Source organism: Arachis ipaensis, chromosome B7 (assembly GCF_059453495.1).
Source record: "Arachis ipaensis isolate K30076 ecotype BB chromosome B7, ASM5945349v1, whole genome shotgun sequence".
NCBI lineage: Eukaryota > Viridiplantae > Streptophyta > Magnoliopsida > Fabales > Fabaceae > Arachis > Arachis ipaensis.
The window spans coordinates 30,669,735-30,813,913 of NC_142442.1; the positions used below are offsets into that span (position 1 = coordinate 30,669,735).

The 144,179-nt window shown below is 35.8% G+C and overlaps 12 protein-coding genes and 1 pseudogene across 21 annotated transcripts; 9 read left to right on the forward strand and 4 right to left on the reverse strand.

Annotated features, from left to right (window-relative positions):
• Positions 1 to 19,158: 19,158 nt before the first annotated feature.
• On the reverse strand, positions 19,159 to 22,662 carry LOC148550718 (uncharacterized). 10 transcript variants are annotated; one of them, XM_088493814.1, is made up of 8 exons: positions 22,394 to 22,637; positions 21,598 to 22,275; positions 21,426 to 21,510; positions 21,147 to 21,282; positions 20,894 to 21,058; positions 19,912 to 20,302; positions 19,730 to 19,810; positions 19,159 to 19,608 (listed from the first exon to the last, which is right to left on the reverse strand). In XM_088493814.1, the coding sequence occupies exons 6-8, from the start codon at positions 20,155 to 20,157 to the stop codon at positions 19,423 to 19,425; spliced, it is 513 nt and encodes a 170-aa protein (XP_088349940.1). In that variant the 5' UTR covers positions 20,158 to 20,302; positions 20,894 to 21,058; positions 21,147 to 21,282; positions 21,426 to 21,510; positions 21,598 to 22,275; positions 22,394 to 22,637; the 3' UTR covers positions 19,159 to 19,422. The 10 variants fall into 10 exon arrangements, 9 of the variants coding, with proteins under 9 accessions (XP_088349940.1, XP_088349941.1, XP_088349938.1 ...); XM_088493815.1 differs by lacking the exon at positions 21,426 to 21,510 and having other exon boundaries at positions 22,003 to 22,275; XM_088493812.1 differs by having other exon boundaries at positions 21,147 to 21,714; positions 22,003 to 22,275.
• A 7,638-nt stretch (positions 22,663 to 30,300) lies between these two features.
• On the forward strand, positions 30,301 to 31,779 carry LOC148550719 (uncharacterized). Its single transcript, XM_088494593.1, has 6 exons — positions 30,301 to 30,316; positions 30,400 to 30,484; positions 30,596 to 30,728; positions 30,926 to 31,083; positions 31,304 to 31,407; positions 31,721 to 31,779. Exons 1-6 carry the CDS (start codon positions 30,301 to 30,303, stop codon positions 31,777 to 31,779), a joined length of 555 nt encoding a protein of 184 aa, XP_088350719.1.
• A 2,269-nt stretch (positions 31,780 to 34,048) lies between these two features.
• Positions 34,049 to 45,246, forward strand: LOC107606946 (uncharacterized). The gene is made up of 7 exons (XM_088494594.1): positions 34,049 to 34,151; positions 34,359 to 34,445; positions 42,980 to 43,043; positions 43,279 to 43,426; positions 43,492 to 43,799; positions 44,048 to 44,976; positions 45,092 to 45,246. The coding sequence occupies exons 1-7, from the start codon at positions 34,049 to 34,051 to the stop codon at positions 45,244 to 45,246; spliced, it is 1,794 nt and encodes a 597-aa protein (XP_088350720.1).
• An 82-nt stretch (positions 45,247 to 45,328) lies between these two features.
• Positions 45,329 to 46,544, forward strand: LOC148550720 (uncharacterized). Its single transcript, XM_088494595.1, has 3 exons — positions 45,329 to 45,857; positions 46,020 to 46,238; positions 46,462 to 46,544. Exons 1-3 carry the CDS (start codon positions 45,329 to 45,331, stop codon positions 46,542 to 46,544), a joined length of 831 nt encoding a protein of 276 aa, XP_088350721.1.
• Positions 46,545 to 46,558: 14 nt separating this feature from the next.
• Positions 46,559 to 47,190, forward strand: LOC107606945 (uncharacterized). Its single transcript, XM_088494596.1, has 2 exons — positions 46,559 to 47,120; positions 47,168 to 47,190. Exons 1-2 carry the CDS (start codon positions 46,559 to 46,561, stop codon positions 47,188 to 47,190), a joined length of 585 nt encoding a protein of 194 aa, XP_088350722.1.
• A 49-nt stretch (positions 47,191 to 47,239) lies between these two features.
• On the forward strand, positions 47,240 to 48,149 carry LOC148550721 (uncharacterized; annotated as a pseudogene).
• A 3,581-nt stretch (positions 48,150 to 51,730) lies between these two features.
• Positions 51,731 to 54,711, reverse strand: LOC107608439 (Heavy metal transport/detoxification superfamily protein). Its single transcript, XM_088494105.1, has 2 exons — positions 54,448 to 54,711; positions 51,731 to 52,156 (listed from the first exon to the last, which is right to left on the reverse strand). Exons 1-2 carry the CDS (start codon positions 54,572 to 54,574, stop codon positions 51,873 to 51,875), a joined length of 411 nt encoding a protein of 136 aa, XP_088350231.1. The 5' UTR covers positions 54,575 to 54,711; the 3' UTR covers positions 51,731 to 51,872.
• Positions 54,712 to 57,530: 2,819 nt separating this feature from the next.
• On the forward strand, positions 57,531 to 59,214 carry LOC107606944 (uncharacterized). The gene is made up of 3 exons (XM_016308941.1): positions 57,531 to 58,302; positions 58,442 to 58,534; positions 58,625 to 59,214. The coding sequence occupies exons 1-3, from the start codon at positions 57,531 to 57,533 to the stop codon at positions 59,212 to 59,214; spliced, it is 1,455 nt and encodes a 484-aa protein (XP_016164427.1).
• Positions 59,215 to 74,047: 14,833 nt separating this feature from the next.
• LOC107609688 (Heavy metal transport/detoxification superfamily protein) lies at positions 74,048 to 77,198 on the reverse strand. The gene is made up of 5 exons (XM_016311705.2): positions 76,811 to 77,198; positions 76,413 to 76,665; positions 76,130 to 76,302; positions 75,578 to 75,668; positions 74,048 to 74,759 (listed from the first exon to the last, which is right to left on the reverse strand). The coding sequence occupies exons 1-5, from the start codon at positions 76,829 to 76,831 to the stop codon at positions 74,296 to 74,298; spliced, it is 1,002 nt and encodes a 333-aa protein (XP_016167191.1). The 5' UTR covers positions 76,832 to 77,198; the 3' UTR covers positions 74,048 to 74,295.
• Positions 77,199 to 108,261: 31,063 nt separating this feature from the next.
• Positions 108,262 to 108,990, forward strand: LOC107606940 (uncharacterized). The gene has a single exon (XM_016308939.1). It carries the CDS (start codon positions 108,262 to 108,264, stop codon positions 108,988 to 108,990), a length of 729 nt encoding a protein of 242 aa, XP_016164425.1.
• A 475-nt stretch (positions 108,991 to 109,465) lies between these two features.
• LOC148550722 (uncharacterized) lies at positions 109,466 to 111,072 on the forward strand. The gene is made up of 2 exons (XM_088494597.1): positions 109,466 to 110,313; positions 110,745 to 111,072. Exons 1-2 carry the CDS (start codon positions 109,466 to 109,468, stop codon positions 111,070 to 111,072), a joined length of 1,176 nt encoding a protein of 391 aa, XP_088350723.1.
• A 21,949-nt stretch (positions 111,073 to 133,021) lies between these two features.
• Positions 133,022 to 134,125, forward strand: LOC148550723 (uncharacterized). The gene has a single exon (XM_088494598.1). It carries the CDS (start codon positions 133,022 to 133,024, stop codon positions 134,123 to 134,125), a length of 1,104 nt encoding a protein of 367 aa, XP_088350724.1.
• A 3,766-nt stretch (positions 134,126 to 137,891) lies between these two features.
• On the reverse strand, positions 137,892 to 138,335 carry LOC148550724 (uncharacterized). The gene has a single exon (XM_088494599.1). The coding sequence runs from the start codon at positions 138,333 to 138,335 to the stop codon at positions 137,892 to 137,894; it is 444 nt and encodes a 147-aa protein (XP_088350725.1).
• Between the last annotated feature and the right edge of the window lie 5,844 nt (positions 138,336 to 144,179).

Below are 144,179 nucleotides of genomic sequence, written 5' to 3' on the forward strand. Positions count from 1 at the left end.
CGTCATGTGCATAAAGCTCTAATTCTCGTCATTCGACAAGGCCTAATACATGACAAACACTCAGAGTATGCAACTGAAGCATAGTCAGTCCATTCCTCAGGCTCTACAGGAAGAACTGCTCTGATACCATAATGTAACACCCTAACTACCAAAGCTCACACTTCCGGCTGCGCGACTCTGATAGTTCGGACATTACGATGACTTTTATATTATTTAATACTAAAATATGAGCCTGTTTAAAACTTTAAATCGCAATACCGATCCAAAAATACTTCCATCCGATATAATACATCCATAAATACCATACAACTCACAAAACTCATAAAGAGTACATCCATATATATACGTACATATATATAAGTAATATTACAAACATAATCCAATACAATCCCTATCCCTCTTATAGATTATATCAAGATAAAGGCGAGGGTACAAGAATAATAATCTAAAGCAATACAGAGCATCTCAACAACAACTAGATAAACTCTTCGTAACTTCTGCGCCCGTATCCTGAAAGGGGAAAAATGTAGGGGGGGTGAGAACATCATCCTCGAAAGGGTTCTCAGTAGAGGGTTTTTGGGAATTACTGTAATAGGATACGTGAAGATAATCGCACCAGTGATTAATAACCGTCTTATGCCTCTTTTAAAAAAAACAACGATTTACAGTAAAAGTAAGGTCGGAAATCTTTTCTGAAAGAGGAACCATTCAATGCTCAAAAACTCAAAAGCCTTTCAAAACGGTTTATCTATGCAGAACTAAAATAGCCTTTCATAATTTTATTCCAAACCAGAAACACAAAACCGAAATCAACCATCAATTCATCTCTTTCCAACCACGGCCCTAGGCCCAAACAATCCAACCATGGCCTTAGGCCCAAACAATCCAACCCTCAACCAAATCACCACAATCCAACAGAGTTCCAGTTGCAAACACAGATAGGAGGATGCAAGCACAAACAAACAGTTATTGCAAGTAGAACAATTAGCAATTAATCACATAGGCAAACCAAGTACAATATGCACACCCAAACAATGTCACATAGATGCATATGATGCATGCCTGTCCCTAGTGGCTGATGATATCATCTGTCGGTTATAGAGCCAACCCGACAAGTCCTGGTAGCTAACCATTGGACTGTCCCTCTGTCGTGCATCCCCAACTCGAGTTATACTCATCATAAACTTGATCATAATCATGATCCATATCCATCACCCTCACTGGTGAATATTTATCCATCACCATCACTGGTGAATATTTATGGGGGCGAGCTCATCCGGGCCTTTCACAGTGCCCGGCCACACTTACGACATTGGGTTAACAGAGCTTCGAGTCTTAACCTGGAGCACATGGTGGCTAGCCATTGCTACTACCCAGGGAAACCCTCATCTCCAATAGTGGAAGTGCAAAAATCACAATTATCAATAATTCAGCATATACATGCATTCATTCTCATCCATGGATCAACATCCATCTCAGCCATCCGGCTTACGGTTCAGTCCAGAACCAGCCAATATTGATAATCACACACAGCCATTCCGGCTCACGGTTCAATCCAGAACCAGTCAATATTCATAATCATACATAGCCATTCCGGCTCATAATAAAACAGCACTTCCACCATTCAAAATCATCAGATTTATGAAATCGGCATTTAAGCCATAAATCATTTTCTCAATTCATTTCACTTTGAAATCAAGTTTCAACTCTTTTCAGCCTTGGCTTTAAAGATCTCATTTCTCAAATCATCTCAAGCTCATAAGCCACTTTTACTCAAGGTAAATTCCCCTTTTAAAACAATGCCACTCTCGGCATCCTCTTTCCAAAACTTTCATAATCATGGCAAGTTAAAAGCCTCTTTGAGATATTCAAAATCACCCATCCAACAATGGGATTTTATAACAAAAGTTTCTCGGCAGAGTCCCAAGTCTTTAGGGGAGAATAACATAACTCATTTCGCCAAATTCATTTAAAATCATTAAAACATTGGCTTTCCAATTTGAGTAATAAAATAGGATCTAAGCCAAACCGAGTCACGTAATCATTTACTTCTTTCAAAGCCGTTTCCTTTACTTAGGCAAAACCAGCTTCAACCCCCATGATAAATTCTAAAGCATTTCAACTGTTCAAAATTGTTTTAGTCTTACAAAAGTTCAGAGTTCAAAGAGTACTTAAAACCTTTCTCAAAACATTTCAAAATAAAACTTGTCAATAGACATTCAGGTTCTTTCAAAGTCATTGAAACTCCTTTAATTGAAACCCCCAAGTCAAATCCAAAGGCATAAACCCTTTTTGCATTCAAACAGCTTTAAAACACAAGTTTCATCTAAATAACGTTCTCTTAAAAGAGATACAATGCCTTTCTTAAGAAGCAAGACTAAATCACAATTCCCTCTTTACTAACTCATTTCGAAAGCATGAATCATCCTTTTCTTGATAATTCAAATAAAATAGCAGAAGTCTTTAACTCATCATTTTTCCAAACAACCTTTCAATAAAGACTCGGATTTTATAGAAATTCCGGCAGCATCTCCCCTAAAACTTGGACTTTGCCACCCGGTTCGGCTCCCAACAAAACCATTCCACAATCCTTTTCCAACCGCCCAAAATCCAAAATCAATTCAAAATTAAACTAAATCCAACAGTCGCCTCATTGGCATATCTCAAAGAAACCGTTTCAAAATCACACCAATATCAACCGAATTAACTCATTTCCAAAGCTTTAAAGAATCAGTTCAGCGATAAGTCATTTATCAAAACCAAATCAATTAAAGCAACCCAGGCTGAATTTCAAGAGTATTCTATCTTTCACATCATCAAAATAATTGACTCAATTCAAACCAATCCTCAACGGATTAAACTCATTTCAAATCTTTAAAGAATCAACTTCAAACATTACATTTCACAAGCCGCACAATAATTCAGCCAAACCAACATCCATAGTCATTCGAGTCAATTAAATAATACATAAGGCAGATACAATCACCAAATACACAATATCTCACATCAGTACCCATATGTAATAATTCCAATAATAAACTATAGTTTTTGGAAAGCGCCCCTACCTCAAAACGCAATTCCATAACCCAAACGTCTCACAGAGTCCTTTCCGCCTCAGTCCGAAATCAACAACCAAAACCTCAACTCCCAGCCACTTTCGCAATAACCATAGCAACACTATTCGTAATATATAATAATCAGGACTCGATCCCACGTTACCAAAACTCATTCATTAATCAAACACATACGAATACTAACGCGAGACTTTTTGAAACATAAACACTCACTGAATTAACAAAACGAAGCAGCCGCAGTTCCATATCAACCCAGCAGCGGCTCCATCAGTAACCCCAAGTGACAATCGCGAGCAAAAGTCCCGGTGACGGCAACTGTTACAATCACATGGCATTAATAACCTTTCCGGAATTCCGAAAGAGCAGAAACCGAACTTAAAACTCTTACCAGCGGTGGAACACAGTGGCAGCAGGGTCTCAAGTGGCAGAAGCTCAGCCCGGAGCTCCGGCGGTGATCCCGGAAGCCACATAACCACTCCCGGTGGCCCAAAGCACGGTGACTCAGCCTGTTCCTCTTCCTGTAGCAATTTCCACAACAACATCACAAGCCCAAAGAGCAGGGAGTGACAGAGCTCAGTCACGGTGAAGCAGGGCGGTACAACGGCGGCGACGCACAGCCCCTCAAACGGCAGTGACGCGGACACAGCTCCTCTTCTCCGTGCTCGTTGGCGACGCATGAAGTACAAAGGCAGCATCTTTCCTTTCTCAGCGGACCAGAACAACAGAGACAGAAGGGTTCATCTTGCTCCTCTCTCGCTGTTGGCAAGGATGATGATTACACGGGCTTCAGTGGTGGTTCCCGGCGACCTATCATCTGCGGCGGCGCTGGGCAGAGACGGCAATGATGCGAGTGGCGGTGACGGGCTTGGACGACGATGGTGACTTCGCAGAAGAGACTAGGCGCGGCAGATCCAGGCCATCACCCCTCTCTCACTCGCGAACCCTCTCTCCCCGTGCTTCAACTTCGACGGCGGCGCCAGGTGAACCAGCGGCGGCGGCGATAGCACAGACGGCCGAGGTAGCGCGACGAAGCTGGCTCCATGGTGCTGCAGCTCAGGGACGGTGACTCGCAATGAGGACAGGCGACAGCCTTCCCAGTGCCACTGACGCAGATTCCTTTCTCTTCCTCTCTTTCTGCTCCTGTGTCTTTCTTTCATGGAAGGGAAAGGGGGAACCGTGTATGTTTGGCTGCTGGGACAGGGAGGGAGCAACAGGTAACCGGGTAGGGTTTTAGGGTTAGGATTTTTGAGTAAAATTAGGATTAGGAGTAATTTGGCAATTTCACATAAAATTGGGAATAATATAGTACTTGAAATCCAATTTTAAATCCAACACTAATTGCATATAGAAAATACTATTTGCTCACCAATTTTGCAAATTATTTTCAATAAAATATCCAAATCAAATAATTAGGAGTAATATAATTAAATCCTTTATTTCCTCAAAACAGTAGTATTAATATTTAAAATATTACTTATCTAATCCAAATCATGTAAAACCCCTCTTATTTCATAACTGCTAAATTTATAATATGAATATAGAAAATAACCCAATAATTATAAAATTGGATAATAATCATAACTCGTCTCAAATCCAATAAATCAAAACTTGCCTTAATTATCTTTAATAAAATGATTTCCGAAATTAAGGCTACAGAAACACTGAATTTGAAATTAGCTAATGATAGCCCACACCTTCTTTAAAGTGCGGTAAAGTGTGGTATGTAGACTTGGCTTCATCTGGAATGTTTCCTTCATAGCACTGCTGCTGTTGCAAATCAAATGTGCAAATTGAAGTTGGATTCAAATAGCCAACTCCATCCCAACCTACCCAGTATGCTTTTCCATCATTAACAACTGACTTAGGCCCGAGCTTCTGAACATTACTTTCGAATGTTCCTGAATCAACCCAATCAGCATCATAGGAGTTGTATAGAGCCCAGGACATCCGCCTTTTCTCTATATGCTTCTTGTAAACATGGAGAATGCGATACTCCGTTGAATCATGCGTGAAGCCAAATACATAAAGGGACACAGCATGACAAAAATGTCTTATAGCTTCATCGGTGACAAAGTTAGTCTTTCTACTGAGAAGGTTCCATATAAGGAGCCTAATATTAAGACCCCCTAGTGATACCCTTACACACAAAACACCATGATTTGATTCTATGAGTGAGTAGAACCCGAAATCATTGATGTTAAAGGGAATGTTGAATTGAATTTGTGCTCCAGTGTCCGCCATAACGCGAACAAACCATTGCGAGTTCTGATCCGCTGGAGGATAACCAATGCCGATAATCACACTCTTCTCTCTATGCTTGTTTTCTTCCCAATTCTGCTTGATGAACAATGGGGTTGAAAGTCTGTATTTTCATGCCTTGTTTACAACTTTGAGTCTACCAACAGTTTTGGGTTCAGCTTTGACAAAAATCTTCCATATCAAATCATCATAGATTTTGTGTTTGAGATACTTTCTATGTAGGAGAGAGATTATGTATTTATACTATTTTTCACAGGAAAAAACCAGGATAGCTTCGAGTTCTTGTTCAATTATTTGTGCTTTGTGCTTTGTCTTAAAGATATGTACATTGTTTGGATATCCCAAATGCTACTTAAGTTTGTTAGATAAACTATATAAATTACTTATTAATTATTTTGCACAATAAATAAATTAAACTTGAGTAAATTCACGATTTGCATTGGACATGTTTTATTATATATAATATAGCATTTCCTATTTATCAATTTCTTAGATTAACAGTCTATTATTAAAGATGTATGTAGTTATACTTTATAAATTGGTGACCTTGATGAATTAGTAAATATATAAATCCATTTGTTTCATTAGCTTGAGTGCACCATATAGCCTAAAGAGGAGACCAAAAACAAATTTGTATGATATTTATTTTTACTCAAACGCATATTAATCAAGATTGTTGCTCCATCTACATACCCATTTATAAGATTTAATTTGATAAAATCCGTGTCTTTATAGATTTTTTTGTTTACGAAGTAACGATGCTTGTTCCAAAAACATGTTAAAATATTTTTAAAACTATTTTGTAATTTAATAAATTAAAAGTCTAATACCATTGCTAGAATTTAAAAAATAATAATTTTTAACATAAATGTCTATTTGTCTCTGCATATTTAAATTATTATATTTTTTTGTACATTAAATCATTATATATTTGGTATATTTTGTATAAACACTGAGGATTGAATCAAAATTTTACTATAAAAATATGCCCAAAATTCATTCTTCAAAGTCTTATTAAATTTAAATATTTGTATTTTTTTTTTCTTTTTGAACTAATAATTCCTTTCAAGAAAGTTGTGAATATATTGAAAAGTTCATTTTATAATTTGTAAAATTAGAAATCTAATGTAATCTTTGCAAATTAAATTATATTGTGTATTAAAATTATTGTGATATATATTTTTTTTAAATATTTTTTCTTATCCAAATATTTACATATATTTAAGAAAGATTTAAATATATTTTTAAATATTTTTTGTTATTGATATCTATACTTTTGTAATTTTTTATTTTTATTATACCTTAAACATAATATCCTGTGTGTTTAACCCAATTTTTTTATATCTTTAATGCATTTTCAAAACAGATAAATTTAAAAACAATTTTACTACTATTATAATTATGGAGAATGATATTTAATAAAATTCACAAATTTAATAACTTTTATTAGTCAAAAGTATTATTTTTTAAAAGTTATTTCTTGACAAAATTACAAAAAAATTTCAAAAATTTCTTATTTTACTAAATAATATCCAATATTATTCTATTGTCAAAAATAATATTAATAATAAAATAATATGTCATATCATCCAGAATTAAATCTCTGTGTAATAAAGTTATGTTACTCAACTTTCACAAAAATATAATTGATCTTATCTTTTATTATTTTTTTATATGTTAAAAAAATAAGAAAAAATAAACTAATTTCATATCCAATAACGTAAAACAGATACATCTTTTCATCTTGTGACCTAATAATTTTTAACATAAATGTCTATTTATTTCTGTATATTTAAATTATTATATTTTTTTATATTAAATTATTACATATTTGGTATATTTTATATAAGCACTGAAGATTGAATCAAAATTTTACTATAGAAATATATATGCCCAAAATGTATTTTTTCAAAGTCTTATTAAATTCAAATATTTATATTTTTTTTTTGAACTAATAATTATTTTTAAGAAAGTTGTAAATATATTCGAAAGTTTATTTTATAATCTCTAAAATCAGAAGTCTAATATAATCTTTCCAAATTAAGTTATATTGTGTATTGAAATTATTGTGATATATATTTTTTTAAATATTTTTCTTATCCAAATATTTAAATATATTTAAGAAAGATTAAAATATATTTTTTAGATATTTTTTGTTATTGATATGTTACCTATCCAAATTTTTTATTTTTATTACACCTTAAACATAATATCCTGTGTGTTTAACCCAATTTTTCGATATCTTTTATGCATTTTCAAAATAGATAAATTTAAAAATAATTTTACTACTATTATAATTATGGAGAATGATATTTATTAAAATTCACAAATTTAATAACTTTTATTAGACAAAAGTATTATTTTTAAAAAGTTATCTCTTGACAAAATTACAAAAACATTTTCAAAAAGTTCTTATTTTACTAAATAATATCCAAAGTTACTCTATTGCTAAAAATAATTTTAATAGTAAAATAATATATCATATCAGTCAATAAAATTATATTGCTCAACTGTCATAAAAATGTAGTTGATCTTATATTTTATTATTTTTTTTATATATTAAAAAAGTAAGAAAAAATAAACTAATTCTATATCCCAATAACTTAAAAAGGATACATCTTTTCATCTTATGACCTAATAATTTTTAATATAAATATTTATTTATCTCCATATATTTAAATTATTACATTTTTTTTGTACATTAAATCGTTACCTATTTGGTATATTTTGTATAAACACTAAGGATTGAACCAAAATTTTGTTATAGAAATATGTCCAAAATGCATTCTTCAAAGTCTTATTGAATTCAAATATTTGTATACCTTTTTATTTGAACTAATAATTTTTTGTAAGAAAGTTGTGAATATATTGAAAAGTTTATTTTATAATTTGTAAAATCAGAAGTCTAATATAATTCTTTTAGATTAAATTATATTGTATATTAAAATTATTGTGATATATTTTTTTTAAATATTTTTCCTTATCCATATATTTTAAATATTTTTTGTTATCGATATTTTTCTTTATCCAAATTTTTTATTTTTATTACACCTTAAACATAATATCATGTGTGTTTAACCCAATTTTTCTATATTTTTATGCTTTTAAAATAAATAAATTTAAAAACAATATTACTATTATTATAATTATGGAGAATGATATATAGTAAACTTTACAAATTTAATAACCTTTATTAGACAAAAGTATTATTTTTGAAAAGTTATCTCTTGATAAAATTGCCAAAGATTTTTCAAAAAGTTCTTATTTTACTAAATAATGTCTAACGTTACTCGGATTTTTTTCTTAAATAAAATAAAAAAATTAATTATTTTTTTAAACAAGATATTTTAGTTTTACTTTTTAGAATACGATTTTTTTTTAATAAGGGCAAATATGCCGCACTCCGGCGAATTCTATGATGAGTTCGGCGCACTATATAAACCCAGTGGGACTAGTTTCTTTTATTCCTTTCTTTTCCAATCTCTCTTCTAAATTTACTCTCTTCCTTCTTTCTGTCTTTTTGACGGCCGTGAAGTTCGTTGTGAACGACATTCTCACTTCCATGTTAGTTAACAATAAATTAGTTATAGTTCATTTTTTTAGGTTAGTTAGAGTTATTTTTTTTAACTTAGTTAGAGTTATTGTTTACATGTTAGATAAAATTACTAGTTATAGGTTTCATGTTAGATAGAATAACAGATTTACTGTTTACATGTTAGCTAGACTTACTGTTAACTGTTGTTATGTTAAGTAGATTTTTTATATTACTATTTTTAAGTATAGTTGCTGTTTATTGTCTATTATAACAACTCAAGTTTTTAAAAATTAAATAATGAGTTATTTATAATTTATTATTTTATTTAAAAATATTATTTTTTAAAAGTAATTAAATTGAATTTTATGATACTTTAAAATAAAAATTTATTAAAATTTTAAAATCATTTTTATTATAACGAAATATTTTAAAAAAATAAAATAAAATAAAATATAAAAGAATTATAATTATTATTATTATTATTAGTTTTGCCTAAGGGACAAGGCAAAAAGATTTGGCCGAAGGCTTTAAGGGGGTAAAGAAAGAAAATTTGAAACATGGCTCATATGTCTTGTACATACATATAAAATCATATTTTAACCTTGGATTCATTTACTTAGCCAAAGCCATTAAGGCAAAAGAAAAGAAGGAAATTGGCAACGTGTCTTGTAATGCCTATATACATATATATTATCATGACACCTAAGCCTTAACACCACAAATCTTCAAATAATCACCATCAAGCCTTTTATTATACTCAATATCATCACCGAATTAAAACTTGGAAAGGGAATGAAAGTGAGAGACCGACTGTCCTTGAGGGAGAGCCGTGACACCTCCATAATTTTCGGTTTCGATTTTTTGAATCCGTAACTTCAATAAAAAATCTAATTCGATAAAGTATTCATATTCTCCTCTTTTACACGTTGGTGTTATTTTTGTTCGGTAAAAGTTGACGGTGACGTAGCTCCTCTTCTCTTTGAGTTTGGCCAATTGAAATTCTAGGAGGCACAAACGATTTCTGACATTTTTCTCTTCAACAGCCCAATCAAAAAATTTCTTCAAAATTTTCGTTGATTTTGATTCCGTACGGAGATAGGGGGTTTCATTTTTAAATTAAAAGTTTTTAATTCATGAATGCTCAAATGCTTAATGAGTAATTGTAAATAATTTATGACTGTCTAGATTGGTTGAATGATGAATTTGTGTTGGATTTGTGACTGTGGAAATAATTGAATTTGATGAATATGTGTTGGATTTCTTGAATATTTGAAAACGTTAAAGATTTTGATTTATAGCTGGTTGTGATGAGAATTGTCAAAACTGTGGATGTGAATAAATTATGTGTATGTTTTGGTAAAATGATGTATGAATTGAGAATAGTGTATGGATTGAGATAAGTTAAGGAATGATGAAAGTGAGGGAGCCCGTGAGGGTGGTGAAGTCTATTTTAAGGAGACGTTCTGCCAAGTTCTTGTAAAAATATACGAAAAAATGATTTTATTTTGGAAACCTGATTTACAAGCCTATTTTGAGAAATGACTCTATGCTAGAAAAAGATTTGGTTTACATATTTACTCATATTGAGAAAAGGGTCTTTGTATTTAAAATTTGATTTATTAGTAATCAATAGAGAGTTGGAAAAGATTTTAATATTGGAATTGGTTAGATTTTAGATTTGTAATGTTTTGAATACTGGATTGGGGTTGTTTGATTTATTGAAAGTGACCTTTGAGAATCGAAAATGGATTTACAGTATTGAGTTTGATTTGTTTGAATTATCAAGAAGGATTTTAGAGAATTAAAAATGGTTTGGTAGGGACCCTTGAAGGGTGGCAAAATCCGGATTTTTAAAAGAAATGCTGCAGAAATTTTATAAAATTCCAAGGCTTGTTTAAAGCTTTATCTAAAAGAAAGTTGAGTTAAACTATATTATTTGTTTTCGATTTGTTAAGAAAAGAATAAATTATGCTATGATTTTGAATGGTGAAGAAAAGCATTTTGTTTTGAGATCTTTTATTAAGAAACTGAATTTTTCTTTAATTAAACTTTAATGAAGTTTGGGTATATGGAAATTAAAGGTTTTAATGCTAAGACTGAAAGTATACCTATGTGGTGATGTGGAGGTAAGAGTGATTGATTATTTGGTGATGCGGAGGTATGTGTAATTAAGCGGTGATGCGGAAGTGTGCGTATGAATTGGTGATGTGGAGGCATAATAAAGAGAAAGAGAATGAAAAGCAATGTATAAAGGAGATAACTGAAACAGAAAATGAATCATGAAAAGTGTATGATTGAATGGGTTTTGTGCCAAAGTGCTAATGCGGAAGTGCCTGCCTGACTGATAGCCTAAGATTGCTAATGCGGGAATGTCCGCCTAACTGATAGCATATTGCTTGATTGAATGGGCCTTTGTGCCAAATTGCTAATGAGAAAGTGCCCGCCTGACTGATAGTCTAAGATTGCTAATGCGGGATTGTTTGCCTAACTGATAGCCTGCTTCTACCGTGATACCAAGATATCCTAACTGACATGGGTTCGCCCATAATGATAATTGTGCCTGACTGACACGGTAAAGAAACCATATTTGGGGTTCGCCCCAAGTAACGTCGGGTTGCGGGTAGACAACTAACGCATGAACTGATGGCCTGCTTAGAACAGACATGCATCATATTGTTTGCATATTTGCATTGGGTTGTGTTTTGCCTGTTGTATTTTCTCTGTGATTGTGCTAGTTGTCTTATTCTGCCTTGTTTGTGTGTTCAATTGGATCTTTGGAACTATTAGTTTATATATTAAAGTGTTTAAGAATTATTGTTGTAAATGAGTTTTATTTTAAGTTCAGAAATTTTAATGAAAACAATTAATTGTCTAAAGTAAAATTAAAAAGTATTTTCAAAGGGTTGATAAAAGAATAGTTCTATAGAATAAAGTCAATTATTCACATTTTGTTCAATACTCTTACGACATTCACTTTTCCTACGGAGAACATGCGAGGACGTTGTTCTCACCCCCCTACAGATTTTCCTTTCAGCAATAGGTTCAGGAATCCTTGGCGCGGAGCCGCGACTGAACAACGGAGTTATATGTAAATATGTATCCGTATTTTCTGTAATTGGTTTAGCCTTAGACTTTTCCCTCGGTATTTATTGTCTTTGATTTTTAGAGGGGTAGGACTTGTATTTGAGAATCTTGAAATAAGTCTATGTATATATTGCTATGCGAGTATATATATTTTTGTGATTAAGAGTTTTAAAGTAAATACTTTTTGTTTTCTTGGCTAAAATTTTGGTTCGTATTCGCAAAGGCTCGATATTAAATAAAGATAGTATAAAATAAAAAGGTTTAGAAGTAAGTAATGCCTGAGCTTTTAGTACGGTCATAAGGTACTAAAAGTTAGGATGTTACATCTATAAACATGTTAATTAGTATAACAAAGTAAATCGTTAGTTAGTTTAGTCAGAGTAATTAGTTTACGTTGTGAATTAGAAGGTAATTAGTGGAATAATTAATTATGTTAAGTTAGACAAGAAAGAAATGTGATTAGTAAAATTTAGGGTTCAATTAGTTATTAATTAATTAGTTAGTTGACGGCATCAGTTAGCTGGGGCAGAATTAAAATTAGTAAGTTTATAAGTTATTTTGGATTTACATATTTTTTTAATAATTTAGTTAACGTAAAAAATTGAGTTCAATGTATGTGATTTCATTTTACTAGATTGTGTTTAGATGAAGCAACATTTATTGGGTTATGAGAATGAGATGTACAGATTGGATCACGCTGAGCACATTGCTGGGAGGCTTGATCGAGTGGTATACTTTTTTCACTATTTTTATTTTATTGTAATTAATAAGTAGTGAACTTGTTATTATATGTGTTCACCGTCTCAGTTTTTTTATTTTTTGTTTCCGTTTGGTTGGCGCCTTGGATCTTGCACACTAGGCGGAATCTGATGGCACGGTTGCCAGAGCAGATTAGGCCATATCTCAGACGAGTGGGGTTTGAGTATATGGCCTATATGGTCGAGCCGCTTGTCTCGGTGTTGATAGAGAGGTGGAGGTCTGAGTCCCACACATTTCATCTACCGTGCGGGGACATGACTATCACTCTGCAGGACGTGGCCTATCAGTTGGGACTCAGGATTGACGGTGATCCTATGAGTGGATGCATTGGTGGGTGGGAGAAGCACCATCAGGGACGAACCATTGAGGAGTTATGTGAGTAGATTCTGGGTGTTGTTCCCGGCCCAAATGACAGACAGTCACAAACGAAGTGGACTGTGAAGCATACTTGGTTCCACAACACGGTTTGTGGAGAGTTGGAGTAGGACGCCACAGAGGAGCGCCTGATGAGGTACACGAGAGGGTACATCATGCATTTGATAGGGGGTATCCTATTCCCAGATGCATCTGACTCTCGAGTGCATATAAGATGGCTACCCCTGCTGGAGGACCTTGAGACGTGTGGCCGGTTATCGTGGGGCTCGGCTATGCTGGCATGGATGTACCGCCAGATGTGCCGGGCCATGGAGCATGGTCAGCGCAATTTGGGTGTGTGCGTCAACTTGCTGCTATCTTGGGCCTATCACCATATTCTGCTGGTACGGTCCGATAGCTTTGATACTCGTCGGTTTTCCCTGGTCGAGAGGTATTATAAATACTTATAAAAATCCTTCATATTATTATTAATTAGTTAATTAAATTGAGCGATAAAATAATATTGTGGTTGGTTGTGTAGGACGCCTTGTAACCAAAGTGATTCTCCACACCTCCTTGGATAACCCTGATGCTGATTGTTGGATTGGCTTTGACCATCATGAAAATGTGTTGCGCAATCACCTTCGAATCCAACCTACGATGGTCTTGCCTCCATTGAAGTTTGTATGCAAGTATGAGAACCAGTGTATCTCCTAACCTCCCACTTTTCTTGCTTTCGGCGATATGATATGAGTATGCTCCAATTACAACCGGGTCCGAACTGGATACATTGTGTACTACTTAACTGGTCACTTTCTACAATTTTGTACTCCCTCCTGATGCTGTACTACTTAACTGCCAACATAACTTCTTCTTTGTTCTCAAATTGTTGTCCAACCTCAAACTTGTTGTTTGGATCCTCCTCAGGGACTCCTTGGGTAAACGACCAATCCAAAGTCATTACATCGAGATTCAACCTCGTAAAATGATCTCGCCGATCATATGGTTGAGAAATGGCAGGCTGTGTCAGAGCGAATTGTGTGTCACCATAGTAGTTCATCTCTTCTTCCTCGTCACCATCATCAAAAATTTTGGGTGGTTCTTCGTCAGCATCGTCTCCGTTATCGGGGTTAACTTCATACTGATCCATCATCGGATCTCTGATAGTAGAACCATCATGACTTTCAACACCGTCATCCATTAAGTCAGCTTTACGAACTTCAACAGTAGACCCCTCTTGACTACCCTCAGGTGGCATATTTAGATCCACCATCGTCCTTCTGATAGTTCGTCTAACAGCTCCACTCAACGAACTATCATCGACAGTATCTGCAGATGATCCTCGGCCACCCAACTCAACAAGAAACACGAATAATTCTAGCAGATGAACATTTGTCTATCGATTGTGCCACGACCTTATAAGTCGTATGTCATCGTCGTCGCGCAAATGGTACCTAATTCAAAACAATAGAAATATTTCTCACAACCGTGGTCTGATAAATATACTAGCAACAGAGAGAATACAACTGTAATATACCTTTTATAAAATAAACTGCCATCTACTTTGGTCGGATATCTGTAGTAAATTTTTTCACCATTATTGCCTCTTGTTGTCTAACGGAATGAAATATCAAATTCTTCAAAGCTGTTAAACTGTTGACATCCGATGTTATATAGGTAATTATCGGTTGCCCCAATCTAAAAACGATTGAACCTTCTTCGTCATACACTATTTCACCATCGTAATGAATGGATAACAATGGATTCCTTGACATCGTAGAGAAAATATCAATAGTGATAAAGAAAGTAAACAAAGAAATTGTGCCTCTCTGATCTGCTTTCCAACAGGCCTGCTTTTATTTTGCCGGGGTTATGGCGAACTCTATATAATTTATAGAGTTCACCGGGGTGCGGTGAACTCTATATAAAGTATAGAGTTCACTGGTGGTACAGCGAACTCTATAATTTATATAGAGTTCCCCGGGAGTACGGTGAACTTGCCTTTATTACCAAAAAAAAAATCGTATTCTGGAAAATAAAGCTGAAATATCTTGTTCGGGAAAATAATTAATTTTTTTATTTTATTTAAGAAAAAAAATCCAAAGTTACTCTATTGCCAAAAAAAATTTTAATAGTAAAATAATATGTCATATCATCCAGAATCAAATATCTGTGTAATAAAGTTATGTTACTCAACTTTCACAAAGATGTAATTGACGTTATCTTTTATGAATTTTTTTTATGTTAGAAAAGTAAGGAAAAATAAACTAATCTCATATCCCAATAACTTAAAAAGGATACAACTTTTCCTTCTGTGACTTTACACAAAAAGTTGATTTCATCGACCATCAAAATTAAATAGATATCTATTCAACATACATCCTACCCTCTATTGTTTAATGTGTTCTGCCCCTTGAAATTAAAATAAATAGAAATTAATTAATTATCAATTCAGCAAGTGCATATTTGATATTTGACGTGAAGGTTTAAGTTTCTTTTTTTTACATGTAGCTTTTCGATGTAAGCATTAAGTCAAAGATCTATTTAAATCTGTTTTTTACGGTGAATTTTCTTATTTAATATATCCGTCAAATCTTTCTTCCTCGTACAGTACCTAATTATCGTCGTGACGATAATCCTATAGATCAATGATTAGCCTCTCTTTTTTACCACAGAAAAATGTGAATCAATAAAACTTATATCTAATTGCTTTTTGTTGTAAGCTTGGATACTTTATCATTACAACTAAAAGTATTATGACTTATAGGGTTTATGACATATTTAAATCATTACATTTTTTTTGTATATTAAATCATTACATATTTGGTATATTTTGTATAAGCACTGAGAATTGAATCAAAATTTTACTATAGAAATATGCTCAAAATGCATTTTTCAAAGTCTTATTAAATTCAAATATTTGTATATTTTTTGTTTTTGAACTAATTATTTTTTGTAAGAAAGTTGTGAATATATTAAAAAGTTTATTTTATAATTTGTAAAATTAGAAGTTTAATATAATCTTTGTAGATTAAATTATATTTTGTATTAAAATTATTGTGATATATATTTTTTTAAAATATTTTTCCTTATCCAAATATTTAAATATATTTAAATATATTTAAGAAATGTTTAAATATATTCTTTAAATATTTTTTGTTATCGTTATTTTTTCTTTTTCAAATTTTTTATTTTTATTACACCTTAAATATAATATCTTGTGTGTTTAACCCAATTTTTCTATATTTTTTATGCCTTTTAAAAATAATTTTACAACTATTATAATTATGGAGAATGATATATAGTAAACTTCACAAATTTGATAACTTTTATTAGACAAAAACATTGAAAAGTTATCTCTCGACAAAATTGCAAAAAATTTCTTAAAAAGTTCTTATTTTACTAAATAATATCCAAAGTTACTCTATTGTCAAAAATATTTTTAACAATAAAATAATATATCATATCATTCAGAATCAAATCTCTGTGTAATAAAGTTATGTTACTCAACTTTCACAAAAATATAATTGACCTTATCTTTTATTAATTTTTTTATATGATAAAAAAGTAAGGAAAAATAAACTAATCCCATATCCCAATAACTTAAAAAGGATACATCTTTTTTTTCTGTGACCTTTACCCAAAAAAATGACTTCACCCACCATCAAAACTAAATAGATATCTATTCATGTATTCAACATACATCCTACCTTCTATTGTTTCATGTGTTCTGACCCTTGAAATTAAAATAAATAGAAATTAATTAATTATCAATTCAGCAAGTGCATATTTGATATTTGACGTGAAGGCTTAAGTTTCTTTTTTTACATATAGCTTTTTGAGGTAAATATTGTAACTAGGATCTATTTAAATCTCTCTTTTACGGTGCATTTTCTTATTTTACATGTCCATTAAATCTTTCTTCATTTCTTATACAGTACCTGATGATTATCGTTGTGACAATAATCCTATATATCAATGGTTAGCCTCTCCTTTTTACCACAGAAAAATATGAGTCAATAAAATTTATATCTAATTGCTTTTTGTTGTACGCTTGGAGAATTTATCATTACAATTAAAAATATTATGACTTATAGATATTATGTGAGCTTTTATCCTGTACATGATGATTATTTTATCTCTTTTTTATAGACATACTTCTTGACAGTATGAAGAGCACACTTATACACACTTTTCATGACTAAAGACATGATTTGTTATAACTTTTTTTTTTATATATTTTATTTGAAATTTTTACTATTTATAAATATATTCTTTTAAATTAACATGTTTTCACGCTATGTTAGAGTTGTGATTGCTTTGAATTGTGCTTCTACATGTTAAATATACTTGTGTTTGATAGCATTCTATAATAAATAATATATCATAAACTTAAGTCATAGCCCCCTAAAAAATGGTACACTTCGAGAATATTTTTATTTTTGACGTTGTTTTGTAATACTAATAACTACATGTGTGGTATTAATAGAATATCTTTAATCTTACTCCACATACTTTGTTACTTCTCCAATTGATAATTCTCTTCACCTTCAATCGTACAATGTAGTTATACAATTGATTTGTAATGGGATCTGTATGTATCAATCAGTCATACCAATTCACTCAGTTTCATACAATCAATTCAATAACACAAACTTAAACTACACTTCTATATCATTAATAGAAAAAGAGTCACATTATGTAGACTATTATTTGCATATATAGCTTTTTTTGTTTTGAATTTAACTATTCAAAAATCAACCCTTTAAAAGCTAGGCTAAGCAAAACCACAAATGGTATTTAAAATTAATTTTTTTAGGAAAAAGGTCAATTGTGATTTTTCGGAGCCACTTTTATAGGGTTTATGCAAAGGCTTGCTACTACATCGGTGTTACATCCTAGAAGTCTTGAGGAGTTACAATTTTGATATTTGACGTGTGGTGTTAAGCTTATTTTAGTAACGTGTAACTTTTGTATGTATGCATTGAAGATTGAGTCATTAATTATTTCAATTAGATATATTGTGCTTTCATGATTTATCCTCTTTCTTGACATATCTGCCAAATCTTTCTTCTGTGCTTTATCTCTGATTATCCTTGAGACAAAAACCATATAGACCAATGGTTAGTGGTTATATTTGAAAATAGAAAAATTTGTATGAACAAAAATTATATCTAATTGTATTTCCTTCTAAGCCTATGTACTTTATCATAACTACTAAAAGTTTAAGAAAAGTTACCATATTAGAACTTACATGCATATCCAGACACAATTTTTATTGTTTGTAGCTCTTTATACTCTATATATTAAGTTGTACTTCCTTTTAACTAAGCTTCTAATATTTTATGGCACTTTTATACTTGCCATTGACTATTGAAAATCCTTAAATCACTCACTCCCCTAGCTGCAACTTAACGCAATCCTACCTAAGATAATTTAGTGTTCTGATATACTTTAGAAAAGGAGAGAGAGAGGATAGATAGTGATTTGTTGGAGTAAAACTTTTTGAATGTTTAAATAAGTGAAATAGAAATTGTAGCTTGGATTGGAGTTGCATTATATATATTTCTAATATATTATATTTGTCCTTATCTTCTTATTATCATAAAAAATACTTCTAATATATTATATTTGTCCTTATCTTCTTATTATCATCTTCTTTAGATAGATTTTAGGCGATACGTGTAGAGTAATTAACTGTTCTGCTTGTCGAGTAATTTTACTAATACTGAAAGAAATTTTACCTCCTGATAAACTTAATTTGTAAACCACCTTATTATACTATGAACACGTACTTTTTCCCCTACTTGAAAGGTTTATATTCTCTTTTGCTTTAGTGTATGATAAAACTCCAAGTGATCACTTAATTACTTTGTAAATTAATTAAAATTATTTCAAGAACATACCTTAGATTCGATTGTGTATTTTATTAAGTTATATATATACGATATTCCATCTGTATAAGCACATTATATTCTATAATTTTTTTTTGCATATAAACTCAACCAATGATATCAAGTCAAGAGCATATATATATATATATATATATATATATAGTGTTCTCCGATTCAGATCCGTTACAATACGTATGTCACATAAGATTAATTTATTGACATATGACAATACAAACTTTAATATATTTCCGGCCATATTAGCATAACATTCATCAAGGTTTTCATTGCCTAAAACATTAGTTAAGGTGATACAATCAAGTAGTTGAATATTGTCTTTAAAACATAACAGGACTAATAACTTAAAGGTCACAAAGATTACAGGACTAATAATTTAAAGGTCTAAACACTTAAAAGCATTAAAACAATTTAGGTGGTAGTCACTCAAACATGAATTTATGACTACTCAGTTATCCAATTCATTCATTAGTGACTTTTTCTTCTTGGAACCTTTTCTGCTGAACTTATTTGTTGACAATTGTCCTTCATTCTCAATGTGGTTAAGCCCATTAGAGGCTGGCTTCATTCTGCTGCAAGCTCTCTTGGCTGGAGTTTTGTACTTGAGGTTGGATATACACTCTTCCATACCATCCTACATAGAATTTGACAAAAGACTCAATCCTAGCAATTAATAGGAATTTTCACGAAAATATTTCTTACTATAATGATCATATATGTAAATTAGTCCTATCTAATTTCAAATAAAGTCTCACCATTGTATACTGAGTATCATTATCAGTATTGAGATTAACAACATTTCCTAAAAAACTCAGCGAGTTGCTGCATTCATTGTCCTACGAATAAGGAATCGAGGGTATGCTTAAATATAAGCGAAACAATCCATCCTTAACACAAAATAAACATCAGATAGGAATACAAAGTCATCTTTAAATACCTCAACATTGTTAGTGGGGTTGGTTGTGTCAATTACTGGAATGTTCTTCTCAATAATTTCATCATCATCACAGATCTTCATAACAGTAAAGACTTGATCATAGTGGTTGATATTTGCAACTTTCACATTAATCTTAAAAAGAACCCTCTTATCCATTATATTGTCAAGTGTGGCTGGATATTCATTCCCACCTGTGACTTGAGTTAGACAACAATACAGTGTACAACTTTTAAAAATATTCACCATTTAAACTAATTTATTCATAAATTTCAATAAGCTACTAACCTCTTTTTCCTTAACTTTTTTTGCTTGTTTTTCACATAGTTGATAGGTTTCTCTGTGCCACAACAGCAAGTTGATACTCTGTTCCATCATGAAATATAATCTCCACCTTGTACCAATTAATGGTCCAAGATTAACCACTTTGTAAATGTGACGGATGGTTAAAAAAAATTCAGTTGCTTTTGGCTTTACAACACAGATACTTAATGCAAAATCCTTGTGCTGTATTTCGGGTTTACCAACTCATTATTCAGTTCTTTAAGTTTAATTGCAACATTTCTTAAAACTGAGTTCAATTATTGATGATGCTTAAAATACATCATATATATATATATATATATATATATATATATATATACACAGAAGTATTCAGATTGATTAGTTCTAAGAAAAGCAACAAATTAAAAGTTTCAAGTCTTAATACTCGTATATAACCAACAAAATAATTGGCATGATGTATTAATTTATAAGAATATAATCGGTATATACAAATACTCCATTAGTCTTTAAGCTATGATAAGGTTCAAAACTACATAATTACTAACTATTCATTTATTTTATTTAAGTATGCAAAACAGGAAAAATATATAAGTACCAAATTAAAGATTTTAGATCTTAAGACTCATATACCACCAATAAGTATGCAAAAATATGTTTTAACAAAAGGGACCAATTTATTTTTATGTTTTAATACTCATACCTCAAGACTGCACACCCATGTGTGTGACCACATTTAGTACATTCATATCTATCACCAATCGGAGTTTCAACCTTCTTTGGACACTTGCGACATGATTTGTAAAACCAATCTTCCTTACCCGCATTTTATTGAAACAATGGTTCCAACAATCCAAACCGTGCCTTCCTGGAATTCAGCATTTAAACACTAAAGATTAGCTTTTGACTATCTTTGATAACCCTATATTACTATTGAAGAAAATCTTTCTATTCACCTTAATACTTGTTAGCACTTCATCGATTGATTTGACAATAGCAGATCCTACAGTAAGCTCATCAATACCGGAGGAAGCACCTTGTGAAGACCTTTGACTAATGCTCATAGAGTTTGATGGTGCACCACTTAGCAACCTAAAAAGATCAATTTCACATGGATTATGAAACCCCTAAGCCACACTGATTCTTAGTTTCACATAGACATTTCTCAACAAATTTTTTAGAACAGACTCTAAACTGTAATAGTATTTGTAGAAAATATTACCCAACATAGTTACCTATCTCTAAACAAAACCACTTCCTTTAATTTCAGGTTAATGTGCAGCTTTGACACATTGAAGTTGCTCTAAATAGATGTTTGGCCTACGTATAAATGGTATTTCAGTTTCAGTGTGTAATAATTTCAGGTGTTGTATGAACACAAACTTTATTTAAGGCATATCATTCCACCTATGTGACTTAAATAACGGAAGCACCACAATGAGTGGCTCTACCCTCTCATGTTGAAGATGTGGTAAGATTTGGCTAACCATTTCACCGAATAAAATGCAGTGAATACGGTTGTTCCTGTTATAGCCAAACAACAACAGCATCAGTTATCCTCTTGAATAAAAAAAATCAATGTACATGTCAACTTAAACAAATAACAGGGAACGCATTCTAAATCTTCTAGTTCTAGAACTAAACGTTTTGTCTCTATTCCCTTGCTGGTGACTAAGTCCCTAGGATCGGCCTTTCCAATAACCTCGGCAATGATATTTAATGAAAACATAAAAAATAAAGTTATTAACCATGCAGAAAGTTAAATAGAATGATATGTCATTTATTTAAAAGAAAATGTAGGTAGAATCTAACCAACAATATCATTCTCATTGATCTTCTGCACAGTGACCAATTGAGGAATGGTCTTGAAATGGAAAGCTTCAAGTGGGAAAGAAGGATTTTTCACGTGATTAACACGTGTCCTGTGTGAGAACATGAGTAACCACTTGCTAGGGTATGTCTTGGTCTTAGTGGTATTTTTCAACACCACAAAATTTGACATAATGTACATCTGAAAGGCCTCAATGACACTCCTCCATTTCCTATTAGCAACTGTCCTTGGGATGAAGCGTGGATTCTCCCACCCTGCCATCATGAAGACAATGCATACAGGAGTATAAAAAAACTATTTCTATAAGTTAATGAAAAAAAAACGATATATGGGAAACAATAAACTTATTAGGAAACAATCCATCCTAGTTACCTTGTTATCTTGAAGCTCCATTTTAATACTATTAACTTCATTGTTATTAAACTTGCTAAGAACCTCTCAGATCCTTATGACATATACTTTGAAATTTCAGTGAAGTGTTTTAGCATTGACATCTAGAACAGAATCAAAATTCTCTTCCAATTTCTTTCAGGTTTGTGAGACTTTTAGAGAAAGGGGAGATACAGGGAGTTGCAATACGAGACTTCAGAGAAGGAAGGAGAGACAGGATATTCAATGTTTAAATAAGTGAAATGAAAATTGTAGTTTGGATTACAGTTGCATTATATATACTTCTAATATATTATATTTGTCCTTATCTTCTTATCCTAAGTTAATATCCTAAATTTCGGTTTGAGCAATCCACATGTCATCACCTCGGCTCATCCTGAATGAATGCATTCTCTTTTTCAATGACCACATTTCATCGGTCTGAATTTTCATCGATTCATCCTATTCATCCTATTGACTATTGACTATAAGTCTTATTTTGCTGCTCACATTTATTACTAATATTATTGGATTGGTGATGTTGTTGTTGTTTTGGCTCTCATAGAAACATAAAATATAAATATCTGCAAGCGTATAAGCAATTAGTAACAGAATAAATACATACATATATATATATATATTATGTACTATTTGGACCATTAATAATATTAATATTAACAAAATAATTAAAGGATTAATTAATTAATTAATTAATAGTATACACTCTATATACTATACAAGGATAAAAGGATTAGAGGAGTAAAGGATTCAATGAAGAAAATGTATGTATATATGTATGTATATATGTATCTATATATTATATATTAATATTTAATCGTTATTTAATTATTTAAATATTATTTATTACTGTTTATATTATCTGTATTCATTTATTAATCAATTATCTGTATTTTGTTGCTCTGTATTTATGTATATAAGATGAACCAAACTCACCGTGTAGGCACAACACACCAGCTAAAGATATCATTTCCCCATTTACATAGCATTTGTCTTCGCTCTTTCTGCTACATTGTCCCTTATCTTTTTTACTTTTCCTCCTCCACGGCTAGCATGAAAGATCAGCACCCACTAGGAAGCTCCCGAACATCCACCGCACAGATTGATGATGTCTTTGACGGTGGCCATTGTCGGGATGAAACCAATTCAAACCTCTCGATGTTGCCAACAGACATGATTTTAAAGATATTTCTTCTATCCGATGGAAAAACGATAGGAAGAGGCAGATGCATCTCACGTGATTGGTACAATAGGTTAAATCGGGTGTATAATACGGTTACTCATTTGAAATCGGAGGGAGGGAAGGCGGCGGTCCTTCATTTGGACAATCCCCTGAAAGAGGTTGATTGTGGGCAGCTGTCTCTGTACGTCTTCGACACTCGTGTGGATGTTCCGGTTGCCGCTCCTCTTGACTGGACGTGGTTTTCTTTGGTGGGGTCGGCCATGGGCAAGCTTTGTGCTAGGTTTTCTACAGATGGCCGTTCCAGTTCGCCCTTGGGCTCCTTGAGGTCTATTATTCCTGATCTAGGGTTTGATAGTTACCACTTCAACCACCGTGATGACTGGTCTACTTATGCCTTTGTCGCCGTGATTGGTAGTGATGATTATAAGATTCTCAGCCTCACAAAGCGTCACCTGGCCACTGCTGGATACGACAAGCAGATCTTTCTTTCCAACGCGGGTCAGTGAAGTCGCGCTGTTTGGACCCTACCAATGGTTAGACTGGGCAGCGGCTATGCGATTGCCAACCACTATATTTTTTGGGTCAATAGTGAAGGGAGATTTCGTAAGAAACCGGTTTCTGTGGTTCGGTACTCAACGCTAGATTCTACATGAAATGAGATAGAAATAGGTACAAGTGTATGTGTGGATCATTGATGCGTGAGCATTTTCTCTATCTTTTTCTAGTGAATTTGCACTTGAATTATTAAGTTTAATCAAGATTTGATGTATTTTAGCCACTATGGATGTTACTTTGAGTTGTGTGCAATTTTGTTAATTTTAGGTAGCATTTTGGACGAATCTGACAAGAGTTGGAGTCAAAGACAAAGAAAGGAGGACTTGCTGCAACCTCCATGCCGAACTTGATCATTACCAAGTTTGGCGTGGGCATAAAGAATTCCAAGAACCAACACTGCCTCCTCCACGCCGAACTTGAAGTTCTTCAAGTTCGGCGCAAGCATCAACACCTCCAAGGGAATACACGCATAACCTCCACGCCGAACTTGAAGCACCTCAAGTTCGGTGCCAATATGACAATTCCAAGGAGAAATCGTACTGCCTCCTCCACGCTGAACTTGAAGTTTTTCAAGTTTGGCGCCAACTCTTCTAACCCAAGTGGTCCCCATTCACGTCCAAGAGCTGCACAGATCAATCATTTAAGTTTTGATTTAAACTTTAATTTTATTTATAATTAGGAAAAGATATTATTTAGTTTTAAGAAATATATTTTACATTTATCAATATTAGATATAAAAGGGAAAAGAATTAGCCCTTCGTGTTTATCTCTTCTCTTCTACCTCATTCTACAATTTACAGTTTTTGAGAATTCTAGTTTTTTTTCTGAACCATGAGAAACTAAACCTCCACTGTTAAAGTTAGGAGCTCTGTCTATTGTATGGATTGATACTATTATTTTTATATTTTAATTCATGTACTGATTTCTAATTTAAGATTTTTTTTCGTTCTTTATCTTATGAATTTGGGTGAAATGGAAGTATGACCCTTGTTCTAATTGAGTTCTTGTATAACTTGGAAAAGCTCTTTACTTGAACAACAGCTTGAAAATATATTCTCCTAAATTTCTAATTATCTAGACTTAACGGGATACGTGACATATAATCCTCTTATATTTGGGTAATTAGGATTTCTATGGCATATAAACTAGAATTAAACTTCACCCTCTAATTGGAATTAAGTGACCAAGAGATTGGCGGTTGATGAATTTTAGAGGAGACTAAAAAGGTCTAAGGAATCAGGGTTTAGTCACATATAGTTTGCCATTAATTGAATCTTGCATGATTAAAATAGTTAGTAAGAAAAGTCAATCCGGAAGATAGATATCTCTGAAGCCTTAACTGTTTTCTCCATATATTATTCACATCAATTCACTGTCTGCTTTCTGATTCTCTGAATTTACTGTTTAATGTAATTTGAGACCCAAACACTCTTTTCTGTTTGTCTAACTAAGTAAATCATTCAATCATTATTGCTTAGTTCATCAATCCTCGTGGGATCGACCTTCATTCACTTGAGGTACAACTTGGTACGACCCGGTGCACTTGCCGGTTAGTTTGTGGACTTTAAATTCGGCACCAATCATCCTACTTTGATTGGGCAGCTTGATTGTGTGGACTTTATTAGCTATGAACGGTCCTCTGTAAGGTTTGAGGTCCATCTGATGACCATCAACTTTGGACCTTCAGGTGCAATGGAGTGGGGTCGGCATCTCTTTGTTGGTGATCCTAACCTAACAAATACATCATGTGTTATGTTTGGTCTCGACCTTCTCGGTATCAGTCATTTCATCCGTGGTTTCGATGTCTTTGATCCGTCGCTTGATGCTGTCGTATTGGAGGTGCAATTCCATTATGTTGGTCTGACTGATGGAGTTGTCAGATTTGTTGGCCGTGTAAGATGGGCGGGAATTGTTTCCATCAAGGGGTGCATGGAGTTTTCTTTATCTGTGTGAATAAACGTGTTGTGGTGTTTTGTACATTGTTTTATATCAACTTCTCTACCCAGTAGGTGAATAAGTTAGTCATTTGGCATTATTCATTAGTTATTGTATCTCCGAATTTGATTGTAGGGTGTCTCATGTGTGTGATGCGTTCTCCATGATTGGGCTCGCCAGCTCCATGTTTTATTTTTGAATGTTTTATAATTTCCGTTGTGTATTTCGTGGTTATTATGTGATATATATTAGTGAGCCCTCGATGTGGCTTTCATGGTAATGAATATGACTAGGTTTTCTTGGCATTCTCTTTTGTGGTTCATGTTTTTTCGTGCTCTATACCGTTCATTTTTTATATACAGTAGCTTTGTGTTGCTTTGCGCTCGCGTTTTGTTCTGAGTATTTCATTAAAAAGGTATTAATTGATGCTTCAGTTCTAATTCACCGATACCGGGCCTGTTCGGCGCACATGGGCCCAATGTCATCTTTTTTATATGTGGTTTATGTGAGCAATGGCCCACTATGCTGCTATTTCCTTAGCTTGGTGCTTTCAGACTGTATACACCCTCAAACCCTGGATTCGGCCAACGCTCCCATTACTTAGTCCAGCTCATCAAGCGATACCATGATCGTTCCGGCACCGATTGTTTGACCCGTCGTTGTGGCTACTGCTCCTTCACCATCGACAGCTTACTCCCTTTTTTATATGTTATTCAAAATACATTTTAATCTGCTGATAATTCCACTTACCTTTTTTATATGTTATCAAGCTATGCCTTTCATCGTGTGCCATTAATATTTGTCCGCATAATTGATTCTTCTATTATCTACTGCCATGCGTATCTTATAAACCTGAATTTATCTTGCCCATACTCTTTTTATTTTGCGCCGTGTTTATCTTTGACTCTAATGTGTCAGTTTCTTTTCTGCTTGATTCCCATTTATCCCTCGATGTACCGTGTTTCTCCCGGACCTGCCCATTCAACTATTTTTACCCCCAACCCAACCATGTTGGTGAATCAGTGCAATTAATTTTCTTTACATGTGTCCCTTACTTTCTCATTCGGCGTGTTCGACCCGTTGGACGAACTGGTGACAAGGCGTTTTCCTATCTGGAATAATTGAAGTTAAACTTCTTTCCCCACTTCAACATTTACTGTCATTTTAATTTAATGGTGGTCTGTCTTCCTTCAGTTCTACTTATCTCTGGAGTAATGGAACTGGGTAATTGTTATTCCTATTATTCTACTTCACCCTCCTGGTTTGCTTACTAATCACAGCAAATAAGTTGCATTTAATGACTACCTATCCATTATTAATTTCCCTAGTCTTTCTTCAAAAGGCGGGATCATCTTCCCGTTCAATTTTTCACTTGGAGCCAGGGCTTCCTATAAAGTGATCCGTCAACTATTAGTAATAAATTCTGATCCACAAAGATGAACTCTATACTTGCTTTTATTATAAATTTGATTACTATTATTATTATTACATGTTAAATATTGCTTTAGGTTAATTCATTAGGCCATCTAATCTAATGTCATTCTTTGTATCCGGGTCAAGGGGCCCAAATATTATCACTGACGAGGGCTTGGGTCCTTGGATCTTATCACAACATTTGCTCAATTTGTTTGTTCAGTTGATAGGTGATATTATAATTTAATTTAGTATTTGGTATTTAAATAATAATAATAATAATAATAATAATAATAATAATAATAATAATAATATTCATATATTTATACGCATCGCTTTGGATTTATTATTATTATTACATGTTAAATATTATTTCGGGTTAATCCATTAATCCATCTAATCTAATGTCATTCTTTGTATCCGGGTCAAGGGGGCCCAAATATTATCACTGATGACGGGCTCGGTTCTTTGGATCTTATAACAATAACGACATTTGCTCAATTTGTTAGTTCAGTTGTTAGGTGATATTATTATTTAATTTCGAATTTATAATAATAATAATAATAATAATAATAATAATAATATTCATATATTTATACGCACCGCTTAGGCTTTATTATAAATATGTCAATGATAGGCATAGTCATATACTAATTTAATTTCGGTATATGCTACATCACTTTCTCATAGCAAAATATTCCTCACCCTCCCCCACCATTCCCCACCCTTCCCCAGTTTCCCCGGACTTTTGGATTTATATTTGTCATGCGGTCGCTTTCTTCAATGATTCAAAAGTTTATTTTCACCTTGGTGGACCATGGGTGAGTGACCAATATTTATCTTGCTTCCCATTTATGTTCAGACACACATGTCTATTTGTGCCTTTTATAGCATTTTTATGTTGATACGCTAACCCAATATGTGAGGTCCTTTTTCCGTACACAGCATTTGATATCGTTACTCTTTTTGTGAAGTATGTGCCTTTGGCTATCTGCTGACTCAAGCAAAAATGGTGATCCCAACCCTGATTTCTATAGACTTCTCTTCCTTGCATTGGATCTCGTGCTGCGTCAATACCATCCCTTATTCATATATGCTAATATTCTTATGAAGCCTCTTCTTTTATGGACTGCAAAACTCCTTTCATTTGTTTTTTCCTTAATTTCCTCATGCGTCATTTTTCCCAGTTTTGTTTAATTTATGTCATATATTTATATTTATATATAACACCTTATATACATGATATATATTGTGTACATAATGATAAAGTGAAAAGTTTTGGATCATATATATATATATATATTGCCATTAATGAAAAGGTCTTCATCCACGTACTTATACTTGCCTATTCTAATTTCATAAATATATCAAGGTATGAGTTTGACGTCCACAACTACGTGTATATATATATATATATATGTTTTTTCAGAGACGAGTTACAATTCTCGGTCCTTTTTATCGTGCTTTTTGTCATGAATTGGGTGATTTCATGATGTTTAAGGACAACCATGGAAATGAGTTTTGCATTATGTTAGACAAGGTTGGTAACAATGCATTTTTCTCCGAAGAATTTCGTTCTATGGTTGCCGCCTATAATATCAGGCATGGGGCTTGGTTGCGCACCTACTACCAAGGTGATGGTGCTCTATGCATCTCTATAAGGAACCTTGATGGATCCCGCATTGTTTATCCAATACCACATACTCGAAGCAGCTCCACTGGTCCAACACTGAGTAGCATGGATCCGCGTCGTCTAGGCGCCCTTTCTAGTGATGTGGTTCAGACGGGCGATGTTATACCTCCATTTGCCATCGGATATACTCCTCCCCCATCTCCTATACGTAGCAACACCAGCGGCAGTCCACAATACCGAACCAACAGCCTTGGTTGTCCTGTATATTTTGCTTCGACGGCTTCCCATGCAAGTCTAGTTAGCCAAGTCGACATCGGTTCGCCAAGGCGAGCACATAGTCCATCGGTTGCACGAGGTAATTGCCACATTTATTTATTTTTCTTTTTTAGTCACCCAGGATAGCATAATCTAATAATATATGTAACCAACCCTAGGACCAATATAATACTTGATTTTTATAGTTGGTTGATTAATGATTTTTTTCCTAATATATAATACAGTCCATATAAATATTATCATTTTAGACTAGTAATAATTTATACTTATTAAAGTTTATACATGTGAATTAATACAGTTTGTATCTATATTTAAGAGGGACACCTTGGTTTCGAGTGTCGAAGGCATAGGTATTCCAATTGAGTCGTTTGATTTTTTGCCCACCAAGGATATCCTATCTTCAGTTAGAGATGACTTATTTCTTATTGGTATGCACATTGGTGTCCTCACTGTGTCACCCACATTCATGTTATCTACCTAGAATATCATTTCTTTACCTCTTCCAAATGTTTGTTAATGCCATCTTATATTGTGTTTATCTTGCTTAGATTTTATTGGTCTCCTGTCTGCAAAGAGTGACTTAATACCTTTTGAAAAAAAGGCACAGAAATCACACTACATGAAAATTGAGCTCGATGATCTAAGGTCAGTTTTTTCATTTTATTGTGCACAAAAGTTTGGCATTCACGTAATATACCACATTTTATAATTACTGCTGATTGTGGCATATATTGATTTTCACTATTTTATGTCAATCCCCATGAAAATACTTGTGGACCCAAAAGTGGCAGTGAGAAGTTATCATGCACCTTATGGGAGAATTATGCATCTGACTTTGTCACTCTTCTTGATGCTAACAAGGCCACCGAATATATAATTGTGCCTCAATTTGCAAAGATGAAGTTCTACAATGGTATATTTAAAGTTGGCAAATTTGCAAAAAACATGCTTATGTGTAACCAACTATTTATCGAATCAAATGCAATTTTCTTTCAGGTGTTATGACTATCACCAACACAAACTTCACAACAAAGATCATGGTGAATGTTGACCTAGATGTGGTTAAGAAATTTTGTCAAAAGTCTGGTTCCTTAACAAAGCCTTTCGTTTTTGTTCAATTATCTTTAACAAACGAGTTAACGCATTTAAATCTTAGTTGTGATCTAATGACATCTTTTTTTTTTCAAATAAGGCTGATTGGACTTGGTGGCAAGCATAGCACCAACGTTGATGTTATAGGCCGGGTAGTAAGGCATTCTCCTACTAAAGATTTTCTCAGCCTTACCCCGTATGCATCAATCTATCAGATAAAGCAAATTGTTGAGGTGTGTTTATTCGGTGCTTCCTATTTTAAACCAGTATCCCTACACCCTTTTTCATATGATGTTGGTAGATACCTACATGATACAATTCAATCTATGCGTTCCCTCTTTACATGGGATACATGGTCATTTGAACAATTTTTGTAACGATTTCCTAACTCCATTTGTTTTTTTTTTTTTGTATCCATTCTTTCCTATAGAAATCGACCTATGTGACTTGTGGGACTATTATCGACATTGATAGAAATCATACATGGTGGTACAAGGCTTGCAGGCAATGCACACAGGGGCTGGAGTCACTCACTGACCAATTTTATTGTGCCAAATGCGACGTTTACGCCTCAACTTTTGTAGCAAGGTTGGTGACCATTCGTGCGTGGTATTTTTCTTCCTTTGTTCTCTCCTTATAGTTAAAAACTTGCACCGTGTTTTATTGATTGATGCGATGCTACAATTGACTTTCGTACTTACGAACGGATTCATTGCAAGTCTGTTATCATGACTGATTCTGCTAAGCACGTTTGTGTCGTCACCAAACATGACCTTCTATTTCATTGTGAATTTACTTGTGCCTGAAGGTTTTGCATTCATGTTCAGGTTGTGGGCGACTCCGATACAGCAACCTTTGTGCTCTTTGAGAATTCTGCCTCAAAGTTCTTAGGTTTCTTTGCCACTGATATCCGTAGGATCTGCTTGCTAAGGTTCTTGATTTGTAGTTTTTTTTTTCTTTTTACCTTAAAATTTGTGAACTCTTCTCTTGAAGACTGACCTGTTCTTTTTTGCACAAAAAGGGTTATGGAAGGAATCATTTCCCAGGGGAGCTGAATGCACAAATTGGGAAGACACTCCTTTTCAAGCTAACTGCTAGGCATGATAGCCTGAATACATTTCAGGCGTGCGTGATCACCATGTCTAGGATATGTTCTGATTCGGAAATTATCACGTCACTTGCTTCATAAAACAATATTAATTTGGTACGTTACTTTGATTAATAGATGAACGCATTTTTGTTTGCATTTCTAATTCAACTGTTGGAAACTTCTGTGTTGATTAGCGATTTCCAATTTGACTCTCATGTGCCTCAGGATGCGTTGTAGAAGGTGGCCATAACTCCGGCCGATCGCATTGAAGAATTGCTCGAACTAGCGGCATCGGTGGGGTTGCCGGTTCCATCACCCCTCTGATCTCGAAGGCCGCAACTATTTGCGTCGTGGACTCTGGATTCATGGTCACACATACACCTGTGAAGCAGATCTGTATTAGATCCGATGATAGCAGCTCCTCTCGTGCTCCATGCACTACATCCAAGAGTGTACTGCCTGCGTTTGAGAAGTGCATGCCAAAGAATGCCAATGATCCTGGAGATGAGGATATCTGAGCCTGTCGTCACTTGGTTCATGATAGAGCTCTTATAAAAATAAATCCAGCCGAACTAATCGGCGTTAAATAAAGAGCTTTGCATTTTTCGTTTTATGCAATTGATATGGACTTTCCGCTTTAAGTCTGTTCCAGTTACTATGTGCCTTATGTTACCCTGACCAGATTACTATAATGCTTCCTTAGTCTTTCTAATGTTACAGTTGAAACTGTTAATTATTTTTCCACTTACACATCAGCAAGGTTTATCTCAACTACAGATTCACGGTGTAACGGCTCATGTTTGTCATTTTTAGTGATTTTGAACGGTCAAATGTTAAAATATACTAGTCAATCTTGATGGGGCTGTTGGCGTAGTCTGGATTGAAGTGCCGCATATTAGTACCATGGTCCGTTTATACCATCGTCAGTTTATACCATCGTCAGTTTATGCGTCAATGTGGGGTTATATTCTCCTTTATGTGTTATGTCACTTCTACATATGGTAATCAAAATATAACTGATGTGGATAACATCTCACTGTTTTTTTTTTCTTTTTTTGTTCTGTTATTCCATGCAACCAAATGAAAGTATGATGTTAAATATCAAATTACACAACGGGCTTTGTTTATTCACCTTGCTTTCCTGTGCCCTGGGTAGTTTGTTAGTTACTGTATCTGCTATTAAAAGATCAGCTAATTTTTTCCTGAATTATTTATGCTGGGAAGCAGTTCGGTTAGCTGACTAATGGACATTTGTATAAAGCAGGGGGCTCATTGATGTTCTCTCTTTGTTAATTATTGATTAATTACTATTGACATTGTTTAATGTTCTGGAGTTTCATGATCACACCACCAACGAATAGCCATTTCATTTACATCTCACGCGCTCCCACATTTACATGTCTGTGTTGTGCATCATGGTAGATGCATCAACAAACAGTCGCTTACAATGTGTTTCCCGAGGCTTCTTACACATTAGTTGCATATAATCTCTGTTGGAAAGGAATCTCTTGCACTACCTCCTTTACGAGTAATTACGATCTGCACGATTGACTGTATAGTTTTCTTCAATTATCCTTCAAAAGCTAATGAATATCAGTTAAACGCAATGAATATCCAACCCAAAAACCACATGCCCGGAGTTGCCAACGACAAAAAGTATCAGATTCACCTATAACATGTCCTGTCCTTGCTGATGCATAAGAATGTATATCAGTTAAACGCACACCCAATCGACCATACTGTCAGATTATTCACACGATTAAATTTCAATAAGCCTCACGTCCTTCATACACACAATCCACAATAACCTTTGCCAACTCCTCTTTGCTCTATAAGCATAGAGCGCACATTATTTAACCTGAGTGTAACAGCGTAAATTTAATATGTTGTGCTGGGTATGTCCTTTGTGTAGGACCATCAAGCTTTTTTTCATAAAAAATTCAAGGTACAGTAGTCAAACCAAACTTTTGGTTACCCGAACTCCTGTATTCATGTTCCAGTCTTCCTTTTGATATTACAAATAACAATCTTTTTGCTATTACAATTTGTCCCTATGAGCCAGCTTCATCCTTTGTTTTTTTTTTTTGTCATTTCGAGGTCATCGGTCGAATATGTCTTGGCCTCATCGTATTTTCAATCTCTTGGAGTCACAAAATGGCGAGTTGATCCATTCCCTTTGTGAAGTGGTTTCTATTACTTCATGGTCAAAGTTAAACCAAACTGCTGACCACAGTTGGGTTTTATTGTCCAAGTTTGACCTTTTTCTGAGACAGCGCTTTCAGTCTTCCCCCAGCTTGCCATTCTTTGCTGACTTTTAGCATTGCGTGTTGTCGTTCCTAGCGTGCCAAGCTGTCTTGAATTTTGGCATTATCTGAAATGATTTTGCACAGCTGTCTCAAAATTCTTCCCCACGTCTAGCATTTTTGCCAAAGGTTTCCACTTTCCTTCCGCTGGCCTGGTTCCATGGACCACCATGCTAAGTTCGCACGGCAACGACGGATGAATTTGCTGAGCAATAAGAGGCGACAAGTTAACGAGTTGATGAGCACATCCGGCCCCAAGAATGGTTTGTAATCGGTTATCTGTTGGTAAATTCGCTCCCTGTTCACCCTCATTTTGCTATGCTATCTTTCTTTTGTGCATGATCCATGCTTTTCATACGATGAAACAAGTGACCTTATGTTGGCAGTTTTGCAAACATCTGAGGTCGTTAGTCTCCTGATTTGTTTATCTATGACTTATTAACTTTTAACTTTGATTTATGTTGTTGCAGCTGATCCTAACATACAGATATATGAGCCGCCCCAGAACAATATGGGTGTGCCGGAACATTCACCCGCCACCGTTGGTGCAGTGCAAGGTTACCTTTACTTCATTATTTGAACATGGTTCTCTTTGTAAATTCATTCTGTGGTTCATTGACTTTTGATCAAAAGTTAGGGTTGACGATTGGATTCTACCAGTAAAGAATTTTTATAAAAATAATCGCGTTGTAAGTATAGTTTCTAAACCAACAGAGAATCCTTTCGTACAAAAGTTTTGGTTGTCACTTAAGCAAACCCAATAAAAATAATAAACCGAAGTATTGAAATCTCGGGTCTTCTTTTCAAGGAATTGCAGGGAAGTATGATTTATTATTGGTTATGGAAAAAGGTGTATTTTTAGATTTTTAAAATAAGGAACAAGTAATTTAAATGACAAGAAAAATAAATTAATAATTATAAAAATCTCTTGCAAGGTATAAGAACTGGAAATCCTATCCTAGTTATTCTTATCAGGTGTGGTGAGAATTAGATTTTGCTCCCACTTAGTTAACCCTTACTAAATAAAGGAAAGTCAAGTGGACCAATCAATTTGATCCTCAAGTCCTAGTCAACTCCTGTGGAAAGACTAGCTTTAGAGCGATCCAAATCAATCAGCAATTTCCAATTTTCAATCAACTGCTGAGTCCGATAACTTAAGTGTTACCAATTACTTAACCAAAGCAAAAAGGGAATAAAAATCTAAATTAAATTGAAGGCATTATAAATAGATTAAAACAATCATAAATCTGAAATATCTCAAATTATTAATTAAGAAAATCCTATCATGAAGGGTTCATAAGCCAATTTGGCAACATAAGTAATTAACAAATAAAAGCATTAGAGTATCTAAAAGTAGAAGAGAACATAAAATTAAAGGAATATTGAACCTGGATTGAAGAAAATGAAGGAATCCTAATCCTAAATCCTAAGAGAGAGGAGAGAGCCTCTCTCTCTCTCTCTAAAACTACATCTAAAACCTAAAAATTGTGAATATGAAAGTTGTCTATGTTGTTGTGTCTTTTTTTTTGTTGTATGAATGGATGGATTTTCCCACTTTATAGCCTCTAATCTGTGTGTTCTGGGCCGAAAACTGGGTCAAAAACAGCCCAAAAATCACCCCCAGCAATTTCTGGTACGTACAGGTCGCTGCAAAGTCACGCGGAAGCGTCGTCCACGCGTTAGCGTGGATTGGGTTTTTGCCAGGTCACGCATCCGCGTGATCCACGCGTGCGCGTCGCCTAGCATCGGGGCAGCTATGGCAAATTATATATCAGTTCGGATCCCCGGATGTTAGCTTTTTAACGCAACTGGAACCGCGTCATTTGGACCTCTGTAGCTGAAGTTATGGTTGATTTAGTATGAAGAGGTCAGGCTAGACAGCTTTAGCAGTTCCTTCAGATTCTTGTATTCCTTCCACTTTTGCATGCTTCCTTTCCATCCTCTAAGCCATTCCTACCCTATAAACTCTGAAATCACTTAACACACATATCAAGGTATCGAATGGTAATAAGAGGGAATTAATTTTTGGTAATTTAAAGGCTTGGGAAGCAAGTTTCCAATTATAGAACAAAATTAGGAAGGAAAATATAAAACCATGCAATTTATATGAATAAGTGTGTAAAGAGTTGATGAAAACCACTCAAATTAGCACAAGATAAACCATAAAATAGTGGTTTATCAACCTCCCCACACTTAAACATTAGCATGTCCTCATACTATGCTCAAGAGAAACTATAAGAGTGAAGAGGAATGGTAGAATGTATGAAATGCAACCTATCTATATGAATACAACTACATGCTAAGATGTTTCTACCTACTTGGTTAAAAGTAAATAAATTCTCCAAGAATAAATATGAACTGGCTTTCACTAATTCAAATCATAAAAATGAATTACAAATAGACTTGCAAGAAGAAGATAGCTCATGAAAGTCGGGAACAAAGAATCGAGCATCAAACCCTCACCGGAAGTGTATACACTCTAATCACTCAAGTGTTTAAGGTTCGACTCTCTCAATTCTCTACTAACCTTGCTTTCTAAGGCTTGCTTTTCTTCTAACAATCAACAAAAATTTAATGCACAGATACACATATCAAGAGGTCTTTTAAGGGTTGTAATGGGGTTAGGGTCAAGGTAGGATTGTATTTGGTCAAGTGGACAAAAATCTGAATCCTTAATTAACTTAAACTTTTCACCTAACTTTAGACAATCCATGTAATCATAATACCACATCTAACTATCCATTAACCATGTTTACCACATATTCATGCATCCTAATTTCAAGTACAGTACATATGCATTGCTTTAGCACTTACTTTGGGGCATTTTGTCCCCTTTTTACTTATTTGCTCTTTTTCTTTTCTTTTTCTCTCTTTTTTATCTTTTTCTATTTTTTTATTTTTCTTTTCTTTTGTTTTTCTTAATGCATATGATTAAAGTATTGAATGCATAAACATGTCCTCAACACTCTTTTTCACATTTTCTCAAGAATATACAACACCCAATTCTCAAACCAACTATTTTCAATCCTAATTTCCCCACACTTAATTCATGAGCACTCTCACTAGTCTAAGCTAACCAAGGATTCAAATTAAGGACATTATTATTTTCCGCTTAGAGTTAATGATGTGCTAAAGTAAAGAATAAAGGGGTATAATAGCCTCAACATTGGTTTGCAAAGGATAATGAAAGGGTAAGGCCATATGGGTATGTAAGCTCAGTGAAACAAAGGCCTCAATCATGTAAGTGTATGCATACATCAAACCATGGAAATATATAATTAATCAAGACAAAGATCACAATTTTAGAGAGAATAACACACACCAAATATAAAATATTGGTTGATAAAATACAACCAATCAAATAGGCTCAAAATCTCACAGGTTTTGTATGTTCGAGCTCTAAACCATGTTCCAGTATAATATTTCTTCAAACAAGTTTATCCAAAAATTTTAAATCAAATTAGTGAAATGTTATAAAAAGTTTCTTGAAAAAGAAAATATTACTTCAACCAAGCAGTGGTAGAATATGCACAAAATCAAACAAACATGCAAATGCAACAATGAATTACAAAGAAAATTTAAACATTGGTGTTGAGAAGGAAATAACTAACCCATGGAGATCGGTATCGACCTCCCCACACTTAAAGATTGCACCGTCCTCGGTGCATGCTAAAGATATGCAAGTGGACGGGTTGCTCCAACTGATGCTTTTCTCCATAGATTGTGCAGATGGACTTGTCTATTGCCCCATGTAAAAGTTTTCCGTTTTCTTTCCTCAGTGGACATCCTGAAAGAAGAGGAAAAAGAAGAAAAGTAACACAGAAATAAAGATAAGAGAACAAACAAAATATGGTTGGGTTAATTCCAAATAATGAGGGTCTCAATTACATGGTAGCTACAACATGCAAGTGAGAAGACAGTAGAAGCAAACGGCATATCAGTAGTGCAAAAATTGCAGCAATGGGGAATAGGCAGTATAAATTTATGTCAATGCAAAAGGAGCACAGGTATCATAAAAATTGTCATTTGACAAATAAATAAAATCACCCAATCAATGTAAAACAAGTCACTAAGTACCAAAATAATACCAGAAAAGACATAACAGTTGAATAAGAAAATTTAACACCATTGGAAAAATAATAGACTTAGAAAAGAAAATAAAAATATCCACAAAATTAAAATGCAATGAATGAAAGTATTCAAATAAATTAAATAAAATAGAATGAAAGTGAAGAGTGATGAGAAGGTAAAGAGATGAAGAAGAAGAAAGTAAGAAAGGAAGAAGAAAGAATAAGAAAAGATAGAAGAAGAAAGAATGATAATAGAAAGATTTGTAGGATTGGAGAAGAAAAGATAGGAATTATGGCGCTGATCTGGATAAATTGTGCGTTGCATGCGACGCGGGCGCATGGGGCACGCGGTCGCGTGATGTGCGATATTTTTCAAGTGATGCGGACGCGTGGGTCACGCGGTCGCGTGACATGATTCGTGCTAGTGGCGCGAGAGAAGCCGTGCATGCGCGCAACTTTCTGTTTTGAATGCATTTGCCAAAATTTAGGGTGACGCATTCGCGTGGGTGACGCGATCGCGTGAATGGCCATATTTTGAAAATGACGCGGACGCGTGGGGCACGCATTCGCGTGATAGGGCTTGTGCTTCTAGCACCTTTCCAGCCTAACTCCATCATAACTCTCTGCCATACACCTCTTTACGTTGATTTTGCAGGGTCACGCATTCGCGTGGGTGACGCGGACGCGTGGGAGGGCTGGTTTCGCAAACAACGTGAACGCGTCAAGGACGTGTTTGCGTGAACGCGTTGGTGCCTAAGGCACGCCTCCAGCCACACTTTCACGTGACTCTCTGCTTCTTTTCTTCTCGTGTCCAAGGCACACATGACGCGGATGCGTCAGCGACGCTTGCGCGTCGCGTGCGAATTTTTTTTATGCAGTATGCAGAATGCAAAATGCATAATACAGATGAGTATACAGAAATTATGAATGAACACGAGTGAAAATAAAATAAAACTAAGAACAAAAAGGAAAGAATATACCATGGTGGGTTGTCTCCCACCTAGCACTTTTAGTTAAAGTCCTTAAGTTGGACATTTGGTGAGTCCCTTGTTATGGTGGCTTGTGCTTGAACTCATCCAGGAATCTCCACCAATATTTGTGATTCCAATTGCCTCTGAGATCCCAAACTAGGAGTATAAAGCCTTCAAGCAAGTCAACGCAAGTGACAAGGCCCCAAGAGTGTTGATTGCCAGAATGAATTCCGGGGTCCCAAACCTTGCTTTTGCACCCGTCTTCTTGTTGATCATCATTTTTCCACTTGGGTGGTGAACAGTCGGAATTCTCACTATAGCAGCCAAACAACTTCCTAGACCCATTCAGTTGAGCTTTATACTAACCCTTATACTTCAATTTGGAACATGCAACCATATTGAACCTTGCATGACAACTCTTACCACTAACCATCTCCCTCTTACTCTTATAGCCACAAAGAGCTCTAAGTTGCTCATCCGTCTCAAGTAAAGCATATTCAAGTGAGCTAATTAAGCTTAAAGATGAAAGATTTACCCACTTGAATGAAGGGATGGATGGTGATGGCTTTGGGGGAGAGGTCTCCAACAATTTTGGCAAGGTGATTTCCAGCTCCATTCCCTTGAGCTCTTCCTTGACAACTTCCACCTCTTTGCAAGCTTCTTCAATTTCAACCTCTTCCTCTTGGTAGCTTTCTTCCAATTCAATCTCTTCTTCATTGTTCACCAAGGGTATGGGAGGTTGTGCTTCTTCTTCTTTGATCTCCATATCTAGTCCAATGGGAGAGGATTCAAATGTAGATAAGAATTCATTAATGATTGAATCCATCTCTTGATCATCCCCTTCAAAGTCTTCAACCATGATATGTCTTGGAGGTTGTACACCCTCCTCAACATCAATTTCAAACATCTTGGAAGGAGGCTCTAGGACTTGACTTTCCCATGGACGTTTAGCATTTTCTAAGTCTTCAACCGCTTCTTCCTCTTCAATAATTACGGCTTCCTCCAGTTGTTCTAGTACAAAATCAAACTCCTCCTTGATGTCTTCCACTTCATGACAATTTTTCTCAAGGGTGGTGGTGCACCAGAGCTTGAGGGCTGAGTATTCGAGGTAGAGGATTGGTCCATACGGGATATAAGTGCTTGAAGAGTAGAGGTGAGACTAGTGATAGAGGTAAGTGTGGTATGAAGCTCTGTTTGCCCTTGGTGAATAACACCAAGGGTGTTGTCATCCAGTGAAGGTTGGGGTGGATATGGGTTAGGGTCATATGGAGGTGAATGGTGTAAAGGGGCTTATGAGTATGGTGGTTCAAAGGTGTGTTGGGGAGGTGGTTCATAAGCATATGATGAGGCTTGTTGGTAACAACAAGGGGGTCCACCATATCTATCATCTTGGTATGCACCTTGGAATGGCTCCTGACCATAGTAATTTGGTGGATGTTGGTTGTCACGGAGGGGTCCACCATATCTAATGTCTGGGCATGCATTGTAGGATGGTCGTTGTCCATGGTATCTTGGAAGGTGTTGTTGCCGAAAGGGTTGATCAGATCCTCGTGGCTCCTTCCATCTTTGATTGTTTCGACCTTGATGCATGTTCCTGTTATAGCTTCCATTCCTTCCAACAACATTAGAACCAAACTTGAAACCAGAGGTGTGAGAATTCATAGTAGCAAAAGAAAATAAAAATAAAAACTAATAAAAAAATTAATGAAAATAAACTCCTAAAACCAGAAACACTGACAACAATATAAGATAAAGATTTGAAAAAGGTTTAAATTTTGAAAAGGTTTGATTTTTAAAATTTAAAATTTAAATTTTTGGAATTTGAATTTTGAATTTCGGAATTTAAATATTGAAATTTGAAATTTGATTTTGAAATAAGATAAGATAAGATTTTGAAAAAGATATAATTTTTGAAAAAGATTTGAATTTTGAAATTTAAAACTAAGATAAGATAAGATAAAAATTTTAAAATAAAAATCTGAATTTTTTTTTTGTAATTTTCGAAAAAATCAATTAAAATAAAGAGAAAAGATATTTTTTAATTTAATGAGGAAAGAGAAAAACAATAAAATGACACCAAACTTAAAATTTTTAGATCAAAACGAAGAAAACAACCAAAAACAACTTGAAGGTCAAGATGAACACGAAGAACAACTTGAAATCAAGAAAGAACAAGGAACATTATTTTCGAAAATTTTAATAACTAAATAAAAACTAATAACCTCTTAATTTACGAAAAAGCAAAAAATAAAAACAAAAATAAAAATAAATAAACAAGCAAAAAGCAAATATTTACAATAACCAATAATAAGGCACACGTTTGCAATTCCCCGGCAACGGCGCCATTTTTTGACGATTGGATTCTGCCAGTAAAGAATTTTTATAAAAATAATCGCGTTGTAAGTATAGTTTCTAAACCAACAGAGAATCCTTTTGTACAAAATTTTTGGTTGTCACTTAAGCAAATCCAATAAAAATAATAAACCGAAGTATTGAAACCTCGGGTCGCTTCTCAAGGAATTGCAGGGAAGTATGATTTATTATTGGTTATGGAAAAAAGGTGTATTTTTGGGTTTTTAAAATAAGGAACAAGTAATTTAAATGATAAGAAAAATAAATTAATAATTATAAAAATCTCTTGCAAGGTATAAGAACTGGAAATCATATCCTAGTTATCCTTATCAGGTGTGGTGAGAATTGGATTTTGCTCCCACTTAGTTAACCCTTACTAAATAAAGGAAATTCAAGTGGACCAATCAATTTGATCCTCAAGTCCTAGTCAACTCCTATGGAAATACTAGGTTTAGAGCGATCCAAATCAATCAGCAATTCCCAATTTTCAATCAACTGCTGAGTCCGATAACTCAAGTGTTACCAATTACTTAACCAAAGCAAAAAAGGAATAAAAATCTAAATTAAATTGAACGCATTATAAATAGAGTAAAACAATCATAAATCTGAAATATCTCAAATTATTAATTAAGAAAATCCTAACATGAAGGGTTCATAAGCCAATTTGGCAACATAAGTAATTAACAAATAAAAGTATTAGAGTATCTAAAAGTAGAAGAGAACATAAAATTAAAGGAATATTGAACCTGGATTGAAGAAAACGAAGGAATCCTAATCCTAAATCCTAAGAGAGAGGAGAGAGCCTCTCTCTCTCTCTCTCTCTAAAACTACATCTAAAACCTAAAACTTGTGAATATGAAAGTTGTCTATGTTGTTGTGTCTTTTTTTGTTGTATGAATGGATGGATTCCCCACTTTATAGCCTCTAATCTGTGTGTTCTGAGCCAAAAACTGGGTCAAAAACAGCTCAGAAATCGCCCCCAGCGATTTCTGGTACGTACAGGTCGCTGCAAAGTCACGCGGAAGCGTCGTCCACGCGTTAGCGTGGATTGGGTTTTTGCCAGGTCACGTGTCCGCGTGATCCACGCGTGCGCGTCGCCTGGCTTCAAGGCAGCTATGGTAAATTATATATCATTTCGAAGTCCCGGATGTTAGCTTTCCAACGCAACTAGAACCGCGTCATTTGGACCTCTGTAGCTCAAGTTATGGTCAATTTAGTACGAAGATGTCAGGCTGGACAGCTTTAGCAGTTCCTTCAGATTCTTGTATTCCTTCCACTTTTGCATGCTTCCTTTCCATCCTCTAAGCCATTCCTACCCTATAAACTCTGAAATCACTTAACACACATATCAAGGCATCGAATGGGGATAAGAGGGAATTAATTTTTGGTAATTTAAAGGCTTGGGAAGCAAGTTTCCAATTATAGAACAAAATTAGGAAGGAAAATATAAAACCATGCAATTTATATGAATAAGTGAGTAAAGAGTTGATGAAAACCACTCAAATTAGCACAAGATAAACCATAAAATAGTGGTTTATCAAGGGTATTCCCCCCACATGCGTGAATTACCGCTGATCTCTCTTAGTTGGTGTGATCACTCCTGCTATTTACTTGGCGTTGTTCATAATCTTTTTTTTCCTGTCCGACAACACCATCTTAGTTTCTCCCTCCATGTCTAACACCATGTTTCCCTTGCAGGTTCGTCCCCATGCAACGTTTCTAAGATCAGGGGCAAACACAAGCGTGCCATAACACGTAGCACGTAAGTAATGCCTGAATAAGCTCTTTCCCTAAAAACTCTGACGTCGGTAATTAGGTCACACTACAACCATTTCTTCGCATTAGTTGGTGCGATTTTGCTCATCATGACCATGGAAGCTGTTTCCCGAGCCATAACTGCAGCCACGGTTGTGCAATGCTCTTGCAGCGGATTGTTCCGCTCACTAACTCAACTTCTGTTAATTGCCTCAAATTCTACTCTTGCAATTGCTAACTAGTTCTGATCAAATACCCAAGCATGTTGCCAATTCTCCTTCATCCCAGTCCACAAATTGTCATCTGCCTGAGGCCAGCGATGTCCAAGTTCAAGTCTCTGATGCATCTGCTACTGAACCAGGAATTACCCTCAATGACTATGAGTTTTTCGTTACTTGGACCGATGCATGCACAACTACATCACTTGATTTTTCTTTATTGTCTATATCCACTAGATGTTTGGTCAATTGGGCTACCCATGCAAAGTTGTATTTTTTTGCGGGGTTAACATGTGGATGCATGAGCGCCTTGCGAAAGGTGGAGCCAATAACACTGTATTATTTTCCATTTGTTGTATGAGAGGGAAGATGACCCTGCCTTTGCTGCCGGTTTTGCCTCCATTATTGGTGTTGTTGTTGGATGGTGATGATGAACGAGTTGTGCATTATCAAAAACATATTAGGGCCTTCAATGGTATGTTTTCATTCACATCTATGGCTGGAAAGATTCAGTACACGCTTAACAAGGGATCTGCTCCTCCGATGTTTGTTATTAGTGGCCAAAATTACCATTCCATTGGGAGTTTGATGCCATAACAATCTAACAAGCCAAAGTTTGCACAACTCTATTTTTGTGATACGAAGAATGAAGTCCAAAACAGGATTGACGCAACTGGGTGAGTTGGTTTCATTGATCATTATTTTGAATTTCTCAACCGTTGATATTCTAACTACGTATCATATGCTTTATTGGGTTGTGACCTTGATTTATCCTTATGTCTTTTTTTTGTAGCCACTCTTATCAGCACAATTCAATTGATCAGATAATTGTGGCCGACCTCAGCAACATTCTTGATTCCCATAACTCTCTTGCTAAGTCTTTTCGGTATGCTAGGCAAAGGTTCGCTGAAGATTCAACCACTCTGCTACAGCTTCGTCTTATTAAGAATAGGAATACGGATGGTAGAAAATATAATCTACCATCTGCATCTGAAGTTGCAGCTCTTATTATAGGTGATTTTGATACGGAAAACCTTGCGAGGGATGTTATCATTCAGACACGTTCAAATCAGTTGAAAAGTATTGATGTTAATCATCCTCAGTACCTTGCTCTACAGTATCCCTTGCTATTTCTATACGGAGAAGATGGTTTTAGGAGCGACATCTTAATATCCGAAGAGAGATCTAAGCAAAATATACATAAACAAAAAACGATTAGCATGAGGGAATTTCTTTCTTTTCGAATTCAAATGACAGCACATGAGTCGCAAGTTCTTCTAAAATCAAGACGTTTGTTTCAACAGTTTTTGGTTGATAGTTACACTGTGGTAGAAGCTAAAAGACTACAATATCACAAGTACCACCAGAACAAGTTTTGCTCCCATCAACTGCAAGGGCTTCATGAGTGCCTAATTCATGGGGAAACACAAGCTGCCAGAATTGGCAAACGAGTTATCCTGCCATCGTCCTTTGTCGGTGGTCCCCGATACATGTACAACAATTGCAAAGATGCATTTGCTATGTGCAGGTATGCCGGTTATCCTAGCTATTTTATTACTATCATATGTAACCCAGAGTGGAACGAGATTAAAGAATGCGTTGCCAAATATTCATTAAAGCCAAGTGACAGGCCGGATATCATATCTAGAGTGTTTAAGATCAAGTTAGACGCATTACTAAAAGACTTAAAGGATGGGTCTATATTTGGAAAGCCAAAAGCAAGTAAGCTTTTTTCATTCAGTCTATTTCAAGTTCACACTTGCAGATTCGTCTTTTTTCGTCATTTGTTATTTCCCTCCCAACATAGCCTATTCTTTTTTCCTTTTCTTTGATTTAGTTATCTACACAGTTGAACTCCAGAAGCGTGGCCTTCCCCACTGTCACATTTTGTTGTTTATTCAGCCAAACGAGAAGCCTAGATCATCCGATGATATTGACCATCATATCTCAGCTGAGATACCTGATGAACACATGAAAAACTACACAGATTAGTCCAGAAGTTCATGGACCCTGTGGGGTTTTCAACACGAGCAGCCCATGTATGGTTAACAAAAATTGTTCCAAGTTCTATCTGATGGCATTCCGTGAGAAAACAACCATAGACAGTGTAGGTTTCCCCAAGTATAAACGTTCGGATAATGGCCGCACAACAAGCAAGAAAAATGTTGACGTCGACAATCGGTTCATTGTTCCGTGTAATGCGGCGCTGCTTCTTAAGTATGGTTGTCACATAAATGTCGAGTACACTTGCCAGACGTCAGCTATAAAGTATTTGTTTAAGTACGTCCACAAAGGTAATGACCGTGTCACAGCTTCATTTTTTCGATCTCATGATTCAGATGATTCGGTTGTCACTGTGGATGAAATCCAAAATTACTATGATTGCCGATATATATCTACCTACGAGGCATCCTGGAGGCTATTCGGTTTTGAGATTCAGTTCAAAGAGCCTAACGTCATACGCCTTCCATTCCACTTGCCGAATGAACATAATATTTTATACGAAGATCATCAGCTTATTGAAAATGTAATCGAGACTGCGGTTTCAAAGGATAGTATTTTTATTGGATGGTTGAAGGCTAACAAGGATTTTGATGCTGCCCGTACCCTTACCTACGCATAGATGCCATCATATTTTGTTTGGGATAAGCAAGGGCATATATGAAAGCCGCAGAAGCAAGGGCATGTGATTGGTCATCTCATACATATTCCTCACTCGCATGGAGAGGAGTACTGCCTTCGTTTGTTATTGAACTATCAAAAAGGGTGCCAGACATTTGCTGATATTCGTTCTGTTGGTGGCGTTATGTACGACACATTCAAAGAAGCCTGTTATGATCTCGGGTTGTTACAAGATGACAGGAAATTTATTGATGCAATTAATGAAGCCAGTTCATGGGCTTCACCAAATTATATCAGGAGGTTGTTTGCAATACTTTTGATGTCAAATAACATGGTCCGTCCCGACATGGTCTGGGAACAATGTTGGCAGCATTGTGCAGATGACAATTTTTGATAGAAGACATAACTTAGGTGAAGTTTGCATTTTTTTTTTGCACTATTATTTTGCTATTTCGCCAAACTCACACCTAGCTATTTACAAACTGCCCCATTCTTTTTTCATTATACTTCTGTGTTTTATGTATTTATTCTTTATCACCATGGCGAAGTAGTTTGTGATGTAACTCTCTTCTATTATGGGTTTAGGTTTCGAGCGTTCCGCTGATGAGATCAAGTCCACCACTCTCGCCAAAATTGAAAAATTGTTGCAGAGAATGGTAGGACACTAAAAGAATTTACTAACATGCCTTTTCCTGATTCGGTGGATTCGATTGAACCTCCCGACACAGTCTTCTTTGATGAGCTCAATTTTGATAAGATAGAGCTGGCAAGTATTTCTGTCGATTTAGTTTCCCTCTTGAATCGAGACCAGCGTGTCGCGTACGACACAATAGTCAATGCAGTCACTCGTGGCATGGGTGGTTTTTTCTTTGTTTATGGATATGGTGGAACTGGGAAGACTTTTCTATGGAATGTGCTTTCTGCTTCAATACGGTTGAAGGGTCATATTGTTCTCAACATGGCATCCAGTGGCATTGCAGCGCTGTTGTTGCCTAATGGGCGAACTGCTCATTCACGCTTTAAGGTTCCACTCAGTGTTAATCAAGATTCCATTTGTAATATAAAGCAAGGAACACCTCTCGCACATCTTATTTCATCTGCAAAATTAATTATATGGGACGAGGCACCTATGTTAAACAAATTTTGCTTTGAGGCTCTCGACAAGTGCCTTAAGGATGTTCTTCGTTTCAATCATGGATATAATCCCGATGCCCCATTTGGTGGAAAAGTTGTTGTTCTGGGAGGTGATTTCCTTCGGATATTGCCTGTGATTCCTCGTGGTTCCCGAGAGGAGATTGTTCATTCATGTATTAATGCTTCGAACTTGTGGCAATGTTGCCAGGTGTTGCAATTGGCCGAAAACATGAGGTTGGGCTGTGGTGCGCAAGATATCCACAATGTACAGTTAGAAGAATTTGCTGACTGGCTGCTTCAAATAGGTGACGGGTTACTCGGAGACAGTACCGATGGCAAATCGGTTATTAGAATACCCGACAACTTGCTATTGTATATTGAGTCTCCAGGTCTCCACGATTTGGTGTTGTTTGTTTATCCTAACATTTTACTCCATACTTCTAGCGTGGATTATTTTAAGGATAGGAGTATATTGGCACCAACACTTGATGTTGTTATTGAAGTTAACAATCATGTGATGTCTTTGATCCCTGGCAATGAAAGGGTTTACCTGAGCTCTGACACACTACTTAACGAAGATGGTCACTTAGAATCTGAATTATACACAATGAGCACAGAGTCGTTGAATGCGTTGAATTGTTCTGGAATTCCACAACACAGGTTAGTTCTTAAAATTGGTGTTCCTATGATGCTTCTTCGCAATATTGACCAATCTAATGGACTATGCAACAGTACGCGAATGTAAGTTAGACGACTTGGTGGCCATATCATTGAGTGCGTCATATTAGCAGGTCGTAATACTGGTGAAGTTGTCTTTATTCCCAGGATGAATATGGCCCCTAAGAATGAAACATTACCGATCAGGTTTATCTGGCGACAATTTTCGATTACGCTTTGCTTTGTGATGACCATAAACAAGTCCCAGGGACAAACACTGTCAACTGTTGGCGTGTATCTTCCAAGACGGCAAGACCTGTTTTCACTCATGGTCAGCTTTATATGTTGCACTCTCTCGGGTCAACAGTCATTCTGGTTTGAAGATATTAGTTATTGGCTATAACGGCACAGACTCAAATCATATTATTAATGTTGTCTACAGAGAGATTTTTACCAACTTACTGCATTCCATTCCGTCTTGAATGGTACGTTTGTTGTGTGTCTCTTTAGTCATCTTCTCAAGGTGCTATTTGCATTTCGTCTCTTTAAGACTGTAGTTAATTCTTGCGAATATGCTATTGTTGAATATTGCCACAACGGGATGTCGTTCTTTATGCTTAGAAGCCATTTCTTTTATGTGCCCGTGCCTGGCACGGATCTTAAAACTAGTTATAATCTTGTTTTAAGACTGATTTTAGTAAAAAGGTGTTGAATAAATAGCTGTCCACGTGTCAAGAACTTAAACATGTACTAGTTACTTATTATATATAGATAGAAATCATTTTACTTTTTCTTCTTCATGTTTCATTTTTTTCATCGATATCCTAAGAATATTTAAAAATTTTACTAAAATATCAATATTTTAATAATATTTAAAATTTTTCTAATAATAGTTTCTTGCAATAATGTACCTGAAAATGACTTATTCTCAACCCACTGTATATAACTATAATTGACTCTTCGTTATTATTTCTCATAATTATTATTATAGATTTTTTAATATATTGCTAATTTAAAGTTTTTACAAAGGTATTTAATTTATGGGAAAGAATATTTTTAAATAAAGAGTGAACATAGTTTTTTTATAAAATTAAAAGTTAAAAAAATATATATATGCAATACACATTTTCCTCCATTAATTTAACGAAAATCTTTACTCTTCACTAACGCTTTAGTTTATTAGATTTAATTTGTTAGAGAATTAGTTTTATAACTAACAATCAGCAAATAAAATAATGATGAATAAGCAAAAATTAAGAAAGAAAAGAGAAGTTTAAAACATAAAAATAAAAATATTAACTAAAAAAAGTTGATTCATAAAGGAGAAAAGATATATACCATTGGCATTTTGACAAGGAAAAAAAAAGAATCAAAACAAAAACAGATTGAGCAACCGCAAATGTCAAAGGAAGATGATTATTATTCAGAAAAAAAAGGGAAATCATCAGCTGAATCATTATACCAACAAATAAAGTTCACCATTATTTTTCAAAAAGGAAGGAATAGCTAAATAAAGTTAATTTTAGATTAGCTGCGTTAGTTTGATTTGGTAAATAGCTTAATCTAGATTATAATTAATTCCCTATGCTTATTATATAATATCATAATTCAGCTTTTTTTTTTTTTACCTTTTTTTTTAAAGTTCAGCCTGCGGTGATATTGAACTCCATTTAAAATCTCCGACATTTACTTAAATGGATCAGTGACCTAACCACTAAACTAACTCAACTTTATTAGAAAACTAAAGCTAGGCAAAATCTCTAATCCCTTTTATAACAAAATCTGTTGTCATCATAATCAGACATCAAATGCACCAGTGGGATCTACCTTCATGAAAAATTAAAGCCTCTGCTATTAGACTAAACACTAATCGCTTACATGATTAAGTTATTGCATTACAAGAACGAATGAAATATGGAAAAGAAAATCTAAAACAGAATGTACTAACAAGAAAAAGTTTATACTAAACATGAAGGATGAAACAATACTGAACAACTAATAAACCAATTTTCTAGCCTTAAAATTAAAAATAAACCAGAAAAGAATCTGAAGAAGAAGAGGAGGAGGATGATCTTGTGGAAGTAATAAAATGAAGGTTCCTAAGAGCTCCAAAACTTGTGCTGTGTCGCGGAAGGAACCGATCGGTCGCTCTTTTCAGAAATGCTGTGTATTCTCCTAATATCTGTGTCATAATCACCGCCATCATCATCTTCTTCTTCTTTTCTTGAAATCTCAGAGAGCTTCTTCTTAGGGAGGAGCCTTAAGAGGGTATCAGGGGTCCTTTATATAACTAAGTTATTTAATTTAATTTATTTTTCTTTATGAGTTTGGTAGCGATAACGTGTGGCCTTTTAAGTTTTAAGCCAATGGATTTTTGAAATATGTGGGGTTAATTTGGAAAACTATAATGATTCCATATTTCATAAAAGCAAAGGTAGTTAGGCAAAAAAGATTATAATTCTGGCACTTTCTGGTGCATGTTTCAGCAGTACATACACTACACAGTGAATTTTAGGCACATTTAATCATTAAATAGCTTTTACTATTACATGCTAATTACCACCATGCATGATGATAATAAATTGATCATACATGTTGATTGAGTTTTTTTATTTGCTGCTTCATAATCAAATTAATAAGGCTTAGCTAATTTTAATCAGAGTAATGATAGAAAACTAACACTATAGCAGTAAATTTCAGCCAATAACACTAAATAAGTTATCAAATAAATTCAGTATAAAGTCTATTATAGAGATTTTGTTGAGTTCGAATTTTAGACATTTCTTTTAATTGGGTTTCATATATTTTTATTTTTAAAAATTTCAGATGTTTTTTTTCTTATATTAAATATTGGTTGCAATGTTGGTTGTTTAGCATGACTTTCTCTTTTAATTATTATCTTGTAATTATAACTTAAAGTTAACGTTTCTTGATTTGTCATAAAAATGACATCTTGATCAAAGTCGTGTGAATAGAAAAAAGTTTAATTACATGAAGAAATTGCTACAGCCTAAGTATTTGACCTTAATAGATGTGGTAAACCTTCAAATCTCGTGGAAAAAATGTTCATATTAAATTAATGTTTAGTTGTACTTTGAACAAGATTGTCAATTAAAAATGAAGGATTTTACCTGCTTTGAATCATGTTAACCAAAGTCTTTAACAAACTTTGAATATATGATGATATGATTGACGTAGATTAACATTCACATGCTAGCTAGCTGTTTAATCACTAATTATACGCGTAAATGCCATAATAGTCATCACGGTTATGACGAATTTATTTTGTCATGTATTTTTGTGTGGTTTAATAATATATTTCCAACCAATTTAGGTTGGTTGAGTGGTCAACTCACTTGTTCGGTTAAACAAGTGTCGGGAATTCGAATCATGTCTTGTGCGTGCAGTAACCCATTGGCCAACAGCAGATCCTTAAATGGAGTTCGAATTCACAACGAATTAGTCTTTGACCTGTCAGGTTAAGGGATACAGTGGACAGCAAAAAGAATATTATATTTTCAATTTTGAAGAGTTGATTTGGCATGATCCTATTGGAAGAAACATTTGGATTGGATTGCAAGTTTTTGAAATTGAAGCATGATTGAAGCCACGAGGTTTGGTAGCGATGCATGTATTGGTGCGTGTGTTTTGGCTTTGGCTGCCTTCTTGTTTCTCTTTTTTTTTTTTTTACAAAAAAAAGAGTTCAGTTCCTTCATATATATATAATTACACTGATGGTATAAATTATTTAATTATATTAGTTCTTTTAAATAATTATTCATACGATTAATATAAAAAGTAGTTATTTTTATTAATATAACGTTACGTAATTAAATATATGTACACTAATAGTGCATTAAAATTAAATTGTATATAAATACAAGTATAAAATTATTTTACACTAATAATATTGTATTAAAATTAAATTATATATAAAATTTGCAATCCTTATATTATTTATACATCAGTCCCAATATATATTTTTTTCCTAGGGAAGAAACCAAAATCACATCACATGTAAATCAAATTTAAAAGGGAACAATGAAAGGACACAAATAGATAATAATAAAGTGCTTCAGCATGCCTCCAAATATATACAAATGAGATGATGAATGTGGAACATGTCCATTCAAAAATTTACACTCATTTTTTGACAAGCAACTTAATGATAATTCATGACCTTCCACATGATCAATTTGTTATTTTTAGAAAGAATATGATCTAGTGAAGACTTTTTTCCACGCTTTCAAACTTAGAGAGCGAACCTTAGTCAAAGTTAAAGAGCGCTTAAAATCTTTGTGATGAAGAGTTGTTATTGGTGAAGATGGTGATGATTTTGGATCCTCTAATAATTCAAGATTGTCTTCAGGGTTCCAAAAACGAGCATCTTTTCTCTTGCTTCTTACGGTTTCTAGCACATCATATTTGTTGCAAATTCCCCATACTGTCACTTTTTGTTGGTAGTAATCCACATTCACTGAGTATAAACCTGCCATATATATATAAAAAAAAAAAAAAAAAAAAAAACTGTAAGAGGAGTTTTCATTTTTAATTTATGTGTATGGTTTTATTATGTGTCAAGAATTTTCCGAATAAATCAAAAGGTAGTTTAGTAGTCAAGTCACCGAAAATGATATGGCCTAATAATATTAAAGGTTTGGAATTTGGATTCAATGTTATAAGAGGAACTGAAGATATTAACATGCATACTTGAGAAAATCATGTTTATACATATATTTTAGTTATAAATTAAATGAGATATGTGTAAATATATTTGGTTGTCACGTAAACAAAATAAGTAATAATACACAAAAATATAAATAATTTTAAAAATATATATGCCAGTAAATAATGAATGTAATTTTTTTATTTTTAAAAAAATCCATTAGATACGTCTTAAGTTTATTTACCATGTTATGTGTTAGATAGTATCCGCTATTATGTTTGTATGTATACTTAGTATGTATGAATAATTTTGTTTTTGCATTGTTGTGTTGCTCAGTTTACCATCTCTTGACCTATGCTGTTGTTTAAGTTTCTATTAATAGAATTATTCAGCTCTCCAGTAAACAAACAAATAAACAGTTTAGATTAGTTTTTTTCTTTTATAGTCACCCAGGATAGCATAATCTAATAATATATATATGTAACCAACCCTAGGACCAATATAATACCTGATTTATGTTAGTTGGTTGATTAATGATTTCTTTTTCCTAATATAATACAGCATGCCCAAATAAATATTATCATTTCAGATTAGCAATAATTTATACTTATTAAAATTTATACACATGAATTAATACAATTTATACTTATATTTATCAGAATTTGTATATATAAACTAGTAAAATTTACTTGTTAAAAATAATTTAATATTTATATTGACTAAATACAGATTAAAATTACTAAAAATTGCTAATTCTCAAAATTTTGTGATATTATTTTGTCAAGCTGGTAAGCTGGTTTGTTATAGCCTTCACAAAAAAATCAATCAATAGATGTTTTTCGTGACAAAAATCAATCAATTTAATTAAATGTGAATAGCGGTGAGCGCCAACAGGGCCATAGCCCAATGGCATCAATATTTTCTATTGACGCAAATATTTAAAGCTTACTTGAAGCTTGACCTCAGAATCCATACCAAAAATAGAGTGACCTCAGAGAAAAACACCAGTAGCCCAAAATCACCATCAACTAAGAAATTATTTTAGCGAAGAGTAAAGTTGAGTCGTGAGCTTTACTTAAAAAAAAAAAAAAAAAGTTGAGCCATGAGTGTAGAGTGAAAATTATAATTAAATATTTATTAGTGTGTTCAGTGCACATAATATTTTCATCTAGTAATATTTTTCTAATATAAAAAGAAGGACAAACTATAAAATAGTATCCAAAAGTTTATGTTATTGACAAAAATAATCCTAAAAGATATGAATGACAAATAAACTATTGAAAGATTTAAAAATAAGACAAAAATAATTAAATATTAAATATATTTTTTAAAAAATATTTTAGAAATTAAATTTTTATGCGTTTTTATTAGTATTATTAACAAAATAAGATACTTTTTATTTTTAAAATTTGATAATTTTATGACAAGTAAATTTTTTAAGAAATAAACAATATTCTAGAGATCAAAAGTTACTTTATTTTTTTTTTTACACCTTCTAAATAGTTATTTAAATATCTCTACAAAAATTTAGACTAAATGAATAAATCGTTAGCTAAATACAAAAAATTTTTCTGCTATTGATAAAAATATAATATTTATTAGCTATTTTTGTTGCATTTTCAAATCATTCAAGAACTTATCTATCGTTTATATTTTTAAAAGTTATTTTTGTTAGCGGTATAAACTTTTAGATATCACTTTAATAATTTATTCTAAAAGAAAATAATCTTTACTACTCTTCATTGAAAAATACTCTTCATCATAGCATTATTTCTCAACTGTACTAATTGCCCCTCCTCAGACCAAAATTGGGGAGAAAGAATTTTAAACCCTCAACAAATTATATATAGTAGTGTTGGTATGAATTCTTTTTCACATAAATATTTAATCATTTATCACATTATTAAGAAAAAAAAAACTATTTTTTTAAGCTGATATGATATAATTTGTGATCATGAAAATTGATGACAATCTCACTAACTCTAAAAGATATATACATTGCTAATAACATAAATTAAAATGCGCAGAGACACTATGGCTGAAGAAATCATCAAACAGTTTCCATAACCAAAAACGGTAGTATATACATTTTTTTTATATATTTAATTAATTACCTTTAAGAGCAGATAAGGCTTTCTTGATTTTCTTCTCGCATCCATAAGAATACAAGGGAACCATCATCTCCACATACTGTGCCTCCACAACATTCTTGTACGCTGCTACTATTTGCATGTTCGCCATTTCTGTTTTAATTATGATTTGCCTTAATTATAACTACCAAATTCAAATTCAATTTTGTCAAATAATAACAATTTTTTTCAGCTCTATGCCTCTATGGATATTTCTCCAAAGACTTGTGTCTTGTGTGTATATATATATATAAGGACATGATCCATATACATGATGATTAGGTTCATGATCTATATATAATTATATATACATAGATTCTCTTAAAAAGGGGCTTTTACTAGCTAGTCTTTATTTTTAATTTCTTTCTAAGATTAAGATTATGTGCTTTTAATTTGATGAAAGATGTGTTGCCTTTAATTTAGGAAATGAATTGAAGTCCAGCTTTATAGATAGGGTATGAGTAGTGATGACGTGGATGATGCCAAGTTGTGTCAGCAACTATTGGTTAGTTAATAAAAAAAATCAAAAGTTAATTGCTGAATGCATTGTATTCGCCTTGCTAAAATTTTATTATTGGGAATTGGGAAATTTTGGAGTTTGGTTCCCATGTGACATGTTTTCCTTATCAATGAAGGTAAATTGAAATGAGATGTGTTGTGACTACTGACTAGGAACTTGAGCAATAAAAACCTTGCGCTTTAATAGATGAACATCATGATCCTTAATATTATTATTGTGGCTTCTCATCAAAGTTTAAATGGACGCTTTACTTGATCATATTATAAATGCTAATGCCATGCACATGCAATGCAAGTGTTGTACGTTGGTTCTTGGTGGAAAAAGCTACAAATAAAAACGAAATAAAAGTATAAAATCTCTCTAGGCATAGATATGTGCCTGCAAACATATATATAACTTGAAAAAAATAGAGCTACACCCCATAGTGGTCCCTGAAGTTATACTCGTACTTCATAGTAGTTTCTGAACTTAACAATTATCTAAAATAGTACCTGAAATTACACTTTGGAACCCAGTGTTGTCCTTCTGGCACATTTCCTCCAGCTGGCGTGATCGGAAAGCTGATGTGGCTAAGTTGGTGACACCTGGACAACGCTGAAACGATGTAGTATCGTTGGTGGCGTGTAAATGTCCTAAAATGACGTCGTTTCAGTCCAAAGTTGGTTTTGAAGAGTCCCCCATCAAACGTTAACGTAACGCATTGTCTTCCCTCCCTCAAAATACATCAGAAACCCCTCCTCCCCTATACTCATCAATGGCGGTGGATGGATTGCTGTAACTGTTGCAATTTCTGTGGAGCACGACTGCTATATAGGATCGGATATCGTCATCTGCCTCAAACGAAGACCGTATCGAAGGCTGGTTTCTCTGAAAAAGGTAAGGGGAAAAAGAAAAAATATAATGTGATATAAGGAATGCTCTGTTTTTTGTTAAGGTTGTTAGTTTAATCTCTTCATCAGTTAGAAACAATTTTTTGGAGTGTAATCTATGGGTATGCATGTTTGTGTTTCGCAATATTTAGCTAGGGTTTGATCGCAACTAGTTTTCTGAGTGGTTAGGCTAATGAAAGTCTTGACTGTATAAGGGTTGTTTGTCATGGTGAAAAGCTGTTTCTTATCTGTTATGCGTTGCTGCATTTACAGTTAATGTGGTTTCCAAGTTGTTGATATGGTTGAAGATGATGAGGTTGATCATGAAACTTTGTTTTTAAATTGCAGATGGGAGATCCTTAGATTACCATCATATTTCACCATGGAGGGTTATTCGTCACAGAGCGTGATGGAAGTGTGAGTTACAGTGGTGGACAGATTTCTGAGTTGCAGAGACTTGACGTAGACACAGTGGATGTATTTTTTGTCCGAGACTACTATAAGACACTTGGGTATGACAATGTGACTCACTGTTGGTGGCTGATGCCTAATAGGCCATTGCAAAGTGGTCTTAGATCTTTGACACATGACAAAGAGCTCATAGAGATGTGTTATGTTGCTCAGACCAACAAGGAAATTGTCCATGTGTATTATGAACATGGGATCTCCAAACCTGTGTTTGATGAGAAAACAGAACTAGCATCATCCAAAGGCAAGGAGTTAATAGTGCTAGCAGATCCTATTCCACATGCATACCCCCCCCCCCATCAATGTCACAGCCAATACAATTTTCACCACATCACCACCAATTCCAACCTCAGAACCAATAAACACCACAATTCCTACTCCAACAACAATCCCTCCAACTATGCCTACTGGTAAAGGTATTTCAGGGTCAAAGCATAAGAGTCACATTACTGCATCTGCTTTTAGTTATTCTAAATCACCACCCAAAAAAATGGTAGCACCCACGGCTGCTGCTCCCATTATTAAGCCCACCCCACCACCCAAAACAATGGCCAAACCCACAGTTGCTACTAGTTCCAAGCCCAACCTACCACAAAAAAGAATGGGACAGTCCACTGCTGCTCCTACAAGCAAGCCCAACCCACCACCAAAGTCAACGGCCCAGCCCACTTCAAAACCTCTAACAAGATCAGCATCACAAAAATCAAGGAGGTCTGATATACCAAAGAAAGGCCCTCAAAAAATAAAAAAATGCAGCATTACATGCTAGGAGACCTTTAACAAGATCAGCTGCAACTGGAACTTTTGGAAGAGCATCTAGTAAAGGAAAGGATCCTGAAACTATGTTTGTTAGCTTGTCTAGTGAGGAAGAATCTTCAAACAGCCATGATAGTTATGACAATGTAAAAGACGAACCGTATAGGGCTGCTAGTGATGATGTCTCTAGTGAGGAAGAAGAAGTGTTTGTGAAGAGATCAATTGGAAAGAAGAGTGATGTTAAAAAGAGGACTACAACTGATAATGAAGAAGTTAATGAAAAGAGTTCAGTTATGCTTGAGGATGACGGTCTTGTGTGTGCAGACTCAGGGTCTGAAGATGATGAATTCTTTTTTGGCTCGATTCCTATGGTTGGTGAAATGGGAGCATATTATGATGCTTAAGATGGAGTTTATGATGAATCTGATGGTGGAGAGTCTTGACACTCTGAGGAAATGAAGACTCCACCGAACTCTGAGGATGAGTTAGAGGAGGTTGAGTCAGATGAGGTGTTTTCGGTATTTAGGGACGGAGAAAGGTTTAGTGAGCTTAAACTAGAGGTTGGGATGAAATTTAATTCGAAGATAGAATTCAAGGAAGCTGTTCGTGAGTACTGTATCCAGGAGGGAAGGCGGATCTGGTGGAAGAAGAATGACAGTTTAAGGATGAGGGTTGTGTGTAAGGGAGAGGACTGTGGCTGGGTAGTATATGCTTCCAAGGACAGTGAGGGTAACTGCTGGCAGATCAAGACATTTATGGACGATCACACTTGTCCTAGAGAGACTAAGAACAGGCTAGCTAATAGGAAGTGGCCAGGTTGCAAACTGGTTAGGAAATTAAGAAAATATCCTAACTTTAAACATTATGAAGTTGCACAGTACTTTAAGAGCAAGTGCGACTTGGACCTCAACAAGTCTTCACTGACAAGGGCTCTAGGGGATGCTAGGGTCATAGTTTATGGAGATGCTGCTGCTCAGTATGGTATGGTTAGGGATTACGGGTTGACATTACTGAAAACTAATCCTGCCTCCACTGTTAGTATTGGTGTTAGACCTCATCCCAATCCTGATGAAGATCCAAATGGCCAAAGACTTCATGGAGCAAGGCATTCTTCAGCAGTGCACCTAAAATGGACAACATCTGTAATAATGCATGTGAGGTTTTCAACTCACGAATTAAAGAACCTAGAGCCAAACCTATTATCACACTGTTGGAGGAGGTCAGGATGTATGTTATGAGATCTATAGCCAAAAATAAGGTGAAGTTGAGGAACAATGACGGGATTCTACCTCCAATACAGAGAAGTAGGTTGGAAAAGATAAGAAAAGAATAAAAAAATTGGGTCCCATGTGGTCTGGTGATGCAGATTATAAAATATTTGAATTTCATGGGTGGCCTACAAATATGGCTGTGGACTTAGGCAAGAGATCATGCACCTGTGGTTTTTGGCAGCTAAGTGGTATGATTTTTTTATGCATATTTTTTAATTTTTTTATTTTCCATTTGTAGTTGGAATTTTGTTTATGTATGGCTATGATGTTCTGTGTAGGGATGCCATGTGTGCATGCATGTACCGCTTTGGCCAGGGCTGGTAGAAGGCCAGATGAATTCTGTCATAACTGGTTGACCATAGAAGCATACAACAACACTTATGCCTTCCATATAAATCCAACCCCTGGCCAGGAACTGTGGGAGAAATCACCACATAATAGACCTCAAGCACCAAAGTTCAAGAAGAAGCCAGGGCCAATTAAGAAGAAAAAAAGAAAGGATGTTGATGAGGAGCCAAGTAGAGGTAAGAAGCAGAAGACCTCCATGAAAAGAGTTTATAAAAAAGGACATTGTCGCTATTGTGGCGAATCAGGTCACACAAAGAGGAATTGTCATAAGAGGGCCGTTGACGAAGAATCAGCTGCTGTTGCGGCGGCTGCTACTGCTAATTCTGATGCTAATGGAGTTGAGGTCAACAATTCTGCTCCAACTGCTGCTGTAAATGGTGGTGATGCCCCAGCTGTGTCACAGAATCAGGTCGAGATTCAGCTTGATCTTAGTCAGCCTATTTTGTCAGAAACTGATGACTCGCAACAGGTTGGTAATATTACGTACCCATATATATACATGTATATTCCACTCTTTTAATTTTGATTAGTCACATTAAATTTTTGGTGTTTCATACATAAGTGCAACCACCTCCTGTTTGGCCACCCAAACTGCCTCCTAAGAGAAAGTTGTCCACACCCAAAAAGAACAGTCCATCAACAAGCATACCCACTGCTACCACCCAACCAACCAGCACCCCATCTGCTCCATCTGCAAGTACTCCATATGCAAGCACTCTCCCCATAAGCAGTCAGCCTGCAAGCACTGAAACATCAAGGAATCTACCAGCAACCACAATACGATTTATGCCTAATCCTAGATTCAAGCCACCCAGAACCAAGAATTACTGACTTAGTTTAGTATATTTAGGGACAGTATGGTGTCTTTATTTGTCTATTTGGCTGAAGTAATTTGCTGTGTATGCTTTTTTACTTACAATTTCAGTGTTGGAGATTGAAAACTTATGACACTTATGTTTTGAAAACTCTGATATAGTTGGTGACTATTGTTCTGGCTTTATAATGCCTTATTTTGGATGTAATCACTACAATATAAAATATGAATTATAACTTTCTTGAAGAGATCAATGTTAGATTTTTGGTTTTATTTTGTACTCTCATATGCAATTAAGATGCATTCCAAACACTGTCAATTCCCATTTTATTGACAACAATTATATTTTGGATGAATAAATTGGTAGTTCATCTTGTTTTTCCAATTTCCAAAATATGCAAGCACACTAGTCTCAATCACTTAATTTTCATTTCTTTCAAACAAAATAATAGGTACAACTACAGCAAGAACATGAATAAGTCATTTGTTTCTTCCCAGATACAATTGGCCAAACTGCCTATCTAACTTTAAGACAAGAACATCTACTGTAACTAGCAGTATAAATACAAACACCAAAACTCCACCCACTTTTAGAACCCTAACTTCAGACTCTAATCTTGCAAGTTTCCAAGCAAACTTCAGCTTCCATTCTTCATTGTCAATTGAAGGGCTTGCTCTACCATCACATGTGATCACATCTTCTTCAAGAATTTTATCAATCCACAGAAACAAACCACACCACTTCTTGCCTACAGTCTGCACCAAGGTAAAAGAATCAACAAAATTTATATCCAAAATTACAGCAAACAACAACAACAACAACCGCTTACATTGTAGTTTGGGCAACCCACGAACGGTCTCCCTGGATTAGAATCCGTCGTTGACCATCGCAGCACTGGTCTTAAACCGCATCTACACCATTCTGGCAAACGCGAGTCCATGTTCCTGTTCATTCTTCTCATGATACTTCCAAACGATCGTGGGTTGTTCGAGCTCCCAGCAGTGTTGCTTGCGCTAGCCATTGCCGTCTGGGTATCAAGATGCTGAAGAGAAACCAACGAAAGAGACCAGAAGAGAAGAGAAGGGCACTGGAGATTGAGCTTCAGATTTGGCAATTAGGGATTTTAAACTTCGAATTAGGGACCAAATTGAGTCAATAAATTCGTTCATCCACCTCAGCTAGCCATTAGCATTGCCCAGGTGTCACCAACTTCGCCACATCAGTTTTCCGATCACGCCAGCTGGAGGAAATGTGCTGGAAGGACAACACTGGGTCCCGGAGGGTAACTTCCAGTACTATTTTGGGTAATTGTTAAGTTTAGGGACTACTATGAAGCACGAGTGTAACTTCAGGAACCACTCTGAGGCTTAGCTCAAAAAAATACGAAGAACTAATTTTAATTAATTAATATTAGTCAATTTTATTATTTAGTTTTATAATTTAAAATTAATAAAATATTTATTATTTAAAATTTAAATTTTAAGATAAATAAAATAATTTAAAAAAATTAACTAATTCTAACTGAAAAAAATTAATTATCTAACATTACTCATATAACTAAGGTTATAAAAAATCAAACCAAACATTATGTCCTTCCACTCAACATAATATTTACTCATTTCATATTTTATAGTATCAAATATTATTTATTTATCATTAGTAAATTAAATTATTAGTTTGGTGGCACTATATGTCCATCCAGTCCTGCCTCTGTAACATGTTTTCAATAGGCACATAGGCTATCGACACATCCGTGAAGTTGCAAATTATTATGAATCTAGATCATGCCCAAATCTGACTTGACAAATTGCCGGCTCAAAATACGTTATATGTAACAAGTAACATTTTACTGTCAAAATGTCATGTTTTTTGTTGCGCCATTATAACAGCAAAAATATTACTACAAAATTCATATATTTAATAATAAAATATGAGTTTTTAATTTGAATTCATTTCAACTTTTCTTTAAAAATCGAAAATATTTTTCTTAAAAACGTACATATATACAGATACCTCATATATATATATATATATATATATATATATATATATATATATATATATATATATATATATAATTACTAGAATTCATTATACATGTACTTACAAACATTACATATCAGTAGAAATTACAATTTCTATCACTCTTTACAAAAATATAATAATAAAGGTGAAGGAAAAATTATAACTATATATACAACCAGATGCGCAGAAGAAAATTTCATAAGTTATCTCGTCCGTTCTAAAAAGAGAAATCTGTAAGGGAGTAAAAATCTAACCACACGGTCTCACTAGAGGAATTTTAGAATTGTCGTAAGATATATAAAAGAAAATTGTTTTCAGCCCGGTGATCATCGCTCGTCTTATAAATCTTTTCAAAAATCAATAATTAATTATTAAAAATCCAAATCCATATTTTACTTATAAAAATTCCAAGAAAACATAATATTTCATAACATTTCACTGCTTACCAAAGAATCATCTAACCAAACGAACCGCTGATTTATCCAATCATGGCCTCCGCCCTAAATATAACCAAATCACGGCCTCCAATCCAATACAAAATCAAAGTTCAGCCTCCGACCCAACACAAAATCAAATCACAGCCTCCGACCCAAAGCATAATCAAGTCACCACTCAAACCACCATAGTTTGAACCAACCAGTCACAATCACAAGTAATGAAGTTCAAAGACAATCAAGAGCAATTACAGCAAGTATGGCAATTAGCAGTTAAACAAAAATATTCACATAGGCAAACCAAATACAATACACACTCCCAAACAATGTCACATAGATACATATGATGCATGCTTGTTCTACTGGCCATGAGCTCATGTGTCGGTTAAACTGTCAGAACCCGATACATCTGCACTACAAGAAAAACACCCATTCAGGCACACTTTTTTTAAGCTACATTTGAAAAGCGTAGCATATTCTATGAATAGGCTACGCTTTTCTTCTTGTTACCATTTTACAAGAGAATAGGAAACACAATTGTGGCATCATTTAAAAAGTGTAGCCTTAGATATAATAAAAATCACTTATAAAGCGTAGCCTTATCTTAGTATCTATGGGTACACCTTTCTCACCAAAGAAGATGCTTTTCAAGAGTGCTCAAATCCTTAGGCTTTGGGTGCGCTTTATTAGCGTTTCCTAATATGTGCGCGCTATAACACTTGGGAATTTTTTTCCCTTTTTAACACCCGCGCCCTCCATCTCCTTTCGCAGAAAGCTAAGAGCTGAGAGAGTTCTTTGCTCTCTTCCTCAACCTCGTCCATAGCTTCCTCTTCTCCTTGCACCACATCCTCACACGGCTCTGCTACACCACACCACCACCACGGCTCTGTTACGATGCAACGACCCCGCAGCTCTCCTACGTCGCACTACCGCCTCGCCGTGCTCCTCTGCTTCTTTGCTCGCCACTGCTTTCTTGTGCTCTGCATCTCCTTTGCTACTCGTGCCGCCTCTGCTCCATCCATCCCTGCTCGATTCGCTTTCCCTCATCACAATATGTAGGCTTTTAGTTTTTTTCTCTGATTTAGGCAATTAGGGTTCCTAATCCCCATTGTCAAGAACAAAACACACGGCTCAAGTTGATGCAGCTGGGCTCTATATTCCTTTTGAAGAAGGCCCCCAATGTTAGGTTAGCCACTCAGGTCCAATTTCTGTGGGGAAGGCTATTTAATTTCATTGCCTGCTTCATAATATTTTTAGCCCTCAGTTATAATCTTTCTTTTATTCTCTTTTACGTACATCTGTTTTGATTAATTAGTTGACACTTGAAGTCCATTTTACTGTGCAGGTAGTGGAAGATCTCTGTGAGCGCTATTTTGGTCCTTTATTTGAACTTCTTTCACATGATAAGGTAAGGTGAGATGTTTAACGGCACTTTTATATGCTCTTCTGATCACCCTATACCACCATAGTAAAATTTCCAGTTGAAGAAAATTTGTTCTATACTCTGTAATTAGGGTTAAATTTAATTAGGATTCTATATCACAATTTCATATTTAATTAGGATTTTTCTATGTCTGGTTCAATTTTTGGCATGCTGTCTGTGTTAGAAGCTTTCTCGTGCAGAATCACATTTGATCATTGCTTGTTATTATTAGTGTTGAATTCTAATTTTGTTCTTTGTTCAATTTGTGATGAATTGACTTTGGTTTTGTGAGAAGGTGTCCTGCGTTTAGGGTTCTGATTTTATGGTTTTTAATTTGGGGATTTTAGCTTCTGAATGCGTATTGTTTCTAATGTTTAGGGTTATAGGTTTTAGCTTCTGAATGCGTATTATCTTATGAAATCTATTCTGAATTCTGTTTGAGTGAACATTTTTATTTTACTGTATGAATAGTACATGATAGGAGTTAAAGTTATTTTGCTGTGGTATTGTCTTTCTAATTTTTTTGAGTTTATGTCGCTTGCTTCGTTTGAATTTGCTTTCTGATTTTGCATCTTGCTTGTTAAGTTCATTTTAGCTTCATAGTTGTATAAGTAATCATTGTTTCATACTAGCATATAAACCTTATACTCAATTATTTCACATCTTCAATGATTCCAAGTCTCATCTATTCTCTTAATTGTAATATATTTCTGTCTTCATGCTATAAACACTCATTTTGTTAGTAATGCTTCTTACTTGAGTTGATGCTTCACTATTTTTTGAAATTCTCTGCTCTTCTAGTTCATGTTTCTGTAAAATGCAATGTGCTTAAATCATAAAGGAAATTGTTTATCTGAGATGTCAAATTTGCTAAATCAAAGTGCTTACTACTTCCTATAGTAACGAGCTATTAGAATGCTTTTAGTTTTGTTCAAGGTGAGTAACTATTACAATTGTTTTTTTCAATTTCTTTGATTTTTTGCATTGGTTTTGCAGCTGTGTACCATTGTATAATTTTGACTATGTTTACAGTGATCTGATGTATTCAAATTTCAACTTTGTTGACCAGTATGTCAAGAAGTATTAGACTAGTCCCTTTTGAGTTTTTACTTAGGTGATAGCTCTTTTTCTGCATTCTATCATCACTTGATGTACTTTTCTAATGGGAGTTTTATTTTTCTTATTAACTTTAAGGATCTTGGCCCTAATGGCAATGGTAGGTATTCAGACCACATGTTACTTGAAGTCGAGGTGAAGGACTTTAGAAAGGGTACACAGGTATAATATTTGAATTCAGACAATATGCTTTAAGTTAAATTCTTCAAATTACTGTAATTTGTGTATCTGGTGAGCTAAGAATTTTGTTCCTGTGGATCTAAATATTTCATTTGTCATGACATTGTAGATCAAGTGTAAGATGGGATGAGGCTAACATTGTAGAAATTGAATCAACCAAACCCGTGAGGTAGAAAATTACTGAGTCTAAGACTCCGTATCACCCTATGATTGATGATGAAGGCATGGAAAGAACACTACTGTTAAAGGAACAATTGTACAAGGATAGCAAGCTGCTAGTTGCTGTTATCCAATTTCAGAACTTTGGTAAATTAAGAATTGTATGTATTTGGACATCATTTATCACTAATATTTTATTTTAATTTAACTTTAATTTTTTGCACAAGACAGCTATAAGAAATGCTTAATTACAAGTAAAGCAAGTTGATTCTGTCTAGTTGGGGCAAAACATGCATCTTTTTTACCCTCATCAAGAGCTTCTTTTGGGCATTTCGTTAAGGGGAAGGGGAGCAGTGACAAATCTGGAGTGAGTGCTAGCTAAAGGGACTGTGACATCACTGGATAAAGAAAAAGATCGCCCATTCAATGCCTCAAACTAATGTTTTTTCATAGTGATCAACAAATAAAACACACTCTCTAGTTTTATTATGATCTTGTGCTATTCTCATTTTCATTGCATCATGTTGTTGTCTTCAATTTGCTAAATTCCAATGTATAATGGGTATATCTTCCACTCTATATTTTCTTATGTTAGTGATTGATATTTGATAACTACGGAATATGAATTCCATACTGATTTCCTGAAATTGTTGATTTCCATGGTTGTTTGGTGCATTGCTTACATTACTGTTACAGTTCTTGATTCCTTTCATGCTGTTAATTGTCTTTCAGCTTTCTGAGCTTCAGAGAGGTTAGGGGAGATTGCTCAGGATTTGAATTATACAAAAGCATTATGGGTTATGCACAACTTGTTATAGGTCCTGCTGGCGGTGGCAAGGTAATTTACTGTATCATCTCATTTGTGTATTTCTTGTCCGTAGTGGATTGTTTGGTAAATAATGCTGGGATTAGTTTGGGTGGTAGTAAAGTTCAGGCCGTTTAGAGTGAAGATGGGGAATGGTATATTCAGCAATTAATTTCTTTCTCTTTGTCCATTTATTCAGCAATTAGTATGATGATCATATATATTTTATTATTTCAACTCAGTTTGTGATCTTACTATTTTGGTTTAGTTAATTTCTATTTACACTTTTGTGCACCTTTAGAAGAATTTTTTTGTTTAAACTTCTTAGAAGTGCAAGTATTTTGGCAGCAGCACCACTGGGAATGAACAAAGGAATGAACACTGATACAATTGTTAAGGCCAAGAATTTTTTTTATGGTGATGAAGATCAACATGAAAAAGATGTGTTTGAGAAAAATCTAAAGGTGCTTCAGAACATTTTTTAGTCATTATGCTAAGATTAGGAGATTAATGATTTTCTGTTTGTTAAGCTCTTTTCAGATATAGAGTGCAAACTTTGCATTTTAATTGATATATGATTCAAGTTCCATGTGACTTAAATTATCTTAAGTTATATTTTGATTGTTAATTACTTCTTAAGATTATGTCTTTGAATTGTGTAAGAATAATTTTTATTATTTAAAAAAATTATTTAGTATAATTATGTGTTTAATTTTATTTTATAATATTTAACTCATTTAATTAAAAATGTAGAATTATATATGTAATAATACTATTAAATATTATGTTGTATAAAAAATTATTAGAATATTATATACATACAGAAAATAAAAAAAAAACAATGAGAGACCTAAGGCTACACTTATATAGAGTAGCTATGGTTATACAGAAAATTAAAAAAAAATTATAAGGGACCTAAGGCTACACTTATATAGAGTAGCTATGGTATACAATGTGGCTATGTTTTACAGGTGATGCAGTAGCGTTGAAAAGCATAGCCTATTCTGGTAAAAATGGAAGCTGAAAAACGTAGCCTTTGGTCCTGGACAGTATCACTTGAAAAGCGCACCCTATTCTCAAATGCCAAAAGTGTAGCCCTTGGTGCAGAAAAGCGTAGCCTTTGAGAATAGGCAACGGCCGAATAGGAATCACCCCCAAAAAGCGTAGGCGTAGTCCAGAAAGCGTAGCCGTAGCCTAAGGCATCATTTTTTTTTTCACTTTTGGCTACACTTTTCAAGTGTACCTGAATGAGTATTTTTCTTGTAGTACCGATAGCTAACCCGGATATGGAACACCACAACACGGAGCAAATGGGACTAAACTGTAACCATTACATTTTACCCGCTTAACTCGGAACAAGCGGGACAAACCACAGCTCTTATGTCTTACCAGATGTTTCAAGTCTCAATCCGAAGCAAGTGGGACAAACCTCAACCCTTGCATCTTACCCAGGTGTTTCAAGTCTCAACCCGAAACAAGTGGGAGAAATCTTAACCTTTTCATCTTACCCAAACAATTAATCAATAATCATTAATCGATTCCAATCAGAATTATAATCACAATCACACATAATCATACTCGCACTTTTTATTCCCAAACCTTTGAATTAATAATTAATTAACTTTTTAAATATTTAACCAAATAAATAAATTTTTTTCGTTGTTATTCAAAACTAAATAAGTAAATCATAAACCAATTTCTTAAATCAACCAAAATATAGAAATCAATTTTCTTAACCTCCAATAATCCAATTCATTGCTTTAAATTCATTAAAATCCTCAAAACCTCATGCTTTAATTTGAATCTATTCATTAAAACTCATTTCTATTTAATTAAGTACCCAAAATGTAATTCTTTTTATAATTAACCAAACCAAAATAAGATAAAAGTTATCTTAAATTGAAACTAATGAAAAGAGCTTTAAAACGATTTAAGAACGGAAGATATCGAAATTTTATAAAGAAAGTTGTGAACAAATGAAAATCGGTATAAAAATATGAATTTTGAGATTTTGCAAAAAACCAGAAATTCTGGTCTACAAGCCCACGCAGAGTATGGTGCGTGTGCACCCAGCACATAATAGGAAAAAAGGTTTGCGCGTACGCACGAGTGTGTACGTATGCACAACAAGGAATTTTTGCAAGTCATGCGTACAAACGAGGTGATGCGTAGTACGAAACAGGAATGGCATTCTAACTCGTGTGTACGCACGAGGTGATGCGTACGCACAAGTCCTGTTTTCTTGAAGAAATCCTGTTTTTGACTAGTTGACCTTTCCGGCATGCTTGTAAACCCCTGTAACCCCTAAATGAATCCCGATAACTCTTTTTTAAGCCCTGGATAGGGTGTGGCTAAGTCCAATGAACTCAATTTAATTATTCTCGGGTTAAACACTTTGTTAACCAGAGGTAACGTTGCGGGGATGGTGGTTTTATCCCACCCGCAGTAAAGACAGAGGTTCCATCCCGCTCACATGTTAAAGAAATTGGAAACTGATACATAAATAGGGGCTTATAAATTCAACTTGATGAAATAGATAACTAATTAGGATTAATGAGTTAAATCACTTATCAAATTACCGAAGAACACTAATAAGACTGATTATGGCCTGAATAGCTGGATTGGCAAGGTATGGGTGTTAACCGGCTTGCGTATTGATTTGTTATTACCTTGGCACCTACACCAGGGAAGGAAGAAGGTCTCATCCTGCTTGTTCCGTGGTTGTGGTGTAGTTGTAGGGACGGAGGTTTTGTCCCGCCCGTTGTGAGGACGGTGGTATTATCCTTCTCACGAGACGAAGGAATTGGTAAACTGATTGAGAATGTGGTTAACGAACTTAATGATTTCAAAAACTGATTAAAGAATTTACTGTGAACTGATGTTTGCTCATGGCAAGGACGGTGGTGAATCTCGCTTGCACACTGAGCTGAGTTATGCCAGAGTAAGGACGGTAGTTAATTCTGCTTGTTCAAGATTTTTTGGGTAAGGACGGTGGTTAATTCCGCTTACACATTGACTGATATTAGTTCCGGACAAGGACGGTTGGTTAATAATCCCGCTTGTTCGAGGTACCTGGTAAGGACGGTGATGAATCCCGCTTACTCGTGGATTAATATAATAGGCAAAGACAGTGGTTAATCCCGCTTGTGTGTTCCGAACAAGGACGGTTGGTGAATTCTGCTTGCTTGTGGTACCTACGGATAAGGACGGTTGGTTAATCCCGTTTACTCGTGTCAGGTTCTGGCAATAAAACTGACGCATGAGCTTATGGCCAGTATGACAGGCATGAATAATTTGAATTTGTATGTATTAATTGGGTGTGCATCTTGTATTTGGCTTGCCTTATTTAAATATTTGTATCTATATGCTATTTAAGCTAATTGCTTTATCTGTTCTATCTATTTGTGTATTCTTTGTATTATTTTGTATGTGTTTGAACAATTGAAAGATCTCTTATGCTGGCGATGGTGACTCTGAGGGTTGTTATTGAAAGGATGAGTTGATATGGTTAGATGATCGAGATGAGTTTGATTGATATTTGAGTTGCCTAGGTAGATGCAAGGGTTGTGGTTCATCCTACTTGCTCTGGGTTGATATTGGAACCACTTGGGTAGATGCAAGGGTTATAGTTCATCCCACTTGCTCCGGGTTGAGATTGGAATCACCTGGGTAGATGCAAGGATTGTGGTTTATTCCACTTGCTCTGGATTGAGATTTGAGATCACTAGTATAACTGAGACTTAGTCTGTTTACCTTGTTTGGATTAGAAAGGACCCTAGGCTTGAACCTTAAATGATTGAAGTTTAGGATTGCCTAGCAGGTTCATATCTTTTTACATAGTCTCTATTTGGAATTATTATCCTACTAGAAACTTTCAGATTCTCACCCATTATCAGATTTTATTAATTTTCAGATACAAGACGTGTCGCACCTTCCTGAATGTGCTGAACTCTTGATGAAGCGAAGACTATACTTTTGGGTTTTATTTTGATCTATGTAGTACCTTTCTCCACTTTTGATATGTGTATTCGTATATCCTTCTCAGGGGTTTTGTATTTTGGAGAAACGGGTTGTATTTTGTATACTTTGGTTTTGTATTATGTTCTAGCTGGCCTTTCTTCGTAGGTCGAGACTAATACTTTATATATGTTACCTATGGATCTTATATATACCTTTGGTTCTGTATATTGATGCTTTCTTATCTTTTGTGTTTCGAGTGCGATACGATTATTGTTTTGTTATCTTTATTCACAGGCTCTTAGTTAAACTATATTATTTCAAATATTATGTATGTATTTTTCTATTTTTAGATATTGTAATACATCACCACCGCATATTTATGACTATAATGTAACGCTTTGTACTGTAGGGTGTTACAGCAGAGACATCATCAAGTTTCAAACCTTCCACCAGAATGATTTCCTAAGGCAATTTAAACTGTTAGTTCTAGCTCCACCAAAAGATAAAGAATATTGATCTTTGTTTCTATATGAAAATGTCAAATGCACAAACTAATCTTCCCCATATTCAAGAAGAATGGTTCACAATAAATTTTATATAATTCGGGACAGAAACACTATCAACTAGCATGTGATACAACTTAGAAAAAAACAGAAAAGAAGATAACTAGTGATGAAGAGTGAAGAGTAGCATTGCAACTAGTGTCCCTACAAAAACTAACTTTGAATTTTGCCTCTTTAGCTGAGATGTGATAGCTATAAGCTATAACTAGATCACTTTAAAAAGAACTGCAAGTATAAGTATTTCTAAAATGTTGAATAGAAAATGACATTTAAAATTAGCAACCAACTGCTTTTATCACCTTATATTTTTGTTAGTCACTAAATCCGTCGCTGATAATAGCGACCAACAAATTTTCAACCTAGATTTTATGTTGGTCTCTAAATCGGTTGCTAATGATAAAATTAACGACCGATTTTTGTGACCCAATTGGTTTTTTATGAAAAAAATTGTTGGTAACTAAATTTGATCGCTAATTTTTAATTTAGCAATAGATTAGAATGACTTTGGTGGTAGTTGCTAAATCAGTGGCTAAATTAGAAATTAGCGACCAATTCAACGACCAACTTTTTTTTATATATAAACAAAAATCGATCAATCACTAAATTTTTCAGTTGCTAAAATTGGTCACAATTCTAGTAATTTCTTGTAGTGAACTAACACAACCACTAATATATAAAAAAATCAGCAACCATAACACTTAGATATATGTTTTTGGGTCCTTGCTTCAGCTTTCAACTTTCCAATCCTCTAAATTAGACTAATCCTCACTTGTTCATTATCATTTGCAGTAGTATTTGCTCTTCCTTTATGTTCTTCTTCTTCTACATTATCATCCCAGAAAAAAATATACCATTTTTTACCACTAGTCTATATGAAGCAGATTTAGGAGTTATGAACATAAAAAAAATTAACAACCATTTTTAAACAAAAACTTACATTATAATTAGGATAACCATAAAAAGGCTTTTTTGGACTGGTATCTATTCCAAATTACTAAAGCATAGAGCGACAGCCACACCCACAAAGATCTGGCACTCGTGAATTTTTACTCCGACTTGGAGTCCTCGTTGTTGATCAAATAGAGCTCGCTAGACCCCGACCCACACATTCAATTATGATTCTGCAACGTTGCTTTTAGTTTTAAACAAAGAGCCCAAAGAAGAAGAACAATGACAAAATGCTACTAAACTTAGTGTTAAAAATATAAAAAGGAATCACATTGGGTCAAATAGTTTCAATTGCCAACTCAGCTAATCGTTACACACTCCAGTGTGGCTTGTCACTGTCCGCAGCAAACTTAAATGGCTAAAAATGAGGTAAAGGACCAACTAAGTGCGTACATTTTTTACAATTTTAGTGAGAGACTCAATCGGTATAATTAATAAATTAAGAATTAAATCAATGCAATTTGTGGATCTCAATGACCACTTTAAAATTTAACTCTAATTTCATTATTTATGTAGCATTTATATATACAAATATTAATATAATTAAATAAATAGGAGGATTACCCGTTGGACTGCTGAAAAATCAAAAATAACAAAATTTTAGCATTTTAAAGATATTTTATTAATTAGTTTGTGGATGGCATTTTTTGTTATGAATAAATTTTGTTAATATTGACAAAAAAGTTATTTTAAAAAGTATTTTATTAATAAATTTTTTTTAGAAAAATAATTTATATATATTAATATCAATAATACTCAGAAGATATTAACAAATTAATCCAAATTTATTTTATTTAGTATTTATTAATCGATTCAAATAAAATAAATTTAAATTGTTTGGAATGATTTTGTATGGTTTTTCTAGCATTATATATTTGTGAGCATATATTAGTCTTAGACAACTTCGAAAAAAATATAATATTTTCGGTAAGATAACTTATCAGTATGTTAATCCTCTAGAACCAAATTACTTTTACTCCCTCGATCGTGAGATCATAATTTAACTCAATTCTAAAATTATTACTAGTCAATGAAAGCATCCCAGATGTAGGTGCGGAAAGGGAAATTAGTCAATAAATAAAGTTGTATAATGCTTTGTAATCTCGTGAGATCTTAACTTCATAACTTGGTACATATCAAAATGTGATTGTACCATTGACATCAAAATCAAAATCATAATATTTTATGAGATACAGACATTCATAAACCAGTTCATTATTTTATGGTTAAGTAGGTATGTATATGAATCATTTGTGATTTTGATATGGTTTTCCAAATCAATCTCTACCACTTTTGAATATGAGGATCCAAAAGCAGGTGATGATTTAGTTATTTAAATTACAAAGGTGATGAAACAGTGTATACTATACACCAAAAGAGACAAACTGTATAAAATTAGAGACAGTTCTCATGGATGTGCTTCAGCTATGGCCAAATTAAATTAAATTAATTAAAAAGTCACGCTATTTCGTTTACACTAAAAAATTAGTTATTAAATTAATTATTTATATAAAATACACATTAAAATATAAAATATATATTAAAAATAAATTAAATAATATAATATTATTTATATAAAAATATTTCGTAATTAAATTTTAGTGTGTATATAATATTTTTGTTAATTAAATTTTGTCATTTTAAAAAAATAGAAAAATGGATCCAAATAAAAACCTCAAAAGTCTCACCAGGTGGATTTTGTGTCTCATTAGACTCCAATTATATGACTCAGACTTCATATTCCGTGGGACCTTTCTCCATGTGAAATCTACACATACATCTAATTTCTCTGAAGGAATCTTCTTGTTAGCGACGGAGGGAAAAAAATGAAAAAAAAAGGAAATGCATCTGTGAAAGATTAGTTAGAACATTTTATTCTTATAGATTTTGGTACAATTTGTCTTCATGAATTGGTTTGGATTGCGTAATATCTACGTACTTTAATTTTATCAAATTAGTAAATCAACTTTGCTAACACCCTTTCCAAAGTTTCCATATCTCAAAAATTGCTTGTGCAATTTGAAGTCATGAGTAGTGTTAATATAGAATTCATCTTTCCTAACATTTGCGATTCCAATCCTGGTAAAAGCTCATTTGATTGTATGATATGGTTAGATTTGATATAGTACTTGTTTGGATGCTATTAAATCGATAAGAAAATATTTTTTAATAAAAAATAAATTTTTTTAATGTATTTAGTAAATTTTTAATAGTAAAAATAAAAATATTAAAAAAATAAAAAATATATTTTTAAAAAATTATAATTTATATATTTGTTAAAAAAAATTTTGTAAAAAAAATGTTTTTCACATAATAAATAAATAATTTTTTTTATTTTACTTAAAAATAATTAATATATAAAAAAAATCTTTTACATGAAATATTTAAATATAAAATCTCTTTTATTTTTGTAAAAGATCTTTTAAAAAAATTATTAAAAAAAATATTTTTCAAAAATGACATCCAATCAAAGCATATACACATATATGTATAGCTACAATTACAAGCAAACGTTTCTTATTATAAAGTTAATTTATTTTCTTAAAAATGTTTTAGGACTATATATATTTAGAATAAAAAACAGTACAGTACTACAGTGCATACCCATTTCAAGGTTTATGGAACAGAATAGTCTATCAAATATAAATTTAAATCAAGAAATTAAATAACCTAATATAAATTGTATTATTCAATGTTAGTCCATACTACATTATTGCTTTTCGTTCGTTCATTCATGTCTTTTTTTCCTCTTTATTTGAATTCGTGGGTTTTGTTTTCTAATATAAAATATTAAATTCAATTTATTATTTAAACTGACTATAATAATTAATTGATATATGTATAAATACACCGATATTCTTATAAAATAGCGGGTAATTCTGAAAGGAAAATTATAAATAATATAAATAAATTGAAGAATGAGGATAATTAAACATATTTCCCAAGCATTTTATACAAAGAACGAACATTGATACAATAGTAATAATATATCGTGCATACATTAAAAAAAAGTCGATATATCATTAACATATTGTTATGGTTTCATTTGAAACCTTCTTCCATATTCCGGCAAACTGCAAAAATTCACATAACCGATGTTACTTACAGAAAAAAAAAAACTCTTACTTTTTTTATATATCTTTATTTTTTTCACCATATGATAAGTTGATAATTTATGAAATGCAGCATGCATTAGGATTTTCATCACTGAAGAGTTGAGGGGGTGGAAGTCGTTCAATGACATAGAGTGGTGGATATTGATAATAGTACATCATTCTCTTCATTCCCAAATCCTCTTCCATGCTATAGTTATAAACCACTTGCATATTGTTATTCTCTTCTTTCTTCCCTTCTTCGCCACCCTTTTCTTCTTTGTTCTCACCACCCTCTTCTTTCTTCTCTTCTTCTTGTGCTTTCTCCTCTTCTTTCTTCTCCTCTTCCTTCTTTCCGTCTTCGGCGGCTTCTTTGTTCTCTTCTTTCTTTTCAGGTTCCGGCTCCGGCTCCGGCTCTGGCGGTGGAACTATTTTGGCTTGCTTTTTGGTGCGTCTATAAACGTAGTCTACTAGCTTGTTTGCGTCCATTGTTCCGGTAACAACAACTTTTCCGCTATTAAATTCAGTTACCGCGGTTTGAACCCCTACATTAATTAATTTCACATTAATTAAATACATTCACAACAAATTCTTGAACTTTATTTGTTATTTAATTAATCCTAATAACAAATTATTGGCCTAATTATTCTAATTAGAGCCTCTATCTAACATTGGGCAAGGGTCGTATCATTATCAAGCACTACTAGACTAACTGTAAAGCAATTTGAATTTGAAGCATGATATATACATACAAGTATAACTTAAATTATTATTCATGTATAAAGTATTGATTATTAATTATTAATAATTAGTTACGTGTCAACCATGTTCATGAAAAGTAAGTGGCAGAAAGAAACTCAAAGTTAGGTGAATAGCATGGCCTGAATGAATTTTAAAGTGTGTGTGTGTTTTTTTTTCAGATTATAATTTGCAAATAAAGAATTAAGTGTCTTTTCATGCATTTTCATAACTTTTAGTTGACAAAACAAAACTTGGCCATCACATGCACACCTTTTTATCTGCATTTTTTTTGAATATTTTCTTTTATTTTTTTATTCTCTTTTTTGAGGTGCAAATCTGACGCAGGACATAGAATAATGGGACCTAAGTCACATCAGCACCAACCAAATTCACATCAAATGGTGACTTGGCAACTTGTATGGAACACACCTAACTGTTTTTTCACTCTTCCTTTTGTGGGATCTTGCTATGTAATTTTCCTTAACTTAGTCAAAAATTATATAATAAAAAGCATATTGCTAAAGTAGCTATCAATTCATTTCAGTTTTTTTATTTTTATCAATTACATCCAAAAAATAATTTATCCATGATGCATATTGGAATCTATAGAGAGAAATGATACCTCTCATTTGGAGTATCTTCTTCTTGAGTTGCTCAGCACAAGCCTCACAATGCATGTTTACATTAAGTTCCACAGTTACTGGCCCACTAACCTGAACACACCAACAATAATTTCTATTATCAATTAATAATTTGATTTAGTTAAGCACTACTTGACCAATAGGCCTATGCTGATAGAAAAAAATAAATAAATCATTATATTTTCTTTTGAAGAATAACAAAAATTGAATTCTAAACTTTTCGATCATAAACATTTTAATTTTATGTCGTGATATCAGTTTTCTCAAAAACTTAAACTAGTACCAGAATACATATATAGTTATAGTTATATCTTTAATACACGATAATTTTTTATTCATTTATTTATTTTTGTTTTTATTAGCAGTACATAACAATTATAACAATATATGCCTCGGACAAAAATTACAAAAAGGAAAAAACTATTAAAAAAATGACACAAAAAAGTTAGGAGCTGAAAATGACAAGAAGTCTTAAAATCTAAAATATTTTGAGAAAGGAGGAAAAAAAGAAAACAAATTAAGAAATTATATACCTGAGAATTAACAACTTCAGGTATAGGTTCTCCTTCTGCTGCAGGCAAAGGAGAAATAACAGTGGCCCTTCTTTTTGTTTTCTTTGTAATAATGTTACATATTGCTTGAGGCTCCACTATTCCCTTTATTGTCACTTCATTTTTAGCCATGTCAATTACCACTTCTTCAACTCCTATTAATTATAAATTGTTGCAACAAATTAAACAAAATGAGTGAATTGAACATGCATGACATTTGAAACAAAACAAAAAAAATTAATTAATTAATTAATTAAATTAAGACCTCTAATTTTCATGATATATCTGTGAATTTTCTTGGCACATCCAACACAATGCAGGTCCACAAAAAGCACACATGGTGCTGGTGGTTTAGGTGGTGCTTCTTCTTCTTTTTCTTCTTCCTTCTTCTTCTCTTCTACCTCTGCTCCTGCTTCTCCCTTTTCCTCTTCTTTCTTCTTCTCTTCTTCTTTTGGTTTTTCTTCTTCTTTCTTCTCCTCTGCTTTAACCTCTGCCTCTGCCTCTGCCTTAGCTTGTTCCTATAATAATAATAATGATAATAAAATTAATTGATCAAATCAAACAGAATTTACCAAAATAAGATTAAAATTATATACAATTATTAAGACTAATGTAGACCCTTTTCTAATAAAACATGTTACTAAGAAATTAAATAAGGCTTACCTGTTTTGCTTCTTCACCCATTTGGTCTATGAATATTGGAGAATGAAGAAATGACAATTTTGAATTTGAGATACAAAAAGAAGAAGAGGGTGTTACAAGGAAGGAGTAGAGAGAGTATATTATGATGATAGAAAATTAGTGGTTGCTTGAATATTAGTTAGCATTCATTCATATAAAAGGTGATGGATGATGAACTGAGTGAGTGATTCCCTTATCACATGCAGTGCCACTAACTGCTACAACAAAAAGGGATCTCTTAAGATTGTTTAATATTTCTTTTTCAGAAATTCTATTTTCTCAATGTTTAGAACTTCAAGGGGGTGGGGGGGGGGGGGGGGGGGGGTAGAAGGGGTGAACTAGTGTTATAGGGCTCTCACATTTATAGAACAAAAATAAAGAGGTTGGGGCTTGATTAATGAGGAAGAGAGAGAAAGAGGAACAAAGATTGAGAAAATTATTAGGTATTTTTAAAAAGATTTAATATCTTTATGTAATAATATATCTCAATAAGTTAATACTTTTGTTTAAAACTTTTTTTCCTTAAAGTAAAAAGCTGATTTTTTAAAATTTATATTTATCCCTTACTTTGTGACTGATTGTTAATTAAAGAAAAGTTTAATCTTTAACAAAATTGAGAAATTAATTATAAAATAAAATTTCAATATTTTAAACAGATTTACAAGTATTATATTTGATAAGAATATAAAATTAATTAAATTTTCTTATAATGAAAATATTTTTTCCATTTATATCTTTGAAAATTTTAAAAATATATTTTTCAATAAAAAATCTGCTTTTTTTCATTATTAGCAGAATTGTTTGCAGGTATCATTATTATTATTATTAAATAAATAATAGTCTTTCAATTAAGAGGACATTTTGGGAAAAAATTTTCTAAGGAGAGGTTTGAAAAAAAATGAGGATAGTGCCATAATGCACCGACGGACTGATAGATTTTAGAGGACACAATGACAAGAGATGGTGAAGTGTCATTCTGTCTGACATGCATGATACATGGCATATGTATGTGTTAACTGTATGGACCTTATATTTGATCAATTCATTAGTACTTATTATTGGCGTTTAATTTTTATTTAAGTTATTGTTTAATTATTTTGTTAATTTTATAATTTTATTAAATTTTTATATTTTTTATTTTTAATTAGGTCTTTACGTTGCTTTTAACTTTATAATTAAATCTTTTTTAATATAAAAAATATTAGAGTTAACTGAATATTTTTCGCAAATTAAAGGTATTTATAATTAAAAATTTAATAAATCTTTGACTGCATATATTTTGAGAAAAATATTCGGTTAATTTTAACGTTTTTGATATAAAAAGAACTTAATTATAAAATTGAAAGTAGTATAAAGACCCAATTAAAAAAAATAGAGAGATCTAATTAAAAATTTAATAAAATTATAAGAACTAATAAAATAATTAAACTTTAATTTATTTTTTATAATAATTTTTAAATATTTAAAATTTATTAAATTTTATATTTTTAAATTAAATATTAATTATTTAACTTTTTTGTATAATTAGATATTAAATTTTAGACATTATAACAAATACCTTTATATTTTAGGACAACCTGGACCTCCCCACCTAAGTTTTTTCATCGTTGTTTCACTCCCTTCTCTATCTTGCCTATTGTGTATCTACGCAATTTGCAAGAATTCTGAGTCAGATCATCCAATTAAGTAACATGGGTTGGTTAAGGTGGTTTGATGTTTAACTTTTCTCTTATCAAATAATTTGAAGTTACATTTTGAAGTGTAATTGTGATTATGATTGTAATTTTATGATTATATTGTTGCCACTATCTTAATATGTATTTTGAGTATTGAATTTAATTTGTTTTGTATTTACAATTTGAATTTGAATTTGTTACACAATTCGTTTAATTTTGGCATGTTGTTGTTCTAGTGATCAAAGTATATAAATTGAAAATACATTACAATTATGACCAAATTTTGATATTAATAATATTAACTAAATTTATAATAATAAGATTCTTGAAATTTGACTTATAAATTATTAACAACTCATATTTAAGTAAAACGTATTGCATTTTTTATTAATTAAATAAATTTTAGTTCTTTATTTATTATATTTTTATATCAATATTTTATATTTAATTTTAGAATTTAAATTTTTTTTTATTTTTATCTTTAATAACAAGTAAATTTTTAAAAAATGTTGTATTTCTTACTTTTTCTAGGGCATATCAGTAATTGCAGTGACTAAACCATTAATCATGATATTTCTTGTTAAAGAAAGAAAAAGAGATTCCTGAAACAACTATATATTTTTTACTCTTAGGCCTTAATATCTCTTTTTAATCTACATCTGTAGCTACAGAATTAGTTACTACTATAATAACAAGATGACAGTGCACAATATACATAAGCTAAAATAATTAACCATGTACCATAAGATTCTCTGTACCTGTGTGTGAAACATAAATTAAATTCTTTGAAGGTTCGTTAGACTAAATCTTAAATTGGAATTTGGTACACGAAGTTTATATATGTTGCAGTAGCTATATTAATAGTGGTGACATAAGATTCTGACTTCTGAGGTATACGGCGAAGAAGAGAATTAACTAGTGTTTCCTTTAAGGGATGGGTTTTCATTAATTTAATGTTATTGGGAATCTTTGCATCTTAAAATGCATAACTGTACTGCAACCATCTCAGTATACTATTAGCTTAAATTTTGATATTTAATTTGAAAAGTTCACCTATTTAAAACTCTTCTTTTTTCCTGCTGATTAGTCATTAGATAAATTAAGATAATTAATATTCTTTTATTTTTTAAGATTTAAATTAATATTTACCAACTTTTTTTACACAAAAAATATTGATCCCGAATATTAATCTAATTATTATTTCCTTCTTTAATTATCAGGGCATGTATAAAATAAAATATAAAAAATGTTATGAATATATTAAAAATCAGTTGTTAAATTAATTATTATATATTTATATATAAATATATATTATTTAATTTATTTTTAATATATATTTTATATTTTAAAATTATTTTATATTAGTAACTAATTTAATAATTTTTTTTAAAGAAATAAAGAGCTCAACGTTTGAAGTAGAGCATACAACTGACAATTACAAAGCATAATCAATAAAATCAAAACAATTCTTATGTCATTTCCGGTATAATCATCAATAACATGAATTAATTACCACACCACTTTTTAGCATAATAAAATAATAGAGTAACACAATCTACCACATCTATTATATTATTTTTAAAAATGATATTATTTTTACATAACCAAATATTTTATATAATTAAAAAAAATTTAATTAACTAATATTTACGCAACTTTTTTTTCAAAGACATACTTCATCAACTCTTAAAGTGATTTTTTAACATACTTGAGATAGTTCGCATAACATGTTGATAAATATTAATTTTAAGATGAAAAATTATCTCAAAATTCTTCGCTAGGTAGTACTAGCTTGTAAGTTCCAAAGTTCAAACTAAGATGCTTATATCAAAGAAACTAAGAAAGGTGTCATTATTAGGAGTTTCTAATACTAAATTAAAAATTTAAAATATTTTAGTGTGCCTCTGATATTATACATGATATAAAGTAAGATATTCTTTAATTGGTAAAATTAACTATCCCAATAATGTTTTATCAAGTTTATTTAATAAGTTATATAATAATAAGATTATATAGACACCAAAATTCAGTCATAAATCAATTATTTATATTTCTGGATATATATAAATTTTACAAATAATATAGTCAAACATAATTTACACTTATAATTAAAAAATAAGACTTAAGAAAGGTGAAATGTATATTTTCGGTGTTAACTATAATATAAGGTATAATAATCTATTTATAAGTATTAAATAATTATAAAATTTAGTGGCGGTTAAGTTTTTATATTGAGTAAATATCGTTCTTATCCCTAACGTTTGGGGGTAAGTCTCAAAGTTGTTCCTAACGTTTCAATCGTCCTATTTAAGTCCTTAACGTTTCAAAAGTGGCTCAATGTTGTCCTGCCGTTAGGGATCCATTAACAGAATTGACGACGGGACAAAATTGAGACGATTTTGAAACGTTAGGGACTTAAATAGAACGAAAATATTGGAGACAAAAATGATACATAGAAATAAATTTTAATTTTATCTTTTAATAATATCAATTTTTTACTGTATATAATATTCAATTATTTTTTAATCACATCTAAGTAAATTACACTTAATCACATTACTTTCATTCTAAATAATTTTTTATTTTTTTATATTAATTTATAACTTTAAGTGTAAAATTATAAAAAAATTAAATTTATTTAGAATAAAAGTAATGTGATTAAGTGTAATTTACTTAGATGTGATTAAAAAATAATTGAATACTATGTACAGTAAAAAATTGATATTATTGAAGGATAAAACTAAAATTTATTTCTATGTATCGTTTTTATCCTCAAAGTTTTCATCCTATTTAAGTCCCTAACGTTTCAAACTCGTCTCAATTTTGTTCCATCGTCAATTCTGTTAACGGATCCCTAATGGCATGCAGGACAACATTGAGTCAATTTTGAAAGGTTAGGGACTTAAATAGGACGATTGAAACGTTAGCGACAATTTTAGAACTTACCCCAAACGTTGGGGACAAAAATGATACTTTATTCTTTTATATTTATAAAAAATATTAGATATGCTATAGTAAAAAAATGATTATCTCGATAATTGATTATTTTGTTGACAAATTAATAAACATAATACGAATAATTATATAGAAATAGGTAGTTAATTTTTTATATTCATATTTTATGTTATAATATACCATTCAATATGCTTATATTTTATAAAATGTAAGGAATGAACAACAAACTCCCTTACAAAATAGAATCATAATACTAAACCTTCTTCAAAAGAAATTATATATATATAAAAGAACAAGTGATACTGAATACATTATCACATTATCTCATAGAGATCTGAGTACTTCATTCTCTAAGTTTTATATATGAATTAAATGTTAAAGGTATGTGCTTGTGGAACTAATAAATTGCCCACATATTTCAATCACTGAATTTATTTGTTAAATAATACTTTCCTATAAGTTAGTTATCCATGAATTTGACAATACGCACAGAAACATATAGTACGTTGAATATACCAATCAAATAATTAAGCCAGGTGTCATGAATTTGATCACTATATTGTGATTTTCCTAACTGATTAAGCGTTTGGTTTCTACACGAATTAGAGCTTAGGCAACGCATTTCTCATTTTCATGAAATGTGATTGGGATGCATGAAACGTGGGGATCATACAAATCTGATCTCTTTAATTTAACATTTTGCGTGTGAAAACTTGCTAATCAAACAAATTAAAGTTGATCACCACGTGGGATGTTTGTGATATCTCTAGTTTCTATGACCCAAAAAAAAATGCTTAATCTGTTATGCATCATTTTCGTTTTGCTTGCATAAGATTGGAAAATGTTTTCTTTTCTTTTCTTTTTTCTTCCTTATGATTTTACCATTATATACCATCTTCCCCAAATAAGATGTAGTTAATTAATTAGTACAATTAATGCTATGATCTATTAAGCAAAATTTGGTGACAACTTGTATTAAGACACTCTTATGGCTTAAATTTGAAGTGTATATATATAGTAGATGGTTTATTGTATTATTTAAATTATAAGTTTTTACTATTTAATTATTATATATATATATATATATATATATATATATATATATATATATATATATTAGGAGTAGAATTCATTTATACCTGGTGTAAGTCAAGACTTACACTGTAGACTAACCTTTTATGCGCAATAAATTTCATCAATAATTCAACCATTGGATCATATATGTCATATTATCACGATAATTAATCTTATCAAATTTCATAAAATTTGGACATCAATGATATGTAATTTAATCATCGAGACATATTTTTTTATTTTTTTAAAAAATTAAGTATTTTTTTTGTTTTTAAAATTTTGGATGAAAATTAAAATCATTCTCAAGATTTTTTTTATCAATTTCATTTTAAGATTAAAAATTATTTTAAAATTATCATTTTTATACAAAATATTAATTCTAGAAAGAATTTACCTCTAATAAAATATCATCTTCTACTCAACACGCTATTCACTCTCTTTTCTTGTTTTTTCTCCATTGGTAGAATCAGAACCTCACTCAACATCTTCATCACCACAACAAATATTCTTTTTCTCTCTTTCTCTCTCTATTAACCACCCTATTATTATCTGTTCATCTCTCATCCATCTCTCTCTTTCTCTTTCTCCCCATTAACCACCCTATGATGTGCATCATTTGTTCATTTCGATCATCCACTACTACATTATAGACATTTAATAATATTTACCTCTTAACATTTATTAAAATGTTAGTAATTATAACAAAATTACATCTTAAGTAACATTTATGCTAAAATGTTACTAAATACATTTATTTTTTTTAAAAAATATTACCTATTCCTAATTATTTATTCACATCTACAGGAACAAGCAAACCTTCTTGGTCACAAAATCAAAATCTCTCACTCCTCACATCCAAATTGTACTCACACTGCGATCTAATCACTTATTCCTTCGCGTGTTTGCTTTGATCTCGCTGGATTTCAATCCCAATCTCGCTCTTGCTCGATCTCGATCTCGCTCTCACTCTCGCTTGATTCTCGATCTCGCTCTCGCTCGATTCTCGATTCTTGATCTGGCTCTCGCTCTCGCTCGATCTTGATCCTGGATGGAGCCAGCAAGTTCGACTTCACCGTGCAGAATGACGGTGATCAAGTCACGTTCAAGACCAAGATTGTTACTGCCAAGATCACTGCACGCTCATTGACAAGACCCGCTCGTGATCTACACCGTTGATAAGGTTCTGCTTTTCAGGGAGCTTTTCAAGGCCCTGGCTCCGTCTCCTTCGCCTGCGCCTGCACCGGAGCCAGCCGCCGCAGACACTCTTGCATCCCCGAAGAAAGAGGGAAAGAAGAAGAAGCAGAAGGCAGCCGACGCGCCGGCAGATGAGGAATCAGCGCCTGCGAATTCGCCCAGTGATGCCGCCGATGACAGCGCTGACGACGGTAACAGCAGTGTTAGGTTTGACGGCGTCAAGTACGGTAACATCATCTTCGTGGTTATGGCTTTGTACTTTAGATTTTCGTTGCTGTAAACTGTGAGTTCTGTAATACAAAAACAAAAAAGAAAAAGAAAAAGTTTCTTAAATTATATGTGTTGCTTTAATATTTTTCTTACAAGAAAAAGAGAATTTTTAGCCATTTTTTGTTATAGTTAGGAAATAAAGGGAATTTGAAATGCTGTTTCCTTTATTACTGTATTTTTATTTGGTGTCTTTTGTAGTGTGTGTATTTTTAGCTGATTATTATCATTGTAGTTTTTTATTTGTCTTGTGATCATGCTGCTAAAATGTTGAAAGTTTCTATTAGCAATAGCAATGAATTAGATCATGAGATTTTTTTTATATCTATTTTGGGTTCATATAGCTCATCTGCTAGATATTCAGAAGCATGTGAACTTATTGAATACTTGAGAGGATAAAATGATCACTGAAGCACTCATCGTTATATTTTGCAAGGCTAAAAAGCTTGATGCAGCCTTGGAGGAGTACAGAAGAAAAGGAGGAATCAGTTTCTATCACTCATCACTTATTTTCCATTACTACAGTTGATTTTTAGGAACTTAAATTCCCTATGTTTAGCACTATGGAATTCAGACAAATTTTAGTTATCGACTTCATCATTTCACTTCGAAACCAGAATAGTGCATTAGCAGTTAAAGGACAGTAAAACCAATTGATTACTGTATGTATGTTTAATTGAAGGTTGTTTGTGGATTGATTTTAAAGTTGAATATTTGTTGTCATTTAGAAGTGGTACTACTAGAGAATGTGGAGCTAATACTTGAAGCATTTGATTATCTCCAGCTTCCATTTACACTAAAGCAAGGTGCAGTGATCTTATTCTTCCATATACATTTTAATGATTTTTTTCGTTTTACTATTATTCCGTACTATTTTTTCCCCTTGATACATTGGTTGATTAGAAATTTTATATATCAAGTCACACATTCACACTAGACCTTTTTATTATCCACACATTATTAGTGTAAAGAATATGGTCTCTTCAAAGAACTTCCCTTTCACATGTTGAGAGATTAGAAATTAACTTCTCCCGGGCATTTTTCATACTCTCAATTCCCTTTATTTTTAGGTTTTGCTGGGGATATGGTGCCGAAAAATCCAGCCTCGTTTTGCCGGAATGATCCTGCTTGACAGTCTTCATCTACTTGGTACATTGCTTATATAATATTCAAATTTCAGTTAAGTACTTAAATTCCGACATCTGTGGAGGAATATTTTTGAGAACATTATCAAACACTCGTGTGACTTTTCTGTTGCTTTTTTCTTCTGTGCTGCTAGTTTTTTCCCCTCTAAAATGATTATACATAGTTATAATTATGCTTATTTAACTTATTTGTTATTTATTTGAATGATTCCAGCTTGTGTTCTTATCTTCGGCCACCGTATATGGTTGGCCAAAGGAGGTTTCATGTACAGAAGAGTTCCCTCAATCAACAATGAATCCATATGGTCTAACTAAGGTATGACTTGCAGAGTAAACGATTTTGATATGGATCCCTTGGATTTGATATTTGTTTGTGAATCCCATTACTCAAGATTTGATCAAATCTAGATTTCAATTCTACTCTGCCATATGGAATTTAAGTAGCTGTGGCATTCAATACTTGATTTTTATATGTGATAGTCATTTAGATTTTAGATTAAGACTAGAAGTTTTTCGCTTGCTAGTTGACAGTATGATTAGTAACTAACAGCTTAATTTAAGAAAATTGCTGCATGTAATTAGATATATGTGTAAAACATAATTTATTAATTTATCTATTTTATTTTTATTAAATAATAAAATATTTTTTCTTATAATACCTCAGGTGCTAATGAAACTATTTTAGTGAAATTTAACTGTCTCAATTCTCGAGTGATTGCGCCAAAAATTCGAGTTTCTTTTGGATTTTCCTCTTGATTAATGACAACCGCGGCATTATCATCATACTATATGTTTATTTTCAAAATCTAACTTGAAAGTTTTTTTACTATAACTGTTTTGAGTTCAAAATGCCTTAAGATTGACGGTTCATTTTTTCTGATGCGTGATGTAAGGATGTCTTGTTCGTTCTAGCTATGATGATTAACAGTTCAAGCTTTAGCATGTGTTTTTATTCTTTTCATTGTTTGCTACAGTTGCAGGAGTCAAGCAAGTACCAGTACCATGAGGAACTTTGGGATTCTCCTTTCAGCTATGTCTTACCCAGCTGTCTCAAGCCAACTGCTAAATATAAAGGTTCCTGATGCTTATTACACTTATTACACTTGTATAGAGGAGATGGAAGCTCATTTGAAAGCTCAGTGAGTGATCCACAATTTTAGACTGTTATGGACTTTGCCATCATAATGTATTTTTATAATTGTCAATTCACTACTAGTTTGTCTTATGTTACCTTTCTTGTAGTTTTCTATCTCCTTCTTTACTGTCATTGATCAAAGAAACAAACATAGGAGTTTATTTGCTAGTATATATATTTGGAAGCTAGACATGTGTGACTGTTTGAGTAATAAGAAAGGTCCCATTTCCATTTCTTGCGTCATTCTCCACTTGAATATATACATAAGCCGCTAGTTATTCTACTCTCTGGTCTTCACTGAAGTTGAAATTGCTACAATAAGTTACTGGTAAAATTCAGTGTTCAATCTCCACTTAAATACTTGATCCTCTCAATTCTATAGAGAATTCTTACAATTCTATAGAGAATTCTTACATGACTTAATAAAATCTGCTGTGATTTTCTATAAATAACTGTAGAGGATGTTTTTGTTTCTCACAGAGTGGAACATGTTGATAAAATTTTGCGGTCAGCATGTCTATCTAGCTACTTATACATCTGAACTTTACTAACTGTCTAGTCCCACATCAATTTACATTTTATTTGGTTTGCACTTCATGATTTTTTACTAGTGCAGCTTTAACTTGCTTTTCATCTTTATCTTCAGAGATGGGAAGCCCTACCAGGCGAACCTCCACCTATAGATGATACAGAAGTAGATGATTGGAGAATTTTAAGTATGAGTATATATATTGGCATTTTGTGGGTTTTGGTGTTATCGTTATCTAAAAAGTGAGCTTTGATAGGATTTTGAATGAGTTTTTATTGCTTTTTTGTTTGATGTGCATCAGATGAACTTGGTTGACTGGTTTAAGGGAATGGTAATAAGTCGTCACAGCGATGAGCTAGTCAAGTAGATAAATACATTTTTTTAGGATTAGTATAAGGACTAAGTTTTTTATGTACATAGTATCATTTTTTCTTTTCTTTTTTTATATGGAAGTTTATAGAGTTTAAGTGCTATAAGTATTTTATTTGCATCACAAAGCAAATTTGTACAATGATTATTGATCAATAAAAGAGGCTATAAAAATTTTATTTTGTGAATTTGTGAATTTAATGAAATATTTCATGTTGTAATAATTAATTTTAGTATATTTATATTATGTATAATATAAAATAAAAAATAAAAAATAGTATAATATAACTAAAAAAAATATTACTAAAGATCTTTTGTAACATTTTTTAAGTGTTACAAAAAATATCTATGGTAACATTTTTTGAAGTGTTACAAAAAATATCTTTGGTAACATTTTTCTAAGTGATACATAAAATATCTATTGTAACATTTTTTAAGTGTTACAAAAAATATCTATGGTAACATTTTTCTAAGTGTTACAAAATATATCTATTGTAACATTTCTTTAAGTGTTATTAAAAAATATTTATTGTAACATTTCTCATAATATTACTATAGAACATCTATTGTAATATTTTTACTAAATGTTATTAAATCTTTAGAAAAATATTAGTAAAACTTTTTAGTAACATAGGGTATATTTAACATTTATTAAAATGTTACTAATATACATAGCTAACATTGTAATATGATTTAGTAATATTTTTTAAATGTTAGTAAAAATCATTTATGTAGTAGAATCAATATCATCACCACTATACACAATTTTTTCTTTTTATTATCACCACCATCATCACCCCACCAACTATCCTCAATTCTTTTCACCTAAACTTCACCACCTAACACAAAGCCACAATTTGCAAATCCTAATTAAAAGAATACATAAATCTAAAAAAAATAAAAAAAAAAGAAACTTCTCAATCTCATAACCTTCTTCTTGGCGGAGGGGGACCTTTTTGTGAGGATAGAGAATAGTGTGGTGTACCATACGGGATTGAGAGGAGAGGAAAGAATGACGTGGCGTACCTTTTTTAGAAGTGCTTTCAATCTGCCGTGAAGCCCTCTTTGACACTGTTGCATCTCCAGCCAGAACGAACATCACATCACCTTTGTCGTCGACGTCTTACTCCTCCACCGCATTATCCGCAGTGTTGTCACCATTTGTAGCGGCTCCTCCAATGGCAGCAATAACTGCCTCTAGATCAAGCTCGTGAAGAAGCTTCTCATAAATGAAATCTCTTTGTTTTGTGGATCTTTAATTTGTATGTGAGATTCAATTTTTGTTTTGGTAGTAATTGTGAAGGGTGAATGGTGATGGTGATGAGCAGAAGATGAGTGGGTGTTTAGTGATAAAGGTGGATGGAATAATCTGAAAGAGAGTATTTTTTTTATTAGAAATATTTTAGTCAAAAAATTAATATTTTAATAAAAAATTATCATTTTAAAAATAACTAAAATATTAGAAACGATTTTAAAATAAAAAAATATTAGAGATGATTTTAGTTTTAGCTATAAATTTTGAAGAGGAAAACAATACTTAACTCTTATTAAAACTATATATCTATTTATAATAGTATAGTTATTAAAACCAAACTGAATTGACTGGTTTGGCCGAAAACATAGTAAACTAATTCTTTAAAAATTAATTCCCAAAAAAAATTGAAAAAGATTTGAACACTAAATCCTAATGTTTAGCCAATTCGGTTTATATTTCAAATCAGACCTACAAATAATTCGATCAAGAATTGGTTAATTAGAATTTTAGTAACATAAAATATTATTTTTATTATTTTAAATTTTTAATAATAAATAGGTTTAATTATTCTGTTCCCTATAGTTTCGCAAAATTTTCAATTAGGTCCCTACACTTTTTTCTTTCAATTGGGTCCCTGCACCTATTTTTTTTCAATTAGGTCCCTAGTGACGGTAAATGTTACAAAAAACGTTAAGAATGAGTGATTTGACCATTATAACCCTCACTTATCCCTTACAAATGAAGGAGACTCAGTAGGGTTCTGAGTTCTAAGTCTCTTCTTTTTGCCTCTTCCTCAAACTTCTGCTCCTCTGTTTGCAACCCTTACCCTTACTATGTCAATACTCATAGATCAGAGTCAGTTATCTTCAGGAGTCTGTAGTTCTAGAACCCTCATCAAGAAGAGACATCTTTATTTTTGTGGTGAGGCAGTTGCTGTGATGTCTTCTTCGGCAGTAGCAAGCCATGGAAGAAGGTATGTTGGTTGTGGGAGAATGCCAAAATGCAAGTTCTTCGAGTGGATTGATGATGAAGAAGATGAGAAGAGCGGATGGTTGAAGCAAAAGGAAAGGAGGGTTCGGTGCTTTTGTGGAGACACTCTGATTCTTCGTAGTTCAAATACATCAAAAAATCTAAACAGAAGATTCATTTCTTGCCCTAATAGGAGATACAAGTTTTTTGAGTGGGTTGATGGGAAAGAAAAAAAAGATATCTGGAGAAGATGGAGTGAACAGTTCATAGCAAGTACTTGGAAGGGTTAGAGAATTGGAGGTACAAGAAAGGAAGATAGACAGATTAAATGTGGATCTAGAGAGATTAATTGCAGAGGTTGGAGAAGTAGATGTCTGGGTAGGAAGGTTATGTGCTGAGCTGAGTTCAGTGGAGGAGCAATTTGCTAAGATGGAAGATAGTATGAAAAATCAATGCAAGATGCTAATTATGCTGGGCTTGATATTAGGTGTTTTGATTGTTGCAGTGTTATATGTAAAGATGTAGAAAGCATGGCTGTTATGATAATGTAATAGTCTATATAAGACAATAGTGTACTGTTTATGTTGGGTGCAATGAAGTTATATGAAATGTTTAATTTTTGTAAATGAAAGTTGTTCCGTTGCTATTTAATATGCATACAAGTATGATACTGAGAAAAAAATAGGTAAAACAAAAGATGCATTGAATTATAATAGATACCATTATTTTTTACATTATATAATGTAGGACACCTAGATAGCCACAAAATAAATGTGACACCCACTCATAACAGTTTTCTACCCACATAACAAAAGTGGTCCACAACACATAATAACAGTGGTCCAAACCATAAAGAAACCAGAGTCACAGGTGAACACAAATCCTACATAACACAACAGATATAAAAAAGAAACCCTAAACTCTCTTCAGCCTCAATCAAGTGTAAGGTCAACATGTTCAGGTGGCTGATTTGTTGCCTTCCTAACTCCAATCTTGAGTCTTCCACTTCTTCTCACACCAAAGATTTTGGTCTTGGGCAAAGGTTGAGATGCTGGTGCAGTGGGCAGTGATGCAGGTGTAGGCAAAGTGGTGGACAGTGATGCTGGTGTGGGTAAGGTGGTAGGCAGTGATGGTGGTGCAGGGGTATTTGTAGGCTGTGAGGGTGGGACAGGGGTGTGTGGTGGCTGGGATGGGGGTGCAGGGGTGTGTGGTGGCTGGGATGTGGGTGCAAGGGTGTTTAAAGGCCTTGATGCTGGTGCAGTCATGGGTGCAGCCCTCCCTCTACCCCTTCTTCTGGCCATTCCTACTGCTGCTCTTCCTCTGCCTCTCCCTTTAACCATCCTGGATCTAGCAGTTGCAGCAGCTGCAGATCCATTTGCTTCAACAGCAGCAGCAGGTTCATTAGCAGCAGAGTCAACTCCTCCAGTTCCAATTGCAGCATCAGATCCTTGTGTGCCTTCAGGAGCTACAAAATGAAATAGCAGTTAATAATAGTTCCTCAACAATATGAACAAAATAACTTGGCAAACAATACCTGTCACTATAGGGTTTGGACAGAGTCTCCTATTGTGTCCGTATTGGCCACAATTACTGTAGGTAACAGAAGTTCCAGTTCTTCTATATTTTTTTTTGTGTTCTGTTTTCATCGGGTTCCTTATCCTAACCATCCTTGGCCTTCCTGGTTTAACTCTGAAAATTGGAGGGATGATGGTATCGCATTGTATCTTTGGCCACATATTTTCTCCATTGATTGGTGATATTGACTGCCCATATGTAGCAAGGTATGCTGCCTTGCTGTAATAGTTACTACAATAATCTTCCGGGTTGTCACCCTTCTCAAAGATAGCATAGCAAGCATGGGGACACGGCATACCACACAAACCCCAGAACCTACAACTACACCTTCCAGCCATCAAATCGGCCACAAACCTTTCCATGATCATCCTATTCTTATGGTGGACTTCAAATTTCAGGTCTCCTGCCCATTTAGCTTGCCACTCCATAGCTCTAACCGCGATGATATCTAACCGTTTCTTGGGTTTTGGAAAAAGTGTGCCCTCATACCTCTCTTCCTTCTTCTTTTTCTCTGCAAACCTTGTCATCAAATAGCACCTAATTCATTCAAACATAGTCAGAATTGGCTTGTCTCTTGTCTCTAGGATTCTTCCATTGAATGCCTTCGAGATGTTGTTCATCAGCATGTCACTCTTGGCCAGAAATATAAAGTGACTCTTTGTCCACAATTTTGGATCCAAAGCAAACAACTTGTCATAACAGTCTCTGTTGACCTCCTTTAGTTGATTCATCCTTCTTTCCCATTCTTCCACATAGGTAGCTTTGGCAATAGACAGAATTAGGTCCCTTAGTACAGTACCACCCCCATATGCTTTTTTACAGTTAGCATATAAATGCCTCAAACAAAGCCTATGCTCCATTGTTGGCAATGCCTCTTGAAAGATTTGCATCAGCCCCTGTTTTATTGATTCAGTCCAGAACACAATATACCCATGTAACAGATTAATATAGCATCTAAACATAGTCAGGTAAATGTTCACTAACATATCAAATTTTGAAGATTAATGTTCAAAAGCTTAGCCATTGCATCTAAACATAGCATCACTAACATAGCAAATTTATGTTCACAAGCTTAGGCATTGCATATATGATGATATAAATTTCAGATTTATATCTACAAACTTATCAAGTGCATATATGATCATATACATATCGGATTAATATTCACAAGCCTCCAGTTGCATATATCATCATAAACATAGGAGACTTATATTCACAAACTCATATTAGTTGCATATGTCATCATATACATAGCAGATTTATATTCAAATCAAATTAGTTGCAAAAAATTAAAGTGATACCTTTTGTTGGTCACTCATAAAAACCCACTTTTTTGATTCTCCAATGTCATTTAACAGCATCTCCAAGAACCACCCCCAACTATCCTTAGTATCTGCCTCTACTGCAGCTACGGCTATCGAAAAGTAATTATCATTTGGATCTCTGCCAACAGCAACTAGCAGCTGCTGTCCATGGTCGCCCTTCAAGTGACATCTATCCATGCCAATAATAGGTCTACAACCCACCAAGAAGCTTTTCTCTGGCAACCCATCATCATCAGCACTGTCTTCACCTTCCTCTGGCACATAATCAGCATCAGTTGAAGTGATCTTAATCCCCTTACTTTCTCTGGCTCCATCGACAACATATACCTCGCAATGTTTGCTGGAATTTGACACCAGTGACCTAGCCATTCTCATCGCATCCCCATCGGACTTCAACTCTCTAAGACCTGACTTCAAATCCATCCCAGGTTCCTTGTACCAGACCCTAGCGAAACCCTTATACCCTAGTTGCTTTAGCTGACTGACAATCTCTTGCAATGACCATTCATCAACCTCAAAATATAAATCCTCCACAACCATTCCTCCTAAATACTCTAATCGTTGTCCACTGTCAAAAAATTTGCCACCATGATGGATTTCGATACTGAAATCTAAATCACCCATAACTGCATACCAAAAAAAAATAATGCTATAAATCCCTCTTAAAACAGTTTCAGAAACAAAAGGAAGCTCTAATAAACAGAATGACAAACTTTCCCAGGAGAAAAGAACAAAAACTCTTCAACGAGTAAAACGTTGAGCGTTGTCTTACCTAGAGGTAGAAGCAACGCCTACGACGACGGCAATGATACCGGAGACGCTAAACCCTCCAGCAATATTCTGGTGGAGTTGATCTCTGCAGCTGAGGGAGTTGGGAAGCAATGAATGTGAACGGATTTCTTCTCTAAGTTTGGGAGAAGAGACCGAACAGTTTTTAAGTCTGGGAGGGTAAAATGGTATTTCAGAAAAATATGAGTGAAAGAGTGATAAACCCCGATTTTGTGGTTTATCTTGTGCTTATTTTGGGGGATTTTATCAACATTTCTCGCACTTATTCACAAGAAATGCATGGTTTTGTGTTCACTTCCCAATATTGCTCCATGATGGAAAACATGCTTATTTTGCCTTAAAATTGCCATATTTTAATCCTCTTCTATTGCCATTCGATGCCGTGATGTATTTGTTGAGTAATTTCAGAAATTATAGGATAGGAATGACTTAGAAGAGAGGGATAAAGCATGTACAAAAAGGGGGGAACATGAGGAATTGAGATCTTGGGAAAAGCAGCATCGGCGCGCTTGCGCACTCCACGCGCACGCGTGGAAGGGATTGGCTGGAAGCGGCGCGCAAGGAGGGACGCTTCCGCGCAGATCAGGAAATTTATATCTATGCACGCACGCACGCATGGCACGCACGCGTGGAAAGCTGCACGTGACCTTATTAAAGGAAATCGTGCATGGAGATTTTTGAGGCTCATTAGGCCCAATTTCAAGCTGTTTCTGCATGGAAAAATACCCAAGGATGCTGGGGGGAAAGAGAGATCACTCATTTTTACACTAGGACATAATTTTTAGCTAGTTTTTGGTTCTTTTGTTATTCTAGAGGGAGAAACCCTTGTTCCTCTCTAGATCTAGTTTTAATTTGATCTTCCCTTGTTGATTTGTGACTTGGATCTTGTTAATTACTAGTTTTAATTGTTCAATTTGAATTCCTTGTTACAATTTGCTTATATCTTATGATAGTTTATGAATTCTTGTCAATTATCATTTTATACCCATTTCATGAATGTTGTGAATCTTGACTTGTTGATGTTACATTGATGATTTCTATGTTTAGCTTTGTTGTTTGGATGATCATATGTTGATAATTGTTAGTGGGTACTTGTAGAATTCAATTTAATTGCCATTTTGAACATGTCTTTTGTTAATGCTTACCAAGTATTTGATGAATTGTTTACTTTGATTATGGAGTAGTCTTTTTCACTCTTGGCCTAGGTCAAGGAAATTGGGTAAACTTGAGTCATTGGGTCTAATAGATTTGATGATTTGGGAGTCCTAGGTGGTCAATTTGATACTCATTGACGCCAACCCACTACTAATCTAATTAGTAGGTAGGTTGGGACTTATGGGTTGATGTGATCAGGGCCATTTGACGTACTTCAAGTCTAGGGGTAGATATCACGTACTTAAGACTTTGAGAGTAGACTTAATGAGCTTGGTTCCTTATAATTGTCAAGATATAGTTGTTAGACAAGGATGGTGACCCTAATTCCCAAGCCTGGCCAAGAGTTGCTTTTATTATTCATATTTGAAAATCAACTTTCTCAACCAATTGCTTTAGTTGTAGTTTCTTTTTTGGGTTATAATAGAATTAAGTGGAATGTTGTTTATTCATTGAAAGCACTCATGTTTTGCTTAGTTAATTGAATTAGTCGTTGCATTTTAAGATTACTTGCTTGTTAAGATTCCCATTTATTTTCATGCTCATAACTCACAACCCCGGATTTCTAACTAATGTCGAAGCACATATTTGCCCATTCCTTGTGAGACGACCCGAGGTTTGAATACTTCGGTTATTTCTATTGGGGTTGAACTTGTGACAACCAAATTCCTCTTCTAAATTTGACCCCCGAGGATTGTTGTTGGTAGAGCTATACTTGCAACGCGGTTTTATTAAAGAGAATCTTTACCAATACACCCTTGGGATCGTGTCAAATTTTTGGCGCCGTTGCTGGGGAATGGTTGCAACGTATGCCTTGATATTGGTTATGTGAATATGTGAATATTATAGATATTTTACTTCTTTCGATACTTAGCTATAGTTTAGATTTCTTTTACATTTGTGCTATGACTTTCAAGTTTGATGACTCGGTCTCAACCGAATTCTAGCTTAGCCAATTTTGATCCCGAGATCGAAAAAACTTTGTTACACACTCGGCAAGCTAGACGGCGGTTGGACTATACACCTAGTACTTCGGCCTCTCTTGTGGAAAACACCGAATCACTAGGCGTTACTGAGAGTGACTTGGATTCTGTTACTTCTTCTGTTGGCACTACTAATACATCTTTGCATCCTATAGGTGAGCCACACATGGTGGAGCCACGCCGGATCACTTTGCATGAGCAAGGAGCTCTGGATATCATACTTCAACCGTTACAAGCAAGGTATCCTAACCTTGATCCGAACTTTGAGTTGAAGAGTAGCTTGATAAATTTACTTCCTAAGTATCATGGGCTGCCGGGTCAAGACCCCATCCGACATTTGAAGGATTTTCAAGTTGCTTGTTCTACGGCTCGAAGACATGGAGCCGATGAGGTAGCTATCATGGTTTTTGCCTTCCCTTTCTCTCTTGAAGCGCAAGCAAAAACATGGTTCTATTCGCTACCGGATGAGATTGTGACTAATTGAGATTTCTTGAGGAGAGAGTTTCTTGATAAGTTCTTCCCACCGGAGAAGACCGACTACATCTGGAAGGAGATTTCGGGCATAATGCAAAGAGACCAAGAGTGTTTGTAAGAGTATTGGTCTCGGTTCAAGAGGCTATTGGAGTCATGTCCACACCACGGAATGACCACTCACTTGCTCATTAGCTACTTCACTGGAGGTCTTTGTGCGGAAGATAGAAGATTGCTCACCGCTTCTAGTGGTGGTTCCCTTTCGAAAAACAAGACGGAGAGAGAAGCTTGGAATTTGATAAAGGACGTTGCCGAATCTACACAACACACAAGAGTGAGGAGTAATCCCCTTAAGGGTGTGGTAGAACCATCCCTTTCCGAATCAATTCTAACCAAGGCACTTGGGGATATGACCACCATCCTTACACAAATACAAAAGGATCAAAAGGAATACTACTCCATCCAAGCCGTTCAAGCCCCACCTCCAGTTGCTCAACTTGAAGGCCCTCCTAGAATTTGTGGTTTGTGCTCTAGCACCACACATTACACCGACCAATGCCATCAAATCCAAGAGGAACATGCTCTTGTGGTAGCCAATGTGAATTACAACAACCGTCCACCCTAACCTTCTCAAGGTCAAAACAATTACCATCAAGGTGGTAATCAATATCAAGGGTGGAGAGATAATGCACAAGGAAGCAATCAAAACCAAAGGTGGAACAACTCTTCTTCTTATCACAACAACAACCAATCTTCATTCCAATACCACCACAACAACATCAACTACCAAGCCAACCAAAGCCACTCCAACCAAAACCAAAACAACTACACCAGGTACCAAGCACCACACCATAGACAACAAAATCAAAACCAAACTCCTTCATCTTCCAACAATCAAGTTGATGAGCTTAGAGCCGCTATGGAAAAATGAGATGAGAGCAACAAGGCTCAATTTGAGGCCTTGAATGCTCAATTGGCAAACCTCACTAACATGCTTTCAAAGATGAACATGTCAACCCAGCTACCAAACCTCAATAATAACACCAACCAACCCTCAAGTTCTTCTAACCTTCCATCCCAATCCCAACCAAACCCAAAGAGCGGTCTCAACGCCATCACCCTAAGGTCTGGGACTACGTTAGAGGAGATACCTCCAAAGGTCATGGGAGAAATTCATGAGGAAGAGGTAGTCGTTGAAGCTCCACATGAAGAAGAGGTGGTAGATAAAAGGCATGAGAAAGAAGGAGTAAACCTCAAGGAACCCAAGAGAAAAGCCATAGTGGATGAGTCAATTCCTATTCCATTTCCTTCCATGGTGAAGAAAGCAAAGAAGACATCGGAATTTGATTTGAACATGCTTCAAGTGTTCAAAAAGGTTGAGGTAACTATACCACTCCTTGATGCTATTCAACAAATTCTAAAGTATGCAAAATTTTTGAAAGACTTGTCTACACACAAGGATAGGATAGGAGAATTGGAGACATTATCCTTGGGTAGTTCAATTTCTTCCTTGATGGAACCTATTCCAAGAAAATGTGATGACCCTGGGCCATGCTTAGTGTCTTGTTGTATTGGTGGATACACTTTTCATGATTGTATGTGTGACTTGGGAGCCTGTGTTAGCATCATGCCGCTTTCTATCTACGTGCGGTTGAATTTAGCTCCATTGAAGAAGTCGGCGGCGAGGTTTGCCTTAGTCGATAAAAGTGTGATCACAGTGATGGGGATAGCGGAAGATGTACTTGTGGCAATTAAGGATTTGGTTTTTCCGGTCGATTTTTACATCCTTGAAATGCCTCCACCAGAAAATAGAAGCTCATCCTCCGTTCTACTTGGTAGACCCTTCCTCAAAACCTCCAAATTTAAGTTAGATGCCTTCACCGGTGTATATTCCTTTGGGGTTGGAGATAAGACTATCAAGTTCAATTTAGAGGAAGCCATGAAACATCCTCCTGAAGAACATTCCATGCTCCGATGTGATGTAATTGATGAAGTGGTAGCGGAAGTGCAAGAAGAGGATCATGACAAGTTGTGCTACCCCGTTGTTGAGGAGAAGGATGACCAAGAGGATGAACAAGAAGAATTTGTCAAGAATGAGTCCCATGAGCTTGATGAAAAGGAACCTCATCTTGAGATAAAAAGTGAACTGAAGCCCCTTCCATCTCATCTGAAGTATGCTTTCTTAGAGGATAACCAAAGGTTTTCGGTCATTATTGCTAGTGAGCTCTCAAGTGAAGAAGAGGGAAAGCTCCTAGATGTTCTAAGAAAGTACAAGAAAGCAATAGGATGGAGCCTAGTGGATATTGTGGGAATTGACCCCCGCAAGTGCATGCATAGGATCTTTCTCCAAGATGGAGCCAAGCCGGTTAGGCAACCGCAAAGGAGGCTCAACCCAACCATTCTTGATGTAGTAAAGAAAGAGGTCACCTGATTACTGGATGCGGATATCATATACCCAATTTCTGACAGTGAGTGGGTGAGCCCGGTTCAAGTTGTTCCCAAGAAGTCGGGCATCACAACGGTCAAGAAGGACGACGGTGAATTGGTCACTAAAAGAGTACAAAATGCGTGGCGAGTATGTATTGACTACAGAAGATTGAACGCCGCCACACGAAAAGACCATTACCCCTTACCCTTCATCGATCAGATGCTAGATCGCTTGGCAGGTAAATCTCACTACTGTTTTCTTGATGGATTTACTGGCTACTTTCAGATACATATTGCTCCTGAAGATCAGGAGAAGACCACGTTTACTTGTTCGTTTGGCACCTTTGCCTATAAAAGGATGTCATTTGGACTATGTAACGCACCCGCTACCTTTCAACGGTGCATGACGAGTGTCTTCTCCGATCTAATGGAGAATTGCCTGGAAGTTTTTATGGACGACTTCAGCGTTTATGGTATCTCATTCGATTGTTGTTTAGAGAGCTTGGCCAAGGTCCTAGCTAGATGTGTTGACACTAACCTTGTCTTGAATTTTGAAAAATGTCACTTTATGGTACGACAAAGCATAGTGTTAGGACATGTAGTATCTCATGAAGGCATTTCTGTGGACCCGACCAAGGTCGATGTTATTACTACTTTGCCTCACCCGTCATCCGTGAGGGAGGTCCGCTCGTTTTTGGGACATGCAGGATTTTACAGGCGCTTTATCAAGGACTTCAGCAAGATCGCTTTGCCATTGTCGCGCCTACTCCAAAAAGATGTGGATTTTGAGTTTGACAGTGAATGTGTAAAAGCTTTTGAAGAGCTAAGGAGAGTTCTTACCAGAACACCAATTGTGCGAGGCCCCAACTGGACGTTGCCATTTGAGATAATGTGCGATGCGTCAAACTATGCTGTGGGTGGCGCGCTTGCACAGCGCGATGGTAAACTCCCTTATGTCATTGCTTACTCTTCTAAGACACTAGATGTAGCACAATCCAACTATATCACTACTGAAAAAGAACTCTTAGCCATTGTTCATGCTCTAGATAAATTCAGATCTTATTTGCTAGGTTCAAAGATAGTGGTATACATGGATCATGCAGCTTTAAAGTACTTATTGAAAAAGAATGAGTCAAAGCCTAGACTCATACGTTGGATCTTGCTTTTGCAAGAATTTGACATTGAGATTAGGGACCGGAGTGGATCTCAAAACCTAGTTGCGGATCATTTAAGCCGCATTGAGAATTTAAAAACTGATCCACTTCCGATCAATGACTCATTCCCATTGGATAGTTTGCATGCTGTGTCGGTTAGCTTTCCTTGGTTTGCCCCAATGGCGAACTACTTGGTTGCAAGAATCTTTCCTCCCAACTTTTCGAAAAACCAAAGGGACAAGTTGAGGAGTTATTCCAAATACTATATTTGGGATGACCCTTACTTGTGGAAGAGAGGCGTGGACCAAGTAATTCAAAGATGTGTCCCGGAATCCGAATTCCAACCAATTCTTGAAGCTTGTCATTCGTTCGAATGTGGTGGCCACTTTGACCCATAAAGGACCACTAAAAAAGTGTTGGATTGTGGATTCTGGTGGCCAACCTTGTTCAAGGATGCTAACCGGTTATGTGTGTCTTGCCATCAGTGTCAGAAGTCAGGGAACGCATCCCAAAGGGATGAAATGCCTCAGCAACCTATGTTGTTCTGTGAGATATTTGATGTATGGGGCATTGACTTTATGGGACCATTTCCCAACTCTAGTGGGTATCTGTATATTCTGTTAGCGGTTGACTACGTGTCAAAGTGGGTAGAGGCCGTACCTACCCGCCTTGATGACGCCAATACCGTTGTTTCTTTCATAAGGAATCACATTGTATGCCGTTATGGGTCGCCACGAGCAATCGTGAGCGACCAAGGATCCCACTTTTGTAACAGGAAGGTAGAAGCATTGCTCAAGCGCTATGGAGTAACGCATAAGGTTGCTACTGCTTATCATCCGCAAACAAATGGGCAAGCGGAAGTGTCCAACCGGGAAATCAAGAGAATCTTGGAAAAAGTGGTCAATCCACAAAGAAAGGATTGGAGCCTCCGGTTAGGAGATGCATTATGGGCGTATAGAATGGCCTACAAGACTCCGATAGGGATGAGCCCTTTCCGGATCGTCTATGGTAAGGCATGCCACCTTCCGGTGGAGATTGAGCATCGAGCCTATTGGGCGGTAAAGCAGTGCAGCATGGATCTAGCCAAGGCGAGTGAAGCTAGAAAGCTACAATTGGAGGAGCTTGAATGTTTGACGAACGAGTCATATGAGAATGCCCGAATCTACAAGGAAAAGACTAAAGCATTTCATGACCATCACATTCGGAAGAAGGACTTTCAAGAAGGTGATGAAGTCCTCCTCTACAATTCAAGGCTCTGATTTATGCCTGGCAAGCTCCGCTCTAGATAGGAAGGACCTTTCAAGGTGAAGGAGATAAAGCCCTACGGAGTGGTGGAATTGTTTGATCCCAAAAGTGAAGCAACTTTCAAGGTGAATGGACATAGAGTAAAGAGGTATCATGGTTGCAAGCCTCCGAGGGAGCTAGAGGTGTACATATTGGAGGATGCACCAAGAAGAGAGGAAGCTTAAGAAAAGGACCGTCCAACTTAAGGACGTTAAAGAAAAGTGCTTGGTGGGAGGCACCCCACCATGGTAAGATCTTCCTTGTTTATACCATCTTCTTAGTATTCTTAAATTCTTGTGAATTTTGTGGTCTTTTGATAATTGATTGAGTGCATAGGAATGTTAGTTTTGTTGATTTTATTGGATAGGAAGAATGTTCTTGTAGATAGGGTGTGAAAGAGTAAAGAAAACAAAAAATTGTTCTTTGGAAAAGGGCACCGACGCGCCAGCGCACAGTGCGCGCGCGCGCCGGTAGCAATTCTCCACTCTTGGGCCAAATACCCGAGAGTTATGCCCACTTCGTGCCCAACTCGCGCCAGACACTCACGCGTCTGCGCACATGCCGCCTGTGCGCACTCTGGCAATTTAACCATCGACGCGCTAGCGCACGGTGCGTGCGCGCGCCGATGGCGATATGTGAACTCCCTGGTACAAGAACCAGAGAGTTGTGCCACAACTGGGCCAACCTTGTGCCAACACCCACGCGTCCGCACGTAGTGCGCGTCCGCACTAGTGGCAAAACACCTCAAGCACGCGTCCGCACAAGGTGCGCGCCCGCGCGCCTACCTCACTAACTCACTCTGGTACAAAAAACCAGAGACTTGAGCCAACTTTGTGCCACTTTTGTGCCTGAGGCACAACCTCTCTCACGCGTGCGCGCCACTGACGCGCCTGCGCCATCTGCTAGCACCCTCACCGACACGCCAGCGCACCTTGCGCGCGCGCGCTGGTTGCGCGCATCAGTTTAATACCTTTACGCCTGCCCTGTTTCTCTTTCTTTAAATTTTCTTTTCTCTTCTTTAGTTTCTTCCTCTACTCCATCCATCATTTCCTTTCTCTTCTTCTTCTTCCACAATCCACCGCCATTGTCTCCGGCCACTGACCGGTGACAACCACTCTTTTCCGGTAGCACTACACTTCTCTTATTTTCCCTCTCATCGTCACAAAAGAAGGTTCAACCTTGTTCCTTCATACTCATCAAGGTTTTGCTCCTTCCTTTTCTTTACTTCCACTTTCCCTTGCCTTATTTCTTCTAGTTAGACGCCTCTTATTGCTTTATTTAGTCTCTCTTTTACTTGCATGATGATGTTTCTTGCTTTTATTTGCTTCTTTTTCCTTTTTCCTTATTTCTCCATGGATGTTGAATTTGAGCTTAATTTGCATTAATAGATCTTTTGTCATTCTTTCTCTAACCTTTGCCATTGTGTGATGTTTATGTGATGATTGATGTTCTATTTTGAGCTTTAAATTGGGTTAGTATCTCATAATTGCTCATTGCTTGTCTATTGCACGCCAAGTGTTCGAGAAAATGCACATATACCATTTCGGCTCAATTTAGCCATGTATTTTCAAATTGGTGCTCTCTCCTCATTCACTTGCTTTCTCTTAAATGCATTGAGTCCAATTTGTATGCTTTAAGTTTATACTTGCCAATTAGATATTAATTAAACATGACTTGCTCTTTATTATGGATGCTTGAGACTACTCTTCTCATGCCATTGCATGCTTTACTTCCTCTTGCATCCCATGCCAAGTGTTATGACCCTTGCTTTTACATCTACCATGGAAATTACAATTCACTTGCATGTCTTTTGTCAAATTGATTCTTGGGTTTAATATTTTCCTTCATTCTCTCCCTTTTTAGGATGGCCACCAAGAAAGGCAAGGAGATAGCTTCAAGAAAACCGGCCGTAAAAAGGACACCCCAAAAATCAAACTCTAAAGTGCGTTCTTCAGTAGGAGTCAAACCCCTATCTAAGAAAGGAAAGACAACCGCTCCTATTGATAAAAATGACAAGGGCAAACCGGCGAGAGATTCTTCAAGGTTCCCCAACCGCTTCTGTGAACTTATGTTCCCCTCCATAGCGGTAAGGAACTATCACCCCGAGCATCTACTCGCTCCGCCGGACAAGGTTGCTCCTTATATTTTGCCCCGCATTGAACAACGTGGATGGGAGTTTTTTTTGCGGAAACCAAGGAAAATCAACCTCTCTTGGGTGAAAGAATTCTACACCAACTACTATCTTCCATCTCTTCAATCGGTATACATGCGCCACAAGCAAGTCTCAATTTCAGAAGAGGCAATTCAGCAAGTGCTTAATGTCCTACCAGTGCCAAGTGACATAGATGGCTACCAAGAAGTCTTACGTCAGCATGAGAAGTATGGATTCAATTGGGACTCGATTCTCCGAGTCATTGCTGAGCCAGAAGCATTTTGGACCCATGGTCGACTCCGGATGAGGCCCAAAAGTATTGACGCTCGCTTCCTCACTGTGGAAGCTAGAGCTTGGGCCCAGATCCTATCTCATTATGTGCTACATAGCACCCACAAGTCGTCTCTCACGGCGGACCTCGCCTTGCTTGTTTGGTGTGTTTTCACGGAGAAGCCGGTGAACATTCCACCTCTTGTCAAGCAAGCGATGAGTCAAGTTCACGACCGGGATAATTTGCCATTTTCAGCATTGGTGTCTGACTTAGTTGCTGCTGCGGGTGTTTCTTGGGAAACCAAGGATAAGAAGATTATGGTTCCGACTAAGGGCGATGTGGTCCCAAGCGGGAAATACCTACACCTTCCCATGAACAAACCACGCCTCGACATGGCCCCGCCGCTTCTTTTTCCTTCTAGCTCATCATCACCACCACTGAGATCCACACATCAAAGGATAGAAGATCTTCATCGGAAGCTTGATAGATATGAGCGGCGCAACCACCGCCGATATACTTACATCAAGAAGCTTCTGTGTTGTGTTACCCCTAGCATGGAGGAACCCGAAATGTTCACATCCACCTCAAACCCAAGTGATGGGAGCTCTGATGAAGGGGATAGTGAAAGTTCCGGTCCCGACCGTCCCTTGCGTATTATTCGTAGCACGGAGGACCGTGCTAATTTCTAAAGTGTGGGGAGGTCATTTGATCGATCTCCATGGGTAACATTCTCTTCCCCTCAATACCCATGGATTTATTTTTCTTTTTATATTGCATGTCTAGTTAGTCTTTCTTGTAAATACCCTTTATATGATAGTTAGTTTCTATAGAGTTACTTGGTCAAAACAATAACTTTCTTTCCAAGAAACTGTGTTCTGGGTGGCCTACCAAAAATTCAAAAAAATTTCTTTTTGCAGTAAACTTGCTTTAAGAATGTATTTTGGAACATAGTGATTGAGCTAAGAACACAAGCATGAAAGTTTTGAGCCTATTGCATGGTTACATCTTTTAACCATTATTTCCATTCTTGTGTGCATATCTCTCTCTCTATGATTGTGATCCTTGCTTTGTCTGATTCTATATGTCCATTTCTTTGTGCATGAATATATTTACATGATTGAGGCCATCATTTCAATAGTCACTTCTCCCAAATAGCCTTAACCACTTGTATCTACCATTGCTAACCAATTTTGAGCCTTTGATAAACCCTTTTGTTCTTAAATAGAGCACATCAACAACCCTAAGTGAAAAACCATGAATGTCCCTGAATTTGAATACTTGATTGGCTTAGGTAAGTTAGGGTGTGTATCATTCAAATAGGAGGGTATACTTAGGAAATTCGGGTAGATATATAGGTATGTAATTGTAGTGTAATTGAAAATTCTAGGATTTTGGGAACATACTCATGTGTTGAATGATTAAACCGTATGCATTGACACTTTGGTTCCCAAAGAAACCCCAAGAAAAGGGGATGTATATAAAAAAAAAAGAGAAAGAGAAAAGAGAAAGAAAGCAATGAAAGGGGACAAAGACGCCCCAAGATAAAGTAATAAAAACAATGCATATGGGGTGTGAATTGAAAAGAATGCATGAGTATGCAAAAAGGGTAAAATTCAAGGGTAGCTAGGAATGTATTGTAGTTTTATAGGTTGTTTTATGTGTCTAGTGGATCCTAGGTTGATCAAGGACTCAAATTTTAAATCCACTTGGCCATATACACCCTTACCTTCACCCTAGCCCTGTTACAACCCATGAATAAGACCTCATGATACCTGTAAGCATGCATTAAGTAATTGTTGATTGTTATATGAAAGACAAATCTTGGAAAGCATGATTAGGAGAAGATTGAGTGACGAACCCTATACACTTGAGCGAATAGAGCGGATACACTTCCGGTGAGGGTTCGATGCTCAATGCTTATTCCCGGCTTTCACAAGCGTTCGTTTAGCAAGTCATATGCACTCTTTAGTGGTATTCAATTTGGTAGGATTCATGAAGCACAAACTCTTTTCGCTCTATATGTTCACACGTATTCTTGGAGGATAGATTTACTCTTGACCAAGTAGATAAATGATATTACATTAGTTGCATGCATCCACTTAGGTAGTTTGCATTTCATAAACCCTTTTCACCATGATCTTTGGTCTTTTTATTTTTAAACATGAGGACATGCTCGGTTTAAGTGTGGAGAGATTTGATAAACCCCGATTTTGTGGTTTATCTTGTGCTTATTTTGGGAGATTTTATCAACATTTCTCGCACTTATTCACAAGAAATGTATGGTTTTGTGTTCACTTCCCAATATTGCTCCATGATGGAAAACATGCTTATTTTGCCTTAAAATTGCCATATTTTAATCCTCTTCTATTGCCATTCGATGTCGTGATGTATTTGTTGAGTAATTTCAGGAATTATAGGATAGGAATGACTTAGAAGAGAGGGAGAAAGCATGTACAAAAAGGGGGGAACATGAGAAATTGAGATCTTGGGAAAAGCAGCATCAGCGCGCTCGCGCACTCCACGCTCACGCGTGGATGGGATTGGCTGGAAGCGGCGCGCAAGGAGGGACGCCTTTGCGCGGATCAGGAAATTTATATCTACGCGCATGCGCACTTGGCGCACACGCGTGGAAAGCTACACGTGACCTCATTAAAGGAAATCGTGCTTGGCGATTTCTGAGGCTCATTAGGCCCAATTTCAAGCTGTTTCTGCATGGAAAAATACCCAAGGATGCTGGGGGGAAAGAGAGATCACTCATTTTTACACTAGGACATAATTTTTAGCTAGTTTTTGGTTCTTTTGTTATTCTAGAGGGAGAAACCCTTGTTCCTCTCTAGATCTAGTTTTAATTTGATCTTTCCTTGTTGATTTGTGACTTGGATCTTGTTAATTACTAGTTTTAATTGTTCAATTTGAATTCCTTGTTACAATTTGCTTATATCTTGTGATAGTTTATGAATTCTTGTCAATTATCATGTTATACCCATTTCATGAATGTTGTGAATCTTGACTTGTTGATGTTACATTGATGATTTCTATGTTTAGCTTTGTTGTTTGGATGATCATATGTTGATAATTATTAGTGGGTACTTGTAGAATTCAATTTAATTGCCATTTTGAACATGTCTTTTCTTAATGCTTACCAAGTGTTTGATGAATTGTTTACTTTGATTATGGAGTAGTCTTTTTCACTCTTGGCCTAGGTCAAGGGAATTGGATAAACTTGAGTCATTGGGTCTAATGGATTTGATGATTTGAGAGCCCTAGGTGGTCAATTTGATACTCATTGACGCCAACCCACTACTAATCTAATTAGTAGGTAGGTTGGGACTTATGGGTTGATGTGATCAGGGCCATTTGACGTACTTCAAGTCTAGGGGTAGATATCACGTACTTAAGACTTTGAGAGTAGACTTAATGAGCTTGGTTCCTTATAATTGTCAAGATATAGTTGTTAGACAAGGATGGTGACCCCAATTCCCAAGCCTGGCCAAGAGTTGCTTTTATTATTCATATTTGAAAATCAACTTTCTCAACCAATTGCTTTAGTTGTAGTTTCTTGTTTGGGTTATAATAGAATTAAGTGGAATGTTGTTTATTCATTGAAAGCACTCATGTTTTGCTTAGTTAATTGAATTAGTCGTTGCATTTTAAGATTACTTTCTTGTTAAGATTCCCATTTATTTTCATGCTCATAACTCACAACCCCGGATTTCTAACTAATGTCGAAGCACATATTTGCCCATTCCTTGTGAGACGACCCGAGGTTTGAATACTTCGGTTATTTCTATTGGGGTTGAACTTGTGACAACCAAATCCCTCTTCTAAATTTGACCCCCGAGGATTGTTGTTGGTAGAGCTATACTTGCAACGCGGTTTTATTAAAGAGAATCTTTACCAATACACCCTTGGGATTGTGTCAAATTTTTGGCGCCGTTGTCGGGGAATGGTTGCAACGTATGCCTTGATATTGGTTATGTGAATATGTGAATATTGTAGATATTTTACTTCTTTCGATACTTAGCTATAGTTTAGATTTCTTTTATATTTGTGCTATGACTTTCAAGTCTGATGACTCGGTCTCAACCGAATTCTAGCTTAGCCAATTTTGATCCCGAGATCGAAAGAACTTTGTTACACACTCGGCAAGCTAGACAGCGGTTGGACTATACACCTAGTACTTCGGCCTCTCTTGAGGAAAACACCAAATCACTAGGTGTTACCGAGAGTGACTTGGAGTCTGTTACTTCCTATTCTTCTGTTGGCACTACTAATACATCTTTGCATCCTATAGGTGAGCCACACATGGCGGAGCCACGCTGGATCACTTTGCATGAGCAAGGAGCTCCGGATATCATACTTCAACTGTTGCAAGCAAGGTATCCTAACCTTGATCCGAACTTTGAGTTGAAGAGTAGCTTGATAAATTTACTTCCTAAGTATCATGGGTTGCCGGGTCAAGACCCCATCCGACATTTGAAGGATTTTCAAGTTGCTTGTTCTACGGCTCGAAGACATGGAGCCGATGAGGTAGCTATCATGGTTTTTGCCTTCCCTTTCTCTCTTGAAGCGCAAGCAAAAACATGGTTCTATTCGCTACCGGATGAGATTGTGACTAATTGGAATTTCTTGAGGAGAGAGTTTCTTGATAAGTTCTTCCCACCGGAGAAGACCGACTACATCCGGAAGGAGATTTCGGGCATAATGCAAACAGACCAAGAGAGTTTGTACGAGTATTGGTCTCGGTTCAAGAGGCTATTGGAGTCATGTCCACACCACAGAATGACCACTCACTTGCTCATTAGTTACTTCACCGGAGGTCTTTGTGCGGAAGATAGAAGATTGCTCGCCGCTTTAAGTGGCGGTTCCCTTTCGAAAAACAAGACGGAGGGAGAAGCTTGGAATTTGATAAAGGACATTGCCGAATCTACACAACACATAAGAATGAGGAGTAATCCCCTTAAGGGTGTGGTAGAACCATCCCTTTCCGAATCAAGTCTAACCAAGGCACTTGGGGATATGAACACCATCCTTACACAAATCTAAAAGGATAAAAAGAAATACTACTCCATCCAAGCCGTTCAAGCTACTCCCGTTCCCCTTCGAGAAGCCGCTCCCGACGAATAGCTAGTCCACGATCTGAGCCCGAGAGCGCCAGGGAGGATGGACGCCTAAGAAGACGCCGTGACCCCATCATCTATACCAAGCGCTAAAGGAGACGTACCGCAGATCGAGACCGGAAAGACGGTCGACGGGAAGACGGCGAGGGAAGAACAAGGAAAATGCGGGGACCGGTGATAATGGGCGCAACCCCATTTCATCATTCCATCCTCAAAGTCCGGCTGCCAAAGCACTTTGACAAGCCAACGGACATGAGGTACGACAGAACCCAAGACCCACAGGAGCACCTTACGGCCTTTGAGGCTAGGATGAACCTGGAGGGAGTGGGAGACGAGGTGAGGTGCCGCGCTTTTCCAGTCACCCTCGCGGGACCTGCAATACGGTGGTTTAACAGCCTCCCACAGGGCTCGGTGGCCAGGTTTTCGGATATAAGCCACGCCTTCTTAGCCCAATTTACTACCAGAATCGCAAAGGCAAAGCACCCGATCAATTTTCTCGGAGTGATGCAGAGGTCCGGCGAACCGACCAAGAAATATCTAGACCGGTTCAACAATGAGTGCTTGGAGATCGACAGGCTGACTGATTCGGTTGCTAGCCTATGCCTGACGAATGGACTTCTAAACGAAGACTTCAGAAAGCACCTCACCATGAAGCCGATGGAGACAATTCAGGAGATCCAAAGTGTAGTCAGGGAATACATTAATGATGAAGAAGTCAGCCAGATCGTGGCTGCCAACAAACAGCAGCCCTCCTACAATCAAACCCGGCAGCACAAAAATGGAGAAAGACAAAAGGAACACGCCAGAGACGGCGGTCCGAGCAAAACACCCAGGCCGTTTCCTCGAGTCGGGAAGTTCACCAATTCACCCCTCTCACCGTCCCCATCATAGAAGTTTATCAACAGATAGTAGAGAAGGGAATTTTGTCGAAGCCCCAACCTTTGAAGGACCGGACCGGGGGAAACAAGAGCCTCTATTGCGATTATCACAAAGGCTATGGACACAAGACACATGATTACTTTGACTTGAAGGACGCGTTGGAACAAGCAATCCGGGATGGAAAACTGGCTGAATTCTCCCATCTCATCAAGGAGCCCAAAAGACGAGATCGCGACCTAGAGGCAGAGGGCAAGACTCGCGCGATAAAGCGACGTCACGACCAGAACGACAGCGAACAAGGTCTCACCATAGTAAACGTCGTGACGGCGAGAGACGCACCCCCAAGGTCGAAGTCGGCACACAAGAAAGATGCCAAAGTCCTAGCGATTTCTTCATCATCTGCACAAAACCCCAAGAGGTCGAGGTCACCATCCATCTCATTCGGCCCGGAGGACCAGTGGTTTGATGAGGTCACGAAAAGCCCCCCATGGTCATCCCGGCCAGAGTGGGAACCAGCCTCATCAAGCGCATCCTCATAGACACCGGTGCTGACTCAAATATCATGTTCCGCAATGTGTTCGATGCTTTGGGACTGCGAGATGCCGACCTGAAAACCCACCAGCACAGTGTCGTAGGGTTAGGCGACCACTTCATCAAACTAGACGAGATAATCTCCCTGCCGATATCAGTAGGACACGGGCAGGGACGAGGCTCGACAATGGCCGAGTTCGTGGTTCTGTGCGACTCTACAGCCTACAACATCATCTTAGGGAGGAAGACCATCAACGATCTCGGGGCAATAATCAGCACAAAGATGCTGGTAATGAAATTCGTGGCTGACGACGGGTCCGAAGGATCCATAAAAGGAGATTTGGAAATGGCAGTCGCCTGCGACAACGCCAGTCTCTCCTTAAGGAAGAAGTCCAAGGAAGCAGCGGGAGTGTTCCTTGCCGACCTAGACACTAGAGTCGAAGACAAACCCAGACCCGAGCCGGAAGGGAACTTGGAGAAATTCAGAGTCGGTGACACAGAGGAGAAGTTCACCTTCGTGAACAGAAACCTACCACACGACCTGAAGGGTAACGGCGACCTATTTGCATGGACACCAGCCAACATGCTGGGAATAGACCCCCAACTCATGTCACATCACTTGGCCGTGATGGCAGAGGCGAGACCGGTAGCTCAAAGAAGGAGGAAAATGTCGCAAGAGCGAGTGGAAGAGGTGGCCAGGCAGACGGCTAGCCTCCTCGAAGCAGTATTTATTCAAGAACTTGACTACTCGATGTGGCTGTCGAATGTAGTTTTAGTGAAAAAGCACAATGAGAAATGGAGGATGTGTGTGGATTACTCTGATCTCAACAAAGCATTCCCCAAGGACTGCTACCCCCTTCCCAACATTGATGCACTCATCGACGCCACGGTGGGATATCGGTACCTAAGCTTTATGGACGCATACTCTGGTTATAACCAGATACCGATGCACCGACCTGACGAAGAGAAAACGGCGTTCATAACGCCAAGAGGGATATATTGCTACAAGGTAATGCCGTTCGGCCTAAAGAACGCTGGGGCCACGTACCAGAGGCTAATGAACAAGATATTCAGTGACCTCATAGGCAAAATGGTGGAGGTGTATGTAGATGATATCCTTGTGAAGACCACCTAACCCGAGGACCTCATAAGCGACCTGGGAAATGTGTTCGCCTCCCTCCGACAACACGGCATGAGGTTCAACCCACTCAAATGCGCTTTTGCCATGGAGGCAGGAAAGTTCCTAGGGTTCATAATAACCCAAACGGGGTCGAGGCCAACCCGGAAAAGTGCCAAGCAATACTCCAAATGAAGAGTCCGGGGTGCATCAAGGATGTTCAGAGGTTATTAGGTAGACTCACCGCCCTGTCCCGTTTCCTCGGGGCGTCGGCTGCTAGGGCGTTGCCGTTTTTCAATCTTATGAAAAAAGGAATAGTGTTTGAATGGACCTCGACGTGTGAGGAAGCATTTAGACATTTCAAAGAGATCCTCGCCACACCACCCGTGCTCGGGAAGCCCAAAGTCGGAGAACCGCTCTACCTGTACCTGGCCATAACGGATTAAGCGCTGGCAGCAGTTTTGGTACGGGAAGAAGGGAAGGTTCAACAACCAATTTACTTCGTGAGTAGAGCACTGCAAGGAGCAGAACTGAGATACAACAAACTAGAAAAACTGGCTCTAGCACTACTAACCTCCTCCCGAAGACTACAGCAGTATTTCCAGGGTCACCAAGTGGTTGTGAGAACGGACCAGGGAATCTGTCAAGTGCTCCAAAAACCTGACTTAGCGGGAAGAATAATGACTTGGGCCATCGAGCTATCCCAGTATGACTTGCGATACGAGCCCCGACATGCGATCAAAGCACAAGCAATGGCAGACTTCTTGGTAGAAGTAGTGGGGGACCCGACCGAGGAAGCGGGCATACGGTGGAGGCTCCATGTGGACGGGACCTCCAACCAAACGTCTGGGGGTGCTGGGATCATCTTGGAAAGTCCTGCCGGGGTCATATACAAACAGTCAATCAAGTTCGAGTTTCCCGTATCGAACAACCAAGCGGAATATGAGGCCCTTCTAGGCGGCTTGATCTTAGCTCGGGAAGTCGGAAAATACAAGGCTGGAAGTATGCAGCAATTCACAGGTCATGACCTTGCAAGTAAATGGAAGCTACCAAGCCAGAGACTCGCTATTACAAAAGTACTTGGAAAAGGTCAAAGAGCTGAGCAAACACTTTGAGGAGGTCGCAGTCCAACACGTTCCAAGGAAAAAAAACACACGGGCAGACCTCCTATCCAAGCTAGTGAGCATGAAACCGGGAGCCGGCAACCGGTCCCTCATTCAAGGCATGACAAAAGAACCAGAAGTTGCCCTCCATCTGACAAAAATAAGTCCCTCCTGGATGGACCCCATCACTGATTACTTAGAAAACGGCAAACTCCCTGAAGACGAGAAGGATGCTAAAACGTTGAGAAGGGAGGCAGCCAAATACGCGATCATACAAGGCCAACTATTCAAAATGGGACTCAGCTAGCCCTTGCTGAAATGCCTGCATCCCGACGAAACGGACTACGTACTCAGGGAAGTCCACGAGGGGTGTTGTGGTCACCACATCGGGGGGCAAAGCCCTAGCAAGAAAGCTTATCCGAGCTGGATATTACTGGCCATCAATGATAGAGGACTCCAAAGAATCCGTGAAGAAGTGTGTCAAGTGCCAAGAGAATGCCAACTTTGACAAAGCACCGGCCACCGAACTGAGTTTACTGACGTCCTCCCGACCTTTCGCATAGTGGGGGGTCGACCTCCTGGGACCTTTCCCGGTTGGTCCGGGGCAAGTCAAATATCTCATAGTTGCCATCGACTACTACACCAAATGGATAGAGGCTGAACCGCTGGCTAGTATATCCTCATCCAATTGTCGAAAGTTCATGTGGAGACAGGTGATAACCCGATTTGGCATCCCGGAAGTCGTTATCTCGGATAACGGGACGCAGTTCACTGATAAAAAGTTTGTGGAGTTCCTCATCGGTCTGGGCATAAAACAGAAATTCTCTTCGGTGGAGCATCCCCAGATGAACGGGTAAGTCGAGGCTGCAAATAAGGTCGTCTTGCTGGGCCTCAAGAAGTGGCTGGATAATAAAAAAAGGAGCATGGGCCGATGAACTCGCCTCAGTCCTCTAGTCTTACCGAACAACCGAGCAGTCCTCCACGGGAGAAATCCCGTTCCACCTAACGTACGGGGTGGACGCAATGATACCCGTAGAGATTGGCGAGCCGAGCCCACGACTACTTCTAAACGGAGTGGAAGAAGCTGTAAAGAAGGACCTAGTAGACGAGGCAAGGGAGATGGCCCATTTGTCAGAAGTAGCTCTAAAGCAAAGAATGGCCCTGTGCTACAACACCAAAGTGCTCAGGAGAGAGTTTGAACAAAACGTCCTCGTCCTACGGCACAATGACATCGGTCTCCCGACTCAAGAGGAAGGCAAGCTCGCGGCAAACTGGGAAGACCCCTACAGGGTCAAAGAGGTAATTGGCAAAGGCGCCTACAAGTTGGAGAAGCTCAATGGCAAGGAAATCCTGAGAACCTGAAATGCAGGTAACCTAAGAAGGTTCTATTCTTAGCTCAAACACGCCGACTAGGCGACCTGACGAGCTCAGTAATTTACTTTCTTGAATATTTGTCATGGCAATAAACTTATTTAGCTGTCGACTAATGTTTATTTGTCAAAATTAATGTTTACTCGTCAAAATTACTTTCCCATCTACTTTTCCCCATTTATGCATCCCACGACAACATGTTCTTTATAATGCATGGTAAACGAGACGACACAGTACCCCGGGACTGATCACCCCGGGAACCAACTAAGTTGAAGCCATAACAAATGGCTACAGCAATAAGCAAAGCCACGACCTGGCTTTGCCGAGTTACCAACATAACGGTAAACGAACACGAGCGACAAGCCTACGCCGGCAAAACGGCAACAAAACAAAACGAATATGCTACCAAATAAGCGAAGAAAAATGATAATCACAAGTCGACCGAGCGACTATTAGAGTATAACAACAGTAAGTTCCACAAAGTTCTACAACATAATCACAAATCCATACAACAAGTACAAAGAGATCACATTTTGGGCATGTCGACAATCTTGCCATCCTTGATTGTTTTAAAGACCCCAATCGCCGACGTGTCAAAATCAGGAGCCACGATCTTCACTTGGGCCTTGAGAGCCTCCTCGGTCATCAGGATCGCGCTCTTTTCCTGTTTCACGGTCTCTTTATGTTTCTTCCTAAGCCCTTCAACCTTAGCTTGAGCAGCCTCAGCCGACGAAATGGCCACATCACGTTCCTTCTCCAATGCGACCACCCGACCTTGCGTGGCATTGAGTTGACTTTCCAAAGTCATCTCCCGCTCGGTTAGACGGGACACGGTGGCATCATAAGTCTTCAGTTTTTCCTCAGCAAACTCGGCCTTCTCCTCGGCAGCTTTAAGCTTCTCCTCCGTCTTGGACAGTTGCTCCCGAAGTGTCTCAACTTGAGTCTTAAATTCATTATTGGCCTTGACAGTAAATTCGAGTTTCCTGCGCAGCGACTGCATCCCCGACAACTCGAATTCAGCCTTCCGAGCTATTGCAGCACCACGGAGAAGGGTACGGTACATCCACCTAGCCTGCCCCGCAAGCTCGATGCCAAGAAAGTGATCTTCGGTGCCGGGAAGCAACTGCGAGTCTATGAAGGTCCCGGCGTCGAAGTTCTGCTCCATCACGGTGAGAACTCCTTCAGGGCTGGAGGATGCCCTCTTCCTTTTGGGCGTGGGGATAAGCTTCAAATCATCATCCTCTTGTTGAGCTGAGGACGAGTTCCCGGTGCCGACCGCCTCCTCACGAATAGGAGAATCGTGCCTCCCGTCAGAGTTTTTGTCCAACATCTCGGTGTCACGGGGTGAGGCACCGCCTGATCCTTCTCGTCCTCAAGAGGATTCTTCGGCTTCCCGTCAACCTTCTCGTCAGCCTTCTCCTCATCGCTGTCCGCCAAGAAAGTCTTGAACATGCCCTCAAGCCCTGTCACCGAAGCAGACATCTCCACTACAACAAACAAGTAAACAAGTTAGTCGTGAAACCGGCATAACCAAGTGAAGCAATAGCAGCACAAAAAATACAAGGCAAAACAACTCACAAATATAATTTCTGGCGACCTCCCGGTCACCCTTCAAAAGGTGGGGATTCACATGATTCTTCCCAAAAACAGCCAACAACACGTCGGCAACCTTTCTGTCCACCACAGACATCCCCTTATAAGTCACCTTAATAAAAGTGTTAGATCCCGCCTCGAAGCTCCAGTACGTCGGGATGAGGCATTCCCCTTCTAACGACAGCCAGAAGGGGTGACGACCTTTGACTAGACACACCTTGAAATACTTGTCTTTAAACCCATGATAAGAGTCCTCGAACAAGCCGAAGATCCTCCGACCCTGGGCAGATCGGAAGGACATGAACCCTTTCCTCGCTTTTCCCTCCTTCGAAGGAATCATGAGGTTGAAGAAAAAGAGAAAAACGTGAACGGACACCGGCAACTCCAAATATTCACACACCATCTCGAAACAGCGGATGGAAGTCCAACTGTTCGGATACAGCTGCGACGGCGCCACAGAGATCCGGTTAAGGAGCGCCATTTGAAAAGTAGAAAACAGGATACGAACCCCCACTTGGGTAAACATGTACTTATAGAACCAGATCCAATCGGGGACCCGAGGGGAATGGAAATTAAGCTCATATAGTCGTTCATTGGGGGCAGGAACAAAGACGTCATAGTTGGCCTCCTCGTCTGTCCCGCCGCACAAGTACTCGCCTTGGTGGAACTCCGTTAGCTCCTCCTCGCCCATCTAGTTTGGGGAGTCCTTCACGTCGGAAGTCACCCAGGCGTAGGGGTCGTAACCCGTGGCGGAGGGGGAAGCTCGAGAAACGACGCGAGGCATACCTACAGTGGGGGTACCACTCGATTAGTCTATGAGGTCGGGAGTTCGGAAAAAACCCAAAAACTACATTTAAGCCTATTCAATAGCTAAGATCAAGCATGGCTAAGGCAAAATCCAAACAAAAGCCTACCCTGGAATGGTAACCCCCTTTACGCACCTACTTGGCACTAAAGGCCATCTATCATACAAAACCAAGCAAACAGCATGCATGCAGAAGAACTAATGGCAAAGGCAAAATGAACACAAAGCAGAGAACGAAGAGATGAATGTTTACCTGGATTAATTGCGAAGATTCAAAGGAGAGGGAGGAGGAGCGAATGCGCAAGAATGCAGAAATAACACTCTGGGAAACTCAAAGGAGGAGAAGATGGAGATGGTTGGAGTGAAGATATGAGAAGAAAACAAATGAAAAACTGTTTAAAACTGCCACTCAAGGAGCGCGAAAGGCCTAGGGGCAAAATAGTCTTTGCGCGCGGGGTTTTTAACCCATTATGAGCATTTAATGCTCTGCGCAAGGAACGAGGCGACAAACGGTCACCTCAGCAACGAACAGACACGCGCGCAAGAGGCACGTCCCCTCCACGGGCGGCCGACCTGGCGACAACACACGAAAGAAGAGATAACACGCCACCAATAACCCTCACGATCATTGCTGGTGCGTTGAGGGCACTGTTACGGCCTGACCCAAACGGAATATGGGCCAACCCGACCCATGAACCACCCGACCCAAGCAGCCGGGTGTAAGGCGTTCAGATACCGACCCGGACACGTGTCCTGGACAGCTTTTCATTACAGCTGTAAAAAGAAGCTTCGAGGAAGGTGGGCTCTGCCCCTGGGGGCCCACTCCTGACACGGTATATATGGGGAGGGCTCTGCCCCTCTCCCAAGGTACGTCACATATCATTCACCCCTTTTTCGCCTGCACACTTTACTGACTAGAGCGTCGGAGTGTCTTTGCAGGTGACACCCGCCCTCTTCACGAAGTGCTCGGGAAGTCGTCTATTCCAACCCAGCAACCCGGAACCAGGCGAGACCCTCTCTCACCAATCCGATCACTAACCCGAACCGTTCAGTACCCGACCTACCGAACAACTACTAATTTAAATTGGTCTAATTTAAACTAATATTAATTGTATAATTCGAATAAAACTCATTCAATTTATATAAAAATATTTTTTGAGAGATTTATATAACGTTTTTATTTTTTAGTAATTTATGTAATTTTTGCCTTCATTTAATTAAATATGGATTTTATCCTACTAAATACTACGATATTACCAAAAAGTAATGCGGCAAGCTTTCAATTGAACATTAAAATATGTTTTTCTTACTGAATTATGCTAAATTTTGTGGGCAAGCTTTCAATTGAACATTAAAATATGTTTTTCTTACTGAATTATGCTAAATTATGTGGAGGATTTGGATTGGTAAAAGAATTTCTTGTTCAATCAAATCATAACCGAAGGGTCCTTTATAAGGAAACCCGAAAACCAATCTTTCATTCAAATTTCTTAACTGGATTGTTCTGAACAGCTCATTAGAAAAGGCTTTTGACTAGATTACTGCATGTTGCATCCTTTTTGGACAATGAAGAAAGAAGAGCACCAACTTACTAGGTGTGTGGGTCAACACGTGGAGCTGACTCATCACATTATTGCACTGCCATAGGTTTCCTTTTTGCTACCACGAATGTTTAAGGGTTACTTTAATAATAAAGAACAGCGCCTGCTACTAAGTAATTTAAAAAAATATATATTCTTTGGTATTTGTAAGATTTTAAAAATTTTATCGGTCATCAAATTATTTTAGTTATTAGTTTATTAATTTATTAGTCTAATTGATTCAATTGTAATTCAATCAAAATAATTATTTTATAATAAATAAAATATAAATAATTAGCAAAATTTATCAACTATGACAAAGTTAAGTTTTTAAAAATCTATGAACTAACTAACTTAACAATTTAAGCACAATTAAGTTTAAAGTATAAATATTCCAGTAATACAATATTACTGACGGAGAAAAAATATCGGTAAAGATTTTTACAAAAATTATCGCGTTGTAAATATAGTTCTAAACCGACAATTAAACCTCAATCAATGTTTAAATTATTTGTTACTTAAGTAAACCCAATAAAAGTAACCGAAGTATTTAAACCTCGTGTCGTCTCTCAAGGAATTGCAGGGAAGTATGTTTATTATTGGTGATGTGAAAGTATATTTTTGAGTTTTTGAAATGAGGAACAAGAAAATCTAGATTGCGAGAAAAATAAACTAATAACTAAGAAGGCTCTTAGCAAGAATTGAGAATTAGAAGTCCTATCCTTATTATCATCATCAATTGTGATGGTAAATGTGACTTGCCTTCACTTAGTTAACCTTTAACTAATGGAGAAAGGTCAAGTGCATACAATCAACTTGAGTTCACAAGTCTAAGTCAACTCATAGTGAGAGACTAGCTTTGGTGAAGTTCAAACTAACTGGCAATCTACAATCACCAATCAACAAAGGACTTTTGATAACTCAAGAGTCTCTAAATAATCAATCCAAGTCAAGAACATAAAAATCTAAATTAAAATCTACCCAAGCATTTTATCAAACACTTGGAAGGCACAAAATAAAAGCATAGGAAAGTAATAAGAGACTGTAAAATTTAGGACCAACAATCGCAAGGAATCAATAACACAAATTAAAGAAAGCATTAATAACATAAAAATATGAATTGCATTAATAAAGATCAAGAGTAGCAAGAGTGCATAACATAAAGGCAATAAAGTGAAAGAAATCAACAAGTAGAATTGAAGAACAAAGGTGCTAGAACAATAAATTGTAAGGAATTGCAAATAAAAACAGAAATTAAATATAAATCTAAGAAGAAATTGGAGTAGAAACCCTAAAACCTAGAGAGAGGAGAAAGCCTCTCTCTAGAATTCTACATCTAAAACCTAAAGTGTGTGAATGAATGATTCCTCCCTTCCTGCTCCACTCTACAACCACTAATCTGTAATTTTGGGCCTGAAACTGGGTCAAAAGCAGCCCAGAAATCGCCCCCAGCATTTTCTGCTTAATGCAGCACGTGACGCTCTGTCACGCATACGCATCAGCCACGCGTACGTGTCGCTGGAGATTTCACTGGCCACGCGTAGGCGTCAGCCACGTGTGCGCGTCATTTGTCGAATGCACTAGTCACGCGTATGCGTCGTCCATGCGTGCGCTTCGCTACCAGATTCTGAAATACTTCGTTTCTTGTATTCCTGTCACTTTTGCATGCTTCTTTTTCATCCTCTTAGCCATTCCTGCCCTATAAACACTGAAAACACTTGACAAACATATCACAGCATCGAAACCATAAGAGAAGATTAAAATTAGCGAATTTAAGGCCAAAGAAGCATGTTTTCAATCATAGTACAAAATTAGGAAGGAAAATGTAAAACATGCAAATTATATGAATAAGTGTGAGAATAATGGATAAAATCTACTCAATTCAATACAAAATAAACCACAAAATAATGGTTTATCAACTACACACAGACTATTATATCAGGACTTAAAAGAATATTTTCAATACTGCATGTGTTACATACTTAACCTTAGTTGTATTCTCTTGATCAAGAAGATACACAAGAACAACTTCTTCCTGAACATTATCATCGGTCTTATGTTTAGATGTCGAATCATCATAGATAGCTAAATTGTTGATACACAATAGCATTAATTTTGAAAATCAAATCAGACCGACCGATTCAACCAGGTTAACCAAGAACCGATCACCAAACCGATTCGATTAGCCTCATAAACTGCCTGACAAAAAATCGGTTATAAAATTGGTCGAATCGATGGTTAACCAGTGAACCATCGAAACCAGTCAATTTTTAGAAGGGTTTTCGATTCAATAAAACTCCTAAAAGACAGCGTCGTTTTCACCTTAGAAAAAAGGAAAACCCTAAATCCCCAACGACCAATGCAACCCAGTCCCACACTCCCACTCCTCTCCTCTTTGAAACTGAAGTGAAATTTTGAAATTGAAAGAACAAAGTGGTGAAGAACCCTAGCCCCCCAATCGCGTAGCCCACAGACCCACAACCCCGCAGCACCACGTTGTTGTCATCATCGATCCCTCTCTTTCTATGTTTGTCGGCATCCTCTGGTCATCGGAAGCAGGGTTGGAGATTCTGTCATCGTCATTGTCGAGCTCTCTCTTTTCCTTGCTGTCGTCGTTGAGCTCTCTCTTCTCCTTTCTGTCGCCGTCGAGCTCTCTCTTCTCCTCCGTCGAGTACTCCCTTCTCCTCCTCATCACCGTCGAGTTCTCTCTTCTCCTCGCCATTGCCGTCGAGCTCTCTCTTTGTCGTCATCAAGCTCGCTCATTGTCTCTTTGTCCCTTCCTCTAATAATCATTAAGCATTGCTTCTTGAATTCGTTTTTGCTTGTTTTGTACTGTTAATCTGTTGTTTGTAAGAACTGGAAGTTATTAACCGATTAATTAACGTAAAAAAATAATTTAATTATCCAAAATAGGTTCAAAAATTTAAAAGTATTAATTAGAAAATTTAAAGGTGAGATTTGAATTCAGTAGATTTTTCCGAGTGAAAAATGTAATTTTCTACAAAAAATTGCGTAAAAATGCGTACAGGTAAATTAGCCACCAGTACCGGGTTAAGTCTGTCCGGTACTGGAAGTGAGAAAATGAAACTTCAAAAAATCTTAGAAAATATATAAGAAAATTGAAAATTGGATGCTAATTCTAAAGATTTTGGCCCAAAGTTGGACCAAACGAACCTAAAATGCTAAGCGGTTGGATCGAGCCCAAGTTGGGCCAAGCCTAACATATAAATACACTTAAATGAAGACCATGCAGCCTCATAACACCACATAAACACAAAAACATAGCATCTGAGTTGAAGGAAAGAGAAACCCCAAAGGGTAATATTCATCTTCTTCTTCATTTGCTCATAACTTGAGCTACAATGCTCCGATTGGTGTGCTGTTTGCGGCCACGCGTAGTACTACAAGTTTAGTTATAGTTTAGGATTTAGGTTTCCATCTTAAATATTAGATTAACTATGTTCTATTAGAATTTAATTTAATTTGGATTAATTTGGTTTAATTTAATACTTAAATATTAGCTTATCTATGTTCAGATTTGCAATATCAGTTATATTAAAGTATTTTTTTTAAAAAATTATCCATTTTAGGTGATTTTTATTTTCTAAATTGTTATGGTTCTTAGAGAATTTTTTCATTATCATGCAGCCCGACCGATGTATCACGAGCGTGAGAGGCAGCATGGCATGTGATAAACCTCAATTTTAGGGTTTATCTTGTATAGAATTTGGTGGGTTTTATCAATATTTTTTATACTTATTCATATAAATTGCATGTTTTTGTGTTTCCTTCTTAATTGTGATTCATGGTTTAAAACATGCTTCTTTAACCTTAAAAATGCTAAATTTTAATCCTCTTTTATTACCATTCGATGTCGTGATGTGTTTGTTAAGTAGATTCAGGATCTGTAGGGCAGGAATTATTTAGAAGATGGAAAGGAAGCATGCAAAAGAGGAAGGAACATGAATAATAGGGCTTTGGAGAAGTTGGTGCCGACGTGCACACGTGACTGACGCGTACGCGTGGCCTGGAGCAGCATTGACCGACGCGCACGCGTGACGCCCAGCACGTGACTCATTAATGGAAAGCGTAGCTGGCAATTTCTGAGGGACTCCAGGCCCAAATCCAGCTTGCTTCTTCATGGAAAAGACCCAAGGATTGATGGAGAAAAGGGAAATCAACCATACACAACATACACATAATTTTAGCTAGTTTTTATTCTTGTTTTCTAGGGAGAGAAAATCTTACTTCTCTCTAGATTTAGTTTATTTTGATCTTCCTTTGTTGAATTTCTTAATTGGGTCTTGTTGAATTGAGTTTTAATTGTTCAATCTTAATTTCTTTAGTTGTAATTTGTTTGGATCTTGTGTTAGAATTTTGTTTCCTCTTTATTTCCCCTTTTCTTCTCATTTTATGAACTTCGTTGATTTTGAATTTCTATTAGTGCATTGATATTTTATATGATTGATAGTGTTATTTGAGTTGTTTTCTATTGATAATTGTTAGTGGGTACTTGTAATTTTCAAATAATTTTACAATTTAAATATGTCTTTAGTTAATCCCTACCATGTATTTGATGAAATATTTTCTTTGATTATGAAGTAATTTTCTATACTCTTAGCCTAGGCTAAGGGAATTAGGTGATCTTGAGTCATTGGATCTAATTGAATTGGTGATTTGAGAATCCTTGTTGGTCAAATTGATATCCATTGACACTAATTTACTACTAAGCCAATCAGTAGTTGAATTAGGACTTATAAGTTGAAGTTGATCAAGTCTATTTGACATACTTCACTTGTAGAAGTAGACTTAATGGGCTTGGTTCCTCATAATTGTTATATATGATTATTAGACAAGGATGGTGACCCCAATTCCTATGCTTTAGCCAAGAGTCCTTTTTATAAATCATATTTGAAACCCAAAAATCCCAATCATTTGATTCTTGTTATAGTTAGTTTAGTTGTTTACTTAGTTCTAGAATAGAAGTAGATTTATATGTTACCTTGTTAGATTACGTTTACTTATACATTACTTTAATTGCTTTGATTTCATTTCTTACACCTTAAGGTTCTTACATGCTAAGCTTTGGTAGTTTAAATTCTTGTTTATGACTTTCAACACTGGAATTCTAACCAATCTTGATGTACATGTTTGCCCATTCTCTTGAGAATGACTGACGAACGAATTTTTGCTAGTAAAGAATTCACAATAAATTCCCGTTGCAAGTATAGTTTCTAAACCAACAAAGAATCCTTTCATACAAAAATTTGGTTATCACTAAAGCAAACTCAATAAAATTAATAACCGAAGTATTTAAACTTCGGGTCGTCTCTCAAGGAATTGCAGGGAGGTGTATTTATTATTGGTTATGGAAAATTAACTTTTTGGGTTTTTTGAAATCAGGAACAAGGAAATAAAGTAACAAGAAAGTAAATTAATAACTAAGAAAGGCTCTTGGCAAGGTGTGAGAACTGGACGTCCTATCCTAGTTATCCTTATCAATTGTGATGAGAATTGTTCATTGCTCCCACTTAGTTAACCCTTACTAAATAAAGGAAAGTCAAGTGGACTAATCAATTTGATTCCTCAAGTCCTAGTCAACTCCTAAGGAAAGACTAGCTTTAGAGGGATCCAAATCAACCAGCAAATTTCAATTATCAGTCAACAAAGGAGTTTGATAACTCAAGCGTCTCAAATTACTCAACCAAAGCTAAGAATGTAAAAAGCTAAATTAAAATCATAAATATGAAATACCTCAAATTGCATTAAATAAGGAAATCAAATCTAACATGGAGTTCATAAACCAAATTGGAAAAAAGAGAATCAACAAGAAAAATAAATAAACTAGAATGCTGGAACAAATAAAAGTAGAAGAGAAACTAAATTAAAGGAACATTGAACCTGGAATTGAGAAGAAATAAACCTAAAACTAAGAGAAATCCTAAAACCTAGAGAGAGGAGAGAACCTCTCTCTCTAGGATACTACATCTAAAACTTAAAATTATATGAATGAATGTTGTGTCAATGTTGTGTCTATCCATCTCCCCTGAGTCTCTGCTTGTCCCCTGGCTTTAATCTGCGTTTCTGGGTCGAAAACTGGGTCCAAACTCAGCCCAAAATCGCCCTCAGCATTTTCTGCGATTTCTGCAGGTAGCGCATGTCACGCGTATGCGTCAGTCACGCGTACGCGTCGATTGACAAAAATCCTGGTCATGTGTACGCGTCGGTCACGTGTCGCTACCAGCTTCTCAAAACTTCATTTTCTCGCATTCCTTCCACTTTTGCACGTTTCCTTTCCATCCTCTAAGTCATTCCTGCCCTATAAAGTCTGAGAACACTTAACACACAGATCACGGCATCGAATGGTAATAAAGGGTAATTAAAATTGACAGTTTAAAGACCTAGGAAACATGTTTTCAACTATATCACAGAATTAGGAAGGAATTGTAAAACCATGCAATTTATATGGATAAGTGAGCAAAGAATTGATAAAAACCACTCAGTTGAGCACAAGATAAACCATAAAATAATGGTTTATCAATCTCCCCACACTTAAACATTAGCATGTTCTCATGCTAAGCTCAAGGAGACAAAAGGATGAATAGGGGAAAGTAAGACTCATGAGATGCAACCTATGAATGCAACTATATGTTGAGATGATTCTGTCTACTTGGTTAAAAGCAAATAAGTTCTCCAAGACAACCATAAATAAGATTCCACTAATTCAAATCATACAATAAAAGACAAGTAAACTTGTAAGAAGATAGCTCATGAAAGCAGGGAACATAGAATCAAGCATTGAATCCTCACTGATAGTGTATATATGTACTCTAATCTCTCAAGTGTCTAGGGTTAATCACTCTACTCTTCTCTAGTCATGCTTTCTAGGCTTTGTTCTTTATCTAACCAATCAACAAAAATTTAGTATACCAATGCCAACATCATGAGGTCTTTTCAAGGTTGTAATGGGGCTAGGGTGAAGGTGAGGATATATGTATGGTCAAGTGAGCTATAATATGAATATTTGACTAACCTAAACTCTCACCTAACACACACACACACACTCTATGTAATTCCAAAATCATGCCGAGCTACCCAAAGTTCCTACTTTTGCATCACATACGTATGCATCAATTTTTCTTTAATTTTATCACATATGCATTGATCTTTTATTAAATTTAACCTTCGGGTAATTTTTGTCCCCTTATTTATTTATTTAAATATTTTTTGCTTGAATTTTTTTTATTATTTTATTTTATTTTTTTTATGAACATGAAAGCAAACATAGCATGTCAATGCACATGGATTTTTAATTTTCTGGTCTCACATGAGTAGGTACCCAAATTTCTAATATTTTGTCAATAGAATATTGTACACTTTTATCAACCCAAGTTCCCACAGTTCTCCACACTTAATTGATACACAATCTCTAACTTAAGCTAACCAAAGATTGAATTGGGATAATTAATTATTTTTCCGCTTAAGGCTAGTGATGTGGTAAAATATAGAATAAAAGGGGATTAAAAGGCTCAAAGTGGCAAACCAAGGTAATTGAAAGGGTAGGCTATTTGGGATAAGTGAGCCAATAATAAATGATGGCCTCAATCATATGCAAGCATGTAAATATACTAAATAATTGACATATAGAATGGAACAAAATATAGATTACAATCATAGAGAAGAGAATACACAAGAATAAAATATTATGGTTAAATAGTGTAACCATGTAATTAAGCTCAAAACTCACAGATTGTGTGTTCTTAGCTATAACTATGTTCCAAATTACAATCTTCAAACAAGTTTAACACAAATTTTCAATTTAAATTAGTGAAATGCTATAAAAAGGGTCTTGAAAGAAAACTCATTACTTTAACCAAGCAAAACATACATGCAAATAATTATTAACATGCAATCTATCCTATCTAACAAAGGAAAAAGTCAAATATTGATGTTAAGAGAGAGAAAAAGCTTACCTCCAGAAGTTAAGGACTGACCTCCCCACACTTAAGGCTTAGCACGGTCCTCCGTGCTATCGGTAAGGAGCAAAGGAGGGCTGAAAGCATCACCTCTAGTGTCTGGTTCGTCTTGCCTGCCTGTGCTACTGGATGAAGGGGAGTATGGGGTGTCCTTTTGTTCTAGGGGTGGGTGTGTACCAGCTATGAGGTCTTTCAAATAGTTGTATCGGCGCTTGTTACGGCGCTCCATTTGCTCCATCTGCCGGTCTTGTCGGTCGAACCTCTCAAGGATCTGAAGGAATAGCTGATGGATGGATGGTGCTTGTGGTGTGGATGATGGTGGAGTAGAAGTAGGAGGAGTATCCAAAGATAGGCCTGCAGGCCGGCTTGCAGAGGGGACTGGTGGCCTGATGTACTTTCCATTCGGGACATACTGGTCGGCTCTAGGGATCATGACCTTCGTGTCTCCTGCTCGATAGGACACACCTGCTGTAGAGACCAAATCTGAGACCAAGGCGGGGAAGGGTAGGTTACCCGCAATCTGTACGTGTCCTATGGCCTACCAGATATGTCTGGGTAAGTTGAAGAGCTGCTCTGTAAGGATGCACTAGATGAGGACAGCCATGTCTGCAGTAAAGATAGACTCGTGAGTGCTCGAAAAGACATAGTGGGACATAATCTACACCCACACGCGAGCCTCCAAGGTGAGTGCAGGAGCTGAGATGCTCTTAGGTCGAGTCCTATGCTGTTCGTAGATCCACTTGCTGCCAGGTTGTGCTCTGATGCTCAGGATGCTATTCCAATCAAACTGGTATGTCTGGTGCTTGAAAGAGGCTTCTTGGTAGTTGTCCCATCCCTCTGGACTCGGTGGAAGATCCAATACTCACTGGATGGCTTCTTTGAAGACGGAAACTTGCTTCTGACGAACATAAACAGACTGCAGGATAGGCAAGTAGTAGTTGGAGTAGAATTTGACTACCCATGACAAATTGGCCTCCCACGGCTGTCTTTTCAAGAATCCCACTGTCTCCTCTCAATGCGGGGCTCCACAAACTCAACAAAGTGTGTTGGAATAATGAGTAGGTGCTCATTGTTGTAGTTTCTCTCAGCCAGGATGGAGAACATCTGCTCACTATAGCGGTTAGTGAACCGCGCAGAGTCCCTAGCAGGGAACGCCTTTTCTGCCTCATCAACCTTGATTATCCGCTTAACCCGCTTCGTGGGTGGCTGAACACTTGTGGTAGGTTGTGCCTTAGCCAAAGTTCGTTTTGTGCCTTTCCTTGCCGGTGTCTTGTTAATAGCTTTCTCTTTTCTTTTCTTGGTACCCATCCTAAGAAAAAAAAAAGGGGAAGAACGTTAAATATAGATAACTGACGACCGGAAGGGAGGAATTCTAAGTGATAATAAATGCCAAAAAAAAAGATAATAGCTTAAATACATGGTTGTGACAACATGTAGGTAAGACAACAATTAGAATCATAAAGGTAATTCATACAATTATATGCAAGAGGGTTTATGGCATGCAATTAATAGGCATGAGAAGCATAACTCAAGCATCAAGTAATAAATGTGCCAAATAAAAGAGCATTTGTAATGATAACAATTGTGAATGATAATCCCAAATACATGTGGAGTGCAAGTAATGTGAAAAAGAGGCATTCAAGTAAAAGGGTAAAACAAAATAGAGTTCAAGATGCCATAAGCGTTTTCACAAACACTTGGTGAGCAAGTTAAAGTAGGAATAAAAATAATGTAATCCAAATATATATGAGAGCCAAATTAAAATAACAATTGTCAAATCACTCCTCAGAATATCCACAAGTTTCAGTATAGTAAGGCAATACCCAAGAAAAACTCCAATACCAACATAAGAATGCATGAAAAAGAAAAGAAAAAGAAACCATAATTAAGTAAGCTAAAAGAAAGATAGAGAAGAAAGAAACATAAATAAATGCAATAATGAAAGAGTATATGGGAGGAAGAAAAGAACCTTGATGAAAAAGATGAAGAAGGAAAGAAGAAAGTAGTAAAAAGTAAGAAAGAATAAGGAAGAAGAAAGAAATAAGGGAAAATAATTAGGATTGAAAAGAATTAGGATTGGGGAGAGGAGATTTGAAATCAGGCGTTGAAGTGGGTAAATTGTGCGTCGCATGCGACGCGTACGCGTACGCGTGGATCGCGCTAATTTCAGGCGACGCGTACGCATGATATGGGTTGTGCGATTGGCGCGAAGGCAGCCTCGCGCGCGGACAACTCTTTGTTTGATACGCACATGTGCCAAAATTGTATACGACGCGTGCGCGTCAGGGACGTGCACGCGTGGATGGCCAGTTTGGGAAAACGATGTGCACGCGTCAAGGACGCGTACGCGTGATGGGGCATGTGCTCCCAGCACAATTCCAGCCCCACACCATCATAACTCTCTGGCCATACACCTATTTACGCCGATTTGCAAGGTCACGCGCACGCGTGGGGGACGCGTACACGTGGACTGGTGAAAACGCAAGCGACGCGTACGCGTGAGGGACGCGTAGGCGTAGACTTGCTTGTGTGCAAGGCACGCCACTAGCACTACTCTTGACCAGCTCTGTTAAATTTTATTTTTCACGCACACACATATGACGCGTATGCGTCAACGACGCTTATGCGTCGTGTGCTCCTTTTTTTGTGCTGAATGCAAAATGCACAATGTAGATGAATATGCAGAAATTATGAATGAACACTAATAAAAATAAAATAAAATAAAACTAAGAACAAAACAAAACAAAATAAAACTAAGACTGAAAAAGAACAATCATACCATGGTGGGTTGTCTCCTACCTAGCACTTTTAGTTAAAGTCCTTAAGTTGGACATTTGATGAGCTCCATGTCATGGTGGCTTGTGCTTGAACTCATCCTGAAACTTCCACCAACGCTTGGACTTCCAACAATCTCTTTCATTTCCAGGTACATTCCCCAAGCTTTGATGGGATTCTTCACAAGCTTTGAGCTCCCAAAGTTGATCCTCTTGTATGCCCGAATCCCAAATCTTGTTTCTACACCCGTCTTCTTGTTGATCATCATTTTTCCACTTGGGTGGTGAGCAATTGGAATTTTCACTGAGACATACAAACAGCCTACTAGACCCATTCAATCGAGCTCTACACCAATCCTTGCACTTCCACTTTGAGTATGCAACCGTATTGAACTTCGCATGACAACTCTTACCACTAACCATCTCCCTCTTACTTTTATAGCCACAAAGAGCTCTAAGTTGCCTATCCATCTCAAGCAAAGCATATTTAAGTGGGCTAATTAAGCTTAGAGATAAAATATTTACCCACTTGAATGAAGGAATAGATGGTGATGGCTTTGGGGGAGAGGTCTCCAACAACTTTGGCAAGGTGATTTCCAGCTCCATTCCCTTGAGCTCTTCCTTGACAACTTCCACCTCTTTGTAAGCTTCTTCAATTTCAACATCTTCCTCTTGGAAGCTTTCTTCCAATTCAATCTCTTCTTCATTACTTACCAAGGGCATGGAAGGTTGTGCTTCTTCTTCTTTAATCTTCATCTCTTAATCAACCTCTGCAAAGTCTTCAACCATGATATGCCTCGGAGGTTGTACACCCTCCTCAACATCAACATCAAACACCTTGGAAGGAGGCTCTATGACTGGACTTTCCCATAGAGGTTCCGCATCTCCCAAGTCTTCAACCACTTCTTCCTCTTCAACAATTTCGGCTTTCTCCACTTGCTTTAGTACAAAATCCAGCTCCTCCTTGATGACTTCCATCGTTTGACAACTTTCTTCAAGGGTCTCTGCTACCTCCATCTTTTGGGCTTTCTCGTGCTTTTCTTGTTCTGTGTCAATAGCAGAATTGTGATTATGTTGCTCTTGTATTAATGCATCCGCACGGGATATAAGAGTTTGGAGAGCAGAGGTGAGACTGGTGAGAGCAGAGGTAAGTGTGGTTTGAAGCTCTATTTCCCTTTGGCAAATAACATTAAGGATGTTGTCATCCAGTGGAGGTTGGGGTGGATAGGGGAGTTCATTATTTTGGAGAAATGGTTCATAATAGGAAGGTGGTTCTTCTTGGTAACGGTATGGAGATGGTGAATATTGAGGTGGTGGTTCTTGGGGGTAATTGTGTTGGAATGGGGGCGAGTCTATGTATGGTTCATACGGTTTATATGGTGGTTGGTTGGGTGGATAAGGATTAGGGTCATAAGGAGGTGAATGGTTGTAGGTGGCTTGTGAGTATGTTGGTTCAAAGTTATGTTGAGGAGGGGGTTCATAGGTATATGGTGGGGCTTGTTGGTAACTACAACGGGGTCTACCATATCCATCATCTTGGTACACACCCTGGGATGGCTCTTGACCATAGTAATTTGGTGGAGGTTGTTGATTGTCACGAATAGGTCCACCATAGCTATTGTCTTGGTATGCACCATAGAATGGTTGTTGGTCATAGTGCATTGGAAAGGGTTGTTGCCAAGAGGGTTGATCAAATCCTTGTGGCCCCTCTCATCTTTGATTGTCCCAACCTTGATACAAGTTCTCATTATAGCTTCCATTCCCTGCAACATTCTTTGAACCAAACTCATAGCGAAAGGGGTGAAAATTCATAGTAGCAAGTAAAGACAAAAACTAATAAAAATAAATGAAAATAAACTCCTAAAACTAGAAACACTAACAAAGAAACGAAAAAGAAAAATTATTTACAATAACCAATAATAAGGCACACGTTTGCAATTCCCTGGCAACGGCGCCATTTTGACGAACGGGTTTTTGCTAGTAAAGAATTCACAATAAATTCCTGTTGCAAGTATAGTTTCTAAACCAACAAATAATCTTTTCATACAAAAATTTGGTTGTCACTAAAGCAAACTCAATAAAATTATTAACCGAAGTATTTAAACTTCAGGTCGTCTCTCAAGGAATTGCAGGGAGGTGTATTTATTATTGGTTATGGAAAAGTATCTTTTTGGATTTTTTGAAATAAGGAACAAGGAAATAAAGTAACAAGAAAGTAAATTAATAACTAAGAAAGGCTCTTGGAAAGGTATGAGAACTGGACGTCCTATCCTAGTTATCCTTATCAATTGTGATGAGAATTGTTCATTGCTCCCACTTAGTTAACCCTTACTAAATAAAGGAAAGTCAAGTGGACTAATCAATTTGATTCCTCAAGTCCTAGTCAACTCCTAAGGAAAGACTAGCTTTAAAGGGATCCAAATCAACCAGCAAATTTCAATTATCAGTCAACAAAGGAGTTTGATAACTCAAGCGTCTCCAATTACTCAACCAAAGCTAAGAATGTAAAAAGCTAAATTAAAATCATAAATATGAAATACCTCAAATTGCATTAAATAAGGAAATCAAATCTAACATGGAGTTCATAAACCAAATTGGAAAAGAAGAGAATCAACAAGAAAAATAAATAAACTAGAATGCTGGAACAAATAAAAGTAGAAGAGAAATTAAATTAAAGGAACATTGAACCTGGAATTGAGAAGAAATAAACCTAAAACTAAGAGAAATCCTAAAACCTAGAGAGAGGAGAGAGCCTCTCTCTCTAGAAAACTACATCTAAAACCTAAAATTATATGAATGAATGTTGTGTCAATGTTGTGTCTATCCATCTCCCCTGAGTCTCTGCTTGTCCCCTGGCTTTAATCTGTGTTTCTGAGCTGAAAACTGGGTCCAAACTCAGCCTAAAATTGCCCTCAGTGTTTTCTGCGATTTCTGCAGGTAGCGCATGTCACGCGTACGCGTCGATTGACAAAAATCCTGGTCACGCGTACGCGTCGGTCACGCGTACGCGTCACTTGTCTTCTGCGCTAGGCACGCGTGCGCCTCGCCCATGCATGCGCGTCGCTGCCAGCTTCTCAAAACTTTATTTTCTCGCGTTCCTTCTACTTTTGCACGTTTCGTTTCCATCCTCTAAGTCATTCCTGCCCTATAAAGCCTGAAAATAGTTAACACACAAATTACGACATCGAATGGTATAAATGGTAATTAAAATTGACAGTTTAAAGGCCTAGGAAATATGTTTTCAACTATATCACAGAATTAGGAAGGAATTGTAAAACCATGAAATTTATATGGATAAGTGAGCAAAGAATTAATAAAAACCACTGAATTGAGGACAAGATAAACCATAAAATAGTGGTTTATCAACGACCCGAGACTAATGCTCTCGATTACTTTTTATTGGGGGTGAACTAGTGACAACCATATCAAAATTTGATCAAAGGGTTATTTGTTTGTTTAGGACTATACTATGACATGATCTTCTATTGAGAAATTCTAGACCAACGAAAATCCTACACCATCAAATTTTTGGTGCCGTTACCGGAGAATAGTTGCAATGTGTGCTTCAATATTGGTTATGTGAATATGTGAATATTGTGAATAGTTTACTTGCTTTCATTATTTTATTTTTAGTTTATATTTTCTTTAAGCATGAGTTATGACTTCTAAGTTGAATGACTCGGTCTCAACTGGATCCTAGCTTAGCCGAGTTTGATTCCGAAATTGAAACAACCTTACTTCATACTCGGCAAGCTAGACGTTGGTTGGATTACACGGTTAGTGCTTCGGCCTCTCTTGAGGAATCTTTCGAAACACTAAGCCGAACCGAGAGTGATCAAGAGTCCACATTCAACGAAGGAACTTCATATTCCTCTGTTGGTACTACTGATATATCCTTGCATACTACAGGTGAAAACTACCTGGCAGAACCACGCAGGATTACCTTGCACGAGCAAGGAGCACCTGATCTCATTCTTCAATCGTTGCAAGCTAGATATCCGAATCTTGATCTTAATTTTGAGCTGAAAAATAGTCTGATTAACTTGTTGCCTAAGTATCATGGACTACCTGGTCAAGACCCTATTAGGCATTTGAGAGACTTTCAAGTAGCTTGCTCTACGGCTCGAAGGCATGGTGTTGATGAGATTACTATCATGGTTTTTGTTTTCTCCTTCTCTTTTGAGGGGCAAGCAAAAGAGTGGTTCTACTCCCAACCTAATGATGTAGTGACTAAATGGGACCTATTGAGAAGGGAATTCTTGGATAAATTCTTCCCTCTGGAGAAGACCGACTACATCCGAAAGAAAATTTCTGGTATAATGCAAAGAGACCAAGAGATACTCTATGAATATCGGACTTGATTTAAGAGGTTGTTGGAATCTTGTCCATATCATGGGGTTAGATACTCATTTGCTCATTAGCTATTTCACTTGAGGTCTTTGTGCACCGGATAAGAGGTTGCTCACCGCCTCTAGTGGTGGTTCCCTTTCTAAGAACAAGACGGCAACGGAAGCTTGGAGTTTGATCAATGATGTCGCCGAAGCTACCCAACATGTGAGAGTGAGGAACAATCCTCCCAAGAGTGTGGTGGAAGCACCTTCTTCCGACTTGGCTTTAACTAAAGTGTTTGGAGAAATGACCACTCTCCTCAAGGAGATTCACCAAGGACAAAAGGCATCTCACTCAATCTAAGCCATCCAAGCCCCACTATAAATCCTCCAACTTGAAGGACCTCCTAGAGTGTGTGGTTTATGCTTTAGTACCTCACACTACACCGACCAATACCATTAAGTCCAAGAGGATTACACTCTTGCGGTAGCCAACAACTACAACAACCGTCTACCCTATCAATCTCAAAATCAAAGCAATTACTCCCATGGTAATAGCTCCAATCAAGGGTGGAGGGACAATGCTCAAGGAAACAACCACAGTCAAAGATGGAACCAAGACAACTCATCTTCTCAATACCACCACAACAACCAACCCTCTTCCCAATACCACAACAATACCTACCAAGCTAACCAAAACCACTATAATCAATCATACCAACACTCACAACAAAACCAAAATAATAACCATAGATACCAACCACCTCACCAAAGACAACAAACCAATCAACCTTCTTCCTCTTCCATAAACCAAAATGAAGATGCCTTCCATTCAATCTACCAAGAACAAGAGAGACTTCGGGCTATGATAAAGAAAAATGAAGAGAACACTAGAAATCAATTATCCAATATAGTCGAGATTCTCTCAAAGTTGTCCCTACCTCCTACCAACAATACCAACACCAACCAAGCCTCTAGCTCATCTAGCCTTCCTTCCCAACCTATCCCAAACCCAAGGGGTAGCATCAATGCAATTACCTTGAAGAGTGGTACAACGCTTAAGGAAGATGAGCCCAAGTCTATCAAGTTGGCGGAGGATGTTTCTAATGTAGAAGTTGGTGAAACAATGGAGATAGATGAAGATGAAAAGGAGAAAGTTGCAAAGGAAGAAAAAGAGCAATTGAGGGCCAAGGAACCGAAGAGAAAGAATAACTTAGAAGAACAAATTCCTATACCTTTCCCTACGATAGCCAAGAAGACCAAGAAGCATGAGGAGCTTAATCCCAACATAGTGCAAATCTTCAAGAGTGTGGAGGTAACTATTCCACTCTTTGATGCCATACATCAAGTCCCAAAATATGCTAAATTTCTTAAGGATGTGTGCACTCACAAAGAGAAGATTGGTGGGCTAGGGATGAATCTATTAGGTAATTCTGTTTCTTCTATGATGGATGATTTTCCTGAAAAATATAGTGATCCCGGTCCTTGCTTGGTATCTTGTATGATTGGTGAGATTCAACTTAAGGATTGCATGTGTGACCTAGGGTCGTGTGTGAGTATTTTGCCACTCTCGATTTATGAGAAGTTGAACCTTGCACCGCTGAGGCGATCCGGGGCTAGGTTTGTGCTTGCGGACAAGAGTATAATTTCAGTTGTGGGTATTGCTGAGAATGTGTTGGTGAGAATTCAGGACTTAATCTTTTCGATGGATTTTCATATCCTAGAGACACCTCCCATTGATTCGGATAAGCCATCCTCCATCTTACTTGGGAGGCCATTCTTGAAGATATCCCGGTTTAAACTAGATACATTTTCAGGAGATTACTCATTTGAAGCCAAAGGGAAGGTGGTCAAGTTCAAATTGGAGGAAACCATGGGGCAACCTCTAGAGGTACATTCAATTTTCGGTTGTGACATTGTTGAAGATGATGTAATTGAAGAAAACACTTTGGGAGTGATGGCGAGATAAGTGTCAATAGAAACTTGGGGATAAGAGGAGTTAGCAAGGAAAAGGGAAAAGATCCACAACTCCCATATTCTCAAGGAAACAAGGCGCCCAATCATAGTTCGATTGACAAGTGGAAGTATCTTCCCTTAAAGGATACTCTCATCAAGGGCAATAAGAAGGACAAGATGGATGTCCTTGAGGATGTTCCAAAGAGGTGATCGCAAGCTCATGACCGTCTAACTTAAGGACGTTAAAGAAAAGTGCTAGGTGGGAGACACCCCACCATCGTATGATCCTCCTTGTATATAGTTTCTTGCATGTAACTTTAGAGCCTTTGTTTGATTTTGTTGAGTTTGCTTAAGTGTGCTTGATTTTGTTTGATTTTGTTGAGTTTGTTAGAGTCTTCATGAGGATTTCATTGATCCTGGTTTGGTTAAATTGAAAATTTTGAAGAAAAATGCTTGATTTTGATTATTGCATGAAATTTTAAGTGTTTTTGAAGTATTAAAAAAAAGGAGAAGGGGCGTTCCACGCGTAAGCGTGGACGACGCGTACACGCGGTATTCATTACCGCAACTCCTGGTACAAAAACCAGAGAGTTATGATGGAACTGTGCGGGAGGGGTGCCAGGAGCACAATCCCTCCCCCACATGCATGTCAGTGACACATACGCGTTCTTGGTTTTTTTCGTACATCCACGCGCGAGCGTGGACGACGCACACGCGTCGTAGGCTGATGTTGGAACTCCTGGTACAAAAACCAGAGAGTTGTGCCGGAGCTGTGCGAATTTTGTGTGAAGAGCACGATTTGTCCCCACGCGTACACACAGCTGAAGCATACACGTCTCACCTCTTTTCTGATGGCCACGCGTCATATGCCTTTCTCTGCTTTCCACGCGTACGCGTGGATGAAGCGCACGCGTCGCGCATCCAACGCAACTTACCCTGCGCGCTGCCCTATTCCCTCCCATTTGATTTTCTTTCTTCTACTCTTTTTTCCTTTCTTCTTCCTTCTCCTTACCACCTCTTCTCCGCCCACAACCACCGACGACCTCAATCACCGGTGACCACCACCTCCGGCGGTCCCACACCTTCTCTCTCTTCTCTTCTTCTCCTTCTTCTTCTCCTATTCTCACTTACACTCAACCTCACTTTCCTCCTTCTTTCAAGGTTTTATTTCTCTTTTTTCTCTTTTGCTTTTTAAAAATTATCCTTTGTTGTTGCATTTAATTACTCTACTCTCTTTGTTCTTAGTTGTATTTGAATTTTATTGTTTGTAGCTCACTTTTAGTTCTTTTCCTTCTTCTTATATTTTTGCATGGGTGTTGATTTCATTTTATATTTTGAGTTGATGGATTATTTTGCCATTTCTTGGTTTGTTTGGGCTATATGGGTGTTGCTTTGATGATTGGCATTCTATTTTGGGTATATCACATACTTAGTATTCCAAACTTGCTTGTTATTTATACTTTGCATACCAAGTATTTGTGAAAAAGGGCCCAATGACACTTTGGTTCATTTTTTACCTTTTTCTTTCAACTTAGTGCCTCTTTTTCATAACCCTTGCGCGCCATGTTCATTGACCTTCATTTCCATGATTTTTCATCATCAAATGCTCATTATTTGTGGTTTGCTATGCTTGTAGCGTCATGCAAGAATGAATGGTTCCATGCTCAATAACCCTACATTCTTCAATTCTATGCTTAATTGTCTTGGAGTTAGTTGAGCCAATAGTTTTCTTGTGATTCCCACCATTTTTGCATGTATGTATCATTGTTGCATCGATGCTTGAGTTTACTCCTCTCATGCCTTATACTCGCATGTATCTTTCACTCTTGCATCTAGTGTTAGTGAGGTGCCTCCATGATCATATTGTTGTCTTGCTTACATGTTATAGCTACCATATATTCAAGACGCTTTACGCTCTTGTGGCATTAATCCTCACTTGCATTTTCTTAACTCCAGTGTTTATCTATCTGAGCTTAATGTTTCTTCTTTTTCTTTCTTTTTAGGATAGCCACCAGAAAGGAACAAGAAGACACCAATGTAAAGGGCATATATAAAGGCACTCACTAGAGAACAAGCTTCAAAGTCAAGTGCCAATTCACCACCTCCTAAGCAATTGACAACAGATCATAGCATTGATGAGGCAGAGGAAGCAGCCTCCATATGGGAAGTGGACTAAGTCTCACGATTGCAACCAAATGGAAGGATGAGAACCCACATGAGGATATTGCCAACCATAAGCTCCACCATAAGCTCACTGGTCGCACCAACCCACCTACGGCGGAAACCGACACTCCGGTGTCAACTTCGGATCATGGCGAAGAAGTAATCAAGAGGTGAACATGGAGACGTCCTTGTTTCACCATTCTATGGCCATTGCGAGTGACACTCCCGGACCCACTCTGTTCATCATTGATAGCACGGAGGACCGTGCAAAATTCTAAGTGTGGAGAGGTCGTTTACCGACTTTCGTAGGTAACAACCCTTCTTTTCAATACCCAAATCTTAATTTTCTTTTGTCAATTAGGATAATTTGTATTGCATAGATAGTTTTTGCATTTAAATACTTTTTGCATGGTAGTTTTTTGTAAATATATCTAGAGTTATGCTTGTTAAGTGATTGGGTGTGCATGAACTAGATGAATTACTTTTTCCATCCAATCACTTCTTGCTAGGACTACTTGGTTAGAGTGATGATTTCTTTTCCAAGAAACTGTTTTAGGGCACCCTACCAATTTGAAAAAAAAAAAATTTGTGTTGAACTTGCCTGGAGAAATTAATTTTGGAACAGGTTTTTGAGCTAAGAACACACAAGCATGTGAGTTTTGAGCTTAATTGCGTGGTTACATCATATAACCACTTATTTCCATTCTTGTGTGCATTATTCTCTTTCTATGATTGCAATCTTTGATTTGTTTGATTCTTTATGTCCATTATTTTGTGTATGAATGCATTTATGTGATTGAGGCCATTGTTTCAATAACCACTTACCCAAATAGCCTCACATTTGTCTACCATTATTAACCAATTTTCAGCCTATGTTAAATCCCTTTTTATTCTTTAATGTAGCATATCACTACCCTTAAGTGAAAAACAATAAATGTCCTCCAATTTAGATCTTTGATTAGCTTAGGCTAGTGAGAGTGTGTGTCATTTAAGCGGGAGGGAAGCTTGGGAACATTGATAGAGGTAAAAGTGTATTTTTGTATTTTTATTAAAAATATTGAAAATTGGGTACATACTCATGCATTGAATGTTTAAACCATATGCATTGATACCGTTGTATATAATTCATCTTTTCATTATATTTTTATTATCTGTTTTTTATATTTCTTATCTATGCAAATTTATCTTGATGTTAGTTATATCTTACTGAGAAATAACGTATTTATAGTATATATATTTTATTCTTTTTAGAAGCACATCTATATCATATTATTTAGAAGCATATGTATGTTATATGACTATTTCATAATGTACTATACGACTGTCTCATAACACGAGTAAAAAATTCGTAACATACCCGAAAACCAAATGATGAAATTCAATTGTCATGTGAAAATGCAAAGAACAATAAAATTTACAACGAACACTATCATTAAAGTAAACTCGACAAAATATTACACTAAATAAACACAACCCTACATATATATTACTGGCGGAAGTAAAACCAATGTTGACTCCTCCCTGTGGACACCTCCTACGTGGCTATGTGTGTGGCCACACTATCTGCAAAGCCCACATCTCTTGGGTCTATTCAGATCAGCTTCATCCATTGTAGTCTAGATCCTAGTAGCCTTGATCCCGTTGTGCCTATCTGATATGACTAGAATAGCCAGCTGAGGCGTTACGTGTTGCCAAAGGTGAGATAGAAAGAATGACCATGACTCTGCATTCTCACCCTCCACAAGTGTGAATGTAATAGGAATAATATTGAAATTGTCGTCCTGAGCAATCGCAACGAGCAGTGTACTCCAGCATTTGCCGTACAAGTGGGTCCCATCGACACTAAACAACAGCTTACAATGCCGGAAGGCTTCGATACATGATGAAAATGTCCAAAAAAACCTATGGAAATATGCTGATGACTCATCGACTTGCCCACCAACTCGCACAGGACTCGTCCTTAATATTGCAGCACTACCTGGCATCGTGATCTGCACACCCAGTACCCATCGTGACAACTCATTATACGACTCTTCCCAATCTTCGTAAATATGTGCCATGGCCTTCTACTTAGTCAACCAAACCCTCTTGTAAGTCGGTCTAAAACTGAAATGTGTCTCTGTCGTATTCTATAGTATCTTGATTGACACGACAACATCAGCTCTAATCATAGGCAATATGAAAGCCCATATCACATGATAATCAAGCATCATGTGATCACTAGATATCGATGTGGCCAAACAAGTATGAGGTCCATTGTACCGTTTTACCTCCCAAATACCTTTGCGCTGGCGAAGACTGATCCAAATCAACCATGTGCACCCGTTGCCAAACTTCTTACACTTCCCATAGTACTTGTGATGATCGGATTCCAACACTTTGTACTCAACCCACGGCGGATGGTATAAGTCTTCAGGTTTAAGATGACCTTCTCTTTATCCTAAAACTGCTGACGAACTTAGAACTCAACTAGAGCTCCTATATCCTGTGTATCTCTGGTCCCAAATTTAAAAGGTACTCCGGTAACTCCTGCTGTGTCATGGCATCCAAGTCCAAAGTTGAAAAGTACCGAGGGTACTGCTAAGTTCCTAAACTAGATGCTCCACCACCCCCAACTGGAATACTCCTTGCTGTCATCATCAGTAATCGTGGCGGACTCCACATCATCATCTCGTAGTACATTCTCGACACCATCCAGTGTTCGACCCTCTCCGAAAATCGGGATCATAATAGGAGTACCGGCCATGGCAATTGCAAATTCACCGAAAGGTCGATTATCACCTATTTCTCCGTCACAATTGCGGTTTAGGTTAGTTGTGAAGGACAAAGATGCAACCAAAACTGCCTCAGGTGCAATCACAGGCACAGATGATGAGGCACCAAGAGGCATTAAGCTAGAGTAGGCCGCATTACTGAATATTGAGGATTCCGATTCGAACCTCTTGAACTACATACCACATCTACAAGTTTGACCAATAGCTTAGGGGTTTTCACCTCGAAAAACTGACGACAACAATGGAACAGAACTTGCAAATCTTTGTCACTGCTTATGACGAAAGAATCGTACTTCACACCATCACGCAACACGAAAATCGAAATTCTATAGAATAACTTATTCACTCGTTTCACGCCATGCAACCCCAGTTTTTGGATTATAGTATTCTAAAACTCGATGAAACTCGTAGAAGGTTTGAGAAAAATATTCAGCGAATCCTTATCAGTAAATTTTATTCCAGATCGCGTTTTTTTCCTTAATCGACCCTGTATAATGCACCAGAACTAAAAAATCATCATCAATAGCCATTGCGAGTGCCATTATAATGAGGATTTCACGTTCAGCTTATATTTATATACGTTAGTATCAGAATAAATCAAATTAATTTAGCTCGATTTACACACATATATATATAGGTCACTATATACTAAATTGGATTTGATTTACCACTATTCGATTTATATATATAGCTAAAATTTGTTACATTCGATTTACTAGGGAATTGTAAATCGAATTAACTTCGTTTGATTTAGTAGTGTATCATGTAATTCGAATTTAATAAATTTAATTTATATTTAAATCCAATGCATTATATAATTTGAATTATATTGATTTGATTTAGTATTGTAATTACTAATTCGAATTGAATAAATTCAATTTATATAAAATTATGAAAAAAGACATTCACGTAACGTTATTTAGTTTGAGATTTTTATGTAATATTATTATGTGTTTAATATATGCATATGTTTTATCCTAAAAATGTTAAATAATCAAATTGTCAATTCATATGAATTATATAGAGCTTGGTGATGACTACAGCTAGCTAAAACATAGTTCAATCAAAAAATATACCTAAAATATAATCATTTAATACTTGTTTTTTTAATTCTCCCTATGGTTTATTTGGTAAGAAATCTCAACCACAAAATCCGAAATATTTAATACTTTCCCCCAATCAACACATACATCTTTAAATTGATACAAATAAACCCAGCCAAAAAAGATTGCAACATGAAGGGTCAGTGTTGACCATAGTTTAATAGCTTTCTACGTTTGATGTAGTCTAAAAAGGGAAAGGTGGTTTTTGATCATGTGAGTGGGAGTGGGGTTGTCTAAACATTGAAAGAAAAAAGCTTATTATAATGGGATCATAAATTCATAATCAAGGTATGGCCCCTTTCAATTCTATTTGTTGGCTTGGCCGGTTAAGAAGAATCTGGATGTATATGCTTAAAGCAATCATAATCAAATCAATCACCCATTCATTCTCTTTCTCGGTACAAAGGCTATAACAAATTAATTCAGAAATCATAGTATATAATGTATTTTTAATTCATAATTTCATTATTTTTAATTTATTTAATTAGTATATGATGTTTTGTGGGGTGGCACTCTACCACCTTGGCTGCTTGTCATTTGCTCAGCGGAGTCATTTGCTTTATAGTTGGTGGCAAAATTAATCACTAAAATAAAATATATATTAAAATATAAAATATATTAAAAATAAATTAAATTGTACATATATTTATATATAAATTATACTTTTTTAAAAAAATTATTTTAATTTATTCAAGCTGTTTTCAGTCAAAAAGACCTATGAAGAATTATTAATTAAAGATAAAATATATAGAGGAAAATATTCGTTATATTTTTCTTTTCTCTACAAATTCTATTTTTGATGAAAAAATTCTGAAAGAAAGACATGATATTATACACATATTATAACCTCTTGAAATTAGTTTTATCTAACAAAAATGCATGCATCATTCTGATTATTTTAGTGTTTTTTTTTTTTTGACAAAACTAATTTTTGAAAGGTCATAATATCTTTTTTTCCCGATTATTTTGTCAAAAATATTTAGGAGGCTACTAAAATAATTTATTGTACTCGTTATTTTTTTATGGGATTTCTATTGAATTTGGTTGAATTAGTTGAATTTTTAGTAATATAATTTGAATATACCAATAATTCAATCGACACGAAAACACAAACTTTAGGATCTACAACGGACACTCCCGAATTAATAACATGTTAAAAGCTTCTGTTTTATTCGGTTTATTCAGGCAATGAGGAGAATTTATTTGTTGGACAAAGAGACAAAAATAATTTTATATTTAATACCGATAATACATCATAGGAGTTCGAAAGTTTTTTAATAATAAAAACTTTAATATCACATTATATCATATCATATTATGAATGTTCTCTTCATTCTGAGAATTTAAATGAGTGATTGATTGATAAAGCAAAAGTGCAAAATAATTTTCCAGCTTGTAGTGGTTTCAATAATTTAAATAAAAGTGTTAATTGAGTATTTTATAGAGTAATATATAATACTATTTAATTATTTATATATATGACCAACAAAATTTATTATTTTTTATTAATATTTAATTAATTTTATATTTTAAATATTAAATTCTAAATTCTAAATCATATATCTTGAATTCTAATAATATAAAGCTAATATTAATAAAAAGTATTAGTCTCTAATATTTTTCTATTTTAATTTATATGACGTTAATAACTTAAAATTAAATGAATTTGTATTTATAAATTTATAATATTAGACTGTTAGGAAAGGCAAAATGTTAATTTAATATATTAATTTAAATTACTTTTGAAGACATATGAGTATGTCGTAGCAACAAGTCCTATTATTGCATGAGAAAAATAAATCAGAGCCATTATTGGAGAATCTAATATAAGGGAACATGAAAATTAAAGCATATAATATATATAGTCTGCCTGATATATTTTCCTTTACAATGATATGCACTTACTTCTTACCCAAGGAAAAGAAGCATGAGGGGGACATAATAGTGAAGATACAAAAGTATATATTGTTTCAAGGAATCTAGACTGCTATTATAATGTGATGTGCACTGTCATATTGTTTAGCCTATGAATGTTTCTTAGGTCAATTATAAATGAATATAATGTTATATAGGTATGTTTGACCTAGGAACAATTCACATATTAGATGGTACAAAAAACAGAGTAAATGTAAAGAATGCACATTGCAAGCTCATTTTTCAATTATTTCTAAAATATCGATATTTTAATAATTTTAGTAGTTAATTTCAATTATCAAAAATATATATATATATATTATATTAATTAAAATTAATGGTTAAAATTATTAGAATATTCATATTTAAAAAAAAATTCTATCGTGTTTATTGGAATTATCAACATAGTATGCTGTCACTCTTTGTCAGAATGTCAGCACTAATACAAAATACGTGGATGGTCTATACGCAATTACGTATAGTGTAATGACTCCCGTTCTGTTTAAGAGTTTGATTAAAGATAATAGTTTGGTTAGTTAAGTATGATAAAGTGGGTGGATTTAGTGGACTGTTTCTTTATAAACTTAATGTGTTTAAAAGTATTTTTAGTCAAATTTATTAGGATTTGCATGGAGATTCAAAAGGCTTGGGTAATGCAACTCGTGAAAATAGAATTTTTTTTTAATAGTTTAACTTGTTACAAAAAAATTAAATTTTTAATATGTTTCATTATTAATGATAAAAGAAAAAAATAAATAGAATATATAATAAAAAGTGTACCTCATGTTATTAATTTGACTACTATAATAATATTAACAATATAAAATATATATTACTATTGACGTAAGAAATTTTAATTATTTTTAATATTTTTCTTAATAAAAAAATATATAAAAAGTTTTGAATTAAATATTTTTGTAACAAGTTAAAATATTAAAGATAAATAAAAACTATTACAATAATAATAAGTATATATTATGTATTAACATTTTTATTTTTAAAACATTAATATAATTATGACTAATTTAAAAGTGAAAATAATTATAAATGAATATTTTAATCGATAGACTAAAGTATATATTATTAGTGGCGGAACTTGAAAGAAATTTTTAGAAGGGCTAAAAATCTTAATAAAAAAATTATATAATAGTATTTATATTAAAATAAAAACTAGAAATATAATTATTTTATGTTTAAGTTCATTAATTAAAAGGTAGGATTACATATAATTAAGGTTAACTAAAAAAATAAATATCATTTTCGTTAAAAAAAATTGTTTAGATTAATAAACAATTTGATTTTAAATAAAAGTTAAATTTTAAAAAAATAATTATTTTTTACGTGAAAGAAAATAGTTTTTGCCCATAAAAATTTATTTTTATTTAAAAATTATTTTTTAATCTAAAAACTGATTTTTCTTTTTAAGAAACTGATTTTTTATTTAAATTATACAAAAACAGTTACGACTTATAAATTATTTTATAATATTTTAAAAGATTAATTTTATTTTCGATAAAATTTATCTTTTAAAATTCTTAAGACTAATTATTTTTGGTATTATTTTTATTACAATCAAATAATATATAATACAACAAAATAAAAATATCAAAATTTATTAATGTAAATAGTGTTGATATTACAATAATATTTAACTTGTAATGTTAATTTAAAATAAAATATATTTTTTTAATAATTGAAATTACTACTAGAGGTGCAATGATTCCACTAGAATCACGAGAGGAAGCATACATTTAGGTCAGAATTCTCAGTTCTTTTTTTTTTTCTGTCAAAGACCCAGGCCACCAACCTGGCCCAGATCCGAAACAAAATTTCTATTCCCAACCCGATCTAGATTTTAAACCTATGTTTCCCTCTCCCGTTGCGCGTGAGACAAAAACGAGCCTACCTTGCAGCTGCTCTCCTTGGCAAATCAGTTGTCCTCCTCTGTTCACCGTAACAGCACCCAATTGTCCTCGCGTTTTTCACCGGCACGACCTCATCACCGTCGCCCCGTCACCGTAACAACACCTAGTCTATCATGATTGTTCATAGGATGAGGTCCCAATGATTACTTTATATTTTGTCTTTACTGTTTTTAACATTAAATCCTTTC

Excerpts from the sequence above, each read along its gene's own strand:
- LOC148550723 (XM_088494598.1), top strand. The coding sequence starts at position 133,022 with ATGATAAAGAAAAATGAAGAGAACACTAGAAATCAATTATCCAATATA.
- LOC107606944 (XM_016308941.1), top strand. The coding sequence starts at position 57,531 with ATGAAGACTCCACCGAACTCTGAGGATGAGTTAGAGGAGGTTGAGTCA. Across the intron at positions 58,303-58,441 it reads CTGTTGGAGGAGGTCAGGAT|ATTATAAAATATTTGAATTT; the intron begins GTATGTTATGAG and ends CTGGTGATGCAG. Across the intron at positions 58,535-58,624 it reads TGGTTTTTGGCAGCTAAGTG|GGATGCCATGTGTGCATGCA; the intron begins GTATGATTTTTT and ends TGTTCTGTGTAG.
- LOC107608439 (XM_088494105.1), bottom strand. The coding sequence starts at position 54,574 with ATGGCGAACATGCAAATAGTAGCAGCGTACAAGAATGTTGTGGAGGCA. Across the intron at positions 52,157-54,447 it reads AGCCTTATCTGCTCTTAAAG|GTTTATACTCAGTGAATGTG; the intron begins GTAATTAATTAA and ends TATATATGGCAG.
- LOC148550720 (XM_088494595.1), top strand. The coding sequence starts at position 45,329 with ATGGCATTCCGTGAGAAAACAACCATAGACAGTGTAGGTTTCCCCAAG. Across the intron at positions 45,858-46,019 it reads CAAGGATTTTGATGCTGCCC|GGTGCCAGACATTTGCTGAT; the intron begins GTACCCTTACCT and ends ACTATCAAAAAG. Across the intron at positions 46,239-46,461 it reads CGACATGGTCTGGGAACAAT|GTTTCGAGCGTTCCGCTGAT; the intron begins GTTGGCAGCATT and ends TTATGGGTTTAG.
- LOC107606946 (XM_088494594.1), top strand. The coding sequence starts at position 34,049 with ATGGACCACCATGCTAAGTTCGCACGGCAACGACGGATGAATTTGCTG. Across the intron at positions 43,044-43,278 it reads CGTGCCATAACACGTAGCAC|TTCTGATCAAATACCCAAGC; the intron begins GTAAGTAATGCC and ends ATTGCTAACTAG. Across the intron at positions 43,427-43,491 it reads TCAATGACTATGAGTTTTTC|ATGTTTGGTCAATTGGGCTA; the intron begins GTTACTTGGACC and ends TATATCCACTAG.
- LOC148550719 (XM_088494593.1), top strand. Across the intron at positions 30,729-30,925 it reads AGATAAAGCAAATTGTTGAG|AAATCGACCTATGTGACTTG; the intron begins GTGTGTTTATTC and ends TCTTTCCTATAG. Across the intron at positions 31,408-31,720 it reads TTTCTTTGCCACTGATATCC|ATGAACGCATTTTTGTTTGC; the intron begins GTAGGATCTGCT and ends TTTGATTAATAG.
- LOC148550718 (XM_088493815.1), bottom strand. The coding sequence starts at position 20,157 with ATGGTGAATATTTTTAAAAGTTGTACACTGTATTGTTGTCTAACTCAA. Across the intron at positions 19,811-19,911 it reads ACCCCACTAACAATGTTGAG|GACAATGAATGCAGCAACTC; the intron begins GTATTTAAAGAT and ends CCTTATTCGTAG. Across the intron at positions 19,609-19,729 it reads ATGATACTCAGTATACAATG|GATGGTATGGAAGAGTGTAT; the intron begins GTGAGACTTTAT and ends AATTCTATGTAG.
- LOC107606940 (XM_016308939.1), top strand. The coding sequence starts at position 108,262 with ATGCGGGGACCGGTGATAATGGGCGCAACCCCATTTCATCATTCCATC.
- LOC148550722 (XM_088494597.1), top strand. The coding sequence starts at position 109,466 with ATGGTCATCCCGGCCAGAGTGGGAACCAGCCTCATCAAGCGCATCCTC. Across the intron at positions 110,314-110,744 it reads CACAATGAGAAATGGAGGAT|GAAAGTTCCTAGGGTTCATA; the intron begins GTGTGTGGATTA and ends CCATGGAGGCAG.
- LOC107606945 (XM_088494596.1), top strand. The coding sequence starts at position 46,559 with ATGCCTTTTCCTGATTCGGTGGATTCGATTGAACCTCCCGACACAGTC. Across the intron at positions 47,121-47,167 it reads AAAAGTTGTTGTTCTGGGAG|GAGATTGTTCATTCATGTAT; the intron begins GTGATTTCCTTC and ends GGTTCCCGAGAG.
- LOC148550724 (XM_088494599.1), bottom strand. The coding sequence starts at position 138,335 with ATGGCACATATTTACGAAGATTGGGAAGAGTCGTATAATGAGTTGTCA.
- LOC107609688 (XM_016311705.2), bottom strand. The coding sequence starts at position 76,831 with ATGGGTGAAGAAGCAAAACAG. Across the intron at positions 76,666-76,810 it reads TGGGTGAAGAAGCAAAACAG|GAACAAGCTAAGGCAGAGGC; the intron begins GTAAGCCTTATT and ends TTATTATTATAG. Across the intron at positions 74,760-75,577 it reads GAAGATACTCCAAATGAGAG|GGGTTCAAACCGCGGTAACT; the intron begins GTATCATTTCTC and ends TAATTAATGTAG.